At 42.1% G+C, this 144,179-nt stretch overlaps 3 protein-coding genes across 3 annotated transcripts; 1 reads left to right on the forward strand and 2 right to left on the reverse strand.

The window, feature by feature from the left end:
* Nucleotides 1-12,385: 12,385 nt before the first annotated feature.
* LOC123627969 (doublesex- and mab-3-related transcription factor C1-like) lies at nt 12,386-103,976 on the reverse strand. Its single transcript, XM_045537530.1, has 6 exons — nt 103,719-103,976; nt 15,584-15,642; nt 15,136-15,272; nt 14,247-14,307; nt 13,922-14,069; nt 12,386-12,938 (listed from the first exon to the last, which is right to left on the reverse strand). Exons 1-6 carry the CDS (start codon nt 103,777-103,779, stop codon nt 12,826-12,828), a joined length of 579 nt encoding a protein of 192 aa, XP_045393486.1. The 5' UTR covers nt 103,780-103,976; the 3' UTR covers nt 12,386-12,825.
* Nucleotides 62,990-63,829, forward strand: LOC123627970 (protein FAM236D-like). The gene is made up of 3 exons (XM_045537531.1): nt 62,990-63,177; nt 63,368-63,531; nt 63,752-63,829. The coding sequence occupies exons 1-3, from the start codon at nt 63,001-63,003 to the stop codon at nt 63,777-63,779; spliced, it is 369 nt and encodes a 122-aa protein (XP_045393487.1). The 5' UTR covers nt 62,990-63,000; the 3' UTR covers nt 63,780-63,829.
* A 32,409-nt stretch (nt 103,977-136,385) lies between the features above and the next one.
* On the reverse strand, nt 136,386-137,251 carry LOC123628319 (protein FAM236D-like). The gene is made up of 3 exons (XM_045537958.1): nt 137,086-137,251; nt 136,732-136,895; nt 136,386-136,533 (listed from the first exon to the last, which is right to left on the reverse strand). Exons 1-3 carry the CDS (start codon nt 137,119-137,121, stop codon nt 136,506-136,508), a joined length of 228 nt encoding a protein of 75 aa, XP_045393914.1. The 5' UTR covers nt 137,122-137,251; the 3' UTR covers nt 136,386-136,505.
* Nucleotides 137,252-144,179: the final 6,928 nt, after the last annotated feature.

Consider the following 144,179-nt stretch of genomic DNA (forward strand, 5'->3'; position numbering starts at 1 on the left):
ATCTTCCTTTCTAATTTGAGTGCTCCCCCCGCCCCCGCCTTTTCTTCTTTTTCTTGCCTAGTTGCTCTGGCTAGGACTCCCCATACTATGTTGAATAGAAGTAGTGAGGATGGGCAACTTGCCTTTTTCCTGATCTTATAGGAAAAGCATTCATTCTTTCACCACTGAATATAAAGTTAGCTCTGGATTTTTTCATACATCACTTTTATTATGCTGAGGTAGTTTCCTTCTATTCTTAGTTTGTTGAGTGTTTGCATCATGGAAACGTGTTGAATCTTGTCAAATGCCTTTTCTGCATCAATTGAGATGATCGTGTGGTTTTTGTCCTTCATTTGGTTAATGTGGTGTGTTCCATTGATTTTTGTTCTTTGAACCATCCTTGTATTCCAGGAATATGTCCCCCTTGGTCATGGTGTGTAATCTTTCTAAAGTGCTGTTGAATTCCATGTGCTAGTATTTTGTTGAGGATTTCTGCATCAGTATTTACCAGGAAAATGCTCTGTAGTTTTCTTTTCTTGTAGTGTCTTTGTCTAGCATTGGCATCAGGGTAATGCTGGTCTCATAGAATGAGCTAGGATGTTTTCCCTCCTCTTAAATGTTTTGGAAGAGTTTCAAATACGTGGTCTTAATTCTTCTTTAAATGTTTGCTGGAATTATCCAGTGAAGCCATCTGCTTCTGGGCTTTCCTTTGTTGGGAGGTTTTTGATTATTGACTCAATCTCCCTACTTGGTCTGTTTAGATTTTCTTCTTCTTTTTTTTCTTTTATTCTTATTTCAGCATACTGTGGGAGTACAAAAGTTTAGGTTACATATATTGCCCTTGCCCCTCTCCCCGAGTCAGAGCTTCAAACGTGTCCATCCCCTAGACAGTGCGCATCACACACATTATGTATGTATACACCCATCACCTCCCCCACCCACATCTGCCCGACACCCAATCAACGTTATTCCTAAATGTGCTCTTAGGTGATGATCAGTGAAACCAATTTGATGGTGAGTACATGTGGTGCTTATTTTTCCATTCTTGGGGTACTTCACTTAGTAGAATGGGTTCCAACTCCATCCAGGAAAATACGGCAGTTATAGATTTTCTTCTTCTTTGTGATTCAATCTCAACAGGTTCAGTGTTTCTAGGAATTTATTCATTTCCCCTAGGTTATCTAATTTGCTGGCATACAATTGTTCATAGTATTCTCTTTTAATCATTTTTATTTCTCTGGCATTGGTTGTAATGCCACACTTTTGTTTCTGATTTTAGTTATTTGGGTCCTTTGTCTATTTTTCCTGTTAACATAACCAGGGGATTGTCAATTTTTGTTCATCTTTTCCAACAAACAACTCTTATCTTCACTGATTTTTTTCCTATTGTTTTTCTATTCCACAATTCATTGTTCTTAACTGTAATCTCTGTTATTTCCTTCCTTTTGATAGCTTTCAATTTAGTTTGTCCTTCTTTATCTAGTTTCTTGAGGTGTAAAGTTAATTCATTGATTTGAAATGTTTCTTTTTTGTGTGTATGCTTTTGTAGCTATAAACTTAACCTTCATCATGGCTTTTGCTGCATTCCATACGGTTTGCTACTTATGTTTTCATTTTCATTTGTCTCAAAGTATTTTGTAAGTTCCCTTGCAACATCTTCTTTGACCCATTGGTTGTATAAGATTGTGTTGCTGAATTTTCACATTTCTGCGAATTTTCAAGTTTTTCTAGATTTATTCCACTGTGATCAGAAAAGCTACTTTATATGATTTAAAGCCTCATGAATTTGTTAAGACTTGCTTTGTGTCCCAATATGTGGTCATTCCTGGACAATGTTCCGTGTGCACTTGAGAAAAATGTGTATTCTGCTATCATTGATGAAGTGTTCTGTGTGTGTCTGTGTTGACTAAATAAACATAAAATGCTTTTGCATGGCAAAAACAATGAAGCAAAACACCATCAACAAGGTAAAAATATTCATGACAAACAGGAAAAAATATTTGCAGCTTATATCATAAGAAAAAGGTAAATGTCCTAATACATCCCTAAGATACAAAGAACTTTTTTGGGGAAAAAAGGGGCCAGAGTCCCTGTACAAAGTGGGCCAAAAATATAAACGAATAGTACAGAAGAAGATGAGAAAACAGGAAAGGCTCTTAACCATATGAAAAAGATGTGCAACCTTGCACATATCAAGGGAATTGCAAGTTAAAATATATACTAATATATAATTTATCACCTATCAGATGGGAAAATTTAAAAATCTGGTAAGAGTACTGGTGAAACTCTGTGAAAACTTCATCTCTCAGATATTGATAGGGAGAAAGGTAAATGGTACATGCGTTTTGTTTTTATTTTTTATTTTTTCATAGGGATTACATTAAATCTGTCTTTAAATATTGACATCTTAACAATATTAACTCTTCTTTTTTTTTTATTTCAGCTCATCATGGGGGTACATAAGTTTAGGTCATATACATTGTCCACGTCCCGCCCATCCCCGCGAGTCAGAGTCCCAAGCGCGTCCATTCTCATTCTCCAGACAGTGCGCCTGGCACTCATCATGTAGTCATAACTCCATCCCCTCCCCCCCCACCTCCCCGGATCTGCACCTTCAAGCATGACCATTCCCCAGAGGGTGTGCAACGCACTCGTCATGTAGGCATACACCCATCCCCTCCCCCAACCCCCCATCCCAGTCTGATATCCAATTGGTATCCTTCCCTGATGTACATTTAGGTGATGATCAGGGAAACCAGTTTTCTGGTGAGTACATGTGATGCTTGTTTTTCCATTCTTTGGATACTTCACTTAGTATAATGGGTTCCAGCTCTCTCCAGGAGAACCAAAGAGATGTCATATCATCGTTATTTCTTATAGCTGAGTAGTACTCCATGGTATACATATACCACAGTTTACTAATCCATTCATGGATTGATGGGCACTTGGGTTGTTTCCACATCTCTGTGATTGTGAATTGTGCTGCTATAAACATTCGGGTACAGGTGTCTTTGTTAAAGAATGACTTTTGTTCTTCTGGGTATATGCCCAATAATGGGATTGCTGGATCAAATGGTAGGTCTACTTGAATCTGTTTAAGGTATCTCCATATTGCTTTCCATAGGGGTTGCACTAGTTTGCATTCCCACCAGCAGTGTAGGAGTGTTCCTGTCTCTCCGCATCCACGCCAACATGTGTTGTTTTGGGATTTTTTGATAAAGGCCATTCTCACCGGAGTTAAGTGGTATCTCATTGTGGTTTTGATTTACATTTCCCTGATGATTAGGGATGTTGAGCATTTTTTCAAACGTTTTTTGGCCATTCTTATATCTTCTTTTGAAAAATTTCTATTCATGTCCTTTGCCCATTTTTTGATAGGATTGTTTGATTTTTTCTTGCTGATTTTCCTGAGTTGTAAATAGATTCTTGTTATCAGTCTTTTATCTGATGTGTAGTATGCGAAAATTTTTTCCCATTCTGTAGGCTGTCTGTTTATTTTCATGAGAGTTTCTTTGGCTGTGCAGAAGCTTTTTAATTTATTCAGGTCCCCGTCGTTTATTTTTGTTGCTGCTGTGATTGCCTTAGGGGTTTTCTTCATAAATTCTTTGCCTAGACCAATGTCTGTAAGAGTCTTTCCTACATTTTCTTCTAGAATTCTAATTGTTTCCCATTTAAGGTTTAAATCTGTTATCCACCGTGATTTGATTTTTGTGAGAGGTGAAATCTGTGAGTCCTGTTTCAGTCTTCTACATGTGGCCATCCAGTTTTCCCAGCACCATTTATTGAATAGGGACTATTGTCCCCAGAGTATGTTTTTGTCTATTTTGTCAAAGATTAGATGGTTATATGAGGATGGTTTTATATTTGGGTTTTCTGTTCTGTTCCACTGGTCTGTGTCCCTGCCCTTGTGCCAATACCAAGCAGTTTTAAGAACCACAGCTTTGTAGTATAGTTTGAAGTCTGGCAAATCAATACCTCCCATTTTGTTTTTATTGCTTAAAATTGCTTTTGCTATACGGGGTCTTCTCTGATTGCATACAAAGTGTATAATTATTTTTTCTAAATCTGTGAAAAATGATGTTGGTAATTTAATAGGAATTGCATTGAATCTGTAGATTACTTCGGGTAGTATAGACATTGTAATGATGTTAATTCTTCCAATCCATGAGCATGGTATGGATTTCCACTTATTTACGTGTTCTGCAATTTCCTTCCTTAGCGTTTCATAGTTCTCTTTATAGAGGTCCTTTACCTCTTTAGTTAAATATATTCCTAGATATTTTATTTTCTTTGTTGCTATTTTGAAAGCTATTGAGTCCTTAATTTGGTTCTCCGATTGAATGGTATTGGCATATATGAATGCCTCTGATTTGTGTGTATTGACTTTGTAACCTGAGACTTTACTGAATTTGTTAATTAATTCCAGGAGTCTCTTGGTTGAGTCCTTGGGGTTTTCCAGATACAACATCATGTCATCAGCGAAGAGTGAGAGTTTGATCTCTTCTGTCCCTATTTGGACACCTTTGTTTCTGCTCTCTTGTCTGATAGCCTTCGCAAGGACTTCCAATACTATGTTGAAAAGTAATGGGGACAGTGGGCAGCCTTGTCTGGTTCCAGTTCTGAGTGGGAATGCTTTCAATTTTTCCCCATTCTGTGTGATGTTGGCTGTGGGTTCGTCATATATGGCTTGTATTATTTTTAGGTAGGTCCCATTTATGCCTATGTTGTCAAGTGTTGTTATCATAAAAGGGTGTTGAATTTTGTCAAATGCTTTTTCTGCATCTATTGAGAGGATCATATGGTCTTTATTTTTGCTTCTATTTACGTGGTTAATTACATTTATAGATTTACATATGTTGAACCACCCCTGCATCTCTGGGATGAAGCCTACTTGGTCGTGATGAATTATTTTTTTAATCAGCACTTGGATACGATTTGCTAGGATTTTATTCAGAATTTTTGCATCTACGTTCATGAGAGTAATTGGTCTGTAGTTTTCTTTTTTTGTTGCATCCTTTCCTGGTTTTGGTATCAATGTTATATTGGCTTGGTAAAATGTGTTGGGGAGAATTCCATCCTTCTCAATATTGAAGAATAGTTTATGTAGGATGGGCACCAGTTCATATTTGTATGTATGGTAAAATTCAGGTGTGAACCCATCTGGACCAGGGCTTTTCTTTTTGGGAAGTTTTTTTATTGCTGTTTCAATTTCAGTTCTTGATATTGGTCTATTCAAGAATTCTATTTCTTCCTGATTGAGCTTGGGAAGGCTGTGTGTTTCTAAAACTTTGTCCATTTCCTCCTCATTTTCCAATTTGTGTGCATAAAGATTTTTGTAATATTCATAGATAATGTCATGTATCTCTGTGGCTTCGGTTGTGATTTCTCCTTTCATGTTCCTGATGGAAGTTATTAAAGATTTTTCTTTTCTGCTCTTGGTTAGTCTAGCCAGTGGTGTGCCTATCTTGTTTATCTTTTCAAAGAACCAACTTTTTGTTTTATTAATTTCCCTTATAGTATTTTTGTTGTCTTTTTCATTTAATTCTGATTTGATCTTAATAATTTCTCGCCTTCTGCTGGGTTTGGGGTCAGTCTGTTCTTCTTTCTCCAGCTCTTTGAGTCTATTCATTAAGTTGTCTCTTTGTAAGTTTTCTGTCTTTTTGAAATAGGCATTTATGGAAATGAATTTTCCTCTCAGGACTGCTTTAGCTGCATCCCATAGATTTTGATAAGTTGTGTCACCTTTGTCATTTAATTCAAAGAATGTTTTGGTTTCTGACTTAATTTCTTCCTTTACAAAATTGTTATTCAGGAGAAGGTTGTTTAGCTTCCCTGACTTTGAGTAGGAATGAGAGTTCCCATTAGGGTTCATTATTATTTTTATTCTATTGTGATCTGAGAAGATGCATGGTATGATTTCTATTTTTTAAATTTTTTTAAGACTTGCTTTATGACCTAGGATATGGGCAATCTTAGAGATTGTCCCGTGAGCTGATGAGAAGAATGTATATTCAGTGGATTTCGGTAGAATGTCCTGTAGATGTCAGTCAGGCCCATTTGTTCTAGCATTCTGTTTAAGTCTACTATGTCTTTGCTTATTTTCTGCTTGGAGGATCTGTCCTGTGCTGTCAGTGGGGTGTTAAAGTCTCCAACTATTAAAGTGTTGTAGTCTATAATTTGGTTTAGATCTAGTAGGATTTGCTTTATGAATCTGGGTGCACCTAGATTGGGTGCATATATATTAAGTATGGTTATGTCTTCTTGTTGAATTGTGCCTTTCACCAGTATGTAGTAACCATCTTTGTCTTTTATTACTTTTGTTGGTTTAAAGACTAAGTTATTGGAAATTAAAACTGCCACACCAGCTTTCTTTTGGGTACCATTTGCTTGAAATATCAAGTTCCATCCTTTTATTTTCAGTCTAAATGCATCTTTGCCGGTTAAGTGAGTTTCCTGAAGGCAGCAGATACTTGGTTTGTGTTTTTTTATCCATTGGCCCAGTCTATGTCTCTTGAGTGGGGAATTCAGGCCATTGACATTTAGTGAGAGAACTGATAAGTGGGATAGATTTCTGTTTCTCTTATTGGGTACAACTTCATTGCTATGTTTTCTCTCTTGAGCCATTGTGGTGGCTAGAATTTGATCTTTAGCTCTTGGGTGGTTTTACATTCGTGGGTCTTTGTTGTGATGATCCATGTGTAACTCTCTTTTGAGTACTTCTTGGAGGGGTGGTCTTGTCTTGGTGAATTCCCTCAGTCCTTGTTTATCTGAGAATGTCTTAATTTCTCCTTCATATAGAAAGCTTAGCTTAGCTGGGTACAAGATTCTAGGCTGGGCATTATTCTGTTTCAGAAGAGTGAGAATGGGGCTCCAACTTCTTCTTGCTTGTAAAGTTTCAGTTGAGAAATCTGGCGTAATTCTAATGGGTCTCCCTTGTATGTTACTTGTTTCTTTCTCCTTACAGCTCGAAGAAGGGTCTCTTTAGTGGATATTTTGGTCAGTCTGACGACTACGTGGCGTGGTGTTTTCCTATTTGCTATGAATCTACTAATGGTTCTTTGAGCTTCTTGAACCTGTATATCTAAAGTTTTAGCAAGGCCTGGGAAATTTTCTTCTATTATGTCTTCAAATAGTATATCCAGCCCTTGCTTATTATCTTCTTCACCTTCAGGGATGCCTATAACTCTCACGTTAGGTTTCTTCACATAATCCCACATTTCTTGAAGACTCTGATCTTTTTTCTTATTTCTTTGCTCTATCTCTGTGACTGTCTTATTTAATTGGAAAGAGTTATCTTCGATCTCTGAGATTCTGTCTTCTATTTGATCTACCCTATTCTTGAGACTTTCCACTGTGTTTTGTAGCTCCCTGAATAAATCCCTCATTTCTAGGAGTTCAGTTTGGTTTTTCTTCAATATGTCTATTTCTTTAGTGAATTTTTCTTTTAAATCCTGGAATTTTTTTGTGGTTTCTTTGCATTGGATGTCAATTTTTTCTTGTATATCATTCAGCTTATTTATAACCCAAGACTGAAATTCTTCTGGTAACATGTTGGTATTCTGAAACTGGCTTGTGCCAATTGGAGGAGAGTTGGTATTTCTCTTTGGGGGCGAGGTTTCGGTTTGGTTTTTTGTGCTCCCCATATTTTTCCGCTGAGCCCTTCCCATCTGGCTCTATCGTTAGATCTTTTCTCACAGGTTAAGTCTAGTTAACAGCACGTCTTGTACTCTGTTCTTAGGCTTTGAAACAGTCTAGGTATTTTGCTTTCTTTATCTAGAGGGGGAGACTGTTGTGTGTTGTTTAAAGTTTTTTTTCTATCTCAGTTGGGGGACTGCTTCTGATGGGTCCACCCCCAGAGGGTTGGCTTGACCTAAGACCAGTTTGGCAAGTTAAATCTCTGTGTTGTGGACTTTCAGATAGTAGGCAGGATTCACACTATTTGCAAGCAGAAAGCCTCTTCTCCCTCTCTTTTTCTTTTTTTTTTCCCCCCCTGGGTTTTGGTTCTTCCTCTGGATGTGTGGTTTCTGTCTCTTTCTGCAGGAAAGATACTGGCTAGGTGGAGGAGGCAGTGCCCTCACTCACTCAGTGCCCCAGCTGCTGCAGCTCCCACGGGCAATGGTCTACACTGTCCCATTGTTCCCAAGGTCCGGGCTCCACACTCTTGCATCTGGGGAAGCACTCAGTGTTCACACCTGGGAAGGGGACCTGGAGAGGGTCTATGGATCAGGGGATGGAGCCTCCTGGGGAGCCTCCTGGCACCCTATGGCTCTGTAGCAGTTAGACCTTGGCCTGCACAATTGTTCCTGCCCACCCGCAGATCACTGGCACTGGGGGGCAATTTTCAGGGTCCGATAGGAATCCGAGCTGGGGGTCTGAAGCAGTCAGGAGTATACAGTAGCTCCTGGGCTGGAGGGCCACCGGAAAGGAGAAAAGAAAAAGAAAGGAAAACATAAAAAAAAAAGAAAAGAGAGACAATATGAGTAACAAGAAGAAGAAAGAGAAAACAAGAAAGAAAAGAGAAAGAAAGGAAGAAAGAGAGAGATAAAAAAAATTAAACAAAAAAAAAATCCCGCTTTAATATTTCACGCTCAGGGCCCCTCGCCTTGGTGCATGTCCGCATCTGTCCCTTTAAGAGATAGGGCACCGGGACCGCGGAGACCCGCCAGAGTCCAAGGTCCTTGCCGCTTAGCTGTGGGAACCGAGATGGCGACCACGCGAGAACGTTCAGAGCTCGGCAGGCGCCAGGGCCCACAGCCGCTCCCCCTGGTACATGCTTTTTGAAGAGGAATTTGACAGTAATGAGCAAGATAACTTGTGTTTTTACCTTTTAAGCAGCATTAGCATGCCCTAGGAATCAATCCCAAAGATATAGTGATAAAAATTACCAAAGACTATGTTACACACCTATTCATTGCAGCCATGTTTGTAAAAACAACCAAACAACCAAAGTGTCCATTAATAGAGGAATGGTTGAGTAAAGTATGGTGGGTCCACTCCAGTACTCTCTAGCTGTGGAGAGGAATGAGGGATGTCTCTACAGGGCACTAGGGAGTGATCTCAAGGACTTTTTGTTTCATTTTTAGCAACTTATTTTATTCATGTGTTTTTAACCATTGCACTACATCGACTACATTGTGGTTACCACATCCATCCACTGAAATAACACAGTTGTCAACATGGGGAGCAAGCAGGGCTTTTGGAAACATTTTTTATACACGTGGCTTTAGGAGATGCATTATAGTGTGGTCAGTACATCCATTCCCTGAAATAGCACTGTTCTCAACTTGATGAGTAAATAGCCTCAAGGATATATTTTTAGGTTAAAAAAAGGCAACGTGGGCCAGGCGTGGTGGCTTACGCCTGTAATCCTAGCACTCTGGGAGGCCGAGGAGTGTGGATCGCTCGAGGTCAGGAGTTCAAGACCAGCCTGAGCAAGAGTGAGACCCCGTCTCTACTAAAAATAGAAATAAATTATCTGGACAACTAAAACTATATATATAGAAAAAATTAGCCGGGCATGGTGGCGCATGTCTGTAGTCCCAGCCACTCGGGAGGCTGAGGCAGTAGGATGACTTGAGCCCAGGAGTTTGAGGTTGCTGTGAGCTGGGCTGATGCCACGGCACTCTAGCCCAGGCAACAGAGCAAGACTCTGTCTCAAAGAAAAAAAAAAGACAATGTGGAGAAGTTTATGTAGATTATGCAACATTTATCTATGCAGGAGGAAAGAGTACAATGAACGTCCATCTCTCTAATGAGAGATACAGTTCCAATGGCTAAGTAACACCAGTTGCCCCCATTCCTTTAGCCTTTAAGAAATCTAATTCTGATGTCCCTACCACTCACCTTTACCCAACTTTGGCGCCCTCCAAGAATGCACGTTCCCACATAAATCATTTTGACTACTCTTTCTGCTCGATACTTGTCCCAGATCATTCCATTTTTTATTAAAAAATAACACTTTCCCACACACTTTAGGCTCTTCTTGGTCAGAAACTAGCAGTAGCGGTCCATCATGGCCCTGCAGCCTTAACAGGATCTACCTTGGAAGAGGAGTCTTTCTGGGCAAGGGTTGAAAGCAGTGAGGTGCTGGAGCTGGCCCTTACTGGAACATGAGACCTGACTGTTAGATTTTCAGGACTTTTGAGAGCCAGTTGTTAAATACAGCCATTATTGAAAACTAAATTACATAAACTAACGATCACATTCATTATATTGAAAACAGACACAACACCCACATGCTCAAAATTCATCAATCCTTAATTAATTTTCCAAATTTTGCTATTATGTATGTTCTTGTGGTTATTGACATTTATTGTACCTGCATGGTGAAAACACACCTCTTCCCAACTCTGCCTTCATTGATGTGAAGTTGGTATCTGGAAATCAGCAAATGTAACAACTTGGGGCATTTCCTCCAAACTCCCTCCCCAACCCCCACCCCAAGGTCCAGTTGTTAAACCTTTAGCTGCACACTACTGGTTGAAATTTATCCACTCTACAGATGCTCTGATGTGGTGGATATGCTCAGATCTAACCAATGTTGTTATATAACATACAAGAGTCAAGACCTAACTCACAGTACTCTGCACAGTGATGTTTTAAATCTGCGAACTGAGGTAGTACATGACAAAGGGAAGTACACAAAAAGGTTTGATATTTAACATTTACAAGGATGTCCCAATATGCCCAAAATACATCATTATGAGACTTTTGAAAAAGTTACAGAACAATGCGTTTGTGTGTGTGTGTGTGTGTGTGTGTGTGTGTGTGTGTCCGTGTGTCTGGCACCAGTATCAGGTCTGAAAAGCCCTGCATGGAAATGGCAGTGGGCATCAGAAAAATGAAAGGGCCCAGGGAAAAGGGTCTCACTCCTTCCCCCAACATCCATCATTTTATTTCTTTTTACCTCCCTCTCTCATGCTACATCCTTTAACCAAAATATATTTCCTCTTTCACCCAACTCAGCTGTGGGACTGTGGTGTGCCTAGGACACAATTGCATACCAAGGTATTAGTCCTTTTCCAGGTACCACTGCTTCCTTCCTCCAGGAATATGTGGATTTGTTCATCCGTTTCTGGGAGAAGAGGAATCATTTATTCAAGTACCAAACTAGAGAAGGAAGGAAGGCATGAGATGGACTTCAGTCTTGCTCTCTGTCATCAGATTGAGAATATAAGAATCCTGACTTCTCAAGGCCTCAAAAAAGAAATGACAATTTGTAACTGGATGTCATCACAATCAATCACCTTGGGTAGAATAGAGGGAGGGAAGGAAGGAAGGAGATGACAGCATGGATAGGAGTCCATATCCAGACATGTACAACTGAGGTCTCTCTGCCTGCTGAGGGTCTCCAGTTCTTCATTTGTCTAGAACATCATCAACAGAGGACTGAGAAACCAGTGCAGGTAAGAAAGATCTGATTGATCACTACCTTGAGTAAAAAAAACCCCTTTTGACTGCTGTCTGGTGCTTCGAGTTTTAAACCTTTTATTCAGTGTTTCATAAAAAAATTTAATTATCAGCTAATTCAGGGCCTGGTAAAGACAAGGGAATTTTCCCTGATCTTTGGCTAAAAATTTCCCCCAAAACACTTCTGCAAGTTACTTTCACTCTTTGAGTGCATTTCCTCATAGGTAAAATGGTAATGATAATGCTTAGCTTGCAGAGTTGCTGCGAGGCTGTATGTGCTTAGCACGGTGAACACAGAATGAATAAATGGTAGTGAGTCTTCCTCATATTTCATGGGTCCTTCCAAAGTAAGATCTGAATCCAATTCATTTCCCCTCTTTTTGATTCTTCTTGTCCTGACTGGCCTCAGTTTCCCCCGCTGTAAAGTTCACATTGGACTACAATAAAACTGGCATTCCATTCACCAAAATTATCCTTCATTGATGTTTGGTTTGGCCCACATATGGGGCTTCAAAACGGAACCTGAGCCCAGGTTTCTAAGTTGAGTAATTTTACACAGAGATCTGGAATCCCATATTCTCTAAAAGCCAGTTGATTTGGCAACCATGAGTCCACATTCCTGCATGGCAAATATTGAGCCAAGCACCAGCTGCCGCCTTAGGTAGAGCATGCACTGTCGCTTTGGCCAGAGCCCATCAGGCCTGCTCTACTCGTTTACATGATCTGCTTCATCCTGTAGGTGTTGCAACTTGTGGCCCTCTGGATGACTGAAAACAGTCCATGCCAGGCAGAGGATAGGTACTTAATTGCTCAATGAATAAATATCCTACTCTTTTTCCTCTACCATTTTCTTCTCTAGCCATGTTAAGAAGAAATCCCAGTTATTTTGTAGGGTGATTCTCACTTTGAGACATGAATCGAACAAGTCCGTTAGAGTCAGGATAGTCTATAGTCTTACTGTGTTATACTGTGGTAACAAACAACCCATATATCACAGTGTCTTACAACAACAAGGGTTTATTATTTGTTCACACACACAAACCTAGAGACAAAGTGAAAACATTCTTATGTTTCCACATGCATGGATACGTACATGAGTGCACAGGTATGTCTGCAATCACAAGACAAATAAAAACTCTGGCATATGAATTCCCACAGAACCCCATTTAGAGACTGATCAACTTAGATTGCACAATCCTGCTATGATAGGAGACATAAAAAGGCCCCAGCATCCAAAGGAGTAAGGGATAGAGGTACAAGAATATCCACCCTCAGCCAAGGAATTGCCCCACATAATAAAAAGGGTCTGAAAGCTTATAAAACACCTGAAGGCTTAAAAAAAGAGATGTTAAGCATTTTGGATGTTAACCATTTTGCACATTCAGAAACAGGATACCAAATAGGCAGTGCTCTATTGAGGCCTCCTCCTCTGGGCTCCTAGCTCAAGAGGGAGATGCACCCCAGATGTCCAATAGGCAGCGAGAGGGAGCTGGCTGGCCTGGGGTGGAGAGAGGGGCTGGGAGGCTGGAGTCCTTTATCTCCAGCAGGAGCTGTAGACAGAAAGGAAGGGGCCAGAGCCAGGTCACATCCATGTCCCCTCCCAGCTCTCCCCTTTTTTGTGTGTCCCACCCAACCAAAGTTTGTCACCTGGACTACTGTACAGACCCTTTCCTCTCCGATTTCCCCATCTTCAGGCTTGCCTCCCCCCCTCCCCGATCCCTCCATCACAACCACCACATCTCTTTCTGTCCAGCCCAGGGTCTCTGAAAATGCTCCTCCCTACCTCTGAAACATTCCCTGGCACCTCACCACCCACAGTTGCTGGTCTAGCCTCCTAAGCCTGGCCTGCCAGACCCCTGTGATTTGTAGCCTCTCCAGCCTTGTCCCCTTCTATCTCAGCAGTTCCTCCAGGGTTGTTTCTTCACTCACGTACCATGTGCCATCCACCATTTGGGTCCAGGAATGCCTAGCCTTCCCTCTTAGCCTCCCCAGGTGTTTATCCCTCCTCACAGCTCCTCCATCATTGAGATTTAGCCAGAAAACACAGCTTGCTTGCCAAGGCATCCAGGCTCCACATTTAGACTGGAGGCTCCCTGCAGCCAGGGACCAGACCTCCTTCCAGACCAGACCCTTACCACCTCTGTATGTCCTCCCCAGACTGCAGCAGACCGCAGGGGTCTGGGTAGAGAGCCCTGGGCTGGGAGTCAGGAGACCTGGTTCCTCCACTGCAGATGCTGCATGCTCTAAGGCAAGTCCCTGCCACTCTCGGGACTTCAGTTTCCTTGTTTCTTGACATCAGGGCACCGGACATTTGCTGTTCAGCACAAAGCTCAATAAGCTGCAGATTCACTGAACAGCCCTCAACTGCCGTTTCAAGAGTCGGACTGAGGAGCTTGGGTGCCTGGCCCCAAGGAAGTTCAACCTACCGACCCTGATTTCCCAGTTAGAACCTGCTTACCACGAGGCACCCTCCCCCCACCACCCTGTTCCCAAGTATCCCCACCCCATGTTCCCCTTCCAAGGAGCAGGCTACCTGGTGGGCCGCAGGGCTGGTGCAGGGAGATGGAGTCCGAAGGGGCCTGGGAAGAGTCTCTCAGAGTCAGCAGAGCCTCAGCGGCCTCCAGCTTCCGCTGCCACTCTAAGGAGGCAGAAACCGCAGCCTGGTCCGAGGCTTTGGGGGCCTGCAAAGGAAAGGGCGTGAGAGAATGGGCACTGGAAACCATACCTCCTGCCAATGCGACAAGTGCCCCTTCAGCCCCCAGTTCCCTCGAGCCCCCCGCCCCCCAAGGCCTTCTCCTCTTCCCATCCGCTAAGCTCCGCCCCTCCCAGGGTTCTGGACCCCGCTACTTTCCCAGGACCTGTGGCTGCAGTAGAAGAGGGTCAAGGGTGGCACAGGGCTGGAGGATCAGAGTTGAGCATCTAGAAACAAGGAGAGGAGAGGCCAGGGGATTAAAATCCTCTGACAGACACATACTACCAGTAGACAGAGAGAGGGGCAGGATTTTGCAATAGCCGGATGTGGAAATCCCAATGCCTGCTGGACCATTAGTCGTTGTAGCTGGGGCAAATCCCTTCTCCTGCTTGGCCTGTTTTCCTTTCCATACCTCTTATTTCTATATCTTTCCCGAGACACTTATTCCTGCCAGCATTTTCCTCCCAGGGCAACGATGAAGATTATGGGAAGCCACAGGTGTCTGTGTTTTAATCTGTAAAGCACCTGGAGAGATGTGACTGTTCAGGGACTGGTTCTCGCCTCCATATTGCCCAATCCCCATGAGTCTTGAAGGACAAGTCTGGCTCATCTCCAGGAAGCTTTTTCTAATGGCCTCTGGACTTTCCCCTGGGCCTCTGTGGCCTTCACCATCATGGCCTCCACTTGTCAGCAGGACCTTCTATCCTGTCCGTCTGCTTCATGTGGAGTAACAACCCTCATTTGTTGGAGGCCTACTATGTGGCAGGCCTGTGTCAGTCCTCTTTTCAGTGCTATAGGTATAGAATATTGTCCCCAGTACACCCATAAGCAAACGGAGGCTCAGACACGTAAAGTCACTTGTCTAAAGCCTCACCAATAGGAAATGGCAAAGCTGGGAGAGCCCTGTCCTTGCCCGTTAGTCTCAGATGCTGCCTTCTCCTTCCCTTTTTCCTTCTCCTTCTCCTCCCCTTTTTCCTCCTCCTATCTCCCATGGCACCAAGCACAAGGTTGGGAACACAAGACGCAGCCAGTTCCATGGTCTCCACTCCACTCACATGCTGAGCAGGGCAAGAGGCCCGTGGGGCTCCCCGGAAAGAGAAACCGTCAGTTGCTGCTCCAAGGTCGCTGGAGTGCAGGGCAGAGACAAATGTTCTGGGGGCTTGTCGAGCAGCAGAGCCCCTGGGGAGCTCTCCTGCAGAGGCAGAGAACATGGGCTGGAGTCAGGTACCAGGCCAGCCATGGAAAGAGGAGGTGTGGGCATGTTCTGGGATGAGGATAGGATCCCAGAACGTCAGAGCTCTGAAGACCTTGAAGACCAGCCAGTCTTACCTTTCATTTCACAACTGGGGAAATTGAGGCCCAGGGGGGAGTGACTTTTCCCAGGGTCACAAGGCAAGTTGGTGGTAGGGTCACAGATGGAACCCATGTCTTTGGGGCACAGTGAAAGGGGTCTGGGCAGTGGCTGGGTGGGAGCCTCCCCCGCTGGCCACGGACTCTCCTTACCTCCTCGGGGGTTGTGCGGATGTGGGCCTCAGGCTGCAGCACGTTGCTCTCCTTCCCAGCTGTGAAAGACCAGGGACAGCTTTGCTGAGCCTTTCCTTCCCCTGTCCCTCCCGCAGGCCCCACCCCACTTTACCCACCCCTAGTCTCAGTTCTCACCTCACCATGCACCTTTTCGACCCCCCAGATCTCTCCTTCTGACAAACACTTGGTAGATAACATTGGTGACGTTTCATATTTGGGCAAGGTAAGGTCCAGGGAGTAACTTGCCCCAGGCCCCACCAAACTTTGCTGACAGGACTGGTGACAGAACTACTCATGCTTCCTCCACCCAAACTCAGGCTCCCTCCCTGGCCAGAGACACTCACTGAGGACTCCTCCTTCCACGGGCAAATTCTTGGCATGGGTGTGACCTTTGGGAGGGGCAGCCATACTCCTTATCAGTCCTCGAGCCAGGTGCCTCTTTAGCCGAGCCCGCTGCCCCCTCTTCAAGGCACTCACAGCAGGCAAGATCCTGCGGTGCTCCCTAAAGTAGGGGATTGCAGGTCTAAGGTTAGTCGCATATAGAGGAGGCCTGACCCCTCCCCATCTCAGACACCATACTCACGAGAAGAGGGCACAATTGTGACACTTGCAGGCCTGGAAGAGGCAGAAATGCTTGTGGCCCTTGATTTGGGTAGTGATGCCATGGTTGTGGCAGCGGTCACAGCGACCAATAGCTCTTCTGGGGCCAAGTTCAATCCCCCACGGGGCTCCAGTCTCATGCCCTGTGGTGCATTCGGAGTCAGAGGGGCAGCAGGGCACAGCAGGTATTTCTTTGGGTTCCATGGTTCTAGGGTCAGGAGCGGAGGTCAGAATGGCCACATGATCCCCTACCCTCAACGTACTTCCTCTGCCCTTGGAAAACCCTATCTGAGGTGGCTGGATTCTTCTTCTCTATCCTGCTCACTGCTGGAATGAGATTGCCCCCTCCCTTCTTCTCCCATGGCTTTCTCCAACCTTCACCCTGACCGCCTTGCTCAAGTTGCCTCTTTCCCAGGAAGCCCCACTCATGCATAGCCTCCTCCCAAGAAACTCTCAGCATCATGGGTCCCAGACGTGTTCAATCGATTCATTATTCTCCTTGCTTACCTTCACTCCACCACAGACCCCATTTTCAGTCACACACGTGCACTCCCATGCCCCCTTCAACAATTACTACACCCCCTTCTTATGTGTCATCCTGTACTCTGCCAAACCCAACTATTATTCCTGCTATCCACTTCAACAAATCTCTTCCAAACCTCCCGCATTCATTCACTCCCCACACATGATTTTATGCCCCCTGTGCTCAATTCGATTTTTAGTCTCTTCCATGCCCTGTATTCAGTTTTCCCCTCACATTCCATTCTGATTTTTTTCTTGTGCCCCACCTTAAGTTTAATTATCCTCTTGCTCTCCCTTTAAGCTGATTTCCCTCTTGTACCCCATGAAATCATATTGTCCTCCTGGATCCCTGGCCCTCTTTCAATTATTATTTTCACTCATCCCGTCATTCATTCCCTTGATGCTTCCTTCAGCAGATAGGTATTTGTTGAGCCCCCTGTGGGGTGCCACGCTCTGACCTAGCCAATAGGCAACTCCTCAGTGCAATAATTTTTCTCCTGGACTGACGCACCCTGTCTGCTTTCACGCAAACCCAGGCATTCCCTCCACAGCCTCCCAACAATCTTCCATATTCCTCTGCACACTTCAAAAATTGTGCTTGAGCACACCCTCTCCCCTCCCGTCACCAACACACACACCCCGTCCCGCCACCTCTGAGTGCCTCACTTCCTCAGGAAGCCCAATCCTTCGCTACCTCCCCACCTCTGAATAAAAAGCAGGCGCACGAGTCCTGTCCCAGTGGCCAGAGGCAAGTTGCTCTGGGGGCTGGGGCAAGGGGTCCCTCCAAAAGGGGTTCCGAGAGGGATAGGGGTGGAATGGGACATCAGGAGCGGGTGGGGGGGCACCCTGCTGCGGTGGGGCAGAGGGGAAGGGCTTGGGGATCTGGAGCAGGAGAGTGGGAGGAAATAAGAGGCATGGAAAATGTGGATCATACTCCTGATGCCAGCCTGTGGTTATCACAGCCACCAGCAGGTTGGAATCAATCAGCTGAGACAAGAGGTCTGAGGGAAGACCCAGCTTCAGCTCCCCTTCCCGCCCTTCCAACAAAGGCCAATGAGCTGCATGCAGCACTGCCTTCCACCTCCCACTGCTGGTGCCTGGAGACCAGTGAACTTCGAGATGCCCTGCCGCTCAAGCGCTGTGGTCATGCCCCCTTTGCCTGGCTGTCGCTTCTCCTGTTCTGTCTCTTCTCCCAGGGAAGAGATTCACTGGGCCTGCCAGGAGCACCTGAAGTGAAGTTGAGCTTTAAGCTCCTCAAGGCTTGTTTCCCTGACTAGTCTCCCTTTGGGTGTGAAATATTTTGTGTGAATGCATTTTTAAGTCATGTTCTTGGTATTCTGTAATTTACCTTTTAAAAATTCAGTGTGTGCTGTTAAGATCAATCTGTATTCCTGTGCCAGGGATTCTGGGTTGGGGTGACTTTGCACCCCCAAGGAACATTTGCCAATGTCTGGAGACATTTTCGTCCATATTTGTGTGTCTCTGTTTCTGACCTCCCTGTTACGTTCCATAGATACATTTGTCTATTCCTGAGCCAGTACTACATTGTCTTAAATTTTATAACTTCATAACACATCGTGACGTCTGCTAGGGCAAGTCCTTACATCTTATTCATCATCTCCAAATATATCTTTGCTATTCTTTGCCTTTTGCGCTTCCACATACATATTAGAGCCTGCAGTGTCAAGTTTCCTGAAAACTCAGTTGTAACAGATTGGAATGCCTTTTTGCGGAATCTATGGATCAGTTAGGGGACAATTGACTATGTCCCCCTATTCAGCCTTCCTAGTCACCAACTTGGGATGTGTCCATTTATGTGGGTCTTTAACTTTTTAATCCTTCAGCTTAGTTTTTAGTTTTATCTTCTGTACATTCAGATCTTGTACATCGTTTATTGTATTTATCCCAAGATACTGTAGAGTGTTGCTGCTCTTGTATTTGATGTCTGTTTAAAATGACAATTTCTATTTGTGTCTAATTTACACAAATGCATTTGATTTTTTAAAAAGTATATTGATCTTAAAGTCCACCACCATGATAAAGTCTTCTTATATCTAAAAATTTGTCTGTAGGTGCTCTGGGGTTTTCTGTGAATCTATGAGTAGTAGAAATAGAATCAGACCTCTGGGCTTCTTATGGTGCTGGCTAGCAAAACCAGTACAAGATCTCATAGAGATGGCAAAATTGGACTTCTTTGGGTTGTTCCTGATTTTAAATAGAATGCCGCCAGCATTTTCATATTAAAACAGTCTCCCTGTGTTTTCCCTTCCCTTCCCTTCCCTTTCTTTCCCTTCCTTTTCTTCCTCCCTCCTTCCCTCCCTCCCTCTCTCCCTCCTTCCCTCCCTCCCTCCCTCCCTCCCTTCCTTCCTTCCTTCCTTCCTTCCTTCCTTCCTTCCTTCCTTCCTTCCTTCCTTCCTTCCTTCCTTCCTTCCTTCCTCTCTTTCTTTCCCTTTACCAGATTAAGGAACATATCCTTACATTCCTAATTTCAAAAGTGTGCCTTAAACATTGTGAATAGATGCTGAATTTTCCTTTTTGCCTGCAAGGAAATGATCAGGACTCTATTTTATCTGTGACTACGATGACTGTCATTTATAGGTTTTTCCAAAACCTTTATCAAAGTTTAACTTATAATCAAAAAGGTACAAAAATCATTAATGACTTTTTTAAAAAAGTTAAGCGTACACATGCAATTACTAATAGCATCTAGAGCAAGCAACAAAATATATTAGCCACACACAAACCTCTTTCATGCCTCCTTCCACCTATACTTTTTCTAATGTTAAACCAGTGTTCCTCTCCTGGGATAATGGTAACTTAGCCATGGCATATTATTCGTGTACATTAAAGTGCTGTACAAATGTACACTGGAACATTAGCTTGCATCAGAATCACCCAGAGAGCATGGTGAAACACAGATTGCTGAGCTCCCTATCTGTATTCTCACATTACAGGATTTGAAGTGGAACCCAGAGTTTGCATTTCTAACAAATTCCCTGATGATGCTGACGCTGCTGGTCAGGGGGGACCACACTTTGAGAACCACTGCACAAGAGAGGATAGCATAAGGAATCCCCAATTAGCCATCTGCAACCATTAACCACTCATGGCCGATCTCATTTCATACATATCCTCTCCCCTCCCCCCTCCTCCAGATTATTTTCAAGCAAATATCAAAAAAGTGCAAAACTTGTATATCTTAATTTATCTTATTTGATTTGTAAATATTTCAGTGTGTAGCTCTAAAATATGAGAAATCCATTTTTTTCTCAACTTTTTATTTTGAAAACACACAACGTTGAAGGGGTAATACAAATGAACAATCTTTTGCCTAGATTCACATTATCCCATTGCTTTATGTATCAATATTTTTTTCTTGCTTAACCATTCAACAACTCTTCATTTCACCCAATTACTTCAGCATGTATCTCCTAAGGACTAGGGTGTCTTCCTATGCAACCAGAGTACCATTACCACATTGAAGAAATTTAACAATGATACGGCAATATTATCTACATCCATATACAGTCCCTATTTAAATTTCCCCAATTGTCCCAATACTACACTTTTGAGAGATTTCCTGGAGCATCAACAATCCAATCAACTATCAAACGGTGCATACAGTTGTCATGAATCTTTAGTGTCCTCTAATCACGAACAGTCCCCCAAACAATTTTTTAAATCTTCCATGACAATGACATTTTTCCAGAGCCTAGGCCTGTTGTCCAGTACAGTGTCCCACAGTATGGGTTTCCCTGATCTTTGCCTCTTGTTTAGATTTATGTTTAACATTTGGGGTAAGAATATTAAGTAGGTGATGAGGAGTTCACATTATATCACATCTGGAGGCTCCTAAGGCCAGTTTGTCTAGTTATCGGTGATGCTATTGGTATTAATCAGTTTAATCACTTATTTAAGGTGTTTGTCAGACAGATTGCTCCACTGTGAAGGTATCTTTGTCCATCTGCAATTAATAAGTAGTCTGTGGCATGATATTTGGTACTCTGTTCTCCAACCAAATTTCACCTCTTGGCTTTAATATCCATTCAGGGCTTTTGCCCGATTTGATTATTACTTTGTTGCCTTAAAAATGGTGATTTTCTAATTCTATCATCCGTTTCTGCTTTTGTTGGCGGGCACTTTGCTGTAAAAAAGAGCATCTCATTCCCCTCCCTCCTCCACATCGTTGTTGTTTTTCATGTTGTATTTGCTGCAGCAGAACAGAAAAAGCTGTTTATTGTTTTTTTGAAAGAAATATAAAGAGAATAAAGTGAACAATAGTAAGCTAAATGTAAACAAAAACATGATGAGTTTGATAAGAACTTCCCCTCTAACAGTCCAAACAGATTGACAAAATCAGTTGCCTGAGATTAGAATTAACTGGCCAGCAACAACAAAGAAGTGGTTTTTGATAATTACTAAGGGGATCTGAGGTTGTTAATTTGGCCAGCTACAAAATGGCTTCGATCTTATACACACACACACACACACACACACACACACACACACACCCCACACACACACATTTTAGACGGAGACATGGCAAAAAGAAATTGTTATTTCAATTACAGAGTGTATGTTAGACAATTGTGAGGCCATATATAATATTTTACAAAAAGCAGAAGACCTTCAACTAGGTCACCAAGCAAATGCCCCTATAATACAAGACCTTCCTAACAATGTGGAAGAATAATTGATTCAAAATCTGAAAAACCTCAACTCCCTTATTTTTAGCATTACATGAGTCATGAGACATTTTGTCTCCAAGAACTTTCCAATTTGCAAAGACGTGCTTGCCTCATAAAAAATTGAACTCGTGGCACAGATATTTTGGAATTATTTCTATCTCTTAGAAAAAGAATTGAGCTAATTATGAAAGATACTACAAAAGCTAGTTCCTATGAGGAAAGACAGCGATCTGGCTGTAGGTCAAAAACTGAATTTCGTTGTCATTTTCATCTGGGGTCTGATGCTTCTCTTATTTTTTCTTTCCACTGTATGATTCCTGTTGGAAACGTAGAGGTTTAGCTTCCTAAAGTAGACTATATGGAAAGTTTCATGAATATAGTTATTAAACTCATTCAGTAAGTATGTGTAAATACAGTGAATCATCACATGTTTATTTTGTCAGTCATGGCTGAGATGTGCAAGTTTTATTGATCTTTTTTTTAAAAAAATGATTTTTGTTTCATTGATTTTCTCTATTGTTTTTCTATTTTCCATTTCATGGATTATTGTACTTATTTTTCATATTCCTTTCCTTCCCCTTGCTTAGGGTTTCTTTTGCTCTTCTTTGTTCTAGTTTATTGAGGTGACACCTTAGATTACTGCTTTGATACTTTTCCTTTTGTCTAATGCAAGTGCTTAACGGTATAAATTTTCCTTTCAACAATACTTTAGCTTTGTCCCACAAACTTTGATCTGTTTCATAACCATTTCGATTCAGTTCAATTCACTTGTCGATGTCCTGGAAGACTTTCTCTTTATTATTCTGTCTTTCTAAATTGACAAATAAAAATTATATATGTTTATGGTGTGTGATATTTCCATACAAGTATGATGATGTTTTCATGTAAGTATACATGGTGAAATGGCTAAATCAAGCTAATTAACATATGCATTACCTCACATGCTTACCTTTTTTTGTGGTGAGAAGACTTAAAATCTAGTCTCCTGGCAAATTTCAAGTACACAAAATATTGTTATCATCTATAGTCACCATGGGGTACAATAGATTTCTTGAATTTATTCCTCCTGTCTAACTGAAATTTTGACAAATTTTGACCAACAACTCTCCAATCCCCCCAACCTCCAGCCTCTAGTAGCCACCATTCTACTTTCTACTTCTATAAGATCAACACTTTTAGATCCGACAATGAGTGAGATCATGAGTATGGAAGGCTACACTCCCCACTAGACCTCTAGACCTTTGCTGGCATGAGTGGGTACTGGGCCACAAGGTTTTCTGGACTGTTTGGCTGGAGTAGAGCAGTTACTGTGAAAATGTTTCCTGTCCTACTAGGCTGCCCCTTTCTGTTCCTTAGGCTAGAGGGAAAAGGCTTTTGTCGGGAATTTTTGTTTGTTCGTTAGCTTGCTTTTTTCGTTTTGTTTTGTTTCTTTGCCTGTGCCTTTTGGCCTTTCCAGTAGCTAGTTTCTTCTGCTCCAAGTCTGGGATACGTCTGACAGAAACTTAACCACAATGCCCCTCTGAGATCCCTAGTTGATCTGCTTTCTTCTCTCCACTTTTCAGAGTCTTATGTTTGTTTTATATGTACTGTCAAGGATTTTAAGTTGTACTCAGTGCAAAGAATAGGGAAATGTATGTCTGTCTACACCATCTTCCCAGAAGCAGCAGTCTATAAATTTAATTTTTTATTAAGAAAATTTAATTGACAAACAATAATTGTATCTATTTATGGGGTGCAATGTGATGTTTTGATATATGTACACAACGTGGAATGATTACATCAAGGTAATTAACCCTTCCGTCACCTCACCTTACCTATCCTTGTGTGCGCGCGCGCGCAGCGCGCGTGTGTGTGTGTATGTGTGTGTGTGTGTGTATGTGCTGAGAACATTCAAAATCTACTCTTTTAGCAATTTCAAAACATGCTACACATTATTTTTAACTAATAAGGCTGTGGAGTAGATCAGTAAAACTTACTGCTCCCGTCTAACTGGAACTTTGTACCCTTTGACTGACATCTCCCTTTTCCCCATCCCCCCACCCTCACCCTGTAGTAAGCGCCATTCTACTTTCTACGCCTATGAGATGGACTTTTTTAGATTCCCCATATGAGAGAGAGCTTGCAGCGTGTGTTGTGTCTTCCTTTCCCTTTTATTTTTAGTTGACTGGTGGTAATTGTACATATTTATGGGGTGCAGGGTGATATTTGGATACATGTGTACCATGTGTGGTGATGAAATCAGAGTAACTAGGATATCCATCACTTCATTTATCATTTCTTTGTGTTGACAACATTCAAAATCCTCTATTCTAGCTTTTTGAATGTCTGAAATAAATTATTGTTAACCATATTCACCCTACAGTGCTATGGAACACTAGAACTTATTCCTCCTATCTAGGTGTAATTTAGTATCGGTTCGCCAAACTCTCCATTATCCTCTCCTCCCCTCTAACACTTCCCAGCCTCCCCTAACCACAATTCTACTCTCTACTTCTAGGGGCCCATCCTATTTAGCTCCCACCTATGAGTGAGAACATGTGGTGTTTATCTTTCTGTGTCTGACTTATTTCACTTAACATAACATTCTCCAGGTTCATCCATGTTGCCTCGAATGACAGGATTTCATTGTTTTTCATAGCTGAATACTATTCTACTGTGTATATATACACCACATTTTCTTTATCCAGTCATCTGTTGAGAGATACTTAGGTTGATTCCATATCTTGGCTATTGAGCATAGTGCTGCAATAAACCAGGGGGTGCAGATACCTCTCCAATATACTGATTCCCTTTCTTCTGGATGAATACCTGGCAGTGGGATTGCTAGATCATATGGTAGTTCAATTTTTAGCGTTTTGAGAAACCTCCATACTATTTCCCATGATGGCTGTACTAATTTACATTCTGACCAACAATGTACAAGAGTTCCCCTTTCTCCACATCCTTGCTGACACCTAATCTTTTTGTCTTTTTGATAATAGGCATTCTGACTGGGATGAGATGATATCTCACTGTGCTTTAGATTTGCATTTCCCTGGTGATTAGCGATGTTGAGCATTTTTTTTCTTTCACATACTTGTTGACCATTTGTATGTGTTCTTCTGAAAACTGTTCAGATCCTTTGCCCATTTTTAATTGGATTATTTGTTGTTTTGCTGGGGAGTTGAGTTCCTTTTATGCTTTGGATATTAGTCCCTTGTCAGATGAATAGTTTGTAAATATTTTCTCCCATTCTACAGGTTGTCTCTTCACTCTGTTGATTGTTTCCTTTGCTGTGCAGAAACATTTTGGTTTAATATAGTCCCATTATTCTGTTTTTGGTTCTGTTGCCTGTGCTTTTGTAGTCTTACCCATAAAATATTTACCTAGACCAATGTCTTGAAGCATTTTCCCTATGTTTTCTTCTAGAAGTTTAAGAGTTTCGGGTCCTCCATTTAAGTGTTTAATCCATTTTCACCTGATTTTTGTGTAGGGTGAGAGATAGGGGTCTATTTTCATTCTTCTGCATATGGATATCTACTTTTCTCAGCACCATTTATTGTTCCTTCTTCAGTGTATGTCCCTGGCACTTTTATTGAAAATCATTTGGCTGTAAATATGTGGATTTATTTCTGGGTTCTCTATTCTGTTCCATGGGTCTATGTGTCTCTTTGTATACCAATACCATGCTGATTTGGTTAATATCCCTTTGTGGTGTATTCTGAAGTCAGGTAGTGTGAAGCCTCCACCTTTGTTATTTTGCTCAGTATTGCTTTGCCTATTCAGGGCCTCTTGTGGTTCCATAGGAATGTTAGGATTTTTTTTTTCCATTTCTGTGAAGAATATCATTGGTGTTTTCATAGGGGTTGCACTGAACCTGTAGATTGCTTTGGGTAGTATTATCGTTTTAACTATTTTAATTCTTCCAATCCATAAGCATGGGATGTCTTTCTATTTCTGTGTGTGTGTTCAGTTTCTCTCATCTTTCTTGGTTAAATTTATTCGTAGGTAGTTTTTGCAGCTGTTATAAATGGGATTTTTTTCCTTGATTTCCTTTTAAAGCTAGTTCATAAGATGGCGGAGTGGAGGTGACCTCCTGGATTTGTGCTCCTGGAGAGGAAGGCATGGATCTTGATCTGCCACAACGCTAGAGGATTGCTCCCCTGCAGGAACGGTGGTGTGAACCCACGGAGAATCACCATGGGACACAGAGAACAAGAAAAAACAGAGGCGAGTGGGAAATCAGACCCAGATAATTTGGAGAGTGCGGGACAGAAAACAGACAGCGGAGTGCGGGACGGCTGTAGCTGCCTCACCGATGAGTGAGGTGGGTTCAGCCCCACAGCAAAGCGGCTTGATCTCCCCACTGACCTCCACACCCACTCAATCAGGGATCTGACTGAAATTGGTGCAGGATCACCGGGGGAGACGCGGAGCTCCAAGGACAGGTGACATAAGTGGGAAGGAGCTTAGACTCTGGCGGGTTTCCGCAGCGACCTAATTCTTAAAGGTACAGGCGCAGACCTGCGCAGAGGCGAGGGGCTGCGAGAGTGAAATATTAAAGCGGGATTTTTTTTTTACTTTATTTTTCCTCTTTGGCGGCTCCCCGGCTGGGGAGCTGCTGTGGGCCCTGGCGCCTGCTGAGCTCTGAAAAGTCTCCCGCCGGCGCGCGGTTGCCATCTCAGTTCCCACAGCTTAGCCACCGCGGATCCATAGGGGACCCCGCCGGTCACCGCGCAGCTCCCTTCTATAGCCTAAGACCCAACGCCGAGAGCCATGGCGCTGTGTGAACTCTGTGGACGGGAGACATCAGCGAGAAGGAGCTTAGACTCTGGCGGGTTTCCGTGGCGACCGAAATCTTAAAGGTACAGGAGAGGACCTGCGCCGAGGCGAGGGGCTGCGAACGTGAAATATTAAAGAGGGATTTTTTGCTCTATTTTTCCTTTTCGGTGGCTCCCCGGCCGGGGAGCTGCTGTGGGCTCCGTGTGAACTCTGTGGACAGAAGACATCAGCGGGAAAGAGCTAAGACTCTTGATCGCGGAATAACAGGTTTTTTTTTTTTATCTCTTTCTTTCTTTTTCTTTTTCTTTTCTTTCTTGTTTTCTCTTTTTCTTTTTCTTGTTATTCATATTGTTTTTTTAAAAATATTATTATTATTTTTTACTATTATTATAGTGGTTTTTTGTTTGCTTGTTTGTTTGTTTTGTGTTGTGTTTTTTTTTTCTCTTTCTTTCTTTTCATTCTTTTTCTTTTCTCCTTTTCAGAGGCCCTCTAGCCCAGGAGCTACTGTATACTTCTGAGGGCTCCAGACCCCCAGCTCTGATTCCTATTGGACCCTGAAAATTGCCCCCCAGTGCCAGTGATCTGTGGGTGGGCAGCAGCAATTGTGCAGTCCAAGGTCTAACTGCTACAGAGCCATAGGGTGCCAGGAGGCTCCCCAGGAGGCTCCATCCCCTGCTCCGTAGACCCTCTCCAGGTCCCCTTCCCAGGTGTGAACACTGAGTGTTTCCCCAGACGCAAGAGTGTGGAGCCTGGACCTTGGGAACATTGGGACAGGGTAGACCTTTGCCCATGGGAGCTGCAGCAGCTGGAGCACTGAATGAGCGAGGGTACCGCCTCCTCCCCCTAGCCAGTGTCTTTCCTGTGGAAAGAAACAGAAACCACACATCTAGAGGAAGAACCAAAAGACAGGGGAAAAAAGAAAATGAGAGGGAGAGGCTTTCTGCTTGCAAATAGTGTGAATCCTGCCTGCTAACTGAAAGTCCACAACACAGTGATTTAACTTGCCAAACGGGTCTTTGGTCAAGCCAACCCTCTGGGGATGGACCCATCAGAAGCAGTCCCCCAACTGAGATAGAAAAAAACTTTAAACAACACACAACAGTCTCCCCCTCTAGAGAAAGGAAGCAACATACCTAGATTGTTTCACAGCCTAAGAACAGAGTACAAGACGTGATGTTAACTAGACTAAAGGTGTGAGAAAAGATCTAACGATAGAGCCAGATGGGAAGGGCTCAGCGGAAAAATATGGGGAGCACAAAAAACCAAAAGGAAACCTCACACCCCAAAGAGAAACACCAGCTCTCCTCCAATTGGCACAAGCCATATTCAGAATACCAACATGTTACCAGAAGAATTTCAGTTTTGGGTTATAAATTAGCTGAATGATATACAAGAAAAAATAGATAACCAACACAAAGAAACCACAAAAAAAATCCAGGATTTGGAAGAAAAATTCACTAAAGAAATAGAAATATTGAAGAAAAACCAAACTGAACTCCTAGAAATGAGGGATTTATTCAGGGAGCTACAAAATACAGTGGAAAGTCTCAAGAACAGGGTAGATCAATAGAAGACAGAATCTCAGAGATCGAAGATAACTCTTTCCAATTAAGTAAGACAGTCACAGAGATAGAGCAAAGAAATAAGAAAAAAGATCAGAGTCTTCAAGAAAGGTGGGATTATGTGAAGAAGCCTAACGTGAGAGTTATAGGCATCCCTGAAGGTGAAGAAGATAATAAGCAAGGGCTGGATAAACTATTTGAAGACATAATAGAGGAAAATTTCCCAGGCCTTGCTAAAACTCTAGATATACAGGTTCAAGAAGCTCAAAGAACCCCTGGTAGATTCATAGCAAATAGGAAAACACCATGCCACGTAGTCGTCAGACTGACCAAAATATCCACTAAAGAGACCCTTCTTCGAGCTGTAAGGAGAAAGAAACAAGTAACATACAAAGGGAGGCCCATTAGAATTATGCCAGATTTCTCAACTGAAACTTTACAAGCAAGAAGAAGTTGGGGCCCCATTCTCACTCTTCTGAAACAGAATAATGCCCAGCCTAGAATCTTGTACCTAGCTAAGCTAAGCTTTCTATATGAAGGAGAAATTAAGACATTCTCAGATAAACAAGGACTGAGGGAATTCACCAAGACAAGACCACCCCTCCAAGAAGTACTCAAAAGAGAGTTACACATGGATCATCACAACAAAGACCCACAAATGTAAAACCACCCAAGAGCTAAAGATCAAATTCTAGCCACCACAATGGCTCAAGAGAGAAAACATAGCAATGAAGTTGTACCCAATAAGAGAAACAGAAATCTATCCCACTTATCAGTTCTCTCACTAAATGTCAATGGCCTGAATTCCCCACTCAAGAGACATAGACTGGGCCAATGGATAAAAAAACACAAACCAAGTATCTGCTGCCTTCAGGAAACTCACTTAACCGGCAAAGATGCATTTAGACTGAAAATAAAAGGATGGAACTTGATATTTCAAGCAAAAGGCAGCCAAAAAAAAGCTGGTGTGGCAGTTTTAATTTCCAATAACTTAGTCTTTCAACCAACAAAAGTAATAAAAGACAAAGATGGTTACTACATACTGGTGAAAGGTACAATTCAACAAGAAGACATAACCATACTTAATATATATGCACCCAACCTAGGCGCACCCAGATTCATAAAGCAAACCCTACTTGATCTAAATCAAATGATAGACAACAACACTTTAATAGTTGGAGACTTTAACACCCCACTGACAGCACAGGACAGATCCTCCAAGCAGAAAATAAGCAAAGACATAGTAGACTTAAACAGAATGCTAGAACAAATGGGCCTGACTGATATCTACAGGACATTCTACCGAAATCCACTGAATATACATTCTTGTCAACAGCTCACGGGACAATCTCTAAGATTGACCATATCCTAGGACATAAAGCATGTCTTAAAAAATTTACAAAAGTAGAAATCATACCATGCATCTTCTCAGATCACAGTGGAATAAAAGTAATAATGAACCCTAACAGGAACTCTCATTCCTACTCAAAGTCATGGAAGCTAAACAACCTTCTCCTGAATAACAATTTTGTAAAGGAAGAAATTAAGTCAGAAACCAAAACATTCTTTGAATTAAATGACAAAGGTGACACAACTTATCAAAATCTATGGGATGCAGCTAAAGCAGTCCTGAGAGGAAAATTCATTTCCATAAATGCCTATTTCAAAAAGTCAGACAGCTTACAAGTAGACAACTTAATGAATAGACTCAAAGAGCTGGAGAAAGAAGAACAGACTGACCCCAAACCCAGCAGAATGCGAGAAATTATTAAGATCAAATCAGAATTAAATGAAAAGGACAACAAAAATACTATAAGGGAAATTAATAAAACAAAAAGTTGGTTCTTTGAAAAGATAAATAAAATAGACACACCACTGGCTAGACTAACCAAGAGCAGAAAAGAAAAATCTCTAATAACTTCCATCAGGAACATGAAAGGAGAAATCAAAACTGATGCCACAGAGATACATGACATCATCTATGAATATTACAAAAATCTTTATGCACACAAATTGGAAAATGAGGAGGAAATGGACAAAGTTTTAGAAACACACAGCCTTCCCAAGCTCAATCAGGAAGAAATAGAATTCTTGAATAGACCAATATCAAGAACTGAAATTGAAACAGCAATAAAAAAACTTCCCAAAAAGAAAAGCCCTGGTCCAGATGGGTTCACACCTGAATTTTGCCACACATACAAAGATGAACTGGTGCCCATCCTACATAAACTATTCTTCAATATTGAGAAGGATGGAATTCTCCCCAACACATTTTACCAAGCCAATATAACATTGATACCAAAACCAGGAAAGGATGCAACAAAAAAAGAAAACTACAGACCAATTTCTCTCATGGACGTAGATGCAAAAATTCTCAATAAAATCCTAGCAAATCGTATCCAAGTGCTGATTAAAAAAATAATTCATCACGGTCAAGTAGGCTTTATCCCAGAGATGCAGAGGTGATTCAACATACGAAAATCTATAAATGTAATTCACCACATAAATAGAAGCAAAAATAAAGACCATAAGATCCTCTCAATAGATGCAGAAAAAGCATTTGACAAAATTCAACACCCTTTTATGATAACAACACTTAACAAAATAGGCATAAATAGGACCTACCTAAAAATGATACAAGGCATATATGACAAACCCACAGCCAACATCATACTGAATGGGGAAAAATTGAAAGCATTCCCGCTCAGAACTGGAACCAGACAAGGCTGCCCACTGTCCCCATTACTTTTCAACATAGTATTGGAAGTCCTTGTGAGAGCTATCAGACAAGAGAGCAGAATCAAGGGTGTCCAAATAGGGACAGAAGAGACCAAACTCTCACTTTTCGCTGATGACATAATGTTGTATCTGGAAAACCCCAAGGACTCAACCAAGAGACTCCTGGAATTAATTAATGAATTCAGTAAAGTCTCAGGTTACAAAATGAATACACACAAATCAGAGGCATTCATATATGCCAATAACATTTAATCGGAGAAACAAATTAAGGACTCAATACCTTTCAAAATAGGAACAAAGAAAATAAAATATCTAGGAATATATTTAACTAAAGAGTTAAAGGACCTCTATAGAGACAACAATGAAACACTAAGGAAGGAAATTGCAGAACACGTAAATAGGTGGAAATCCATACCATGCTCATGGATTGGAAGAATTAACATTCTTAAAATGTGTATACTACCCAAAGTAATCTATAAATTCAATACAATTCCTACTAAATTACCAACATCATTTTTCACAGATTTAGAAAAAATAATTATACACTTTGTATGGAATCAGAGAAGACCCCATATAGCAAAAGCAATTTTAAGCAATAAAAACAAAATGGGAGGTATTGATTTGCCAGACTTTAAACTATACTACGAAGCTGTGGTTCTTAAAACTGCCTGGTATTGGCACAAGGGCAGGGACACAGACCAGTGGAACAGAACAGAAAACCCAAATATAAAACCATCCTCATATAACCATCTAATCTTTGACAAAACAGACAAAAACATACTCTGGGGACAAGAACCCCTATTCAATAAATGGTGCTGGGAAAACTGGATAGCCAGTTGAAGAAGACTGAAACAGGACCCACAGATGTCACCTCTCACAAAAATCAAATCACGGTGGATAACAGATTTAAACCTTAAATGGGAAACGATTAGAATTCTAGAAGAAAATGTAGGAAAGACTCTTACAGACATTGGTCTAGGCAAAGAATTTATGAAGAAAACCCCTAAGGCAATCACAGCAACAACAAAAATAAATGAATGGGACCTGATTAAATTAAAAAGCTTCTGCACAGCCAAAGAAACAGTCACAAAAATAAACAGACAGCCTACAGAATGGGAAAAAATTTTCGCATACTACACATCAGATAGAAGACTGATAACAAGAATCTATTTAGAACTCAGGAAAATCAGCAAGAAAAAATCAAACAATCCTATCAAAAAATGGGCAAATGACATGAATAGAAATTTTTCAAAAGAAGATATGAGAATGGCTAAAAAAAATATGAAAAAATGCTCAACATCCCTAATCATCAGGGAGATGCAAATCAAACCCACAATGAGATACCACTTAACTCCAGTGAGAATGGCCTTTATCAAAAAATCCCCAAACAACACATGTTGGCGTGGATGTGGAGAGACAGGAACACTCCTACACTGCTGGTGGGAATGCAAACTAGTGCAACCCCTATGGAAAGTAATATGGAGATACCTTAAACAGTTTCAAGTAGACCTACCATTTGATCCAGCAATCCCATTATTGGGCATATACCCAGAAGAACAAAAGTCATTCTTTAACAAAGACACCTGTACCCGAATGTTTATGGCAGCACAACTCACAATTGCAAAGATGTGGAAACAACCCAAGTGCCCATCAATCCACGAATGGATTAGTAAACTGTGGTATATGTATACCATGGAGTACTACTCAGCTATAAGAAATAACGATGATACGACATCTCTTTGGTTCTCCTGGAGAGAGTTGGAACCCATTATATTAAGTGAAGTATCCAAAGAATGGAAGACAGGCATCACATGTACTCACCAGAAAACTGGTTTCCCTGATCATCACCTAAATGCACATCGCGGAAGGATACCAATTGGATATCAGACTGAGATGGGGGTGGGGGGAGGGGATGAGTGTATGCCTACATGATGAGTGCGTTGCACACCCTCTGGGGAATGGTCATGCTTGAATGTGCTGACTCGGGGAGGTGGGGGGGGAGTGGATGGAGGTATGACTACATGGTGAGTGCCAGGTGCACTGTCTGGAGAATGGACATGCTTTAGGCTCGGACTCAGGGGGATGGGCGGGACATGGACAAGGTATATAACCTGAACTTATGTACCCCCATGATGAGCTGAAATAAAAAAAAATAAAGCTAGTTCATTATTGGTGTACAGAAATGCTATGGATTTTCGTATGTTGATCTTGTCTCCTTTGACTTACTCAATTTGCTTATCAGTTCTCAGAGGTTTTTATTTATTTATTTATTGTACGGTGTTTAGGTTTTTCTGTCTATAAGATCATGTTATTTGTGAACAGGGACAATTTGACTTCCTCTTTTTTGATTTGGATGCCCTTGATTTCTTTCTCTTGCTTAAATGCTCTGACTAAGGTTTTCATTACTATGCTGAATAAGAGTGCTGAGAACAGGCATCCTTGTCTTTTCCCAGTTCTCAGAGAAAAGGCTTTCAGCTTGTCCCCATTCAGTATGATGTCAGCTGTGAGTTTGTCATATATGGCTTTCATTATGTAGAGATATGTTCCTTCTATACCTAATTTGTTGAGAGTTTTCATTATGAAGGGATGTTGAATTTTATCAAATGCTTTTCTTGCACTTATTGAGATGATCATATGGTTTTTGACCTTCATTCTGTTGAAGAGATGCCGTATACTGATTGATTTATATATATTGAACCATCGCTGCATCCTTGGGATAAATTCCACTTGATCGTGGTGCACTATCTTTTTCATGTGCTGTTGGATCAGTTTGCTAGTATTTTGTTGAGGATCTTTGCATCTATGTTCATCAGGGATAGTCGCCTGTAGTTTTCTCTTTTATTGTATCTTTGTCTGGTTTTGGTACCAGGGTAATGCTGGCCTCACAGAATGAGTTTGAAAATAATGGGTGTTAATCCTTCTTTAAAAGTTCGGTGGATTTCAGCAATAGAGCCATCCTGTCGGTCCTCTTCTTTTCTTTGTTGGAAGACCTTTTATTACTGATTCAATCTCATTACTTGTTACCATTCTGTTAAAGTTTTGTGTCTCTTCCTGGTTCGATCTTGGTAGGTTATATGTTTCCCGAAATTTACCTGTTGCCTCTATTTTTTCCCAATGTGTTGGCATATAGTTGTTGACAATAATCTCAAATGATCTTTTGTATTTCTGTGGTATCAGTTATAATGTCCCATTTTTCGTTTCTCATTATACTTATTAGGATCTTCTCTCTTTTATTTCTAGGGTACCTAATGGTTTGTCAATTTTGTTTGCTTTTTTCAAAAAACGAGCTTTTCATTTCTTTAATCTTTTTTGTTTTTTTTTTCTGAAAAATATAATCCATTTTGAATTACATTTGAATTTTTGAATAAATGCTATTCATTTATTTCTACACTGATTTTTAGCATTTCTTTCCTTCTAGTAATGATGGGTTTGGTTTGTTCTTGTTTTTCTAGTTCCTTGAGGTGTATGATTAACGTTGTTTATTTGGAATACTTCTGTTTTTTGATGTAGGTATTTGTTCGTATAAACTTCCCTCTTAATACTGCTTTTGCTGTATTGCACATGTTTTGGTATATTGTCTGTCTATTTTCATTTGTTTTAAGAAATTATTTGATCTCCTTCTTAATTTCTTCATTGAGCCATTGGTCATTCAGGAGTATGTTGTTTAATTTCCGTATATTTGAGCAGTTTCCAAAGTTCTGGAACCACCATTCTACTCTCTGCTTGTATGACATCAACTTTTTAAGATTCCTCATATGAGATATGTGTTATTTGTCTTTCTGCGCCTGGCTTATATCTCTTAACATAATGTCTTCCAGGTTCATCCATGTTGTTGCAAATGACAGGATTTCCTTCTTTCCCTCTTTTGATAGCACAATAGTATTCCGTTGTGTATATATCTCACATTTTCATTATTCATGCATCTGTTAATGGACACTTAGGTGGATTCTACATCTTGGCTATTGTGAATAATGTTGCAGTGAACATAGGAGTGCAGGTATATCTTCACCATAATGATTTCATATCCTTTGAATATATACCCAGAAGTGAGATTGTTGGTTTAAATGGGAATCCTATTTTTAGTTTTATAAATTTAATTTTAAGTTTTGATTTTAAAATGTGCTTAAAATAAGATAAATTCAAATTCAATTTTAATCCAAATTCAAATTATAAAGAAAAACTGAAATTTTATACAGCTTTTGAATTCAATTAATTTGCATTTGGTCACATATTATACTTGCAAAAAAAAAAAACCTCTTCTGTCTGATAAAGCCATTTGAAAAAACGTAAAGGAACACCATAAATCATGCATTTTTACAAAGAAAGAAAATGATATTCAATAGATTCTCCCATATGTCAGGAATATTTAAGACAATTCTATCATTTATAAAAAGCCATATTTTTGATCGGAATAATAATAAAAAGAATAAATGGGGAAATTCTTACATCTCTAATTTCAGATCTTTTCCCCATTTCCTAAGGCATATCCACCTCCAATGAGTTAATATTCAGAAAGGGTTATTTCATCTTTAATAACAAAAAATGAGTATTCTTGTAAACGCTATTAAAATGACAATCAGAAAATTCAGCAAATATGGCAAATTGGTCACTTGGTAAATTCATTGATTTTGGGAGAATTGATTTCTTTGTCACCCAGCATCACAAAGCATATCAGGGAGAGTCATGAACACCGGAGATCTCTCTCCCTGGCCGTTCTACATCCGTGGAAGCACAGGGAAAAAAGCAGCTCATTGCTGGCCACGTGAGGCAACTTCATTCTGAATCTCTTCATTTGGCACACTATTACAGACTGAGGTTTTATGACATTTAGAGGTCAATCGATAGTAATTAGACCTATGTGGTGAAAAAATATGAAGACCATTCTGGATAAGACAAGATCAATCAAGGAAAGTAAAATGGAAAGTTTGAGAGTAAAATTTTTAGATTAAAATGGAATGTTTGTTTTCTTCATTGACAGTCTCAAAGCTCAGAGACAAAGCTAACAAATATTTTAGTTTCTCTTAGTAAAACACTGAGGAGTTGCTGTCATTTTTAGCACTTAGGTGATTTTCCTGGTCTTTTTTGGTTTTGTTTTTTAATGGCAATTAGCCTGAGGACAGGCCCATTTTGTGCCATATTGGATGGATAAAGGCGCAATAAAAAGAATCCTTCATCTTTCTAGCTTGGAGAACCAGAAGACAGAGTTTAGGGCAACTGCAGCTGCTCTAAAGTGAGGAAGAAACTTCAGAGACAGCCCTAGAGGGAAAACTCTGAATTCTGTGGATAATTTCTGTCCAAATCTCTGGCTGCCCTCTGAACAACACATGTGTAGGACAGGCTCTAAGGAGCCCTACTAAGAGCAAATAAACTGAACTGAAATTTGAACTGCTGCCCAAGAGACAGAGTATGCAGTTTGAGTACAACCAAGTTAATTTCCTGCTAAAACAAAAACATCAGCACTGCCTAATAACATATTAGTCACCATGCTGTCATCTAAATTTACTTTATCATCTAAACAAACAATTTTACGTTACTCAATATCTGATGAAACAGAAACACGTGACCCATTTTTTGAAAGAAAAGACAATCAGCAGAGACCAGCTTGGAGGTGGATCCAGGGTTTGGAATTAGCAGGCAAGAATTTTAAAGCTGCTATTTTAACTATTCTCAAAAGTTGCATAAAGGAAAATATGTTCACAATAAATAAACAAATAGCAGACAAATAAAAGCTATAGTACACAGCCAAATGGAAATTCTAGAAGTGAAAAATTCCATGCTTAAGTGTTTACTGGAGAGAAATAAAATCATATGTCCATACAAAAACCCATACTCAGATGTTTCCAGAATCTTTATTTATAAAATTTATAAAATTAAATGTGACTGATGGATGGATGGATAGATATTTGACAAGACAAATATGGTGAAATGTTAATGGCAGAAATTAAGCGAGAGATGTACTGGCGTTCATTGTAAAACTCTTTCAAGTTATCTATGTTTGAAAACTTTTATAATAAAATGGTCAAACATTTTTTAAAAGGGTAAGTGGACCTAATATTTTTGCAGCATTAGCTATTTTCCAGATAGTGCACTTAATGCTTTACAAGCACTGTCATGTTTAATCCCTACAATCCCCTTATTGTTACCCTCAGCTTTGCAAATTAGAAACCTGAGGGTGAGGCAGGCTATGTAATTTGTCTGAGGTCACAGTTAAGAAAGTGGTAGAGCCTGGATTCAAAGTAAAATTTGTCTGACTCTTGAATATTATATTGTCATTTGAGGGCTCTTGACAACTTTATGGACATATTCATCCAAGGCCCCAGAATACCTTGAGAAGTCAAGCTCTTCTCAAACTGGCTGTGAGTAAGTTAGCAGCTACCTCCTGCAGTTGGAAGGGCTTCAGAGACATATATTACCCTATGTAAACTTTGGTTTTAGACTGCCATGGGAATCCTTGATCAATGAGCAGGTGATATGTGTTGACATGCAGAGACTGATTCAAAAAGGGAAGGATGGAGCTATATTTCCATTCTTTGGTATGAAGAGTGGTATCGTGGGTCTCTTATGCTTTTTATCCAAAAGCCTATCAATAACTGCCAGGGTGGTGGGCTGCATCAGCATAAAAACAAGCCCTTTCAGTGGAAAACCCTAGATTGGCCCTAAGGAGTTATTCAAAACCAAGACTCATTGTTCAAGTGAATCTTTGTTTCTAGCCCTTCACATGGGAGATTTCTGCAGCACTTCATTGGCACTCTCACTCACTGAGCTCTCAGCTTTCTGAAGTAGTTAGGGATGAAATCAGTAGTGACCAGCGATGTTAGCCAGGCTGCTGCCAAAAATGCAGGTGAAAACCTGATTTTATTTAAGACACTGTGGTCAAAAATAACCCACATACTTGATCCTTCACCCCTGCCCCCCCCTTACAGATGTAAGATATAATTTGGTGACCAGATGCAGGCTTGGAAGCAGTCGCTAGGCTTTAAATGTTCCAGTTAAATGGCATCTGCTCAAGAGGGACAACTTTGGAGATCAAAGGTGGCATCTTACACATCTTCACTTCCAGAGCTCCTGTTGTGGTCCCTTTCACATGCTCGCCATAGACTACCACATATCTACAAACACCCTGATAGACAGGTATGGTGAAGCGTTGTTCAGGAAGTCAGCAAAATTGGCGAAGTAAGGACCTCTGAACATCCTGTCCTCCATAAAAGCAACGAGAAAACTGGCAAAATTTGTCAGAGTGCATGTTTTCAGAAACCTAGACATTCACCTAAAGCTTGTGGTGACCTCGGGTGTGTTTATTCAAGAAAAACAGCTGAATATTGATAGGAACAGTGAGCTATGTGGCATTTCAACTAGCCCTATTCCTGTGGCCATCTATGCAACTCCGTGGCAGCCTTGAACACCAATAGCCTGCAATCACAGTGAAAAGCAGCAACCTGGTAACCACCAAAGGGAACAGAAATGGGTTGGAGCTCCTGCAAAGCTTCAGTCCCAAGAACTGTCATTGTTTGATCAGTCTTTAGTTCCCTAGAAGGCCCTACTTACGTGGCTGCCTTTATTTGGACTGACTCAGAGTTTGCCCAGTTTGAGATGCTCATTTCCTTGGGTGCATTTGTCAAAACTATTTGGAGATAATATTGCCGCTGCCTCAGGTGGTGGATAACACTTGGGGCTAGCAATAGGCTAACCAAAACCTTAAAAGGAAAAACTAGGCAATGTGTTGTATATAGGGACTTTGAAAATTTATGACATACTCCTGGGAATCTAGAAAGCCAGACACATGCCCAGGACTATGACATGGTCTGGAAAGACCCAAAAAGTGCCTTAACTCTCAAGTCTGGTTTATTTTGAGGCTCTGTGCAAGCAGAAACCGAGGCTAAGAAAGAGTTATCAATTTCCTGGCTGCATGCTGAAGGTATGCCCAACATACACACAGAGGCCCACGATGATGACTGGGAGAGTTACTAGTGCCAGGTATTTAAGGACATCTCTGTGCAATCATTAGATGACCACTAAGCTAACCAAGCAGTGAATTCTGTGGCCACACACAACAGAGGATGTAGACTTTATGGAAGTAATTCACAAACATCAACGAACAAACAACAGCAAGCTTAACAACACCAAACTACAGCAACAAAACCTTGAAGGGGTGGGGGAAGTCTGAATTATAGAGCTGTCACATTCCATTATTTAAGACATCCTGTTTTCAACAAAAACTTTTGAGACATGCAGAGAAACAGGAAAGCATGCAACATACAGAGGGAGCCCAGACACTGGACTTAGTAGACAAAGATGTTAAGTCAGCTGCTGTAAATAGGTTCAAACTAAAGGAAACCATGTCAAAAGAATTAAAGAGAAGCAGGAGAATGATGTCCCACCAAGTAGAGACTATCGTCACAGAGAAAGAAATTATTTTTTTAAAAAAAGACCCAAGTAGAAATTCTAAAGTTGAAAAGCACAAAAACTACAATTAGAAATTCACCAGAGGGGCTCAGCAGAAATTGACATCAGCAGAAGAGGGAATAACCGAAACAATTATGCCCCAAACTTCCCAAATTTGACCACAATTGATTAACCTACACAACTGAGAAACACAGAAACTCCGGAGAGGATGAACTCAAGGAGATCTTCACCTAGACACACCTTAGTCAAACAGTGGGAAATAGAAGACAATGAGAGAGTGTTGAGGGAAGCAAGAGAAAAGCAGCTCACCACATACAAAGGATTCCCCAGTGAGAATAACAGATGACTTCTCATCAGAAGCCAAGGGGATCAGAAGATAGTGGAAAGTCATATTCAAAGTGCTGAAAGAAAAAAAAATAACTGTTTACCAGGAATTCTCTATCCAGAAATACTACCCTTCAAAAATGATGGTGAAATAAAGCTATTCCCCAATAAAGAAAAACCTAGAGAATGTATTGCTAGCAGAAGTGCCCCAAGAGAAATATTAAAGGGAAATCTCAAAAAGACAGTAGACAGTAACTCAAATCCACATGAAAAAATCAGAGCACCACTAAAGGTAACTACACCAGTATTGACAAAAGACAGTATAATGTACTGTTGTTTGTAACTCTTTCTTTCTTTGTCCTGCTATAAAGGACAATTACTGCATAAAGCAATAATTATAAAATTACCTACATGGGCACTAAAGGTATAAAGAAGTAATTTTATCAAAACAATGGCACAAAGGATAAGGGAGTCTGGAGCTTAATAGGGCCAAAGTTTTTATATAATAGTGAAATTAAGTTGGTGCTAATCTGAACTAGATTCTTTTAAGTTAAAATGTTAATTGTAGCCTGTGGGGCAGCCACGAAGAAAATAACTCCAAAACATGGTAAATAAACAAAGGCATGAAAAGGGCATAGGAGAAAATTCCTGTTTAACACAAAGAATACCTCCATGGAGGGATAGAGGAGCAATCAAAACACGAGAAAGAAAACGCAAAACGACAGTCATAAATTCTACCATATTCATGATTACATTAAGTGTAAATAGACTGAACACTACAATATAAAATAGATATTGGCAGAATGTATAAAAAACATGATAGAACTATATGCTTTCTACAACAGACACACTTTAGGTTCAAAGACACAAACAGTGTGAATGTAAAAGGATGGAAAAATATGTACGCTGAAAACAGCAGCCACAAGAAAGCTGGAGTAGTTTTAGCAACATCAGACAAAATAGCGTTTAAAACACAAAATAAGACTAGACATAAAAATGTACATTCTACCATAATAAAAGCGTCAATCCATCGAGAAGATATATAAATTATAAATATATTTTCACCACACAAAAAAGCATCAAAGTACCTGAAGTAAAAACTGACAGAGAAATGAAGAGAGGAATAGAGAATTCAACCATAGCTTACGACTTTGATATCTCACCTTCAAGAATGAGTAGAAAAACTAGGCAAAATATCAACAAGTACATACTAGATGTGAAAAAGCAATAAATCAAATGGTCCTAACAGACATCTATAGAACACTGCACCCAACAACATCAGAATACATATTCCTCTCAAGTACACCTGAAACGTTCTCTAGGATAGAAGATACGCTGCGCTACAAAACATCATAATAAATTTAAAGGGGGAAGGGCCCAAAGATGGTGGAGTAGAAGCAACCTGCACTCACTGATCTCAAGGAGAGGCTCAAAGGTTGCCGATAGAGGTTGACCCGTGGATGGACCGGAGAGAGCACTGTGAATCATCAGACAAGTGACCAGAGACACCCAAAGCAGAGGAGAGAGAGGCAGAATGATCCACTTGGCAAGATCAGAAGGTACGTGGGAGAAGCGTCCACACATGGGGAAGGGTTAGGGGAGAGATCCCCAGGACTCCACACTCTCCCAGCAGACACTGAAATCTGAGCTGCGAGGGGGGCTCTCCCACCACAACAGGCCTGCAAGCTGATCAGGCAGCTGCTTGGAGACCATGCAGCAGCAAGGCACCAGAGAGCAGGCACAGTGGGGTCCTACCAACTTCTGGTCCCAGATCACTGCAACAGATGCCAATCTGTGCTCTCAGCCCCAGAGCCAGCGGTCTGCAGAGGGGTTGGCTCCCCTGCAGCTGGCTGCCTCCCCATTACCCCTTCCAGGTCAAGGAGGGAGTGGGGAGGACAGGAGCTCTCACACACTCTGTGACTGGGTGTGGTGCACTCTCCCAAAGCACCCCCCGCCACCAGCTGCCTCCCAGGCATCTGAGCAGAGCAGGCACCCACTGGCCCTCAGCATCTGCTGCCACCATCTTGCCATCTCCATAGCACCACCGCTGCCACCTGAGTAGCACGACAGCAGTTGCCACAGTTGGACCTGTGTGGAGGGAGAGCTCCAGCCACAGCAACTCTTCGGCGGGGAGCCGCATGTCTCCCCAGCCCCACCAACTGCGGGTGGTCCAGCCCTGCGGCCCTGAGGAGACACCCTGATGCTGGCTGTGGTCTTGCAACATGCCCAGGCACTGGCCAAGCCCCCCGACATGTCCAGACACCCGCCAAGTTCCTCAGACCACACCCCACTGCCAGCTGCAGTCTTGCAACGTGCCCGGGAACCCAGCCAGGTTCCAAGAAGTGCCCAGGTACCCACCATGGTCCCGCGATCTGCCCAGGTGCTGGCAAGGCTCATGCCATCTGGCTACGAGAAGAAGGACTTCCCCAGCCTCCTGCTCAAGCTTTCAATAGTGGCCTGGGGACCAAGCTGCCAATCTGAATGAATATCCCCCAGCACTAGGGTAGATTGTGACAACCACAGAGGAACAGGACCATGCAGGAGAACAACTGACCTTACAGGCTCTCCGTACATACTCCCCTCTCCTGCTGGGTCAATCTTCTGGAGTAGGACACACAAAAAGTGCTATCTAGGGATTTCCCCTCCTTCTCAATAAGTAGGAGAGTTCCCAGCAAAGGAGAATAGGTGTCCTGCAAAACTATCAGCCCTGAGCTCAGAGAAGAGGTTTCAGATAACAAGATACCAGCAAAAGAATTCTGGAAACATGAAAAAAAAAAAAAAAAGCTTGTTCCACACCCCCACAGAATCACAATAGATCCACAGCAATGGACCCCAACTAAAAGGAAATTATTGAAATGTCAGAAATGGAATTCAGAGGATGGATGGCAAACGTGATGAATGGGATTGAAGAGAAAGTTTTAAACCAAAACAAAGAAACCAAAAAAAAAAAAAAAAGTCACAACATGACTTAAAAATATGAAAAACTCACTGATGAAACAGACAACATAAGAAAGGATATAACAGAACTTAAAGAAATGAAAGAGTCATTTAGGGAATTACAAAATACAACAGAAAGCTTCAACAACAGACTAGACCCAAGCAGATGAAAGAATCTCACAACTCAGAGACAAGGCTTCCGAACTAACCCAGTCCATCAAAGACACAGGAAAAAGAATAAAGAAGAATGAACAATCACTCAGAGAAATATGGGACTATGTAAAATGAGCTGATATATAAATTATAGGTATCCCATAGGAAGAAGAAGAAAAAGCAAAAAGCATGGAAAACTTATTCTAAGGAGTTATTGAGGAAAAGTTCCCTTGTATTGCCAGAGATTCAGATATCCAGATACTTGATGGTCATCGAACTCCAGGAAGATTCATAGCAAATAGGACATCTCTAAGACAAATAATCATCAACTTGGCCAAGGTCAAAATGAAGGAGAAAATCCTGCAAGCTTTAAGATGAAAGCAACACCTAACCTACAAAGGAATAGCCCATCAAGCTAACAGCAGACTCCTCAGCAGAGACCTTACAAGACAGAAGGGACTGGGGCCCCATGGTTAGTCTTCTGAAACAGCACAAGTGCCAGCCAACAATTTTGTATCCTGTAAAACTAAGCTTCATAAATGATGGAGAAATAGAGACCTTTCCAGACAAGCGAACACTATGGGGATTTGTCACTACTGGACCTGCCCTACAGGAAATGATCAAAGGTGCATTATACATGGGACAGTGCAACAGATACCAACTGGTGTAAAAACACCCAAAAGTTAATGCTCACAGCTCTTATAAAACAATAGCCACAAGAGGGAATTCAAAATAAAAAGTTATCACCCAACAGCATGAACAGAACAGCATCTCACATATCAATACTAACACTCATCATGAACGGTCTGCATGCCCCACTTAAAAGACACAGATTGGCTGGATGGATGAAAAACCACAACCCAATTATCTGCTGTCTTCAGGGAACATATCAAACCCACAAGGACTCACACAGACTGAAGGTGAAGGGATGGGAAAAACTTTTCCATACAAACGGAAATCAAAAGAGAGCAGGTGTAGCCATTCTCACATCAGATAAAATGGACTATGAATCAACAGTGGTAACAAAAGAAAAAGATGGTCATTATACAATGGTAAAGGGAGCAATTCAATAAGAAGATCTAACCATTCTAATTATATACGCACCTAACACAGGAGCTCCCAGATTGATAAAGCAAATTCTACAAGATCTAAGCAAAGAGATAAAAGGTAGCATCTTAATTGCCAGGGACTTTGACACCCCACTGACAGAACTGAACAGACCATCAAAGCAGAAAATGAATAAGAAACACTGGACTTAAATAAGACTCTAGAACAAATGGACCTGACAGACATTTACAGAGCATTCTACCCCAAAACTACTGAATATACATTTGTCTCATCAGCACATGGGACATTTTCCAAGATTGAACATAAGTTGGGCCACAAAACGAGTTTCAGCAAATTAACAAAAAAAAAACATAGAAATCATACCATGTATCTTCTCAGACCACAGTGGAATAAAATGATTAGTCAATTCTAGGAGAAACACTCAATTCTACAGAAAGTCATGGAAATTAAACAACCTGCTGCTGAACGATCCTTGGGTCAATGATGCAATTAAGGTAGAAATCAAAACATTCCTTGAACTGAACAACAAAGGAGACACAAGCAATCAAAATCTATGGGATAGAGCAAAAGCATTGCTAGGATGAAAATTCGTAGCTTTAAATGCCTTCCTCAAAAAGACAGAAAGATCACAAATTAACAACCTAATGTCGCATCTCAAGGAAGTAAAAAAGAAGAACAAGGCAAACCCAAGGCAGCGGAAGAAATGAAATAACAAAGTTCAGACCAGAACTAAATGAAATGGAATCCAAAAAAAGATCAATGGAAGAAAAAATTGGTTCTTTGAAAAGATAACCAAAATTGATACACCACTAGGTGGATTAAACAGACATAGAAGAGAAAGGACTCAAATTAGCTCAACCAGAAATGAAAAAGGAGGCATTACAAGTGATACCATGAAAATACAAAATAGCATCTTTGGATACTACAGAAACCACTATGCGAACAAACTAGGAAACCTAGGAAATGGATCAATTCCTGGAAACACACAACCTCCCGAGCTTGAATCAAGTCAAGAAATAGAAATCCTGAACAGACCAATAATGAGCAGTGAGATTGAAGCAGTAACAAATAAAATCTCCCAACCATAAAAAGCCCCAGGCCATACGGATTCACAGCCAAATCCTACCAAATCTACAAAGAAGAACTGGTACCTCTCTTACAGAAATTATTCTATAACATTGAGAAGGAGGGTTTCATCCCTAACTCATTCCATAAAGCCTGTATCACCTTGATACGAAGGCCAGGAAAGGACACAACAAAAAAAGAAAACTGCAGACCAATATGCCTTATGAGCACAGATGCAAAGATCCTCAGCAAAATACTAGCAAACTGAATTCAACAGCACATCAAAAAGATAATTCACCATGATCAAGTGGGTTTCATCGCAGGGATGCAAGGATGGTTCAACATATGCAAATCAATAAATGTGATTCACCACATAAACAGAAGCAAAAACAAAGACCATACGGTCATCAGAACAGACGCAGAAAAAGCATTTGATAAAATCCAGCACCCTTTCATGATAGAAACCCTCAACAAACTAGGCATAGAAGGAACATACCTCAAAATTTGTAAAATCCATATATCACAAACCCACAGCTAACATCATACTGAATGGGGGAAAGTTGAAAGCATTCCCCCTAAGAACTGGAACAAGGCAAGTCACCACTTCTATTCAACATAGTGTTGGAAGTCCTAGCCAGAGCAACCAGGCGAGAGAAAGAAATAAAGAGCATCCAAATTGGGAAAGAAGAGGTCAAACTATCCCTGTTTGTTGATGATATAATCTTGTATCTAGAAAACCCTAAAGACTCCACCAAAAGACTCCTAGAATCGATAAATAAATTCAGCAAAGACTCAGGTTACAAAATCGATGTACAAAAGTCAGTAGCACTTCTATATACTAATAACAGTCAAGCTGAGAGTCAAATCAAGGACTCCATACCATTCGCAATAGCTACAAAGAAAATAAAGTACCTAGGAATGTCCTCAACCAAGGAGGTAAAAGATCTCTACAATGAGAAGTATGAAACAAACACTGATGAAGGAAATTGCAGATGACACAAACAAATGGAAAAACATCCCTTGCTCATGGATTGGCAGAATTGACACTGTTAAAATGGTCATACTGCCCAAAGTGATTTACAGTTTCAGCACAACCCCCATCAAAACGCCAATGTCTTATTTCACAGACCTAGGAAAAATTATCCTAAGCTTCATTTGGAACCAAAAATGATCCCGAATAGCCAAAGCAATCCTAAGCAGTAAAGAACAAATCTGGAGGCCTCACATAACCTGATTTCAAATTATACTACAGTGCTCTGGTAACCAAAACAGTATGGTACTGGTGTAAAAGTAGAGACACAGGCCAGTGGAACAGAGCAGAAAACCCAGAGATAAAACCATATAGCTATGACCAACAGATCTTCGACAAAGCAGACTACAGAATATACTGGGAAAAGGAAGCCCCATTCAATAAATGGTGCTGGAAAACTGCATAGCCACATGCCGAAGAATGAACTAGGACCCCTATTTCTCGCCATATACAAAAATTAATTCAAGATAGATAAAAGACTTAAACATAAGGCATGGAACCGTGAAAATTCTAGAAGAAAATGTAGGAAACACTCTTCTAGACGTTGGTCTAGGTGAAGAATTTATGACTAAGACCCCAAAGTCAAATACAGCAACAACAAAAATAAACAAATGGCAGTTAATTAAAATGAAATGTTTCTGCACAGCAAAGGAAATAATCAACAGAGCGAATAGACAACCTACAGAATGGGAGAAAATGTTCACAAACTATACATCTGATAAAGGGCTAATTTCCAGAATCTACAAAGAACTCAAACAAACCAGCAAGAGAAAACAACCAACCGCATCAAAAAGTGGGTAAAAGACATGAGGAGAAGTTTTTCAAAAGAAGAAAGAGAAATGGCCTGCACATATATGAAAAAGTGCTCAACATCACTACTCATCGGGGAAATGCAAATTAAAATGACAACGAGATACCACCTTACGCCTATCAGAATAGTCATCACTAAAAAGTCAAAACACAATAGATGCTGGCGTGGATGCAGAGAGAAAGGAATGCTTATACACCGTTGGTGGGACTGCAAATCAGTTCAGCCTCTATGGAAAACAGTATGGAGATTCCTCAAAGAAATAAGCATAGGCCTACCATTCGATCCAGAAATCCCATGCTGCATATCTACCCAAAGGATATAAAGTCATTTTATTAAAAGGACACCTGGGCCAGGCACGGTGGCTCACGCCTGTAATCCTAGCCCTCTGGGAGGCCGAGGTGGGTAGATCACTTGAGCTCAGGAGTTCGAGACCAGCCTGAGCAAGAGTGAGACCCCGTCTCTACTAAAAATAGAAAGAAGTTATATGGACATCTAAAAATATATATAGAAAAAAAAATTAGCCGGGCATGGTGGCACATGCCTGTAGTCCCAGCTACTTGGGAGGCTGAGGCAGAAGGATTGCTTGAGCCCAGGAGTTTGAGGTTGCTGTGAGCTAAGTCGATGCCACGGCACTCTGGCCAGGGTGACAGAGCGAGACTCTGTCTCAAAAAAAAAAAAAAAAGGACACCTGCACTGAAATGTTTATTCCACCAAAATTCACAATTGCAAAGATGTGGAACCAACCTAAGTGCTCATCAATTCCCGAGTGTATGAAGAAAATGTGGCATATACACATACACACACACACACACACACACACACACACACACACACACACACACTTTCCATGGAGTACTACTCAGCCATAAAAAGGAATTAAATAATGTCTTTTGCAGCAACTTGGATGGAACTGGAGACCATTATCCTAAGTGAAGTATCTCAGGAATGGAAAACCAAACACCATATGTTCTTACTAATAAGTGCGAGCTAAATCATGGGTATACACAGGCACTAAGAGATATAAAGGACACTGGAATGCAAGGAGGGGGAGGGGGGAAAGGAGGTGTGGGATAAAAACTTACCTGTGGGGTACTACAAACACTATTCTGGTGACAGACATACCAACAGCCCTGACTTAAGCGTTATACAAGGTATCCAGGTAACAAAAACATTTCTCCCCCCAAATATTTTGAAATTCAAAAAAATAATAAATAATAAATAAATAAATAAATAATTTAAAGGAATAGAAACGATATAAAGTAGATTCTCTGACCACAGTGGAATGAAGATAGAACTGGCACTGACTGATCAACACTAAGGTGCTCACACAGTAGTAATGTTCTTTGGGGGTAGGGGGGCTGGGGTGGGTAAACTCACAACTAATGGATGTGGTGAGCATTGTAGAGGGGGAGGAAGGGCATGTCTCAAATCAGGGTTGGGATGTGGCAAAGTCATAACATGTAACCAAAATGCTTGTACCCCCATAATTTCCTGAATTAGAAAAAAAAGAAATCAATAAGAGGCACATTATCAGGAAATTCATAAATATAAAGAAATTAACAAACTCCTAAATAAACAATGGGTCAAAGAAGAAATCAAAGTAGAAATTAGAGAACACTTTCACATGTATGAAAATAAAGACTCACCATAGCCAAATTTATGGGATGCAGTTAAGCAGTGCTTAGAGAAAAAAAATTACAGCTCTAAATGCCTATATTTTCAAAAGAAGAAAATAAAAAGAAAAAAGAAGATATATCTCAGGTCAATAACCTTTCCTTCCACAAGACACTGGGTAAAAGAGCAAACTAAACCTAAGCAAATGGGAGGAAAGAGTGAACAATTATTAGAAGATAAATGAATGAAATAAAGAACAGAAAAGCAACAGAGATAAACCAATGAAGCAAAAGTCTGATCCTTGAAAACGTCAACAAAATTGACAAACTGTAAGCTGGATTGACCAGAGAAAAGTGAGGAGACTCAATTTACTAAAATCAAGAAAGAAAGAGGAGACACTATTATCAACATTACAGAAATATAGAGGACTATAAGACCTAATATATGTATTCCAAGGAAGACTGCCTTAACAAAAAAAGACATAATATGAACAATTGTGTGCAAATAGATTTGATGGCTTAGACGAAATGGACGAGATCCTGGATAGACAGGAACCATACAAACTGGCTCAAGGAGAAATAGACAAAATGAATAGCATTATGAAAGTGAAACAGAATAAATTAGTAATGAAAAGAAAAACTACCCAGATATAAAAGCCCAGGCTAAGATGGCTTCACCGGCGAATTCTGCTAAATATGTAAGAAAGAATCAATAGCAATTCTTCACAAACTCTTCCAAAATAAATGGAAGAGGAGGGAAAACTTCCTAAGTCATTAGCCTGACAATAAAATCATATATAGACATCAAAAGAAAACTACGGCCAATATCTCTTATGAATATGGACAGAAAAATTCCTCAACGAAATACTAGCAAACCAAATCCAGCAAAATACGGAAAGAATTATACTCCATGACCAAGTGGGATTTATCCGAGGTACGTAAGGCTGCTTTAGCACCCACAAGTCAATTAATGGATTTTGCCACGTAAATAGAATTGTTTAAGAAACACGTGATTATCTCAACTTATGCAGACGTAGCATTTGCAAAACTTCAACAGCCCTTCATGAGAAATACACTCGGCAAACTTGGAAAAGAAGGGAACTTCCTCAAGCTGACAAAGAGTGCCTATGAAAAGCCCACAGGTATCATCATATTTAAAGGTGAAAGGCCAAATCCTCTAACCACGATGTCAGAAACAGTACAAAAGGGTGCATGCTGTTGCCACTTCTACTCAACAATGTACTGAGGGTTCTAGCCAGGGTAATTGGGCATGAAAAAGAAATAAAAAGCATTAAGATGGGAAATAAAGATGTAAAACTATCTCTATTAGCATACTGCATTGTCTTGTAATTATAGAATCCTAAGGAATCCACAAAAACACCTTAAAAATAATAATTGAATTGAGTGAGGTAGAAGGATATAATGTCAATACACAAAACTAATTTCCATTTCCATAGAGTAGCAAAAAGAACATCAAATATGAAATTAAGAAAACAATTCCAAGGCTGGGAGTGGTGGCTCACGCCTGTAATCCTAGCACTCTGGGAGGCCGAGGAGGGCAGATCGTTTGAGCTCAGGAGTTTGCGACCAGCCTGAGCAAGAGCGAGACCCGGTCTCTACTAAAAGTAGAAAGAAATTATCTGGCCAACTAAAAATATATATAGAAAAAATTAGCTGGGCATGGTGGCGCATGCCTGTAGTCCCAGCTACTCGGGAGGTGGAGGCAGTAGGATCGCTTAAGCCCAGGAGTTTGAGGTTGCTGTGAGGTAGGCTGACGCCACGGCACTGACTCTAGCCTGGGCAACAAAGCGAGACTCTGTCTCAAAAAAAAAAAAAAAAAAAAAGAGAAAACAATTCCATTTGCAGTAGCATCAAAAATAATAAAATACGTAGGAATAAATTTAACAGAAAGTGAAAAACTTAAACTCTGAAACCACAAAACATTGTGGAAAGAAATGAAAGGACATAAAAAATGCAAAAATGTTCAAATCCCTGTGCATTGCTGGTGGGAATGTGAAAAGGTGCAGCCACCTGGGAAAACAGAGCCACCTTTCCTCAAAACACTAAATACAGAATGACCATATGGTCCAGCAATTCCACCTCTGGGTACATATCCCCCCCAAAATGAATACTGGACTCAAAAAGACATTTTACATCCATGTTCACAGCAGCATTATTCACAATAGCCAAAAGGTAGATGCAACCAAAGTGCCCATTGATGAAAAGATGGATAAACAAGAGGTGGTATAACCATACAATGGAATATTATTCTGCCTTAAAAAGGAAGCAAACTCTGACACATGATGCATCATCTGGTAAACGTTAAAGACACTATGCTAAGCGAAACAAGCTGGTCACAAAAGGATAAATGTTACGTGATACCACTTACGTGAGGTATCTAGAAATAGTCAAAATCATAGAGACAGAAACTAGAATGGTAGTTGCCAGAGCCTGGCAGTCAGCGGGGAGTGCAGAGTTAATGTTTAATGGGTATAGAGTTTCATTTGGCGGAAAATGAAAAAGTTCTGGAGGCGAATGGTGGTGACAGTTGCACAACAACGTGAATTTCTTAATGCCACAGATCTGCACACTTAGAAATGGTTATAATGATAAATTTTATGTTATGTGTTGTTAACCATAATTTATAACAAGAAAAACTTGGAAAGATGTCCCCTGCTCATTGATGGGAAGACTTACTATTGTTAATATAGCAGTACTCCCCAAACTGATCTACAGATCCAATGCAATCTCCATCAAAATCCCTGCTGACTTCTTTGCAGAAATTCACAAGCTGATCCTAAAATTCACGTGCAAACTCAAGATAGGGATCCAGAATAGCCAAAGCAATCTTAGAAAAAAAGAATAAAGGTGGAGGACTCACACCTTCTCCACTTCAAGTTTTACTACAAAGCTATAGCAATCGAGACAGCGTGGGTTTGGCGTGAGGACAGTCATAAAGATTAATGGCATAGAATGCAGAGTCCATAAAGAAATCCTCACATTTACAGGAAATTGTTTTTAAAAACAGAATGGCATTATAATTCAACGGGGAAAGGATAGTGGTTTCAACAAATGGTGCTAGGGTAACTGGATATCCACATGCAAAGGAGTGAAATTGGACCGGACCCTTCTGACCCTTATCTCACTGCACATAAAAAAATTAATTCAAAATGGATCACGGGCGTAAATGTGAGAGCTAATAGTACAAAACTTTTAGGAGAAAGCATATCAGTAAATTTTCATGATGTTGGGTCAGGCTATTGTTTCTTAGATCCAACTCCAAAAGCCCAGGCAAACTGGACTTCATTAAAATTTAAAACTCTTTTGTGACAATTAACAATACCATCAAGGAAGTGAAAAGAGAAGCCACAAAAGGAGAGAAAGTATTTGCCAGTCACATAACCTATAACGGACGTGTAACCAGATGATACAAATTAGTTTTAGAAATCAATAGTAAAACACATAACCTCATTCAGAAATTGGCAAAAGATGTGAATGGCCACTTCTCCCCAAAAGACATACAGAGAGCCACTGAGCACGCAAAAAGAGGCTCAATGTCAATCCTCAGGGAAATGCAAATCAAACCACAATGGCCTAATACTTCACACCCACTAGGATAGCTAAAATCAAAAAGACAGAAAATGATGAGCATTGTTGAGGATGTGGAGAAACTTGAACCCTCATACATTGCTCATTGGAATGAAAGATGGTACAGATACTACAGAAAATAGTCTGGCATTCCCTCAAATATTAAACACAGAGTTACCATATGACCAAGAAGTTCTATTCCTTGGCATATGCCCAAGAGAAACACAAGTGTATGTCCACACAAAAGCTTGTTCACAGATATTCATGGCAGCATTGTTCACAACAGCCAAAAGGTGGAAGGAAATCAACTGTCCGTCAACTGATGACTGCTGGATAAATAAAATATCGTACATCCATACCATAAAATGTTATTTGGCTATACAAAGGAATGAAGTGCTGATACATGACATGGCATGAATAAACCTTGGAAACATAGAAAATCACAAAAGACCACACACAGTGTGATTCCATTTATATAAAATGTCCAGAATAGGCAATTTGGAGAGTAGATTACTGGTTGCTTAGGGCTCAGGTGAGGTGGCTGTGCGGGAATGGGAAGTGGCAGGCAATAGGTATAGAGTATTTTGGAGACCTGATGAAACTATTCTAAAGTTGATTGTAGTGATGGCTGCACAGCTCTTTGAATATGCTGAAATGAATTGAATTATAAAATTTTAATGGGTTAGGTGAATAGTATGTGAATTTTGCCTTGATAAACTGTTCTAAAAACAGGTGGATTGAACCCCTTTAAGACTGAAGAATATTGAGTAAATCGTCAACAGCAGACCTTTACTAAAAGAAATGTTAAATGAAATTCTGCGGGCAGAAGTAAAATGATACCACATGGAAACCTGGATTGGCCAAGAGGAATGAATGAAACCTATGGCTATATATAAAAGATAGCTTTTTCTCATTTTTAAAAATGTATAAATGACAACAGATTGCTTATAATAAATTAAGATGAAAGTGGAGTGATGTTTATAACCCATGTATGTTATAACATATGTAGAAGTAAAATGTGTAACAGCAACTCTGCAAAAATCCAGAGGAGAAAAACTAAGGTATACTCTAGTGAGGTTCATACATTATATGTGAAATGGCATAGTATTACTTGAAGATAGAGTGTGATGAGATAAGCTTGTATATTGTAAGCCCTAGAGCAATCATTTAAACAAAATGAAATGCATATAGCTAATAAGACAGTAGTGAAGATAAAATGGAATCCTAAAACACCCAACCAAATTATGAGATGAATAAAAAGATGAGAGGAACAAAGAGCAAATGGGATCAATTGAAAACAAATATCGAGTTTGTAGATTCAAACAAAATATATTGATAGACATTAAATTTATTTTTTATCTCAAGGAAATAGGAAAAGAAGAAAAACTAAGCCCCAAGCTGGCAGAAGGAAGGAAATAATTAGGAAAGATTAGAGCAGAAATAAATGAAATAGAGAGCAGAAAACCATAGGGAAAAAATCAATGAAAGGAGGAGTTGGCTTTCTGAAAAGATAAAATTAACAATCCTTTAGCTAGACTGAGAAGAAAAGAGAGAAGACTCAGAGAAATAAAATCAGGAATGAAAGAGGAGACATCAAACCTGATGCCACAAACATAAAAAGGAACATAAAAGACTGCTATGAACAGTTATGTGACAGCAAATTGGACAACCTGGAAGTGGATAAATTCATAGAAACATACAACTCACCAAGGCAGCATCATGAAGAAATAGAAAATCTGAACAGACCAATAAGGGAGTAAGGAGATTGAATCAGTAATTAAAAACCTCTCACTAAAGAAAAGCCCAGGACCAGATGGCTTCACTGGTGAATTCTAACAAACACTTTTAGAAAATTAACACCAATCTTTATCAGATTCTTCCCAAAAATTGAAGAACAGAGAATACTTCCAAGCTCATTCTATGAGGCCAACATCACCCGGATACCAAAGCCAGACAAAGACACCACAAGAAAAGAAAAGGACAGGAGAGTATCCCTGTTGAACATAGATGCAGAAATTCTCAAGAAAATACTAGCATCCCCAATTCAACAGCACAGTAAAAGGATCATATACCATGAATTAGTGGGATTTATCCCTGAGATGCAAAGATGGTTCAACATACACAAATTAATTACTGTGGTGCACCACATTGACAGGATAATTGCATTAGATTTAAAGGATCTAAACACTGTGAAGAAATGATAAAGATTGCCAGAATGGAAGAAAATGCAGACCTAACTATATGCTGTCTACATAAACTTACTTTGCATATAAAATATGAGTAGGTTAAAAATAAATACATGGAAAAACTATATACCTTACAAACACCAATTAACTGAAAGCAGAGTGGATATACGAATATCAGATACTTCTTAACAGAGAATATAACCAGACACAATTTTTGTGATTTTTGTGGCTGGTGTTAGATAAGGGTCCAATTTGATTCTTTCGCATGTAGATATTCAGTTTTCCCAGCATCATTTATTGAAGAGACTATCCTTTCCCCCATTGTGTCCTCCTGGTGCTCTTGTCCAAAATTACTTGACCATATATGATTAGCCTAATTTCTGGGATCTCTATTCTGTTACACTGGTTTGTGTGTCTGTGTTTATGCCAGTACCCATCCTGCTTTGATAACTATAGCTTTGTGACATATTCTGAAATCAGGAAGAGTGACCCCTCCACTTTTGGTCTCCCTTCTCAACATTGCTTTGGTTATTTGGGGTCGTCTGCGGTTCCATGCGAGTTTTAGAATTGTGCTTTCTATTTTGGTGAAAAATGTCATTGGAATTTTGGGAGAGATTGCCTTGAATACGTACATCACTCTGGATAGTATGGACACTTTAATTATACTAATTCTTCCAGTCCATGAACACAGGATATCTTTCCATTTATTTGTGTTTTCTTCAATTTCGTTCATCAAATGCTTATGTTTTTCAGTGCACAGACCTTTTGCCTCCTGGGTTCCATTTGTCCCTGAGTATTTTATCCTTTTTGATGCTATCGTAATTAGGATTGTTTTCTTGATTTCCTTTTTGAGAAATCATTGTCTGCATGAAGAAATGCAACTGATTTTTGTATATTGATTGCATATCCTGCAACTTTACTGAATGAGTTTATTAGTTCTAAGAGTCTTTTGTGGAGTCTTTGAGATTTTCTACACATAGGATCATGTCATCTGCAGAGATGATTGTACTTCTTTATTGCTGATTTGGATGCCTTTCATTTCTTTCTCTTGTCTGATTGCTCTTGCTAGTATTTCCAGTACTACATTGAATAGAAGTGGCATCTACAAAACCTCTGCACAGCAACGGAAACATCAACAAAATGAAAAGGCAACCTACAGAATGGGAGAAAATTTTTGCCACTCTATATCTGATAAGGGGTTAATATCCAAAATACATTAGAAACTCACACAAGTCAATAGTGAAAAAAGAAATAACCCAATTAAAAACTGAGCGAGGGACCTGAATAGACATTTTTGCAAAGAAGACATATAAATGGCCAAGGGGTATATGTGAACAAGGAATCATCAGTGAAATACAAATTAAGAAACACAATGAGACCTCACCTCACATCAGGTAGAATGGCTATTATCAAAAAGAGAAGAGATAACAAGTGTTGGCAAGAGTGTGGAGAAAAGGGAACACTTACTTGGACACTGAATGTCAATTTGTACAGCCACTATGGAAAACAATATGGAGGTTCCTTAAAAATAGAACTACCATATGACCCAGAAGTCCCACATCTGGTTATTTACTCAAAGAAAATGAAATCAGTACCTTGAGGAGATTTCTCTACCCCCATGTTCATTACAGCATTATTGACAGTAAGCAAGATTTGGAAACAACTTACGTGTCTGTCGATGGATGAATGGATAAAAAGAAGTGGTATGCATATGCAATGGAATGTTATTCAGTCATAGAAAGAGAAGGATTTCCTTCTGTGACAATATGGATGAACCTGGAGGACCTTATGCTAAGTAAAAGAAGCCAGACACAGAAAGACAAATACCGGATGATCTCACTTATATGTGGAATTAAAAAAGCTGAACTTACAGAAGCAAAGTGCACAATAGTTATTGTCTGAGTCTGCGGGGGTGGGCAGAGGGAGCAGGGGAGATAAAGAGCAGAAATAAATATAATAGAAAATGAGCAAACTATGAAGAAAACTGGTGGTGAAAGGGTACAAACTTTCCGTATAAGATGAATAAGTTCTGGGGATGTAATATACAGCATGGTGACTAGGCTGTACATTATATATACATATAGTAATATTTCACATAATATATGATGTGTGATATATTACATATAAATGGTACATGTATATATGTATGTAATATATGCGTATTTTGTATATACATTCAGTATGTAGTGTCTGTCGACAGATAATGGATGTACAAATTGTGGTATGTACAGACAACAGAGTGTTAGTCAGCCTTATAAAAGTAAAAGATTCTGCATTTGTGACAGCAAGGATGTACCTGCAAGGCATTATGCTAAGTGAAGTAAGCCAGACACAGAAAGACAAATACTGCATGATCTCACTTATATGTGGAATCTAGGAAGGTCACATACATAGAAGCAGAGAATAGAATGGTGGTCACCAGGGGTGAGGATGTGGGGTGAAACAGGAGATGTTGGTCAAAGGATACAGGGTTGCAGTCAACTAGGATAAGTAAGTCTAGAGAGCTAACGTATGGCATGATGACTACAGTTAATAATACTGTATTGTATACTGGAAACAGTGTAAGAGAGTGATTTCAGGTGCTCACACCACACAGACACACAGACACACACACACACACACACACACACACACACATACACACACACACAAAGAGATCTTGGCAACTGTTACAGCCATGTCAGTGATTTGCTGGACATTTACTCATCTCCACTGAGCGTGCATTATGTGTCAGGCACTCTTCTAAATGCCAAGGACACGTGCATTTTAAAAAAGGTAAAAAGCAGACAAGGTCCTTTCCCTTGTGCAATACAAATTCTAGTAAGGGTAGACCTAGCATTTCTCATCTAAGATAGTCATCTTCAAGGTCATGGTAACAACTGAGCTTGGATGTCTCTACTAGACACTTACCTCATTGCAAACAGAAACTGTTGTCTTCCTTCAACAAACATTTTTGAGTCCCTACTATGTGCCTGGCACAGGCCAGCACAATGGAGAAACAATAAAGAGCATGGTGTCCTCATGGAACTAACAATATAGGAAAAGGATGCTGATGAGAAGTACTAACATTATTAAGTGGTTACTCTATTCCTGGCACTCGCTCATTGCATATAACAGTTTTGAAGACCTTACACAAGCCAGACATTGTTTTAATGTTTTAATTTAATCTTAACAATGATCTACATTTAATAGAACAATAACCCTGTGAAGAAGGAACTGGCGTCACTTCCATTTTACAGATGGAAACAGGGACAGGAAGGTTAAATTGCTTGCCCAATGATCCCACGCAGGCTGACTCTGAGACCCCAAGCTAAACTGGTTACCATACTGTTTCCTCGTTGAAACTTCACAGAGTTAGCTCCAACCCCTAACACATGCCTGGAACATAACTGGTATTTAAGAATGCTGAATGAACAAAATGCTATTTACAGATAAGTAATAAAACCACAGCGACATGAGTGAACATTTAGTGTGTGGAAAAAGTTTTCACATTTTGTGTCCATTTCTCCAAGAGAAGAGCACCTTATTCTGCCAAGCCAACATGCTCTCATTTTACCTCACTGTACTTGCCGGGGATGTTCCGATACGCACATTTCTCATTGAATGTATTGCTGCACAAATGTTTAAAGCACTCCATTCTTGCCTTAGGGAGCCAATAAAGCAACAAACATGTATTTATATTGAATGCAATCCAACACAGACTTTTCATTGAACATAAAAAAAAGGCTTGAAATCATGCCTCTCTGTTCTCTGACCATGACAGATTTAAATAATAAACCAATAACTGAAACGCATCAGAAAATTGAAAAATACTTGGAAATTAAACAGAAAAATTTTCAGCATTCCATAGATCAAAGAAGAAGTCACAAAGCAAACTGGAAAATATTTTGAACTGACTGAAAATGAAAACACACATATCAAAATTTGTGAGATGCAGCTACAGCAGGGATGTAGAAATTAATTAATTTCTTTAAATGCTTACATTATAAAAGAACAAAAGCTCAAATAATTATCTAAGATTGCACTTTAAAAAAGTAGAAATAAAAAAAGAAGAAGATGAGCAGGGTAAAACCAAGGTGTGTAGAAGAAAAGAACTAAAAGGAGCAGAAATCAGTATAACAGAAAATGAACAAACTATAAAGAAAACCCTCTGGGGAATGGTCATGCTTGAAGGTGCTGACTCGGGGAGGTGGGGGGGGGGGAGGGGATGGAGGTATGACTACATGGTGAGTGCCAGGCGCACTGTCTGGAGAATGGACACGCTTGAGGCTCTGACTCAGGGGGATGGGCGGGACATGGACAATGTATATAACCTGAACTTATGTACCCCCATGATGAGCTGAAATAAAAAAAAAAAAGAAATAAAAAACTGGTTCTCTGAAATGATCAAAACAACTGATAAAGCTCCAGATAGACTGTTCAAAAATGAAGAAAGAAGACACTCATTATCAAAACTGAAAGTGTGAATAGTATAATAGATCCTATAGACACTAAAAGCATAATAACGGGATACTTTGAGTAACTTTATTCCAATAAATTCAAGAATCTTCATGAAATGGACAGACTTCTTAACAGGTATAAAAGACCAAAACTGAGTAAGGAAAAAGTAGAATATCTATATGTTCCTATATGTGTTAAAAATTGGACATGTGATTATGAGTGATGTCAGCAAAATGGCAGACTAGGAAGCCCCAGACTCTTGTTCCCCCGTGGCAACATCAAAGAGACAACCCAAGAGACTGGACAAAATAACCTTACAAAAGGTCTGAAAACTAGTCAAAGATCAACAACCAAGAGAACGGCAAATCGACAAAAAGCCACATACACAATGATAGGAAATCCATGGAATTTTTACAAACCCTTGCTCTATCCGCTCCCCTGCATGGCATGGAGCTGTTGGGAGGAAAAGGCCCAACTCTTGGTTCCTTCACTTAAGACAGAAGGGGAAAAGTGGGGTTTGTCTGCAACATTCCTGCCTGCCTGAGGGCTGCTGTAGGCAATGTTTCTCTCTTTCCAGACCCAGAGATCAGACAGGAAATGAGAGCATTGTTTGGATCTCGGGCTGGAAGCCACGGAAAGCAGTGGAGGGTGCCGAGGTGTAAGAAAACTGCAGGGTACTGCAGACCCATGGACACCTGGAGGCATGAGATTATGTGCAGAATACCTCTATGGTCCAAGAAGAAGCCTACAGGAGACATTTTAAAAGCTGGAGAACTTTTTAAAAAGCATGCTCTTCTAATAACTACACATAATTCATTGTTAATCATCTCTAAAGACCTTGTTAAATTAAAAAAGGTTATAAGAGTTTTACAATTGAATTTGTAATTCAAAATTTTCCCATAAAGAAAACTTTAGTCTTAGATAGACTTACTACTGGAGAACAGTGTCAAACATAAAAAGAAAAAAAAAAAAAAACCTACTAACAGTCCTAGAAGAACTTTTTCAGAAAATAAGGAGGGAACACTTCCCAAATCACTTTATGAAGCCACCATTACTTTTATAGACAAAAATAGAAAAAGACCCTCGAAGAAAAAAAATACTGCAAACGACTATTCCTAATGAACGTAGATGCAAAACTCCCTAATGGATTTTAGAACTTTTAATCCAACCGTATATGGAAAATATAATCCATTATCAAGCACAATTTATTTTAGGAATGCAAGGTCATTTTTCCGTTAAATATCCGTCAATGTATTTCACCATATTAATGAATTAAAAGGAAAGGACAATTATTATCAAGATGTATAACAGAAAAGTAATCTGACTCTTATAGACATTGGCCTACCCAAAGAATTTATGAAGAAGACCCCAAAGGCAATCACAGCAACAACAAAAATAAATAAATAAATGGGACCTGAGGAAATTAAAAAGCCTCTGCACAGCCAAAGAAAGAGTCGCGAGAGCAAACAGACAACCTATAGAATGGGAAAACATTTCGCATGCTACACATACGATAAAGGACTGATAACTAGAATCTATTTAGAACTCAGGAAAACCAGAAAGAAAAAATCAAACAACACTATCAAAAAGTGGGCAAAGGACATGAATAGAAATTTTTCAAAAGAAGACAGAAGAATGGCCAACAAAGGTATGAAACAATGCTCAGCATCTCTAATCATTAGGGAAATGCAAATCAAAACCACAATGAGATATCACTTAACTCCAGTGAGAATGACCTTTATCAAAAAGTCCCCAAACAATACATGTTGGCGTGGATGTAGAGAGACAGGAACACTCATACACTGCTGGTGGCACTGCAAACTACTGCAACCTCTGTGGAAAACAATATGGAGATACCTTAAACAGATTCAAGTAGACCTACCATTTGATCTAGCAATCCCATTATTGGCCATCTACCCAAAAGAACAAAAGTCATTCTATAAAAAAGACATCTGCACCCGAATGTTTATAGCAGCACAGTTCACAATCGCAAAGATGTGGAAACCACCCAAGTGCCCATTAATACATGAGTGGATGAATAAAATGTGGTATATGTATACCATGGAATATTACTCAGCTATAAGAAATAATGGGGATATAGAATCTCTTGTGTTCTCCTGGATGGAGTTGGAACCCATTCTGCTAAGTGAGGTATCCCAAGAAAGGAAAAATAAGCACCACGTGTACTCACCAGCAAATTGGTTTCCCTGATCATCACCTAAGAGCACATTTGGGAATAACACTAATCGCCTGTCAGGCAGATATGCGGGGGGAGGGGGAGAGGGAATGGGGGTATACCTACATAATGAGTGTGATGCGCACTGTCTGGGGAATGGACACGCTTGAAGCTCTGACTCAGGGGGGTTGGGGGAAAAGGGCAATATAGGTAACCTAAATTTTTGTACCCCCATAATATGCTGAAATGATAAAAAAAAGAAAAGTAATCTGATAATGTGAAACACCCATTCGTGAGCCCAAACCCCCAATACACTTGATAGGAGTGTAAAGGAATGTCCTTAACCTAATAAAGTGCTCCTACAAAAAACCTGCTGTTGGCATCATACTCAATGGTGAAATACTGAATGCTTCCCTCATAAGATTAAAAATAAAGCAGAACGTCTCCCTCCTTAGACTCTAAGCATGTGTATACCATTACACTTGAGGTCCTCGTTAGTGCAACAAGGCAAGAAAAAGAAAGAAGAGCCATACAGATTGAAAAGGAAGAAATAAAAAAATCTTCATTTACAAATGGCATGATAGTCTATGTAGAAAATACTAAGCAATTCAGAAAAAAGTATCTCCTAGTCTAATATGTGATTTAACAAGGTCACAGGATAGAAACTCAATATACAAAAATCCACTGTATTTCAATATACTAGGGGCAAATAATTGGAGATGAAAATTTTTTACAATATCATTCACAATTGCAGTAAAAGCAATGAAGCATCTATGGAGTATTTTCATGTAATATGTGAAAGACCTACATGCAGACAACTATTAAATATTGCTGAGAGAAATTAAAGACCAAAATGAATGGAGATATATTATGTTCATTGACCAGAAGACTCAGATGAAGATGTCAATTCTCTAGTAATTGGTCTAGGATTCACCATAATCATGATTAAAGTGAAAAAGTTATTTCTCCAACTTTTGGGGAACTACAAAATGACATACAACAGCCAAAGCCTGTCCTGTTCCAAAAGCAAAAGAACAGAGATGCAGTACTTACATCACCAAAGTCCCTGACTTAGTATAAGGATATGGTAATCATGACAGCATAGTCTTATCACGAGAATAGGCATATGGATCAATGGATAAAATACAAAGCCTAGAAATAGACCTACAGATATATAGTAAGGTGATTTTTAACAAAGGCTTTAAGATAATTAAATGAACTACTCTTTAATTAATGGTCCGGGAAAAAGTGGATCTCCTTATGGGAAAAAAAAACAAAACAACTTAAACCCTTCACACTGCATGAAAACATTAATTCAAAATGAATCCCAGATCTAAATGTAAATTGTAATATATTAAAACCTACCAAAACAGAAGAGAAAATCTCTGTCGTGAGGCTAGGCAACGATATCTTAGGTAGGACACAAAATGCATGAATCACAATGGAAAAATAATCAATGGACTGCTATCAGAATTTTTTAAAAAATAAAAACTCTTACTTCTCAGAAACAAGGGTTCAGTGTCTCCGTGTGGCACAGTTTTCTAATCCCGGACTGGAACCTCATCACTGACCTTGACTTCTATTAAACACCAGAACAGAAAACTGGGCCTACCTATTTTCAGTTGAAGAAACTCACGGTATTTTCTGGGGCTTCTGGTAGTGATGCTCTCCCTTTTCTCTATTTTTGGCCAATTTCTTTCTTCACTCCTTTCAGGCCATGCCTCCTCCAGGAAATCTTCACTGACTGTGTTCCAACTCCCAAGGCTGGGTGACTGCCCGTGCTCAGTCTTCCCATAGCCCCATAAACTTCCCTCCATAGCTCTCTGTTGCAATCATGCCTTTCTTGGCTTCTTCCTCACAGAATGGCTTGAATCAGCAACTGAGTCTCATTCAGGGCACGGCCCATGGTAGGCTCACAAAGATCAGCTCTGTATCCTCACGGTAATGTAAGAGATGCTTTCCTAAACAGTCCTACTATTTCAAAAACCAAATAAAAGCCTGAGGGCCACCTACTTCCACTTCCCCTTCAGAATACTGTTAGCAGGGAGTTCCCTTGAAGTCACTGGGCTGGACCTCACAGACCTGGTTGATAATAGGGGGCATAGGTTGTCAGCATTGCTTGAACCCCAGGGTCAAAGATGGATTTTGACCTAGTAGGACTAGGCAATGATGAGCTTTCACCTCTGCCATTCTGCTTTCAACTTAGCCCAGCCGATGCCCTTCCCCTCTCTCCTTGACGCTTTTCAAGCCCTCCAGGCCCCAAATCACCTGTCCAACATCCACCAGATACTGAATGCTACACAGACATGGCATTTCACATAACCCTCTCAAAGGAAAACCTCCCCTGTTGATTTGGACTGTAAATGCCGTCACCAGGCTCACCATCCTGGCTGTGACGACCCATTTGGACCCAAACACCTACCCAGGGCCTCCAGGTACAAATTCCTGTGAATGGAATGAAGGGGAGGACCCACGAGGACGCCACTGTCTGCGGTATCCCCGCCAAATGACAACTCACCGTCTCCCTGAACACCTCTACTTTCTCTGTTCAGCAAGCAGAAAGCTGGCTTGAGCCTGCTGGGAGGGCCATGGGAAAGAACAAAAGGAGAGAGAGATTGGAGGGGTGGGAGTAAGAGGCAGTGGGAACGGACGGGATGTGACATACCAGAAATGTATCCACTGCTGCTGCAACACACTGCACTGGGCCCTGGGCCGAGGGAGGGAGGAAGCATGGGTGGCGGAAGAGGGGCTGAAGGAGTGTGGAGGGGGCAGGGCTTTGGCCTCCTTGTAACCAGCAGAGAGAAGAACTTCGCTGGGCTCTTCAAGGAAGTCCTGTTGATCACTACGGGCACATCACACACTCCTGGAGCCATGATCTTCACTCCCTTCCTTCCACCTGTTGAGCTGGTGAGTCCGATGGCCCTCCATTGTCGTGAAATGTCCTCGGGGAGGTGGAGGTTGGTCTGTGCAGTCCACTGCTGCACCCCCAGCCCCTGGGACAGGGCCTGGGATGCACATTAACAGTTGCCGAATGAGCTAATGGAGGCCAGGGGTTGAGAGGGGCCATTAGGATGAGGCTATTTCCTCTACCATGCAGATTGTGAAAGGCCCGCATAAGGACCCTGCGGAATGTGTTGTTTTCTCTGACACCACGGAGAACCCATCCGGAGGCACAGGCTCGCCCAGAGAGCCTGCTCTTCTGCGAGAGTCTTGGAGGAGCCGGTTCCAGAGAGCCCTGGCATGTTTCACCAGGTCCTTCAGGTGAGAGCTCAGAGCCATCCTCTGCCTCTCTCTCTCTCTCTCTCTCTCTCTCTCTCTGTCTCTCTGTCTCTCTCTCTCTCTCTCTCTGTCTCTCTCTCTCTCTCTGCGTGCAGCCAAGCACACCTGCCGCTCCTTCCTCTTCCACCAAGGGAACGCCAGGCCAGGCCTGAATTCCCCAGGGCTCCCCAGAGTCCACTCATCACTCTGCTCTCCTCTCTAGGGGAGGATACCAGACGCTCGAAAACTGAGACCACGGAGCCGCAGACACAGAGCCATGAACGGTGATCAAGCCCTCTCTGCTGCCTCATCGCGCTGCTTTCCCCGGTGTCTCTGTTGCTGGGCCTGAAATAAATGCTGGCATGCTTGACCAGTTTTGCTTCATGGTATTTGATGTAACTCTCAACACTGACCCCAGCCTCTGGTGAATTGGGGGTGGTCGGCTTTGGCGGTGGTGGGGCTGCGGAGGGAGGCTGTGGTGGTGAGGCTGTGGAGGGAGGCTGTCCGGCCTCCTCCTTGAGGCTGTGCTGCTTGTCCCCCAGTCCTGCTTGCAATGGGCTGCGGCCAGCCATCAGTGAATTTCCCGCAGATGACAGCTCTGACCCTGATGGGGCACTCATATGCAGGAATGAGGAAGGAAGAAATAGCATCTCTCTCCCCACCCCCGCCCCAGCAATGTACACAGTTTTCATAGCTGACAAAAACTGGGCAGTGTTTACATGGGGAGGGTGACGGCCACGTGTGGGTAGAATCTGTGGGTTTTAAAGAAAGGTCTTTGACCCCTAACCTTATAGAGAGCTCCCAAGCACCCCAAACCCACCGCAAGACAGAACCCTTCCCACAGACGAGCTGGTCTCCAACTGTACATTGTTCCTTCTCATATGATAAGGGCTTTTCTTTTCTTTCTTTCTTTCCTTTTTTTTTTTTTTTTTGGAATTCCTAAAGTGACCTTTATATGCACTGCAACATAATACCTGCAGGAAAAGTCTATAGGGGTGGGGGGGTGGTGTTAGAGTATATTTGTCCCTTTAACTTAGCAATGCGGCAGAGACCCTCCCAGAAACTGCAACACCAGGATTCACCAGGACAATGGACAATGATATAGGATGTGCCTTTTATTTATTTATTTTTTATTTTTTGGCTTAAAACAATAGAAATTTATTCTCTCAGAGTTCTAGAGGCCAGAAGTTCATCATAAATTTCACTGGACCAAAATCCGAATGACACCAGGACTACACTCCCCCAAAGGTTCAATAGGAGAATTTCTTCCCTTCTTCCAGCTTCTGGTGGCTGGTGGCATTCCTTTGCTTGTGGCTGCATCAGTCCAGTGTGTGCTTCCGTTTTCACATTGTCTTGTCCTCTTCTGTCAGGGTGTGCCTTTTCATATCAAAAAACGTAACTAGGGCACAGGAACACCCAAATATTCTCTCCTTCCTCCCCCAACGTGTGTAGCCCTCTATGTAAAGCCAAGAGAGGGAGCAGCGCTCGGACATGGCCTGCTGTGTGAATTAATCACCCTTTAGTTGTTCAGAGGTCCACTCTCTTTTGAGCACAGATGAAATCCAGGTGGGGTAGGGTTCTGGTAGGCAACAGAATTTCAAAGTTCCATAGCTCTTTTCCTACATACCTGGAGAACAGGAAGGTGGGACCCACAGGCACAGAACAGATGAAGCTGTTAATCGTAGTGTGATAGAGTTCTTTAGACCGGGTGTCTCTGCAGCGTTTTTGATGGCCCGGGTACTACCTGTCTCCTCACCACACCCCTGTCCTCCCGAGCTGGGACTTAAGTCAGTAGGGAAGCTCAGCTCCGTGATGCTGCTTCTCAAAAAGGGGCTGCGACTTCACATCGTGGGGTTCAGCCATGTCCAAAAGAGAAGCAGGGTTCCAACTCCCTGGGGCTGGAGGGCCTGTTCAGTGTTGTTCCTTTGCATTTTAGCTGTTGTCACAACCACGACCTTAGCCATTGCATACATATGAGGATGTCAGAGAGAGTCAAAGCATGCATGGGCATGGGTGTGCTTGTACTTGTGTGTGTGCCCGTGCTTGTGTGTGTTTAGAAAGTGAATATATGTTGAAACATGAAATGAAGTGGAGAAACCTGGTGAATAAACACAGGGCACAAACCCAGCAGTCACACTTGCAACCCAAGCGGCAGAGATGGGATTCAATGTAGCAGGACTTGGCAGCAAGGAGCCCACGCCTCTGCTCCTCTCCCCTGGTACAACCCCACCATGTCTGGGGTTCTCCAATCTGACTGTAACACTGTCCAAGTCTTCTTTGCCCAGAACCATCTGCCCACTACCCGCCAGATGCCGACTGACACCCACACACAGCACTGTACATGGTCTCCTGAAAGGAATACCTCTGCTGCTGATTTGACCTCTCCCTGTCATCGTCCACCTCAGGCACTCTTGGCTTTGGTGGACCATGAGGACTTCCCTGCCTCCCCCTTCACACAGGCCTGTGGACTCTGCAGCCTCACAGCAGAAGATGCTTTACTCTGCCAGCCCCACACGGACAGGGGATTTGCTGTACACCTGCCACTAACATCCCTGTTCTAACCAGCCTAGGGGAACTTGAGCTCTCTGCCTGATCCAGGGAAGTCCTTCCTCCTCTTTGGACACAGCACTTGCAGACCTAGATGCCTGCGTTTTCAGGAAGTCATGTTCTTCTAGCTGTACAGGGTTCCTCGCGCCCTCCTCCCCAGCTTTCTTGAGGTGTAATTAACAAATAAAAATCATGTATATTGGAGGTTTACAATATGATGATTTGAAATAAGTGTACACTGTGAAATGACTACTACGATCAAGCTAACTAACACATCCATCACCTCACCTCACAGTCACCATTTCTGTGTGTGTGTGTGTGTGTGTGTGTGTGTGTGTGTGTGTGTGTGTGGTGAGAACACTTAAGATGTACTCCCTTGGAAAATTTCAAGTATATGGTACAGTATTATTACCTGTATATAAGTATGCATATATAATATTGTATGTCATATATACATATATTCATATATAATTTATATATCATTATACTATCTATATTATTTATCATGTAATAGATATTTAATATACATACTATAAATTATATAAAGATCTGTGAACATACGATACATTTATTGTACAGAATAGTCACTGCTTCTGTGAATTTGGCTCTTTTACATTCCACATATAAGTGAGATCATGTGGTATTTGTCTTTCTGTATCTGGCTTATTTCACTTAGCATAAAGTTCTCTAGGTTCATTCATGTTGCAAATGTCAGGATTCCTTTCTTTTTCATGGTTGGAAAATATTCCTCTGTGTGTGTGTGTGTGTGTGTGTGTGTGTGTGTGTGTACACATATATTACATTTTTTATCTTATTCAATAGTCTTTATGTTTTTATTATGTCAGCATATTATGGGGGTACAAAAGTTTAGGTTACCTATATTGCCCTTTCCCCCCACCCCCCGCCCCGAGTCAGAACTTCAAGTGTGTCCATTCCCCAGACAGTGCGCATCACACTCATTATGTAGGTATACCCCCATCCCTTCCCCCCCCAGCACATCTGCCCGACCCACGATTAGTGTTATTCCCAAATGTGCTCTTAGGTGATGATCAGGGAAACCAACTTGCTGGTGAGTACACGTGGTGCTTATTTTTCTGTTCTTGGTAGAATGGGTTCCAACTCTATCCAGGAGAACATAAGAGATTCTATATCCCCATTATTTCTTATAGCTGAGTAATACTCCATGGTATACATATACCACATTTTATTCATCCACTCATGTATTGATGGGCACTTGGGTGGTTTCCACATCTTTGCGATTGTGAACTGTGCTGCTATAAACATTCTTTATCCATTCGTGCATTGACGGGCACTTAGGTTGTTTTCCCATCTTGGCTGTTGTGAATAATGCTGCAATGAACACGGGAGTGCAGATACCTCTTCAAGGTACTGATTTCATTTCCTTTGGGTATATACCCAGAAGAGGGATTGCTGGATCATAAGGTAGTTCTATTTTCAATTTTTAAGGAACCCCTGTACTGTTTTCCATAATGGGTGTACCAATTTACCTCCCCATCAACAGTGTACAAGGGTTCCTTTTTCTACACACACTTGCCAATACTTACCTCTTATCTTTTTGTTAATAGTCACCCTCAGTGTTGTGAGGTGATATCTCATTGTGGTTTGGATTTGTGTTTCCCTGATGCTTAGTTCTTGAGCACCTTTTCATATACCTGTTGACCATCTGCATGTGTTCTTTGAAAAAAATGTCTGTTCAAGTCCTTTGCCCATTTTAAACATTGGGTTATTGGGGGTTTTGCTCTTGAGTTCCTTACATTTTTTTGGACATTAGTCCCTTATCAGATACATGGGGGGACAAATATTTTCTCCCATTCCATAGTGTGATGGTCAACTTGTCTAGATTAAGGAATACCTAGACACTTGGGAAAGCATTATTTTGGGGTGTGTCTGCAAGGTTGTTTCCAGAGGAGATTGACATTTGAGTCTGAGTGGACCTAGGTGGCAAAGATCCACCCTCAATGTGTGAGTGGGCACCATCCAATCTGCTGGGGAACTAGAGAGAACACAAACAGAGAAAAGGCAAATATTTTGGTCTATCTCCTGGACCTGGGATACTCACTTCCTCTTCTGTCCTTGGACAGCAACTCCAGACTCCCTGGCCTTTGGACTCCAGACCTTAGACCAGTGGGCCCTCAGGATCTCAGGCACTTGGTCTCAGAATGAAGTTACACCATTGGCTTCCCCGGTTCTGAGGCCTTCAGACTGGGGTTGAGCCATACTATCAGTACCCCAGGGTCTTCAGCTTGCAGACAGACGGCCTGTTGTGGGGCTTCTCAGCTTCCATAATTGTGTGAGCCAACTCCTCTAATAAATGCCCTCTCATCCATCTGTCTATCTATCCATCTATCTATATCCTACTGGTTCTGTCTGTCTGGAGAACCCTGACTACTACACATAGGCTGATTTTTCAGTTTGTTGATAGTTTCCTTCGCTGTGCAGAAGATTTTTAGTTTGATGTAGTCCCACTTGTTTGATTTTGCTTTAGTTGCCTGTGTTTTGGTGTCATATTGAAAAGCTCATTGCCAAGATCTTAAGCCTCCTGATCCTTCTCTGGCTGTAGAGGTCTCTGATTCAGCTGAAAAGTGTCCAACATGCCTCCCCTTACTGTCAGCCATGATTAGAAACAAGTGAACTTGTTGTGATAGTTTGGATATAGTTTGTCCCCACCAAAATTTATGTTCAAACTTGATCCCCGATATGGTGGTGTTGGGAGGTGAGGCCTAGTGGGAGGTTGTTTGGGTCACAAGGGCTCTGCCCTTGTGAGTGAATTGGTGCCCTTCTCAGGGTAGTGAGTGAGTTCTCACACTGGCGAGACTGGACTAGCTATCATGGGAATAAGTTAATTCGCAAGAGAGTAGGTTGTTATAAGGCCAGGATGCTCCTCGAGTTTTCTCTCTTTGCACGTGTCTGCTTCCCCTTTGACCTTCTGCACCATGTTATGACACAGCATGGAAGCCCTTGCCAGAAGCCAGGGCCAGGCCCTGGAACTTCCAAGCCTGCTGATCCATGCTCCAAATAAGTCTTTTTTTGTTTATAAATTACCCAGTCTCATGCATTCTGTTATTGCCACACAGAACAAAAGAAGACACGTGTGCATGTCAAGAGAAGCCCCGTTACTCATTGCATGATGACTGTCTGAGCAGACAGGCCAACCACGTGCAGGAAGAGGACAGACAGGTCAGCAGTAGGGAAAAGCATGGGTCATCAGTTTTCCACCTTTGTTTCTGAAACAAGACTCTGCCCAGATTCTGAGCTCTCCTCCTTTGCTTACACTTCCACCTCCACTGTCAACCACATCACCTGACAATCCCTGTGCCTGGGGGATGTCTCGGGTATGTGAGCAAAGTGGGCAGTGCCTCAGGAGAGGGTGCGGAGTCAGCAAATTCCCCACCCCTCCAGGATCACCCAGCGCTACTGGTGAATAGATCATTGGAGTTTACGAGTGAGCAAGAGATATTAAGCTAGTTTTTTCTGCTTCAGCCACCCTCTTCGTCTCTGGTGCTGTATTCCCATGAATCCCGGGCAACCTTAGGAAGGTACCAACATTTGTCCTCAGCTCTGACAAACGTTACACAGCGCACTGTGTTACAGGGGCTTCACATGTTCTTTTTTTAGTCTCCCGTCATCCAAATCAAGGTGAGTGGTGTGATCTCCCTCCTGAGGTCACACCAACAGCACAGGACAGAGCCAGCATCCAGTCCCTGGTTGATCTGAGGCAAGGTCCCTTCCATGACGTGGATGCAATCTAAGAGCCACTGCCCTGACTAGAAATCTGGGGGTTCCTGATCTACTGTGTGTCAGTCACAGCCCTTGCTCTTAGGGATGGGGGCACTGTACTTGCATTTCCACATGCTACAAAGCTAAAACATTACAGGTGTCGAGGTTCCCAGGTAACGGGACACCTGGAGACAGTTCCCACCACAAACTGTGCAATCTCCTCTCATGCTGCATCTAAGTGGAGGATTGTTTCCGCTGATAAAATGATGGTGTAACCCAATGGGGCAAAAACTGCACCTGGAGGGGTGTGGCAGAGCAAGATGAATAGAATAGAAACCTCCAGCGATTGTCCCTCTGCACAAACAAATTCAACAACTATCCATGCAAGCAAGCACCTTCAGAAGAACCAATAATCAGGTGAGCAAACATTCTACCTGGTTTTTACATTACATCAAGGAAAGAGGCACTGAAGAGGGCAGAAAAGACAATCTTGCACTGCCTATGCCACACCTTCCCCATCACCCTGGCAGTGCCATGCCAGCACGCCAAGTGGAGAATGTGTGTGCCCGGGGGAGGGAGAGTGAAGTCATCACAGGACTTTGCATCGAAACACATGGCTTCCCTGGCACAGGGAAACACAGCACAGGGCAGAACTCTGCTGGTGCACATGGAGGGAGCAATCAGACCAGCCAGACCAGAGGGAAATCCTCCACCCCTAAACCCTAGTTCTGGGTAGCCAAAAAGCAGCCTGGGAACTGGACTAAGTTCATAAGGCAGTCAGGCCACAAAGGCCGCAGTCCTTGGGCAAGGCAATTCCTGCAGCTGTGCTGGCTCAAAGCCAGTGGACTTGGGCTGCACATGACCCAGTGAGACACCAGCAGTGATGGCCAAGCCAGTGCCTATGTCACCCCTCCCCCAACTACAGGCAGTGTGGCTCAGGCACACTCTTCTTGCACTTGGGGAAAGGAAAAGGAAGGGTTCAGAGGACTTTGTTTTGGTACCAGCTCAGCCACAGTAAAAGAAGGTACCAAGCAGGCTCCTGAAGCCACTGCGTCCAGGCCTTAGTACCTAGATGGCATTTCTGGACCCACCCTGGGCCAGAAGGAAACATGCTGCCCTGAAGGGAAGAACTGAGTCCTGGCAGGATTCACCACCTGCTGACTGAAGAACCCCTGGGGTCTGAATAAACATCAGACATAGCCAGGCAACAGTCACCATGGGCTTTGGATGACACTGGGCCAGCTTCAGGTGTGACCTGGTATGAGCAGCCACCAGGGAGTGCCCATATCACTCCTTCCCCAACTCCAGCAGCCCAGCAGAGAGAGTGAGGGAAGAGAGTGAGAGATTTTGCCTGGTGATCCTGAGAATTCTCCCGTATCTTACCCAAGCCCAACAAGGCGGTACCACCAGGAGTCTGCAAGAGTCACAGCACTACTGGGCTTGGGGCACTCCCAGTGCTGATACGGCTGCAGTGACCAAAGACTTAAATCACAACTCTCAATTCCCACTGATTATCTGGAAAGCCTCAAGAAGGGTGGGTTCAAGCAAGCCCAGACCACAAAGATTAAAATAAATACCTAACTCTTCAATGTCCAGACATTGACAAACATCCGCAAGCATCAAGAGCCTCCAGGAAAACATGACCTCACCAAACAAACTAAGTAAGGAACCAGTGATCCATCCTGGAATGATGGAGATATGGAATATTTCAGATAAAGAATTCAAAATGTCTGTCCTAAAGAAGCTCAATGAACTTTAAGACAACACAGAGGAGGAATTCAGAGGCCTATCAGAGCAATTTAACAAAGATATTTTATTTAAAAAATATCAAGTAGAAATCCTGGAGCTCAAGACTTCAATTCACAAACTGAAAAATGCATCAGAGTCTCTCAGTAGCAGAATTGACCAAGCAGAAGAATGAATTAGTGAGCTTGAAGACAGGCTGTTTGAAAATACTCAGTCACAGGAGAAAAAAGAAAAAAAGAATAAAAAAGAAGGATGCATGCTTGTAAGATCTAGAAAACAGCCACAGAAGGACAAAGCTAAGAGTTATTGGTTAAGGGAGACAGAGAGAAAGGGGGAGGTGGAGAGACAGAGAGGGAGAGAGATAGACAGATAGCTATTGGGGTAGAAAGTTTATTCAAGGAAATAATAAGAGAGAACTGTCCAAACCTAGAGGAAGACATCAATACTCAGGTACAAGAAGGTCATAGAACACAAAACAGATTTAACTGAAACAAGACTACCTCCAGGCATTTGATAATGGAGTCCCGAAACTAACTGATGAGCACACATGTGCACACAGGGGAGTAAAACTCAGTGGAAATCAACCAGGGGGGAGTGGGGAGGAGGAGGAGAGGGGCAAAAATCTACCTAATGGGAGCAATGGGCATTATTTGGGTGATGGACACACTTATAATCATGACTCAGGCACTATAAAAGTGATCCATGTAACCAAAAACATTTGTATACCCTTAACATTTTGAAATTCAAAAAAATAGTAGTCAAGCTGCCAATGTCACAGATAAAGAAAAGATCCTAAGAGAAGCAAGGGAAAAAATAGCATATAATGGAGCTCTGGTACAAACAAGCACCACATGCACTCACCATCAAATTGGTATTAATTGATCAACATTTATGTGCACATACAGTAGTAATGTTCATCGGGTGTCGGGCAGGTGATGGGGGGGGTGGGGAAGAGGGGATGGGTATATTCACACCTAATGGGTGTGGTACACACCGTCTGTGGGATGGACACACTTCTAGCTCTGACTTGGGTGGAGCAAAGGCAATATATGTAACCTAAACATTTGTAACCATGTAATATTCTACAATTAAAAAAAAAAACAAAATGAAGAGACGACCCACAGAATGGGAGAAAATATTTGCAAACTACCCATCTGGCAAGAGATTAATAGCTAGAATATATAAGGAGCTCCAAGAACTCAATAGGAAAACACTCAAACATTCTGATTAAAAAATGGACAACGGATCTGAATAGACATTTCTCAAAAGAAGACATGCAAATGGCAAACAGGTATATGAAAAAATGCTCAACATCATTAGTCATCAGAGAAATGCAAGTCAAAACTACAATGAGATATCCCCTCACCCCTGTTAAAATGGCTTTTATCCAAAAGACAGGCAATAACGAATGCTGATGAGGATGTGGAGAAAGGGGAACCCTCGTGTACTATCGGTGGGACTGTAAATTAGTGCAACCACTATGGACAACAGTATGTGGGTTCCTCAAGAAATGGAAAATAGAACTCCTCGTGACCCAACAATCTCACTGCTAGGTAGATATCCAAAAGAGGGGAACTGGGTACATCAAAAGATATCTGCGCTCCCATGTTTATTGCAGTACTATTCACAATAGCCAAGTTTTGGAATCAAGGTAAGTGTCCATCAGGGGATGAATGGATAAAGAAATTGTGGTACATGGGCACAATGGAATATTATATATATACCCCATAAAAGAATGAAATCCTGCCATTTGCAACAACATGGATGGAACTGGAGAACATGATGTTAAGTGAAATAAGCCAAGCACAGAAAGACTAATCTCCCATGTTTTCACTCATATGTGGGAGCTAAAAACAGTTGATCTCCTGGGGACAGAGAGTAGAATGATGGTTACCAGAGGCTGGGAAAGGTAGGGGGGAGTTGGGGATAAAGTGAGGATGGTGAATGCCTGCGACAACGTAGTGAGAGTAAGATAGGATGAGCAATATTTGATAGTGCAACAACGTGACTGTAGTCAACAGTAAGTTAGGGTACACTTTAAAATAACTGAAAGAGTGGAATTGGGATGTTCCTAACACAAAGAAATGATAAATGCCTGAGGTGATGGATACCCCAGTTACCCTGATTTGATTAATTCACATTGAATGCCTGTATCAAAACATCACATGTACCCTATAAAGATATACAACTATTATCTATATGTTATATACCCATAATATTTAAAAATAAAAAGGTGAGATCGGGCATGTTCAGGATGGTATGGCCGTAGACATAAAAATAAAAATAAATATTAAAAATAGAAAAAAGAGGAAGGAGAAAAAAGAAGACTGCATCTTCTGTCCCCATCACCCATTGCTCCCCATGGTCGCCTGAGTAATTGCTCAGGTCTCCAGAGTACTCTTGAGAACAATCAGAATACTACGGGTCTCCTTAGGTAGAGCACACTCTCGCAAACTGCTCTCACAAAAGGTTGACCCATACTCCCTGCACTGATTCCATAAAGGGACTTGGTTTTCCTGCAACTCCAGTTTGAGAAATGTACTGAGATCACGCCAGTGAGGGCCAACATGGGCTTTCCTTCTTTCCATGACCCTGCCAGTCAGTTTTGTTCATTCTCTTGCTTGAAGATGGACACTCCTAGTCTCCATCTCAGGCAACAGACAGGCAGATGGAGAAGTTTAACCCACAGAACTACTCTCACTAGCTCACTCGTGGGGTTCTGTAATTTGTGGGAAAAAGCAGTGGAAGAGGGGCTGGAGGGTAGTGGCATGATTCCAGAGATGTTTTTCTTAGGATGGATGGGATGGTGCTGAGTGAGGCTAGAGGTAGGCCTAGGGCAAGGACCAGAGAGGGGCCAAGGGTGACCCTCAGCTTTCTGGCTGGAGTGACTTATGGCCTTCAGGTACCATCGACCAAGATAGGGATCACAGGTGGTGGGGGAGGAGAATTCAATGAAAGGCTGAAGAAGTCAGGTCTGGACTTGGACTCTGCTAAAATTCATTTAGCCGATGGGTTGGTGAGAATCTACCTTGCACGTCCTCTGCAGCTGCAAAGGAAACAAACAGAATTCTATCCCATTCAGGAGGCTGATACACATTCAGCTCTGTTTTTGTTTTTTACATACACAGTAACACATTTATGCTTTGATGTTTGGTGCGGGCTCAAAGGGTAGGGCTCAAAAATCGGTGGTTCTTAACCACGTTGGGTAATATTTGTATGAAACATCGATGTGAACGCAGGCGGGTTCCCCAGGCCCTGAATGGCCACTCAAGAACAGACAAGACCTGTATTTCAGGGACACCATAAACCACTGGTGGTACGCACCATGGAGCATGGATTGGGAAGCTTCGGCTTTGACTTACTTACTCATCAATGTCGTCTAGGGATTGTGAGGGGAATGCAAACTGTCTCCTCCCAGAGGCAGGAGCTAGACTCATATTATTTACTTGCTGTGAGGACTAAATGGCATAAAACGTGTAGGGGAGTGCCAGGCAAAACCTGGCCCCTAGTAATGGTGAATTCCCATATCTCCTGTGAGGATAAGAGCTATGATTTTTGGGGGTGGCATTTGGAACTCCACTGGGAATAGTATCACCAATCGGCATTCAGTAATTAGTAGTAATAACAGTGACCAATTGTCTCATATGGACAGCTCTGCTTCTTCTGCAATTGCCTGGCTGAGTAATTAGTTGGACATGTATCATGCCCTTCACTTTCATAGCTCCCAGGGTGGCTGTCAGGAGCTTTCTCATTACTGTTCACAGCATTCCTGAGTGGCTGAGAAGGACCGATGTTGTTACCCTTTTGGGGGAATGAGTCCAGAGACTAACAGGAATAACAGCCTCTGCATCACAGAAGGGCTGTGAGAATTACATGGGATTCCCCCTCCACAGAGCAGCTGGTGGTGTACCAGGCCCAGAACCAACACTCATCAGCTTCCTAGAGATCGGGTCCTTTGCGATATGCTTTGGATGCTATTTGCCCTCAGATGCTCTAGCAGCAGTCATTTGCATGACAATCATGATGATGCTAGCAATAGCTGCTAAGACTGAAAGCTTGCAGTGAGGAGGGTTACAGGATGCTGAAATGATTGCTTGAGGTATATCATACCCCCTTCCCTTTGATCTCAGCTGCAGTCAAAGAACCCACCTCTCCAACACTTGCAACAGAAGCTCAGAACTGTCATTTTGTTTTTAGAGAAGTGACTAGGAGAGAGTCAATTACTTAGCCAAAGTCACCGTTGGGGCGGTCTGTTCCCAGCCCCCAGATCTCCTGACCCTCACTACAGTGTTCTGTGTGGCAGGCCCATTATCATGCCTCTTCTTCTACAATACCTCGCCTTGTGGGGTTTGAAGTAGGCACTCTCCTCCAAGGACAAAAGGGGGCTAGTTTCACTACATACTTTATTCCCTGTATGCGTAGGAGGAGGCAGGTATGAAGGGGCCTTACTGTTGGCCTATAGCCTGCCATGGGTCCAAGTCATTGCACAGCTTTTGGGTCATGCACACATAGGTTAGGATCTCAGGATAGAATCTTGGGGGCAAATCCCTGCACCTTTTCTCAGTCTTGCTTTCCATATATTTAGAAACAGGGGTAAATAGGAGCAGTGATGTCAGGAAGATGGCAGAAGAGAAGAACCCACAGCATCACTCTCCCTACAAAAGGACAACCAGAAATTCACCAAAGACAAGGACACCACCCTGAATTCACCATATCTCGGGGGAGAAGCGAAGAAAATCCCTGGGCTCACAAAACTGGGAGACGCCACAACCGGTAAGAGGAACTGTCATCTTAGACTGTACCACCCCGTCACCCAAGCCGGCATAATGCCAGTCACAGAGAATTTCCCCAAACTCATAATCTCTGAGGTGGGAGGAGAGAATTGGAGGTGGATGTACAATCTGTCTACCAGTCTGGGAATCTTCAAGGGAGGTCCCCTCTGGTCCCATTCCACAGGAACCACAGGGAGTGGCAGGAGAGCTGAACAACCTGGGATGAATTGGAGACAAAATGTAGGCGCACTGATCACAGTGTCTGGCACCTGGTTGTTGGTGGCTGCTCTGTGCTGCGATCAGTGGGCATGCGAATGCCGAGGAGACTAGCTGGAGCCATAGCACTGCAGGGGGCACAATCCACAGAAAAGCCCATATCCCTGGCCAGATTCCGCACAAGACCCAGGGGATCATGTGGAGCCTTCCCCTGACCTGGAAACAACCAAATGGTTGGAGATAAAGCACTAGTGCCCACTTAAGTCTTCCCCAGACCAAGAAACAGCAGCTGGGCACCAATACAGTTCCAGTGCAGCATTTAAGTCCAGTCCTCACTATAAGTCTTTCCCAGTCTGGAAACCAGAACAGGCCAGGGATTAAGTTCCAATATTAGGTAGTAAAGGCCTAACACCACCAAAGACCAGCTGCAAAACCTGAAAGAAGTGCCCATCTCCTCAAATGCACAGGCATCAATGTAAAGACACAGGGATTGTGAAAACTCAGGGAAATATGACACCACCAAAGGAAACCAACAAAGCTCCAGTAATGGACCCTGAATAATTGAAGATCTATGGCATGTCTGACAAAGAATTCAGAATAATCCTCTTAGAGAAGTTCAGGGAATCACAAGAAAATACAGAGAGAAATCTAAATAAAATTTGGAAAACTATTCAGGAACAAAATTGAACATTGGACAAAAAAATAGAAACGATTTTTACAAAACCAAATATAAGTCCCAGAAATAAAGACTACAGTAACTGAACTGAAAAACCAATTAGAAAGCTTTAACAGCACACTTGATCACACAGAGGAAAGAATCAGTGAGCTCAAAGGCAGAACATGTAAAATTATCCAATCAGTGGAGCAAAAAGAAAAAATAATTTAAAAAGAGTGAAGAAGGCCTATGAGAATTCTGGGAAACTGTCAAGGAAACTAACCTCCACGTAATAGGAGTTCCTGAAGGAGACAAGAGAGAATAAGGCCCAGAAAGCATATGTAAGGAAATAATGGCTGAAATTTCCCCAAATATGGAGAAAAATGATATCATACAGGTGCAGGAAGCTCAGAAGTGACCAAACAAATTCAACCCAAGGACCGATTCCCCAAAGCACATCATAAATACATTATCAAAAATCATAGGCAAAGAAAAAATACTCGAAGCATCAAGAGAAGAGAAACACATCACATTCAACAGAACCCCAATACAGCTTTCAGCATATTTCTCAGCAGAAACCCCGGAGGCCAGGAAAGAGTGGGATGATATGTTCAAAAGTGCAGAAGAAAAAAACTGCCAGTCCAAAATACTATATCCAACAAAGCTATCCTTCAAACACAATGGAAAGATAAAGACTTTCCAAGAAGAAATGCCCATGGAACTTATCAACACCAAGCCTGCCTTACAAAAAATGCTAAAGGAAGTTCTTCAATCTGAAAGAAAAGCACACTAACATGTACCAAGTAAAAATCTGAAGGTATAAAACTCATCGGTAAGAGTAAGAAAACAGACAAATTCAGAACACTCTAATACTGTAATTGTGATGCGTAAAGCACGTATATCTTAAGTATGAAGTCTAAAGGACAAAATGATTAAAGACAATAATAACTACAACAATTGGTTAAGAGATGTAATGTAAAAAGACGTAAATTAAAATGGCAAAAAGTCAAAATGTCGGGGAAGTTGGATGTGTTAAAAACTTGAGTTTGCGCTACCTTTCCTTGTGAGCAAAGTTAAGTTTTCACCAGTTTAAAATAACTTGTTCATAACTCTCATACCAAAAACCAGGAAAGGACACAACAAAAATAGAAAACTACAGACCAATATCCCTTATGAACATAGATGCAAAAATTCTCAATAAAATCCTAGCAAACTGAATCCAGGTGCTTATATCAAGAAAATAATCCATCACAACCAAGTGGGCTTCATCCCAAAGATGCAGGGATGTTTCAAAATATGCAAATCTATGAATGTAATACACCACAGAAATAGAAGCAAAAAACAAGATCATATGATCCTCTCAATAGACATAGAAAAAGCATTTGACAAAATTCAAAACCCTTTTATGATAAGAACACGTAACAAAATAGGCATAGATGGGGCCTACCTAAAAATGATGCAAGCCATATATGACAAACCCACAGACAACGCCATACTGAATGGGAAAAAATTGAAAGCATTCCCACGTAGAACTGGAACCAGACAAGGTTGCCCACTGTCCCCACTGCTAGTCAACATATAGTGCCAGAAGTCCTTGCGAGAGCAATCAGGCAAGAGAGCAGAATCAAGGGTGTCCAAATGGGGAAGGGAGAGATTAAACTCTCACTCTTTGGTGCTGATATGATATTATATCTAGACAACCCCAAGGATTCAACCAAGAGAGTCCTGGAATTGGTAAATGAATTCAGTAGAGCCTCAGGATACAAAATCAATACACATAAATCAGAGGCATTCATATATACCAATAACAGTCAAACGGAGAACCGAATCAAGGACTCAATTCCCTTCACAATAGCAACAAAGAAAATAAAATATCTAGGAATATATTTAACTAAGGAGGTAAAGGACCTCTACAGGGAGAACTATGAAACACTGAGGAAGGAAATTGCAGAACATGTAAACAGGTGGAAAACCATACCATGCTCGTGGATTGGAAGAATCAACATTGTTAAAATGTCTATACTACTCAAACTGATCTACAGATTCAATGCAATCCTTATTAAATTACTAACATCAGTTTTCACAGATATAGAAAAAAATAATTTTATGCTTTGCATGGAACCAGAGAAGACCCCATATAGCAAAAGCAATTTCAAGCAATAAGAACAAAATGGGAGGTATAAATTTACAAGACTTCAAACTATACTACAAGGCTGTGGTTATTAGAAAAGCATGGTATTGGCACAAGAACAGGGACACAGACCAGTGGAACAGAACTGAGAATACAGATATAAAACCATCCTCATATAGCCATCTAATCTTTGACAAAGCAGACAAAAACATACACTGGGGAAAAGAATCCTTATTCAATAAATGGTGCTGGGAAAACTGGATAGCCACATGTAGAAGACTGAAACAGGACCCACAGATTTCACCTCTCACAAAAATCAAATCACGGTGGATAACAGACTTAAACTTTAGGTGTGAAACTATTAGAATACTACAAGAAAATGTGGGAAAGAATCTTATAGACATTGGCCTAGGCAAATAATTTATGAAGAAGACCCCTAAGGCAATCACAGCAACAACAAAAATAAATAGATGGGAACTGATTAAATTAAAAAGCTTCTGCACAGACAAAGAAACGGTCATGAGAGTAAATAGATAACCTACAGAATGGGAAAAAATTTTCGCATGCTACACATCCGATAAAGGACTGATAACTAGAAGCTATTTAGAACTCAGGAAAATCAGCAAGAAAAAATCAAACAACCCAATCAAAATGTGGGCAAAGGACATGAATAGAAATTTTTCAAAAGAAGACAGAAGAATGGCCAACAAAGGTATGAAACAATGCTCAACATCTCTAATCATCAGGGAAATGCAAATCAAAACCACAATGAGATATCACTTAAATCCAGCAAGAATGGCCTTTATCAAAAAGTCCCATAACAATAAATGTTGGATGGATGGGGAGAGACAGGAACACTCATACACTTCTGGTGGGACTGCAAACTAGTGCAACCTCTGTGGAAAGCAATATGGAGATACCTCAAACAGATACAAGTAGACCTACCATTTGATCCAGGAATCCCATTATTGGGCATCTACCCAAAAGAACAGAAGACATTCTATAAAAAAGAAACCTGCACCTGAATGTTTATAGCAGCACAATTCACGATTGCAGAGATGTGGAAACAACCCAAGTGCCCATCAATACGTGAGCGGATGAATAAAATGCGGTATATGTATACCATGGAGTATTACTCAGCTATAAGAAATAATGGGGATATAGAATCTCTTATGTTCTCCTGGATAGAGTTGGAACCCATTCTACTAAGTGAAGTATCCCAAGAATGGAAAAATAAGCACCACATGTACTCACCAGCAAATTGGTTTCCCTGATCATCACCTAAGAGCACATTCAGGAATAACATTAATCGGGTGTCGGGCAGATGTGAGGGGGGAGGGGATGGGTGTTTACATACATAATGAGTGCAATGCACCCTGTCTATGGGATGGACACATTTGAAGCTCTGACTTGGGGGGGGCGGGGGGGCAAGGGCGATATACGTAACCTAAACTTTTGTACCCCCACAATATGCTGAAATAATAATTAAAAAAATAAAAATAAATAAATAAATAAAAGTGTCAAAAAAATAGGTTGTTATAACTCAAGATGGTTTTAGTAAGTCTCATGGCAACCACCAAGCAAAAACCTATAAGAGATACACTGAAGACAGATAGCAAGGAATCAAAATGTACTACTAGAAAAAATCATTTAACAACAAAAGAGGACACTTAAGAGAGGAAAGAAAGGAAGAAAGGATCTACAAAATAACCAGAGAATAAGTACCAAAAGTGTAGTATTAAACCTTTACCTGTGAGCAATATCCTGGAATATAAATGGATGAAAATCTCTAATTAAAAGACATAGAGTGGATAAAAAGAAAGCAAGTCCCAACTGTATGCTGTCTACAAGAACCTCACTTCATCTATAAAGACCCACAGAGCCCCAAAGTGAAGAGATGGAAAAAGATATCCCATGCAAATGGAAATAAAAACACAGCAGGAATAGCTCTGCTTATGTCAGGTAAAATAGACTTTAAGTCAAGAATGGTAAAAAAAAAAAAGGATAAAGAAGGCCAGTATATAATGATAGAAGGGTCAATAAAGCAAGAGGATCTAACATTTGTAAATATATATGTACCCAGTACCAGGGCACCCAAATATATAAAGCCAATATTAATACACCTAAAGGGAGAGGTTGACTATAAAACAATAATGGTGGGGTACTTCAATACCCCACTTTCAGCAATAGACAGATCATCCAGACAGAAAATCATCAAAGAAACATTGGAGTCAAACTGCTCTTTGGACCCAATGGACCTAACAGAAGTTAACAAAACATTCCATCCACAAGCTACAGAATACACAATGTTCTGAGCAGCTCATGGAGCATTCTCCAGAACAGATCACATGTTAGGTCACAAAACAAGTCTTAAGAAATTTGAACAAAATCAAAATCATGTCAAGTATCTTTTCTGACCACAATGGATTAAAACTAGAAATCAATAAGAGAAGGAATGTTGGAAACTCTACAGATTCATGGAAACTAAAAAACATCCTCCTGAACAACAAACGGGTCAAGGAAGAAATTGAAAAGAAAAATTTTAAAATTATTTGAAACAATTGAAAATGCAAACACAACACTCTAAAACCTATGGGATACAGCAAATGCAGTCCTGAGAGGGATGCTTATAGCAATGGATGCCTACATCAGAGAAGTAGAAAAAAAATCTCAAATAAACAACCTGACGTTACGGCCCCAGGAACTAGACAAAAGAAGACCAAAAATCCTAAAGTTAGTAGAAGGAAAGAAACAACAAAGATCAGAGCAGAAATAAATAAAACAGAGGTTTAGAAAAGCAAAAACAAAAAATCAACGAAACAAAGAGTGAGCTTTCTGAAAAGATAAAGAAATTATTGGTCTAGGCAAAGAATTTATGAAGAAAACCCCTAAGGCAATCACAGCAACAACAAAAATAAACGAATGGGACCTGATTAAATTAAAAAGCTTCTGCACAGCCAAAGAAACTGTCATGAAAATAAACAGACAGCCTACAGAATGGGAAAAAATTTTCGCATACTACACATCAGATAGAAGACTGATAACAAGAATCTATTTAGAACTCAGGAAAATCAGCAAGAAAAAATCAAACAATCCTATCAAAAAATGGGCAAATGACATGAATAGAAATTTTTCAAAAGAAGACATAAGAATGGCCAAAAAACGTATGAAAAAATGCTCAACATCCCTAATCATCAGGGAAATGCAAATCAAAACCACAATGAGATACCACTTAACTCCGGTGAGAATGGCCTTTATCAAAAAATCCCCAAACAACACATGTTGGCGTGGATGCGGAGAGACAGGAACACTGGTACACTGCTGGTGGGAATGCAAACTAGTGCAACCCCTATGGAAAGTAATATGGAGATACCTTAAACAGATTCAAGTAGACCTACCATTTGATCCAGCAATCCCATTATTGGGCATATACCCAGAAGAACAAAAGTCATTCTTTAACAAAGACACCTGTACCCGAATGTTTATGGCAGCACAACTCACAATTGCAAAGATGTGGAAACAACCCAAGTGCCCATCAATCCACGAATGGATTAGTAAACTGTGGTATATGTATACCATGGAGTACTACTCAGCTATAAGAAATAACGATGATACGACATCTCTTTGGTTCTCCTGGAGAGAGCTGGAACCCATTATATTAAGTGAAGTATCCAAAGAATGGAAAAACAAGCATCACATGTACTCACCAGAAAACTGGTTTCCCTGATCATCACCTAAATGTACATCGGGGAAGGATACCAATTGGATATCAGACTGGGATGGGGGGTTGGGGGAGGGGATGGGTGTATGCCTACATGATGAGTGCCTTGCACACCCTCTGGGGAATGGTCATGCTTGAAGGTGCAGATCCGGGGAGGTGGGGGGGGGGAGGGGATGGAAGTATGACTACATGATGAGTGCCAGGCACACTGTCTGGAGAATGAGAATGGACGCGCTTGGGACTCTGACTCGGGGGGATGGGCGGGACATGGACAATGTATATGATCTGAACTTATGTGCCCCCATGATGAGCTGAAATAAAAAAAATAAAAAAATAAAAAGAAATTGACAAAGCTTCAGCCAAACTAACTATGGAAAAATGGGAGGAGATGCAAATGAAGAAAATCACAGATGTAAAAGGATTCATTACAACTGCTACAAGAAGAATACAAAGGATCGTAAGAGACTATTATGAACAGCTATAAGCCAATTTTCTATTAGTAGTCTAGATTTAGAAGAAATGGGAAAATTCCTGGGCACATACAACCTACCAAGATTGAATCAGGAAGAAATAGAAATCCTGAATAGAAACAATAGGGACTAACAAGAGTGAAGGAATCGGCAAAAAGACCAGTGACCCGATGGCTTTATTGCTGAATTCTACTAGACATTTAAAGAACGCCGAAGAGAAGGGAATGCCTCCAAATACATTCTACAAAGCCAGCATTACCCTTGTTCCACAACCTGACAAGGACACAACAAAAGGGGAAACTGCAGACCAATATGCCTAGTGCACATAGGTGCAAAAAGCCTCAACAAAACACCAGCAGCACATTGAAAACATCATTCACCGTGATCAAGAGGGATTCATCCCAGGACTGTAAGAATGTTTCAACATACACAAGTCAATAAATGAGATACATCACATTAAGAGAATCAAGGACAAAAACCATATGATCATTTTAATAGACGCTGAAAACAGTATTCAATAAAATTCAACATCCCTTCATGATAGAAACTCTCAACAAACTGAGTATAGATGGAACATACCTCAACAAAATAAAGGCCATATATGATAAACCCAAAGCTGATATACTGCACAGAAAAACATTAAAAGCTTTTTTCTCTACGGTCTGTAACAAGACAAGGATGCCCACTTTCACCACTTTTATTCAACATAGTGCTGGAAGTTCTAGCCAGAGCAATTACGCAAGAGGAAGAAATAAAGGGCATCCAAACTGGGAAGGAGGCAGTCAAACTGTCCCTGTTTGCAGATGACACGATCACATATATAGAAAACCCTAAAGACGCTACCAAAGAACTCCTAGAACTAATAAATGAATTTAATAAAGTTGCAGAATACAAAATCAACGTACACAAATCAGTAGCATTTCTACTTTCCAATAGCAAATTATCTGAAAAAGAAATCAAGAAACAACTCCATTTAAAAGAGCCACGAAAAATAAATAAAATACCCAGGAATAAATTTAGCCAAGGAAGTGAAAGACTTTCTACAGTGACATCTATAAAACACTGATGAAATAAATCAATGAAGATGCAAACAAATGAGAAAATGTCCTGTGCTAACGGATCGGAAAAGTTAATATCATTAAAACGTCCGTATTACCCAAAGTGATCTACGTGTTCAATGCAATCCCTGTTAACATACCAATGATAATCTTCACGGGAAAAGAAAAATAATCCTAAAATTTGTATGGATCCACAAAGGATTCCAGTAGCCAAAGCAATCCCGAGCAGAAATAACAAAACTGGAGACATCACATTACGTGACTTCAAAATATACTTCAAAGCTATGGTAACAAAAGCAACATGGTAGTGACATAAAACCAGAACACAGAACGATAAAACAGAGTAGAGAACCCAGATATAAATCTATGCATTAACAGCCAAGTGATTTTCAACAAGGGCTCCAAGAACATCTATTGGGGAAAGGGTAGTCTCTTTAATAAATGGCGCTAGGGAAACTGGGTATTCACACACAGTGAATACCCTCACCCTATACAAATATCAACTCAGCATGGTTTAAAGACTTGTGCCTAAGACCTGAGACTATGAAACTACTGGAATAAAACATAGAACAAATGCTTCATGGTATTGGACTGGGCAACCATTTCTTAAATAAGACCTCAAAAGCATAGACAACAAAAGCACAAATAGACAAATGGGATTACATCAAAGTACAAAGCTTCTGCACAGCAAAGAAAACAATCAATAGAGTGAAGAGAGAACACACAGAATGAGAGAAAGCATTTGCCAACTATGCATCTGACAAGGGTTTAATATCTGGAATATATAAGGAACTCAAACAACTCAGTAACAAAAGAAGGAGGAGGAGGAGGAGGAAGAGGAGAAGGGCAAGGAGAAGGAGAAGAAGGAGGGGAAGAAGAAGGGGGAGGAGGAGGAGAAGAGGAGCAGAAGGAAGATGAGGAGAAACAGGAAGACAAGAAGAGGAAGAGGAGGAGGAAGAGGAGGAGGAGGAGGAGGAGGTGGTGGTGGTGGTGGTGGTGGTGACAGAGGAGATTGATTTTAAAATGGGCAAAAGACCTGAATAGACATGTCTCAAAATGAGACACACAAATAGCCACCAGGTATATGGAAAAAAAAACTCAGTGTCACTAATCATCAGGGAAATTCAAATCAAAACCACAAGGAGACATCACTTCACCCCAGTTAGAATGGCTCTTATCAAAAAGCCAAAAAATAACAAATGCTGTAGAGGATGTAGAGAAAAGGGAACACTTATAAACTGTTGGTGGGAATGAAAGTTGGTACAATCATTACAGAAAACAAGAAAACAATGTGGAGTTTCCTCCAAAAATGAAAACTGGAACTACTATATGGTTCAGCAATCCCGTTACTGGGTATATGTCCAAAGTAAATGAAATCAGTGTATCAAAGAGATATCTGCACTCCCATGGTTATTACAACACTGTTCACAATAGCTAAGATATAGAATCAATCTAAATGCCCATCTACAGATGAATGAATAAGAAAATGTGGTATGTGTGTATGTGCGTACACACATACACACACACACATACACTGGAATACTACCCAGCCATAAGACAGAATGAAATCTTGTCATTTGAGGCAACATGGATGAACCTGGAGGACATTATGTTAAGTGAAACAAGCCAGGCACAGAAAGCAAAACACCACATGATCTCGCTCATATGCAGAATCTAAAAAATGTTGATTTCATAGAAGTAGAGAGTATAATAGAGGTTACCAGAGGCTGGGGAGGGTAGGGCGGTGGGGAAATGGGAGGGGTTGGTCAAAGGGTACAAAGTTACAGTTAGACAGGAAGAATAAGTTCTGGTGTTCCATTACAAGGTAGAGTGACCATAGCAAATAACAATGTAGTGTATATTTCAAGATAGCTAGAAGAGAAGACTTTGAATGTTACCACTACAAGGAAATGATAAATGTTTAAAGTGATGGATATGGTAATTACCCTGATTTGATCATTATGCAATGTACATGTGCATTGAAGCATCCCACTATACTGAATAAATATGTAGCATTATTACACGTAAATTATACATTAAAAATTAATGAATGAAGAAGAAAAAAATGTCAAGAGTGTGGCTGTTGGTGGGAATGAAAATTGGTACAGTCATTACAGAAAACAGATGGGAAGCTCTGTAAGGGCAGAGCTCATTATTGTGTCTCCAGCTGTCAGTGTGGTCTCCACCCATAGAACTATGGTGATTCTATCCCCAGGATGTAGAGTATCTCTGACCCGTAAATCAATAAACATTTGTTAAATGTAAAAACAACCCAAAACAAACAAAAAGAAAACTGGGCTGGGGTAAATACTACCAACCTCGCATGATTGTGGTGAAGACTGGATAAAGCAGCCAGCAAGTACACCCCAAGTAAAAAGCGTCCATACGAGAAGACACAGAAACCAAAATGCAAATAGAAGTGAGAGACTGGACGCAAACATATTCTTCAATTACAGCAGACTAAAGAATCACATTTGCAATATACGGAGAGCTCTGATGAGACAACTCAAGAAACACAAGCAAGAACAAACAACAGAAAAGCTAACCAAGAATTTGAGCAGGCCATTTATAGAAATACAAATGGCCAGTATGAAAGGAATAGGAAGCTCCACATCACAAATAGTAATGGAAATAAAATAACAGTCAGATTCCACTTTTCAAACTGCAAATTGACAAACATTTAATGATACCAAGCGGGTATCATATACTGAGGTTCTGATGTTGGTAGTGTGAATTGGTGTAGATTCTTTGGAGTGCCATCTAGCAGGGATCACTCGACTTTAATATATTTACCCTCCTGTGCATCTCCAAATTCTTTCTTCCTGCTGACACCAATCAGAATTAGAACCGGGGTGGGAAAACTGATGATTTCTAGATCAGAGCCCTGGGGGCTCAGATGTCACTGTCTCAAAGTCCATCACAGGGTCATCGAAAGCCTGTTTCAAGAACTGGGCACACCCTTGGACATCCTCAAGGTCAGGACCTCGGAGGGTTCCCCGGGGCTGATCCTGAGCCTTGGCTGAGTAGCCTGGCTCTCAGAAATTACAGCTAAAGGACTTAAGGTCTCCATGAGACACGGGTTTCTACGCCTGTGCTTCCCTCAGGTGCCCTACCTTGGCTTCCACTGCCACGTGGGAGAGAAACCTGGAGTTTGATTGTGGATTCCCAGCAAAGCTGGGGCTCCACTCATTGGGAATTTAGGGGTAGTTTGGGGGATCTGTCAGAGCCTCCCTGTCTACTCATCGAGTTTCTTGACATGAGGATGGAGCTGGTGAGGAGGAAGTTGCCACTGGCAAGTACCTGGGCTTGAATTTCAGTAAAGCTTAAAGCTAACAATGTCCAACCAGATCTCTCCTTAAGTCTTCAGGCTTACATATTCATAAATAGAGTAACTTAAAAATCAGGAGCCATCATTTTCGATTAGTCACTTAGTCCTCTCCATTGTTAGAGTGGAGGGGTGGGGCTGGAAACCTGATGAGTGAGTTCAAGGGAGAGTGGGGGAGAGGAAAGGGAAACAATGATATTAGTCAACAAGGCATCTCAGCACTCAAGGCATTTATGAGAATGTATCAACTGCTTGAACAGGGTGTACTCATCTACAGGAGGGGATGGTGGAAATCTAGGCCAGGGACGTGGGAATGGAGTTCCCTGTCCCATGGAGGGGACAGCCCCTTAGCCTCTTTACACCCAGCAGGATGAAGAGCTCTGCTGGCCTCTGACAATAAGTCCTTTCAGATACCACATGCACATCACGCTCCTCGGAAACCATGAATTTCACTGGCATTCTGCTGTGGCTGACTCCTGACCTGACTGTATGAGGAAAGCTGCATCTCCCTGGGACACCTAGAGTGGGGCCCTCAACTTTGCAGGGTGGGCAGCTCAATTTTTCAGCCTTCTCAAGGGAGAACAAACTCTGTAGGACCTCTTGAGACTGATTTCCCTCCAGTGTGACAGATTACCAGCCCCAGGAAGGCTGGGATCTAGATCTCTGGAGTTCACTGCTGACTCCCTGGTACCTAGAACTCAGCCTGGTGTGCAGACAGTAGGCCCTCAACAAACACTTGATGAATGAAGGAAGCAATGTCAGTGTTAGCAAGGATAGTTTTTCTCCATTTTCCAGAACAGGACTGGCCCGGCTGAAAATACAGTGCTCTTCATTTATTTGACAATGCCACAGAGAACCCATTCGGTGGCACAGGCCCGCCAAGAAAGCCTGCTCTTCTGTGAGGGTCTTGGAGGAGCCAGTTCCAGAGAGCCCTGGCATGTTTCCAGGTGAGAGCTTGGAGCCAGTCTCCGCTTCTCTGTCTCTTTCATATCTCTCTCTCTCTCTCTCCCTCTCTCTCTCTCTCTCTCTCTCTCTCTCTCTCTCTCTCTCTCTCTATCTATCTCTCACTCTCCCTCTCTCTCTCTGCCCAATCAACCCCACCTGCCTCCCCTTCCTGTTCCACCAAGAGAACCCCAGGCCAGGCCTGAGTTCCGCAGGGCTCCACATGGTCCATTCATCACTCTGCTAGAGGATACTGGACTCTCAAAAACTGAGACCACGGAGCTGCAGACATAGAGCCATGAACAGTGATCAAGCCCTCTCTGCTGCCCCATGCCCAGGCCTTCCCCAGTGTCTCTGCCACTGGGCCTGAAACAAATTCAGGCACGCTTGATTCTTTTGGCTTTATGACATTTGTTGTCCCTTTCCACATGAATATCCACCTCCTGTGTTTTATGGTTTGTCTCTTGTGGTGGCGGTGGCAGGGAGGAGGGCGTTGTGGAGAGAGAGTTACCACAGTACTTGGCCGTATGTGGCAATTCCCTGTGCCTTGGAGCAGTATTGTTTGTTCCTCAGTCCCTGTTGAGATAGCACTGTGGTTGATGGACAGTAAGCACGCTACTGGTTTCAAACACTTCATATAGGGTGGCTGATGGGCAGTGACTGGGTGATAGCCGTGGGGCCACTGAAGAGGCTTGTGGGTTGAGGGACAGGGAGTTGAGGTCAGAAGGAGGGAGGGTGTCGCAAAATCCACAGGAAAGGCTTTAGAGGCATTAACTTGTACTTTGACCCCTTGGAGAGAGGCCCTCCAGTACATGGCTTCATCCATCACCTCAGGTGGTTTATCTTTTATTATGATACCGTGTCTCAGTGTAAGCTGCTCTTGATATGTACTGCAAGAAAACAGCAGCGGGGGAAGAGCTGAGTCTGGTGGCTGCTTCCCGGAAATGGGAAAAGCCTGGGCTTCTCGGGGACAGGTCTGCTCCTGGCTAAGCCTCCTCCAGGGAGTCCAGTCCCCTGCAGCCCTGACCACCCCATGGTCTAATGGAACCGTTGGGCTCCTAGGAAACTCCCAATCCACCATGCCCCTCGACTTGACGCATTGGGTTCTGAGAAACACCTGGGAAATGCAGACTGCAGGAGTTCTGAGAGCCGCTCCTTCTCTTCTGTTTTCCGCTTCTAGACTATTTTTCTACCGTAATATTTCAAACCTGCCGCAAAACAGATAGAATAATACAGCAGCCACCACTACCATGTAAAAGCGTTTTGCTATATGTGCTGCAGCTCTCTATCTCCTTCTGAATTAAATTCTATGGAGACATAGAAAGCATCCCCAGTCTATACTCACTCCTCTCCTCCCTAGAGTAGTTCCTCCACCCTGGGTGTCTGAATGCTCCTGGCTCTCCATGCGATCTCAGAGCAGCTCCCTCTCTGGCGTGGGTGCTCCCACATTGCCTTACAGATATTGCCCTGATGCCTCCCGGTGAACATGGCGGGATTCTACCCAGAATCCCAACCCAGAGGGCAAAAGCAAGAACATCTCAGCAGCTTTTACAGATAACCCAGGATCTAGCCCCCTCCCACCTGTAGCCTTGTTCTCCTGAGGGGGGGCCCTGTCTCAGTGTGGCAGCTGAGCTCTTCATCTCCCTTTTTCTAGGAGAGGCCTGGAGCACCAGCCTGAGTCCCAGCCCACCCAAGCAATAAGAGCATATCACTCACAGAGGGGGCTGCTCCCTTGTCAGCTTCTGTCACATCCCATGGACTCAGTGACCAGGCACGGCTGGTGGGGAAGGGGAGGAAGACAGGGCGAGGAGACCTGAGTCCTGGGGAGAACCAAACAGTGGGCCTGCTGGAAGAGAGGTGGGATCACCAGACCACACAGCACAGTCCAAGGTGGCCCATCATCCATTTGCTCCATCAAGGTGGTTGGTACCCAGAGGGGCTCACGAGTGCAGGAGCAGGTGTGGTGGGCAGCCCTCTACGATCGCTACCAAAGATCCCCCCTCCTGGCACTCACACCCTTATGTAATTCCCTCCCCTTGAGGGTGGGCTGGACCTAGTGACTCGCTTATAACCAACAGAATTTGGCAAAGGTGATGACGTGTCATTTTCAGGCTTAGGCTGCAGCGTCTGTGACTTCCGACTTGCTGGCATTCATTCTCTCTCTTGGGCTCTTCTTGCATGTGTGCTTGCCCTGAAGGAGAAGGCCAGTTGGCAAGGAGCTGATGGACGTCTCTGGCCAACAGCCAGAAAGGCACCGAGGCCCTCAGGCCAACGACCCATGAGGAAATGGATCCTGACAGCGACCATGTGAATGAGCTTGGAAGTCGATCCTCCCCCAGTCGCGCCTACAGGTGAGACCGCTCTCCCTGGCCTGACACCTTGAACACAGCCTAGTGAGAGACTGGGAAGTAGAGGACCCATTTGAGCCATGCCCAGGTGCCTGATCCACAGAACTCTGAGAGGAGAACTGTTTACTCTTTTAAGCCTCTATGTTTTGGGGTAATTTGTTATACAGCAATCAATAATCATTAAAACAGCAGGAATATCTGGGGACTGAGGACCGAACACAAGACAAAAAAGACTTGACTAGGGCTGGAGGGCTTCTCAGGTGCCAGGGTGGAACAGGGTGTGCCCGCGTTTTAGTCAGGCCCGGGGGCAAGTCCCAGCTTTGTCACTAATCATCTGTGTGACCTTGGACAAGTTACCTGAAGGCTCTGACCTCAGTTTATCCTTCCGCAAAATTTGACTGACATTCAACTTGCAGGACTATTGGAAAGATAAGTGTCAATTTATGTAACTCACATGACAGGAGAGTCTGGTACATAGGAGGCCCTCAGTAAATGGCAGCCACGACTATTAATACAGTTCATCTGGGATCCTGCGTCCTCCTCTTGGGAGCTCCCCAGTGACTCAGGAATGTTCTGGTGTTGAAAACACCAGTGCAGGCAAAATATCTTCCTAGCTAGTAGCACAAAAGCATTTTGATCTCCAGGAACAGAGGCACACCAGAGTGGATACTTTTCTTAAAAATTCTGTTGTGTGGGAGGCAGCCCCAGCAGGAGGCAGTTCAGTGACCATATCGTTTTTTGCAAAGGACCAGATGCTCTCGGCCCTCCCTTCCTCCTCCCTCCCTCGGACACGTCTTCCCTCCCTCCTTCCTCACCCCCTCCCTGCCTTCCTCTCTCTCAGGTGCCCGATTCCAAGTTCCTACCCCCACGATTCTGCCTCTTTGCACTAATTTCAATTTCAGCCCTACTGGAAACTCAGCCCTTCTCGATGTCATCCTGGTTTTATACTAGATAAAGCCATATCAATGTCCTCATTCTGCAGTGGTCGCCAGCTCCCCCAGGCCACAGAGGATAGTATCTGGGTCACTGGCTTCTGGGGAACAGCTCAGGTGGGCATCAGTCTGACCTCTGCATTATGCCTTAGAGGTGGGCGCATTTGAAGGCCCAGTGTATGCACTGTAGAAAACTAACTGTACCGGGACAGGAGCCCAGGACACATTCCGGACCAGCAATGGAGACTTCCCTCTGCATCACCCAGATCCAAATCAGATGATTCTGAAAGGGCCCCTCCCCATCCAGGACTTTGTCTCTCATCCCTCAGACTTTGCACCTGAACATCTCAACTCTGCTCCTCTACTATAACCTCAACTTTCTCCAAAGCATGGCTAAAATAGGGCTTCAGTGCCCCCCCCCCAGATCTTTCAACTGGGCCCTGCCTCAGGGCCTTTGCACTTATGGCTCTCCTCTGGAACCACCATTTCCCTACTCAGCCTTTCACTTGTCCTTTTGGGCTCTGATGCTCCTACCCCTGTAAAGAACCCTTCCTTCTTCCAAGATCACCCCAGCCCTTGGTGACACGTTCCCCATCAGCTGTGCACACAAACATACGGTGCACTCTTCTCCATCATAGCATTTTGCACGCTGAACTGTCATCTCTGGTGGGTTAATTTGCATGACTGTCCCCACCCAGACTGTCATCTCTGGGGCAGGAGCTCTGTCTTGTTGGTCCCAGAACAGCCAGTACCTGGACACAGGCTTCACATACAGTGTGGGCCCAATAAATATTTCTTGAAAACAATGAGTCAGTGAGCATGTGTCCACTGAGGCTTTGTTGCACCTAGAATCTCTGATCTGGGGCAAGGGTGAGCAGCATCCTTTGTATTTCCCCAAGCTTGGAGCCCAGAGCCCCTCACCCAGCAGGAGCTGGGTGTTTCCAACGAGTGGGCTGAGAGCAGTCTTCTTGGAGGTACCGACGGCTTTTCTGCATTCCAGAATTGAATCTGGGCTGGCCGAAAGTAGTTAGGGCAAGGGGTATGAGACTGCATGGGACACAGAGATGGACAAAACTGCTGCCACTGCCTAAGAGGCACAGGACAAGAGTTTGAGGACACTTTGCTCCCTCCTTCCCTTCTGGACAGTGCTCAGAGAGAGGACCCCTGGGTGCCATGGTGCCACCCTCCAACCAATCTGGTGGGTGAGCAGGGGCCATAACTTGGCAAACAGCTGTAGAAACCCAAGTGGTAATGATGGGATTTAATGGAGCAGGGCTTAGTGATAAGGGGACCTCACCTGTAGACCTCACATCCACCCACAGCCCCCGCCCCCCCACACACACCTGCATGCACACAGGCCACCCCCTGAGCCCCCTGTTCACTGCCCACCAGAGGCTGATTTATACACCGACACAGTCTCTCACATTATACCCTTAGAGGCACACCACTGCTGTTGATTTGGATCCTGGCCACCATGACCCTCCTCAGGCTCTCCTTGCTGTGATGACCCACTTGCACAGGCCCTTTGGTTCCTGGGCCCTCTCAGCTCCAGGGGAACATATATTTCATCTCTCAGTCCCAGTACCAGTGTCCTCACTTGACTGTCTCACCATAGTCATACATTTTCTCTCTGTGTTACCTTGAGCAAGTTGCTCTACCTTTCTGGGCTTCCATTTCCCGATCTACATAATGAAATCTTTGACTAAGTGACCTGCAAATTCCTGTTCTTCCTGCACATTCAGTCACCCCATAGCTTAGAGGACTGCGATACTCACAGCTACCAGCTGTTCCAGCCAGTCGCCTAGTTGCAAGGCCCCTGAGAGTCCTGCTGCCCTGGGGGCAGGGCTAGGCCTCCCATGGGCCCCTGTGGCTCCATCCCCTAAGACACTGCCTGACACCACTGGCCTCTCATCCTGCCCAAAGTTGTCCCCTTTCCCAGCCCAGAGCTACAAAATGGGTAGGCTGGCTAGAGTCTCCTAGGCTAGTCCCCTTAGGGGACTGCCTTAAGTCTCATGACAGACTTCAGAATCTCTAGCCAGGGCCTGCACACAACCTGGAAGATTGTGGGAGATCGAGGGCTGGACCCTGGGACTCAGGCTAGCCCCTGACTGAGCACCCTCCCTCTGGGAACTGCAGCAGAGGAACCCAGCTCTCTGTGGGACACACCTTTGTAATCTTGTACTGCCTCCTGGTAGCCAATGTTGACTTCTACAAACGCACAGACTGGAAACCTGGATCTACTTATTTGCAGTTTCACAAAATCCCTTCAGTTGCCTGGTCTTGCACTTCAAGTGCTCTTCCTTCTCGCCCTTTCCCTGTCTAACGTCTTTCCTCACTCATTTCAGGCATCTAATCCTCTAGGAAACCTCCACGGACTCCATTACAACCCCCAGGGCTAGGTGGGCACCATGTCTGAGCCTTCTCATGGCCCCCTAAACTTCCTCCCATGGCTCTCTGTTGTACCTGCGCCTTTCCTGGCCTCTTCCCACCAGAGCCACTGGAAGTGACATCTGAGCATAGGCTTGCAGTCATGACCAGCCCTGGACCCTCACAGTTCCTGTAAGGGATGCTTTTTCTCAACACCTCTCATGTTTCAACCATCAAATTGGCAAATATTTAAAGGGGTGAATACCATCAAGAGTGATGGTGAAGGACCATGAGTACTACCCTGCACTGTTCCTGGGAGTATGAATTGGTGCCGCCTCTTTGGAGATCCATCTATCAATGGTTATTCCACATTTAAATGCATGTAGGGGTTTGCTCCAAAATTCCGTTTCTGTGTATCTTGTCTAGACAGATACATCCTCTGTGAACAGGGACATTGGAGAAATGTTTCAGGACATTGAAAGTTGGGGGGAAACCCGAAAGTCCTCGTGTGTGGAAATAGGTAAACAGTTATAGCACATCGCTTAGAACACTATGCAGAAGGTAAGAATGATGAGACAGTTCTCCATGAACTGACAGGAGAAGTTCACCAAGACTCACCGAAAAAAGCAAAAATGAAGTGCCGCAAATACATGCATCATGATCTAATATGTATTTTCTGGTCCCATCAAAGAGAAGCACGTGTTTCTATTATAGAAGGGCATGTATATGTGTGCAAATGCATTGATTGAGGAATTCTTGAGGAAACACACGAAGCTGTTGGTGAGGGGGCTGGTGATGGAGTAGGGTGGGCAAGGGAGACTATTGTTTTATCTGTGTTGTTTTAGTGCGCAGAAATGTGTGCAAGGATTATTTGTGTAAGACAACATTTTAAACAGGTAAGACACCTGTACCTACTACATGTTTAATAAAAAGGAACTGCTATTATTTGTAACCATAAGAATCACTTTCCCTCTTGCAGGAGTTTCTGAGAAACTGGTTTGCAAGGCAACAAAATTTTATTGAGATCCTCCTACGTACCAAGCACTTTCACCCGTTTACCTGTAATTCATCCAGTTCCATCTCCAGGCTGACAGAATCCAGTTGACCCTTCCTCCCTGTAACATCCAATCCAAATAAAAAATTCAGCTTCTTCCTGAATGCCTGCCCACTTGTTAATCCCAGCACCCGAGGAAGCTGGGGGCCAACATGGTAGCATTTCTCGATATGAACTCCATCCACAGTGTGCGGGGTCTTGTCAACATCACTCCCAGCTCCTCTCTGACTCTCCATAAAACTCTGGGTGCATTCAAGGCAGTTGCAGGGAGGCACCTTATTTTCTCGAAGGAGACCCAGAAAGGAAAGAAAATCCTACCAGGCTGGCCAGGATTGTCAGCCTCACCCTGCATCAGGCTCCGGGGAGTGAGCAGCCTGGCCTCCCGTACCAGCCTGGGACTCATTTCTTAGAAAAATCTCAAGGTTCGTGTATAAGTCTGCTCGGGCTGCCATAGCAGAATACCTCCGGCTGGGTGGCTTAAACAAGGCAAATTTATTTGCTCACAGTTCTGCAGGCTGGGAAGTCCAAGATCAAGTTGCTGGTCAATTTCGTTGCTGGTGAGGGCTCTCCTCACGGTTAGTCGCCTTCTTGCTAAGTCCTCACATGGCCTTTCCTGGGCGTGTGCATGGGGAGAGGAAGGGAGAGAGCCCTGTGGTGTCTTTTCTCAGAACACTAATTGTACTGGATCAGGGCTCCACCGTTACGACCTCATTTCACTTTAATTGCCTCCTAAAGCCTGTAGCTCCAAAAACAGTCACCTTGGGGGTTAGGGATTCAACATATGAATTTGTGGGAGACACACTTGAGTCCACGGCAGTTGGTAAGTTTTTCTGTTGCCGACCCTGACTTTCTGGCATTTCCCATTCCCTGCTGTCCAAATGTCCCCATGGAATCACAGATGTCACTGCCTTGAGATACTGACAGATACAACCACCCCCTCATCCTGCCTAAAGCGGCCTACTACCACATCCCAGGCTTACTAATGGGGAGGTGGATTAAGCCCCCCAACCCAGAGCACCTGCTGACACATGTCACTGCCACTGCCTTAAGCATCATCACAGACTTCAGAAGCCCTGGGCCGGGTCCTGGGCACACCCTGGCACATCTCAGAGAGAGGGCAGGACGTTGAGATGGTTCCCCAGGACTGATCCTGGCCCCCGAGAAAAACACACTAGAAAACTGCAGAGGAAGGGGCTCAGGGGGCTCGGTGGCAGACACATTTCTAGTCTTGTTCTGCCACCTGGTGGCAGGTAATGACATCTACAGGGGCACAAATAGAAACCTGGAGTTTGATTATGGATACTGGACAAATCTTGGGCCTTTCTCCCTGGAAATTTCCAGAGGCCTTCCTGGGAATTTGGAAGAACCTTCCTACCTAGGAAATGAGTTCCTTTATATGAGGATGGAAGTTGTGCAGGGAAGTGACAGTGTATTAATCGTTATTTGGGTCTTCATTTGTATTCATTCATTTAAGTCAGCAATTTAAACCCAGCTTTTATTAAGCACTTAACCACCACTTATGAGCCTGGTTATTTTATTCGTATAGCTAGTCATATACACAAATAAGAAACATTTTCACTTGTTCATCGGTTCATGGTCAGTTAACTCCTAAGTTTCAGTGGAGTGGTGTAGGAGAAAACCTAGTTGGAGTGGATTCAAGGAGAGGAAAGGGAGATAGTGAGGACAGACAATGAGACCTGTTTGCTGCTTGGAGGAGTTTCTGAGAATTTGGCATAACTTGCCTGGAAATTCACTAGATTTTGGTAAGGATTTTTGTGAAAATCAGAAGTAACTATGTGCGTGAAAGCTAAGGGCTCTTTACCTCTGATTTGCACAAGAATCCTAGGAATCTCAGAGCTGTCTGGAACCATTGGAACCCGCCTCTCTGCAGCATACCATACAAGTGACCACTCAGGCTCTGTTTCAACACCTCCAATGTTGCTAATCTCATTACCTTATAAAGCCAGTGATGACCTGACTGGTGGGGAGAGTTTCTTCATGTGAATCCCATCTGCTGTGTCTGGGGTCTTATTAAACTTGTTCCCAGCTCCTTCCCCTGACCCTGTCTCTACAATTCTGGGTCCGTTCCATCTAGAACTCTGCTGTGATACCCCACGAGCAAATGTGATGGCGGAGGTCCAATCATAATTTTTTAGTGGGTATGTACTCAGGGGTCAAACAAATAATGCTGCATTTACCTCCACACTATGAAGAAATAAAGAGGCTGCAACGTCTTACATATAAGGATCGCTCTGAGGTTTAACTGTTAAATGTGGGAAAACCAAAGAACAGTAATATGACCATAGTGTCCACATGAATGAAGGAAGGCGACCAACTGTCCCAGTTGGCTTAGGGCTGAGAGGTTTTCCAGGACATGCGACTTTCAGTTTTAAAACTGAAGTGCTCCCAGGCAAGATGGGACCGTGAGTGACCCTAACATGCAATGGATCACTCATTATCAAATAAAATGAGCCACCCCTAGAAGTCTGCTCATCATGTCATCACGAAGCGGACTCTCAGCGCTGCTCTGCTGAGCAAGCAGAAAGCTGGCTTGAGCCTGCTGGGAGGGCCATGGGAAAGAACAAAAGGAGAGAGAGATTGGAGGGGTGGGAGTAAGAGGCAGTGGGAACGGACGGGATGTGACATACCAGAAATGTATCCACTGCTGCTGGAACACACTGCACTGGGCCCTGGGCTGAGGGAGGGAGGAAAGATGGGTGGCAGAAGAGGGGCTGAAGGGGCGTGGAGGGGGCAGGGCTTTGGCCTCCTTGTAACCAGCAGAGAGAAGAACTTCGCTAGGCTCTTCAAGGAAGTCCTGTTGATCACTACGGGCACATCACACACTCCTGGAGCCATGATCTTCACCTCCCTTCCTTCCACCTGTTGAGCTGGTGAGTCCGATGGCCCTCCATTGTCGTGAAATGTCCTCGGGGAGATGGAGGTTGGTCTGTGCAGTCCACTGCTGCACCCCCAGCCCCTGGGACAGGGCCTGGGATGCACATTAACAGTTGCCGAATGAGCTAATGGAGGCCAGGGGTTGAGAGGGGCCATTAGGATGAGGGTATTTCCTCTACCATGCAGATTGTGAAAGGCCCGCATAAGGACCCTGCGGAATGTGTTGTTTTCTCTGACACCACGGAGAACCCATCCGGAGGCACAGGCTCGCCCAGAGAGCCTGCTCTTCTGCGAGAGTCTTGGAGGAGCCGGTTCCAGAGAGCCCTGGCATGTTTCACCAGGTCCTTCAGGTGAGAGCTCAGAGCCATCCTCTGCCTCTCTCTCTCTCTGTCTCTCTCTCTGTCTCTCTGTCTCTCTCTCTCTCTCTCTCTGTCTCTCTCTCTCTCTCTCTGCGCGCAGCCAAGCACACCTGCCGCTCCTTCCTCTTCCAAAAAGGGAACGCCAGGCCAGGCCTGAATTCCCCAGGGCTCCCCAGAGTCCACTCATCACTCTGCTCTCCTCTCTAGGGGAGGATACCAGACGCTCGAAAACTGAGACCACGGAGCCGCAGACACAGAGCCATGAACGGTGATCAAGCCCTCTCTGTTGCCTCATGCCGCTGCTTTCCACGGTGTCTCCGTTGCTGGGCCTGAAATAAATGCTGGCATGCTTGACCAGTTTTGCTTCATGGTATTTGATGTAACTCTCAACACTGACCCCAGCCTCTGGTGAATTGGGGGTGGTCGGCTTTGGCGGTGGTGGGGCTGCGGAGGGAGGCTGTGGTGGTGAGGCTGTGGAGGGAGGCTGTCCGGCCTCCTCCTTGAGGCTGTGCTGCTTGTCCCCCAGTCCTGCTTGCAATGGGCTGCGGCCAGCCATCAGTGAATTTCCCGCAGCTGACAGCTCTGACCCTGATGGGGCACTCATATGCAGGAATGAGGAAGGAAGAAATAGCATCTCTCTCCCCACCCCCGCCCCAGCAATGTACACAGTCTTCATAGCTGACAAAAACCGGGCAGTGTTTACATGGGGAGGGTGACGGCCACGTGTGGGTAGAATCTGTGGGTTTTAAAGAAAGGTCTTTGACCCCTAACCTTATAGAGAGCTCCCAAGCACCCCAAACCCACTGCAAGACAGAACCCTTCCCATAGACCAGCTGGTCTCCAACTGCACATTGTTCCTTCTCATATGATAAGGGACTCTTGCCCTCCTACGGTGACCTTGATATAGACTGCAGCATATTATCTGCAGAAGTCTGTTGGGAGCAGGGGTAGAGCATATTTGTCCCTTTAATCTAACCCCATGGGGGAGGCCCTGTTAGAAACTGCATCACCAGGAATCACCCAGGCCAATGTAGAAGCGGTGGGCTCTTCAGACACACAATATGGGGTGAGGGGACCTCATAGGGGCCCCCATCAAATCGCATTGATCTGCTTCTTTCCTGAATGAGGAGCCGAATCCCACTGAGACCCCTAGACTCAGGCCCTCAGCTTTGTAGAGTTGGTGGCTCCAGTGTCTCAGGCTGCTCATGGGAGAGCAACACTCTGGAGGACCCACCCCCACGGGACCCATCTTCCCCCCTGCCACCTTCTCTCTCATTAAGACTGAAATAAATCTGGAAGGCATTGGTGTTTTTATGCGTCCGTATCTTTCTTACACCTCTTCAGAAAGATATTCATTTGGTTGGGATCGGGCTGGCGGTTGAGGTGGGGAGGAGTTTAAGACATAGCCACATATTTGGGCCCACGTACTTGGTCCTAGTCATGGGACAGCATTGTTTGTTTCTAAGGACCTGGTAGGACTGTGGCCTATAGACAGTGATTTTTTTCCACAGGTATCTTGTTCTGATCTTGAGGAGGGCAATTCAATGTAACCAGGAGGAAAAACATATCCTCTCTCCCTGTCCAAACACACATACCCTTCATATCTGACAAGGGATGTGGGCTTCAAATGGGGAGTGGGTGGCTTGGGATTTTGAGGAAAGGCCTTAGATTGAGGTACACATAATCCGCCCCACCCAACCCCACCCCAAACTGAGACAGAGCCCTTCGAAAACACTTGCCCCCTTCGCCTCCCATTGCATATTCCCATATTATGATATTCCCCCACCCCACGCCCACCATGAGCCTTTCCTTCATGCCAGCAGAGGAAAGGGAGTGAGGGGTTAACAACGAAATGTTCTCTGGACCCTACATATCCTAGAGTAGGTCCTGCGGAGTTGGTGCCAGGATCCCCGGCGTATGTGTCTATAGGGGCACAAAAAGGCTTCCCGAGGCCAACAGGCAGGGCTGTAAAATGTGTGTATGAATCCCTGAGGAACAAGGATAATTTTAGGCTAATTATTATGAACATTATACCCACCAGCGCCACTCTAAGGCATGGAGAATACCGGTCCTTTAAAAACCCGCTGGTGCTGGCCGGTGTAAATTTGGTAGGGTTGTGCTTTCATCAGATCCCTCCCTGCTCAAAAGACCTCCGTAGCTTCCCAGGCCAACCAAATGAGGTCTGGGCTCCTCAGTCTGCCCATCAGGGCTCTTCTGGGCTTCACCCCAGGCTGATTTAGACTTATCTCTCTTCCCTGAGAGCAGTTTTCCCTCTGCATAAACAGGAAAACTTACACATTCGTACATCCGTGCCTTTGCTTCTGAAAAGACCTAACTGTCATCGTGCAACACACTGAGCTCCGGCTCTCCCAGGCTACAGGGGTGAGCATCTGCTCAGAGGCTTCTGGGAGTCAGCTCCGGTGAGTGCCACACTTAGCCCCTCGCCCATCACGCCTTAGAGATGATGGACGTAAAGCCCCCGGTGTGTGCACTGTAGAAACTGCACAGGGACAGGAGTCCAGGGCAGCTTCCAGACCTGCCACAGGTGGAGTCTTCTCTATGGCTCGTCCAGGACGCAAGAGCAGCTGCTTTCCAAAGAGCCATTTTCCACTGCAAGTTTTTAGCTCTCAGCCCTAAAGTCCACCAACTGAGGATCCTGGCTCCTGGACTTGTCCCCACGCCCACATCATCATTGCTGCCCAGTTTCCCCAAATTCTAACCTTCCAATTCCACTGAAGAACATGGGACTCTCCAGATGCCCACAATACCCTGCCTCAGGGCCTTTCAACTTACTGCTCCCTTAGTGCTTCATGCTCAGGCAGCATCTCAATACAAGGAAGCCCTCCTCTCTCTCGGACGCCCACCACCCAGGGTCAGGTGTCTCTCCTCTAGGCTCCCGTACCGCCTGCTTCTTATCTCCAACCCAGCAATTAATATACCCAACTGCCACATCTGGCTGATTTACTTACATGACAGCCCCATCTACACTCCCAGATATGGGGCAGAGGCTGAGTCTGGCGTATTCTTGTATCTCCAGTGCCCGGCACAGTGCCTCACATATAGTAGGTGGTCAGTAAATATATGTTGAATAAATGAGTCAATGAGCAAGGTGTCTAATTCATTAATTTTTTATTTTTCCCTACATTCTAGAGAACTAAGAAAATACAAGTAAATATCAGATGTATTTTTGTGCAACAGACACTGACCAACGTTTTATTTTATCTTTTTATATTTGGAGAGGGGGATCATTGTACCGGTAAAGTCTTTCAAGCTTTCAAAGAACAGCTTATTCCAATGCTATAATATATTCCAGACACAAAAAGATATAGTGTCCCAATTTCTTTTATGAAACAGCAAATCTCTCCTTCTAAAACTGAAACAAAGAACAATAAAACATTTGACCAATGTCATTCACAAACCCAGACGCTCAACTTAAATACTTAATCAAATGTCTACAGAACCAAGGATTTTGAAAACATGGTTAGGTATGGCTTTTGTTTCAACCTCGATATAATACTGTCATCATTTAGTTTTAGCCAGTTTATTTCCTACAAATTGTTTGTCATTAGAGAAAAGTCAATTAAAGCAAACAAAACTTTGCAATGTACAAGTTGAAAGCTAAATCACCAAGAGACACAAAGGAGAACTGGAGCACAGATACCACGGGTGGTACGTTCTCCCTAACCCCACTCTATACCCCTCGACTCTTCGAAAGTCACAGCCCCAGTGCCCACTGCTGCAGGGCCCCTTCGACTACCTGCAACAAAACAAAGTGAGGACTCAGCCTCAGCCTTCACCGGTGGCAGGAGGAGCCCCTGACCCTAGCCTGAGATTGTAACCAGCACTGGCACTGTCCCCGGTACCGGTAATTGCTCCAGCCATGGCTCTAGCCCTGGCACTGGCACTGGTACGGGTGCTGATGCTTGCTTCAGCCATGGCAGAGGCCCTGGAACTGGAACTGGCACTAACACTGGCACCTGTCACGTCACCAACAGCAGCTGCATCTCGGGCACGGGGTATTTCCTCCTCTTCTTTCAATGCCTCATTTACTGCCACGGAAAGGATCTGGGGTGAGTGTCATTCACTTTGGCCACAAACTCCGGGACTTCCATCTGTCTTGTTTCCTTTGAGAGCCCCACAAGAATACCTAGAGCAGGGGATTGCTGCTGGACGCCTACTTGTGCACCAGATACTTCTGTTGCACACAAGCTTTGGTGATGAGCTTCATGGGCTCCCTAAAGATGAAATGCTTTTTAGACGAATGTACCTCCAACAAACACCCTCAACACCTCCCAGACCACCTCCTCAGGGACACAGCTGGCCTGCATGAAGATCAAGTCCAGAGTAATCATCAGGAGCCCAGTCTTTGGTGTGCCCTGGTCGCCTGTCAGGCCCCAAACCAGGGCAGGATCGATTTTTGTGATCAGGACATAGGAGTGCTCTGTTGGATCAAGTTCCTTCACCTAGAACCCAAAGACTAACTCGGGGAGGTCAGAGGCTCTCTTGAAAATCTCGGGGAGGAAGCTTCTGTACCTTTTGATGACATACTTCAGCATGTCTGCCCTTTTGATCGGCACCGTCTTCCGGTTCTTAACCAGCAGGTACTGCACCAGCTCAGCTACTTTCTAGCTCACAGGGTCTCTGGGCATGCGCATCAGGGATGTCGGGGGCCCGTGGGGTACTTGGGGGGGGCCCCTAGGGGTTGCCGGGGTCCACAAAGGAACTTGCAGAAGCACCTGAGCAGGGGCTCCATGCCTCAGAAGAAATGCTCCCAGGGCTCCAGGGAGCACTTGGTGTCCCCGCTGTAGGCGCCCCCGTGGGGGGTTCTTGGGCAAAGGAGGAGAGAAGGAGGAGGCCACGGGGCCTCTGAGCCCCGCAGGCCCTGGGTGTCACCTCTACCGCGGACGTTCTCACCTGCGGCTTTGGCTGGCCCAGGAAGCAGGAACTCTGGGAAGAGATGCGCGTCCACGGGCATTCGGCGGCCACAGCGCTGTGTGCGAGGCCGCGAGGACGGTGACGTCGCCGCGGCTGCAGCGGCGGCTGCTGAGAAGACCCGGAGCCCCAGGGTCTTGAGTCGGAGGCCGCCGCCCTCAGACCCGGAGGAGGAGGGAGCGGGAGGGGAGGGGTCGGGGCTAAGCCGCCGCCGCCCGGGTCTTCCCCGAGCTGTGGGAACCGGCGGGTGCCGCCCCGCAGTGCCTCTTCTGGTAGGGGACAGTACAGCAGGCTGGGGCCTGAGGGATGCGGGGGCGCTGCTCCCAGAGGTGGGGCCTCTGATGTGAGGCTTGAAAGAGACCATAAGCCTCAAGGCCAGGCCCAGAGTGAACGCTTAACAACTGCTAACTGTCATTGTGAAGAATCAGATCATTCTGGATTGTCTTTGTCTCCCCTCTTTCCCTTGTGGAGAAGGCTCTCTAGCAGATGTCTCTGTTTCTGCCTGTAGGCATTTATCCAGCAGCTGCCCCTGCAGCTTCTTCTTCAAATAATCTACCCGAAGCTGCTTTGCTCAGTGCCTGACCCAGAGTAACCGCTTAGTGAATGTTCCTTTGATTATTACACGGTACCATACCTCTTATCTACATTGCTCCTACCCTGTGGTCATCCAGATGTGGAGGAAGAACCTGGGGAACAAGTGACCTCCATGCAGAACTGCAGATGTACTTCCTTTTCCTTATGATCAGCGGATCTGAGGAGCAAAACATCGATTCTCTGGTGTATCATTTCTCTACCGGACAGTCCAGAAAGTTATTGTTAACTATAATTTAACTTTCCAAATCACCATTCTTAATGACATTTTCTTGTTACTGCTCTCTCTTCCGTGTCACTGGGCCTCGTTTTTCCTCTACAAACTGCTTCCTCCCATTTCACCTCTCATCTGAGATTCCGGGACCCTCAGTAAACTCCTGCTCTGAGGTCAGTCCCCAGGAAGCCCACAGATAAATAACAAGAAGATTTCTCCACCCCAGCGAGTGCATTCTTTTACTGTATCATGTGGTACAATTTAGCACTCCTTTTCCCCCCACCTAACCTTTCCGGACAGTAACCCGTGTAGCCTTCTTATACATAGCAAAACTGTCTACGTTTCTAGAGCAATTTTTATATCTCACTACAAGATTGACTCAATTTCCATATAATTTCCACACTTCTGCTTCAGGGCTTTCGAATTTCTTCTGTTGATCTAAATTATGTTGTACTAATTCTACTATATAGATTTAGAAATTGTTTTTATTGTCTGGGTGGAACAAGTTCCCCCTCACATTTCTTCTTTTTCAAAACTTCTTCAAATATTGTGAAAAATGTTGTCCTCTATAAGAACTTCAGGATCACACTTTTCGAGTTAAAAAAAAAAAAATCCCCGGCTTCAATTTTAATTAGAATTTCTTAGGATGTATAGTTCACTGTGAGAAGAATTACAATCTTTAAAAGATGTAGGCTTCTCATTCATAAAATAGAGTACGTTCTTCCATCGATTCCAGGTTTTAATCAGAGTAGTGCAGTTACCTTTCATAGTTTACCTTGTATAGCTTTTGCATATTTCTTGTTTGTCCATGGCAGGTTTTTTCAGTTTCATCGCTGCTGCGAATTGGATATTTCCCATTATATCTTCTAATTACTTACTTCTTATATATATATATATAGGAAGCCTAGTGGTTTTGTATAGTTTATCTGGCATATGGCCACCTTCATAATGCCTCTCTTTAATTATAAGACTTTTGCAGTGGATTCTCTTGCATTTTCTAGCTAGACAATCACATTGTCTCTGTATTATAATTACAGCACTCATTTCCCTTTTTCTGATCACATTGACTAGGACCATGGTACCATGTTGGGTAGTGGTGGTGATATCAAACTTCCTTTTTTTTTGCTTTTAGTGGGAAGGACTCTACTGATTTTTGGTCAAACATATTGATTTCTAATACCGGTTGTGCCAATTATCAGCGTATTGTCTGTAGGTCCAAGTTAATCTGTCTTTGCTTTGCTTTGTGATACTAGAGCTGATCCCTATGAACCTTTCTCCTACGCCAGCTAACAGAATGTTAGGCTTTGTCAATAGAGAGCACTGGAGTGACCGTATAAGTCCCAGCAGGAAGACAGGTCCCTCCTAGCTGCAGTCTCCCATTTGATGGCATTCACTGAAGGAGGTCAGAGGCCAGCACAGACAAGGTCCAGCTGCACCCTCAGGCCATGCTCTCCCTACCATCACCACCTCCGAGAAGCACCAGCCTTCCTGTGCACCACCACCACTCGCCACCCTCCTGGGGTGGGGGTCTCTTCTACAGACCAGTGAAGGCCCACACTCTCTGGCAAGTTTCTGCACCACTGGCAGGCTCCATGTTCTTTTGACAGCCACACGCTCTTCAAAGAGGTCTGATTCTCAGCTGGGGAGGGACGGTGGTCTCTCCTACTTCTGTATTGTCTGTTTTTCCTCATTCTAGAGGTAGTAGCTGATATTTTACACCTGCTACCCTTGGACCCCTTAAAGGCCTCTTCTACTCCTTTTAGTAGTTAACCACCTTCTACTGCTTAGCCATGCTTTGTATTCAATGTTCTCTGTCCAAATAACCAGCACGGTTTCTGCCTCCTGATTGGGCCCTGACTCACATACCACTTATCAACCTACAGATGTTTCCCTCTAAAGCAAACTTCCTAGGTTTTTCTTTTTTTTCTATTCAGAAATGTATTTTAAATTTAATCAAATGGCTTTTCATCACCCATCAAATTATTAATGTTCACATGGTTTTTCTTCCATAACGGTTTCCAGTTGTAAAGAAGCCTAGAAAAGATAGAGAAAACACAAGCAAAGAGATATGCATTAGAAATCATTGCAAGTTGTGGGAACAATACAAATTTCCATAAAACTGTCTTTGATGAGTCTTTGCCTGCAGACTCTGATTGAGATACCATAGGTGCTATAGAATCCTCTCTGTGTCACTCACTAAGCCCGGTCCATTGGCCATGTGGAGGTTTTAGCCTGTGAGTTGGGGGAGAGCTCTGCTCCCTGAAACACTCCCTGGCCCCTATTGTAGAATTTGCTCACAGTTGTTCTCTCTTCTCCCCATGACGAAGTCACCCAATCTCAACAGAGAGCTATCCAACTCCCTACTCCATCCACAGCCAGACCAGAGAGGGCCCTGCAGGCCAAGGAAAGGGGAAAAGTCAAGGCTTTGGCCTGCTTTCCATTTCAAACCGGGACCACCAGACTATGACCCAAGCTGAGAGCAGTGCGCTTACTAGGCCCACTCAGTGTGAGTGGTGCAGTCAAGCTTTCATTCATGTTCTCTGCTTATCTGTGCAGCAGCGTAGGCCTATGCACTCCCTCCCTCTACCACCGCACACACTGCCCATGCTAGCCGGCTCTAAAAAAGTGAAGACAAAATAGAAAATGGGCAAAACTCATAAACCTACCCCCCAGAGTCAGAAATTCAAATGGCCAATAAACATTTCAAAAGCAATGCTCAACCCCACTAGTAATCAGGGAAATGCTCATAAAACAACAAAGAGATACGGATTTTACCCAACTATTCGGCAAAAAAAATTTTAAATAGGTTAATACCAAATATATGGTAAAATACAATAGTTAAGACTATAAATCGATACTAACATCTATTAAAAATTTAAATGTGTATGCACTTGATAACAAAAATTCACATAATGATGTTCATCCTGGGTACGGTTGCCAAACAAAATACAGGATGCCCAGTTAAACTTGAATTTCAGATCAACAGCAAATACTTTATGTGTGAGTGTGTCTTATCCAGTATTTGAGACATACCTACACTAAAATAATTATCAAGTGCTAAGCAATTGTTCATTGTTTACGTGAAATTCAAATTTAACTGGGTTTCCTGTACTCTTATTTGCTAACTCTGGCAACGCTAATCCTAGAGAACCACCCGAGCTGTGCAAAAGGAGATGTGCACAAGAATTGTCATTGCCATCTTGTTTATAATAAGAAACAAAATTGAAAAGAATAGAGATATTCACCCACAAGAGAATGGTTTAAAAACCTTCCCTGTAACTAAATACCTTGCATAAGTTAAAAGATTAAAGCTGGAAAAAAATCTACTCTTGAATTTTAAAATGTTATGGAACAATATTTAGAATTTGATGTCATTTATTAAGACAATGCAAAACTAAATTACATTTCTGTAGGTAAAAGTACATTAGTGTAAACGCATAGGACTAGATCTAAAAAGATATTCACCAACCTTTTAAGAGTGAGGCTTTTAATTCTGGAGGGTTAGACAGAGTATGTACTTTTCAAGTGTCCATCATCTCAACATAGACTTTAAGTGCCAACAAATTTTAAAAGTACTGAATTCCATATATGCACGGGTCTACCTCTGGGATTCGTGTTCTTCCCTGTTGATCTATTTATCTTGCCTCAAGCCAACTCAACTCTATTCTAATTAGTATATCTTTACCATATGCATAATATATATTATGGCAAGTTCCCCTCTGAGTTCTTATTTGTCAAAATTGCATATGAGGAGGTGTGTGTCCACTGCTCTTCCATCCATAAGAAAATTCTCGGTTGGCAAGTTCAGTTTCACCTTGGTCAGGGCATGAGGATCCCCCATATGCCTCCATCCCCAGATGTTCACACCCACCACCCTCTGTCCAGTGAAGCTTCCACATATCTAGGACCATTGAGCGATGAGTTGTCCACAGATGATGAAATAATATGGCATGAATAAGTCCTAATGTGAAATAATTGTAGCAAATGTAATGTAAACCTGCTAAAATCACCAATTAAAAGGGACTCTCAAGTTAGATTTGAAAAATATAGATGCAAAAATTCTTAGTAAAATCCTAGCAAATCGTATCCAAGTGCTTATCAAAAAACTAATCCATCACGACCAAGTGGGCTTCATCCCAGAGATGCAGGGGTGGTTCAACATACGTAAATCTATAAATGTAATTCACCACTTAAATAGAAGCAAAAATAAAGACCATATGATCCTCTCAATAGATGCAGAAAAAGCATTTGACAAAATTCAACACCCTTTTATGATAAGAAAGCTTAACAAAATAGGCATAGACGGGACCTACCTAAAAACGATACAAGATATATAAGACAAACCCACAGCCAACATCATACTAAATGGGGAAAAATTGAAAGCACTCCCACTTAGAACTGGAACCAGACAAGGCTGCCCACTGTCCCCATTACTTTTCAACATAGTATTGGAAGTCCTTGTGAGAGCTATCAGGCAAGAGCAGAATCAAGGGAGTCCAAATAGGGAAAGAAGAGATCAAACTCTCACTCTTTGCTGATGATATGATGTTATGCCTGGAAAACCCCAAGGATTCAACCAAGAGACTCCTGGAATTCATTAATGAATTCAGCAAAGTCTCAGGTTACAAAATCAATACACACAAATCAGAGGCATTCATATATGTCAAGGACAGTCAGTCGGAGAAGCAAATTAAAGACTCAATACCCTTCAAAATAGCAACAAAGAAAATAAAATATCTAGGAATATATTTAACTGAAGAGGCAAAGGACCTCTATAGGGAGAACTATGAAACACTGAGGAAGGAAATGGCAGAACATGTAAATAGGTGGAAAACCATACCATGCTCACGGATTGGAAGAATCAACATTGTTAAAATGTCTATACTACCCAAAGTAATCTACAGATTCAATGCGATCACTATTAAAATACCAACATCATTTTTCACAGATTTAGAAAAAATAATTATACACTTTGTATGGAATCAGACAAGACCCTGTATAGCAAAAGCAATTTTAAGCAATAAAAACAAAATGGGAGGTATTAATTTGCCAGACTTCAAACTATAGTGCAAGGCTGTGGTTCTTAAAACTGTCTGGTATTGGCACAAGGGCAGGGACACAGACCAGTGGAACAGAACAGAAAATCCAAATATAAAACCCATCCTCATATAGCCATCTAATCTTTGACAAAGCAGACAAAAACATACTCTGGGGACAAGAATCCCTATGCAATAAATGGTGCTGGGAAAATTGGATAGCCACTTGTAGAAGACTGAAACAGGACCCAAAGATTTCACCTCTCACAAAAATCAAATCACGGTGGATAACAGACTTAAACCTTAGGTGGGAAACGATTAGAATTCTAGAAGAAAATGTAGGAAAGACTCTTACAGACATTGGCCTAGGCAAAGAATTTATGAAGAAGACCCCTAAGGCAATCACAGCAACAACAAAAATAAATGAATGAATGGGACCTGAGTAAATTAAAAAGCTTCTGCACAGCCAAAGACACAGTCACGAGAATAAACAGACAACCTACAGAATGGGAAAAAATTTTCGCAAACTACACATCAGATAAAGGACTGATAAGAATCTATTTAGAACTCAGGAAAATCAATAAGAGAAAATCAAACAACCCTATCAAAAAGTGGGCAAAGAACATGAATAGAAATTTTTCAAAAGAAGATATAAGAATGGCTAACAAACATATGAAAAAATGCTCAACATCTCTAATCATCAGGGAAATGCAAATCAAAACCACGATGAGATATCACTTAACTCCAGTGAGAATGGCCTTTTTTAAAAAGTCCCAAAACAACACATGTTGCCATGGATGCAGAGAGACAGGAACACTCATACACTGCTGGTGGGACTGCAAACTAGTGCAACCCCTGTGGAAAGCATTATGGAGATACCTTAAACAGATTCAAGTAGACCTACCATTCGATTCAGCAATCCCATTATTGGGCATCTACCCAGAAGAACAAAAGTCATTTTATGACAAAGACACCTGTACCCAAATGTTTATAGCAGCACAATTCACAATTGCCAAGATGTGGAACCAACCCAAATGCCCATCAATTCACGAATGGATTAGTAAATTGTGGTATATGCATACCATGGGGTATTACTTAGCTCTAAGAAATAACGGTGATATGACATCTGTTTGGTTCTCCTGGAGAGAGTTGGAACCCATTATATTAAGTGAAGTATCCCAAGAATGGAAAAACATGCATCACATGTACTCACCAGAATATTGGTTTCCCTGATCATCACCTAAATGCACATTTGGGAATGATACCAATCGGATATCAGACTGAGGCGTGGGCTGGGGGTGGGGGGAGGGGATGGGTGTGTGCCTACATGATGAGTGTGTTGCGCACCGTCTGGGAAATGGTCATGCTTGAAGGTGCTGACTCGAGGAGATGGGGGATGGGTGGAGGGGATGGAGGTATAACTACATGGTGAGTGCCAGGCGCACTGTCTGGGGAATGGACAGGCTTGAAACTCTGACTCGGGGGCATGGGCGGGACATGGTCAATATATATAACCTGAACTTTTGTACCCCCATAATAAGCTGAAATAAAAAAAAAGAAAAAAAAAGAAAGGGAAATGATTGATACTTAGTAATGGCGCTAGGACATTTGGTTTTCCATGTAAAATATATTTATAGAAATAAAAATATATATACCATCTAGGTTTGTGCAAGTACTGTACCTGCTATAATATTTGCACAATGAAATTATCAAAGGATTTATCTGTCAGAACATATTCCCAGTGTTAAGGGACACATGGTTGTACATATACTTAATGTATATTTTAGTTGTTGTGCCTGCATATTTTTATACATATGTAATGTTTTTAATATCTAACAACTGCAAGAATAGCTAAATAATTTGTCTTTTCCATGAGTTTTTTTTTTGTTTTTGTTCATATGCATTTTTGAAAACATCAACAATGTACTTTAACATTATTAACAATAATAAATTTTAAGAGGAAAAAATAAGAACCAAGAGACACATTTACATCAAACGGACACAGAAAGATTGAGAATGAAAGGGTGGAAAAAATATAAACACAAAAAGAAAGCTGGGGTAGCAATTTTTCTGGGAGGGGTTGTTTCTTTGCTTATACTGGTAGCACTTTAAATTGAGGTATAAATTACATGCACGAAAATGCACAAATCAAATTAAGTATAGAAATTGCTGACGCTTGTCTAATGCACTCACCTCTGTAAACCATCAGACAGATCACAATAGAAATGACGAGAATAAACAGACAACCTACAGAATGGGAAAACATTTTTGCATACTACACATCAGATAAAGGACTGATAACAAGAATCTATTTAGAACTCAGCAAAATCAGTAAGAAAAAAATCAAACAACCCTATCAAAAAGTGGGCAAAGGACATGAATAGAAATTTTTCAAAAGAAGATATAAGAATGGCTAACAAACATATGAAAAAATGCTCAACATCTGTAATCATCAGGGAAATGCAAATCAAAACCACGATGAGATATCACTTAACTCCAGTGAGAATGGCCTTTTTTAAGAAGTCCCAAAACAATACATGTTGGTGTGGATGCAGAGAGACAGGAACACTCATACACTGCTGGTGGGACTGCAAACTAGTGCAACCCCTGTGGAAAGCATTATGGAGATACCTTAAACAGATTCAAGTAGACCTACCATTCGATTCAGCAATCCCATTATTGGACATCTACCCAAAAGAACAAAAGTCATTTTATGAAAAAGACACCTGTAACGGAGTGTTTATAGCATCACAATTCACAATTACAAAGATGTGGAAACAACCCCAATGCCCATCAATTCATGAGTGGATTAGTAAATTGTGGTATATGTATACCACGGAGTATTAGTCAGCTATAAGAAATAACGGTGATATAGAATCCCTTTTGTTCTCCTGGAGAGAGTTGGAACCCATTTTATTAAGTGAAGTATCTCAAGAATGGAAAAATAAGTACCACATGTACTCATCAGCAAATTGGTTTCCCTGATCATCACCTAAGTGCACATTTGGGAATAATACCAATAGGGTTTTGGACAGAGGTGGGGAGTGGGTGGAGAGGATGTGTGTATACCTACGTGATGAGTGCGTTGCGCACTGTCTGGGGAATGGACACGCTTGAAGCTCTGACTCGGGCGGATGGGCGGGACATGGGCAATATATGTAACCTGAACTTTTGTACCCCCATAATAAGCTGAAATAAAAAAAAGAAATGACTCCAATCACCCCAAACAATTCCTTTGTGTTCCTTTCCAGTCAATATCTACCTCCCCCACCCCTCCCATTTTCCCTCCCTGCCACAACTACTTTTCTGATCCTCTATCATTGTAGATTAGCTTTGCCTATTCTGGAACTTTATATAAGTTGAATCACATAGGTGCTCATTCTTTCTGGCTTCTTTTGCTCAACATAATGTTTTTGAGATTCATCCATGTTGCTGTGTGTATCAATAGTTGGTTCTTTTTATTGCTGAGTGGTATTCCATGGTAAGAACACGCCACAGTTAGTGTGTTCTTTTTCATGGCTGAATGATATTCCATTGTATGAACACATTACACTTCACCTAGTGTCCTATTTGTGGTGTTATAGTCGGCCTAGCCAGCTGTCTGGTCTGCCTCTTCCTTTCCTTTAAAGTGATCAATGTCAAAACCCTCCACACCAGAGCAAGCAATTGATCTCAGGTAACTCGAAATTTTATCACTCACTCAGGCACACTTAAGTTTAAGGGAGTCCTGAGGGAGGGAGAGAGAGAGACGGTGGGGGGAAGGAAACACCTGGAAATGTATACAGGAAATATATAGAGGACAGGAGCCCCTTGTGGGATTTTTGAATAGTGCCCGGGGTGGGGGGGGCTAATTTCTTGCATCCCACACAGGAAATGTAGGGGCGGCAGGGGGGTGGAGTGAGGAAGAGCAGCCTTAGCAGTGTGCAGGTGACATTGCTAAGAGTGAGTTTAGGGAGGTGGCACATCAGGGGGGAGTTATCTAGGAGAGTGGCACATGTGAACCACTTTACCTCTGGGGCTCAAGTTCCTTTAGGATCTAGGAGAAGGTGGTGGGGGGAGAGTGGTATCCAGTTATGTTATGTGGGCAGAGGAAAACAAATACATTTGGATAGGTGCCTGGCCTGGACTCATGGGCCTGGGACCAGACCTGATAACATCGGTGTCCCATTGATCTGGCCCTGGAGAGCATAGAGGAAAACCTAAGGGCTTAACGCACTAGTATTTGGTATGGATGGTTTTACGGATTTGTTTCATGAACTTAGGGTCAGCTGGCATGTGGCAAATAAGAGGGTGTCCTGCCTGTGGGGGAAGATAGCACGCAGGTCTGACACTGTGTGGCATGCAGCCATTGGGATGTAACTTCAGCCACGTGTGGACACACATTAGCACAGTGGGTAGCCTTAAGCAGTAGCCTTGTCTCAGGGGACACAAGAGGGCAAAGTTTTAGCCCCACTGGGATGGTGTTTGTTCTCCTAGGGTGGGTGTAGGGACTATAAGTGAGGGTGGTCGTGAAAGTGGGTTGTATTGCACACAATGTGGAGGATGGGGGAGGGGAAGGTTATGATCCAGGAGTCTAGCATGTGGTTATTGTCAGGGTTGTGGTCATCCTTTGTGATGCTGTGGTCGGCTGGGCTGTAGTCACTGTCCGGGATGTAGCAAAGGGCTCTCAAGGCCAGTATGACTCTTGAGCCAAATCTAGGGCATGGAGGCACAGGTTAAGGTCAGATAGTCTATCATCATAACTATGCTAAAGGCAGCTCAGGGGATCACTACAAATGTAGGACCACATTATTTTTTGTTCATCCTAAAGGCTGTGCAGGATAATATAGCATGCCTAGTCTATAGTTTTGTAGAGGGAGAGTTGTACACTACAGACAGGGATGACATCGTGGGTGCAACATTGCCCAGGTGGCCTGGCAATTGAGTAGGGGAAACTGTGTCCAGATCCAAGCCATCAGCCGTATCAGGCATAGCCAGGCCAGTGATAACTGAAAAACTCCACAGTAACATTTTCAAGTTTTTAGGGGTGTGCTGTGGACATCGGAGGCTGTCTATTTATAGCAACAGGGGCCACCTGTGTCCCAGGGCTGTGAGAGACTCCCCAGAGGTCAGCATCCTGTGATGGGAAATAGATAGCCTCAGGCATACTATTGTAGGATATTGGCATCAGGGGCCAGCTTGGGATCTTTTTTTGCCTTTCTGCAAGATCTACATGGTGGTAGGCATCGGTCCATGTGCCAATACTTTTATTTCCTGTCAGGAAGGGCCTGAAATTAGCTAACCTTTAAATCCATCACAGTTGGGGAAAGCTTTAGGGAGTGGTAATGCATGCTTTCCAAAAAAGTAGAAAAGTGATGTTGGATATTTCACTGTTCCGTCTATAGCCAGTGGGTCCCAGAGTATTATTAGCCACACTTGGTCCAGGTGGTGTCAATCCTTTGTGAATTGTGCTTGGGTCAAAAAAGGGCAGAGAAACGGATTATGGGGGGAGCTCAGGAGTGGGGACTCAGAGTAGGGAATCCACAACTTGGAGTCCAAATGTATCCATACTGGGGGGATTGACAAATTTCACCTATGTCAGAAATTTTACTAGGGTCCATCTGGCTTGCCCAATAATTAACACAACCATTTTTCGTCTGAGCCAGATTGCTGTCCTTTGAGTCAGGGCATCAATGCCAATTATCAGCGTGGCCAATTTAATGGGGGCTATGACCATAGAGAAATCACACACAGTAATGATATTGGAATCATTCAATTCCTGGGTGTCTTTCCAATATCACACCTGCTTGATATTGGAAAGACCCCCAGGAATTCAAGTGACTGGAGAATCCACGTGGATTAAGGCCAGAAAGTGTTGAGTACTGTCAAGGTAACAATGGACCACCAGGGTTGTATATGGCCAAGTGACCCCGGATGGTGCCTGGGGCACCAAAGTACTGCCAAGTGTATGTTATATGAAGCCAGAGATTACCACTGAGAAAGGTTGGGGAAGCTAGAGAGGCTATTTAGTGAGAGAGCCACTGGGAATTAATGGCCCAATGTTTGCCCCAGAAAAGGGTACTCGTGGACCATTTGAATGGCCCATTATTAGATGTCCTATAGTTCTGAGACAGTGTTCCCTGATCTTAAGTGGTTGCAGAAACCTAAATCTCAGTTTCTAGTACCAGACAGTCTGCTCGGGTTCTTGAAAATTTGGATTTCAGGGACACTTATCGTCACCCTTTTGGGCCCCCCTTTGTTTAAAGTATCTACTTTGTGTTTGAATTTGGTAGACAATGGCATTCGGGACAGCCGCATGGTTGCCTGGTAATTATAATCCATCCAAGTCCTTTTCTACAGTGGCCATTAATCCAAACAGGGACAATATGAATGCCCTGCAGTGGAAGCGATGGCTCTAAGAAGTAGCTGCTGAGTAACTGCATCTAAGGGGGCATTCCTGGGGCTAGGGAGGGTGTTCTTGCCTTGCAGATGTTCACTGAAGAGTAGACCCAGTGGACTATTAAATTTTGCACCACAGCTATCTGTCTTCTTCTAATGAGGCCCAGCTGCTAAGGGCTCTAACACTAAGTATGGCAGTGATGGAGTGGGCTATCCTCTAGGCCATCAAAATGCAATGTAGGAGGGAAAAATATAGGATCCTTCTTCAGGGAATACTGTACACTAGGAGGGCCCATTCAAGAGTTCAGTTGGGACCCTCAATAGATTGTTCACTAAGAGGTCGCATGCATTGGAAACTAAGAAGGGGGAATGTGGGAGGGAGGTGAGGGATAAAAACTTACCTATCAGATACAACATACACTATTCTGGTGATGAGCACACTGAAAGTTCTGACTTCAGCATTATACAATTCATCCATGTAACAAGGGCACTTGTACCCCCTAATATTTGAAATAAAAATTCAAAATAATCAAAAAATTCAAAAAGTGCATCAAATACAGTTTGGTGGGTATCAGGACGGCACCAGTCTAACTCAGAGTTAGTGTTGAGAGGCGTAATAGCCAAAACGGCCCCCTTTTCATCCTCTGACAGCGTGCAATCCTTAGTTAAGATTTGAATTTCCAATTGGGTAAGATACTGGGGTTCATTTAGAATTTTCCTTTCTTGCCCCTGAGTAATGGTTTTGTGGGTGATTATGGTGTAAATCAGTGTACTATATTAAACTGACAAACTAAAGAAATTAAATCTAGTAATCCTATCAACGGATGCAGTGAAAGCATTGGACAAAATTCAAAATCCATATATGAATAAAAAGTCTCAGCAACCTATAGACAATAAATGTCATCTATAAAATAAACCAACAGTGATCACATTTGATGAAACACTGAGTGCTTTCCCCCCCAAAATTGGGAACAAGGCAGAGATGCCCACTCTCACCACTCTTATTCAATGTTGTACTGGATATCTGAGACAGTGGAATAAGTCAAGGAAAAAAAATAAAAGGCTTACAGACTGGAAAGCAAGGAAGAAAACTGTTGCTATTTATAGATGGCATGATTATCTACATAGAGAATCCCATGAAACCCATCAAAAATCTTTACAATTAATAAATGAACAAGACCACAGGGTATGAGGTCAACACCCAAAAATCAATTGTATATCTATATGCTAGCAAAGAATAATTGGAAACAGAAGGATCAAAACCAATAACAGTCCCTAACTCATTCTATGAAGCCAGTGTCAACCTGACAGATACCAAAATCAGGAAAGGACACAACAGAAAAAGTAAACTACAGACTAATATCCCTCAAGAACTTAGATGCAAAAATCCTCAACAAAATACTAGCAAACCAAATTCAAAAGCACATCAAAAAGAGAATTCACCATGATCAAGTGAGCTTCACCCCAGGCATGCAAGGATGATTCAATATATGCAAACCAATAAATGTGATTCACCACATAAGCAGAATTGAAAACAAAAACCATATGATCATCTCAATAGATGCAGAAAAAACGTTTGATAAAATCTAGCCCTGCTTTATGATAAAAACCCTCAACAAACCAGGCACAGAAGGAACATACCTCACAATAATAAAATCCATCTATGACAAACCCACAGCCAACACAACATCATACTGAATGAGGAAAATTTGAAAGCATTCCCCATAAGAGCCGGAACACGACAAGGATGCCCACTGTTACCAATTCTAGTCAACATAGTACTGGAAGTCCTAGCCAGAGCAATCAGGCAAGAGAAAGAAATAAAGGACATCAAAATTGCAAAAGAGGAGATCAAACTATCCCTGGTTGCCAATGATATGATCTTATATCTAGAAAACCCTAAAGACTCCTCCAAAAGTCTCCTAGAATTGACAAATAAATTAGGCAAAGTCTCAGTTTGCAAAATTAATGTACACAAATAAGTAGCATTTCTATACACTGATAACAATCAAGCTTAGAGTCAAATCAAGAACTGAATACCATTTACAATAGCTGCAATGAAAATAAAATACCTAAGAATATACTTATCCATGGAAGTGAAAGATCTCTGCAAGGAGAACTACAAAGCACTGATGAAAGAAATCATACGTGACACAAACAAATGGAAAAATGTCCCATGCTCATGGATTGAAAGAATCAATATTGTTAAAATGTCCATACTGCCCAAAGTGATTTACAGATTCAATGCAATCCCATCAAAATACCAACATCATTTTTCACAGAACTAGAAACAACAATCCTAAATTTCATATAGGATCAAAAAAGAGCCCAAATTGCCAGGGCAATCTGAAGCAAAAAGAACAAATCTGGAGATATCACGTTACCAGACTTCAAATTATACTACAAGGCTATATTAACTGAAACAGCATGGTGTTGGTATAAATGTAGACACATAGACCAATGGGACAGAATAGAGAACCCAGAAATAAAACGATAAAGCTACAAACAACTGACTTTCGACAAAGCAGACAAAAACATACCCTGGGGAAAGGATGCCCTGGTCAATAAATGGTGCTGGGAAAACTGGATAGCCACATGCAGAAGAATGAAAGTGGATTCCTATCTCTTACCATGTACAAAAATTAACTCGAGATGGATTAAAGACTTAAATGTAAGATCTGAAACCATAAAAATTCTAGAACAAAACATAAGAAAAATTCTTCCAGACATTAGCCTAGGCACAGGATTTATGACTAAGACCCCAAAGGTAAATACAGCAAAAACAAAAATAAATGTCACTTAATTAAACTAAAACGTTTCTGCGCAGCAAAGGAATAATCAATAGAGTAAACAGACAACCTACATAATGGCAGGAAATAGTCTCAAACTATGCATCTGACAAAGGACTAACGTTCAGAATCTATAAAGAATTGAAAGAAATCCGCAAGAAAAAAACAAATAACCCCCTTAAAAAGTGGGTAAGAGACATGAACAGATTTTTTTTCAGATAAGGTGTACAAATGACCAAAAAACTTATGAAAAAATGCTCAACATCATTAATCACGTGGGAAATGCAAATTAAAACCACAAGGAGATGCCACCTAACCCCTGTCAGAATGGCCACTACTAATAAGTTGAAAAGAATAGATGTCAGCGCTGATGTGGCATAAAGGGAACACTTATAGACTCTTGGTGGTAATGTAAATTAGTACAACCTCTACAGAAAATAGTATGGAGAGTCCTCAAAGAACTAAAAGTAGACCTACCATTCAATCCAGCAATCCCACTACTGGGTAACAACCCAAAGGAAAAGAAATCATTACGTCAAAAAGATACCTGCACCTGAATGTTTATCACAGCACAATTCACAATTTCAAAGAAATGGAATTAAACCAAGTGTCCATCACCTAATGACTGGATAAAGAAATTGTGGTATGTGTTTATATAACACATACACACACACTTATGCTGTGGCATACTACTCAGCCATAAAAAGGAATGATATAATGCTTTTTGCAGCAACTTGGATGGGACTGGAGACCGTTATCCTAAGTGAAGTATCTCTGGAACTGAAATACAAATGCCACATGTTCTCACTTATAAGTGGGACTCTGAACAATGGGTGTATATGGTCATAAAGCATTGTAATGGACAGTGGAAACTAAGAAAGGGGAACAGTGGGTGGAAGATGAGGTATAAAAAATTACCTGTCGGGTACAATGTACACTATTCTGGTGATGGGTTCACTGAAAGCCCTGATTCAGCATTATACAATTTGTCTGTGTAACAAAAAACACTTGTACCCTCTAAATCTATTGAAATAAAAAACAATAACATTTATAATAGCTCCAAAAAAAGAAATACTTAGGTACACATCTAGCAAAATATGTACATGATTTGTATGCTGGAAGACTTAAATAAATAGAGACACATACTGTGTTCGTGTATTGGAAGATACAATATAATTATGAAGTCAATTTTCCCTAAATTTACCTGCAGATGTAATGACGGGGTTTTTGTAGATATTGACAAGCTGATTTTAAATGTATACCCACATGCAAGGGAAACAAAAGAGCAAAACACTTTTGTAAAGGAATAGCTAACAGAGGAATCACACTACCTGATTTTAAGAGTTAGTATAAAGCTACGCTAAGCAGAAAAATGTGGTATTAGCGAAAGGATAGACACATAGATCAATGGAAAAGAGTGAAGAGTCCAGAAATCGATCCACAAAAATATGGTCAATCAATTTTTTTACAAAGATCCTAGAGAAATTTAATAAAGAAAAATAGTTCATTCAACAATAGTGTTGAAACAATTGGATAGACGTGCATATGCAAAATTGAACCTCACATGTTATATAAAAATTAATCAGAGGGTCATAGAACTAAATGTAAAATCAAAAACTATAAAACTCATAGAAGAAAATATCAGAGACAATCTTTGTAACAATGGGTTAGGCAAAAAATTCTTATATCTGATACCAAAAGCATAAAGAAAGGAAAACACCATTTTAAAAACTAGTAAATTGGATTTTGTCAAAATTAAAAACTTGCTCTTGAAAGACCCTGTTAAGGGAATGAAAAAACAAGCCACACACTGGGAAAACATATTTTCAAGGCATATATTTGATAAGGGATTTGTGCCTGAAATATATAAAGAACTCTCAAAACTCAGTAATAAGTAAACAAACAACCCAATTAAAAATGAGCAAATTATTTAAATGCATAATTCACTAAAGAAAATATATGGATGTCAGGTAAGCACACAGATAGCCACTCATTAAGTAAATGCTAATTAAAACAATGAATTCTAGGAGGAGGAGGAGCTGGAACTCTCATATGCTGCTGGTGGGCATGTAAAATGGTACAACCACGTTAGACAACAGCTTGGCTGTTTTGTAAACTGTTAGGCATAAACCTACCCAGATGCATGATCCAGTCATTCTACTCCTAGATATTTACCCAAGAGAACTGAAAGCTGTATCCATACAATGATTTATACATGAATATACACAAGTGCTGTATTTGTAATAGCCAAAAAGTGGAAACAACCTCTTGCTGAGATGCCCCACAGTTTTCCATGGTGGATAGTCTCCTTTTTGCAACCCGCAATAAACCAACTTTGTTCAAAACTATGGGTGTCTTCCCGCTTATTTTTGTCTGGAACGTATTTACATACATGGAGCTTCCACCACGATTCAGCTGAAGTCGTCACTGTGTTAGACCTGAATCCTCAGTTCAGTAATAGTGTGCACATCTGAGATCCCTTGTGTCACCACCCGTTCAGGGCATCATCTTACTATGGCTGGCAGAAATTCAGGCTGAATTAAGCTTTGATGTTTTGTTGAATCCCTTCATCACTGGGTTTATCTTATTTTCCTAGGAATAAGGCCTCTCAGGATTTGTTCAATTATCTGATCAGATTTGTGTTGTTCTCTGGCACAATTCTTTCCTGGCCTAACAGCTGCTCTTATGGTCTGTCTGCTAGTCTAGCATCTTAAGTGCCATGGTCTATAAGACGATTAGTCAATGGGGGAAGATAGCCATAAACTCAGTAAGTCTGTCCTCCGGCCAGTCCCTGGGATTGAGGAGCTCAGACGGACTCCTGAGACATGTGTTCTTTAGACACGTGTTGCCTCAAGTCACCATACCAAAACACTATGAGGACTTCTTCCTCAATCTTGTCTTTGAGTCCCTAAAAATTGCCTTGTTTACTTTCACTTGCCCAGAATCAGTTGGTATTGTCTGGCCCCCAGATGGGTGACAACTGACCTTTCACCAAATGCTATGGACACCAAGTTCCATAAACACCATCCTTGCAAGGCTGTTGCTCTCATGGTGTCATTCTACCTAAAACTGCATTTCTTCCAGGCCAAATACCTGTTTCCTTCATGTTTTCTCATTATAATGCTAGCATGTGTACTTGTCCCTACCTGGCACAACTTTACCAGGGCCAGTTTTAAATTGCGGTGGCCTTTTGTGGGACATTTTTACATGAAACTGATTTTTCATTTGAGAGGTACCTTAAAACAAGAAGTGAATAAATCCTCATGAGGAGGTCATTTTTCCTGAGAGATATAAATGAGAAATCATTTTGTTTATTATAGGAGGCAGTCCCGACTTCATTTCCATCACTTGGGGGATTAATAAATCCTGGCTTTTATTCATGTGGCTTGATAATATTGTCAAGGGCTTGAGTCTTATAAACCAGCCATACTGTCATTCTCTTTAGTGTGTATGTTTATCAGAATGTTTCCCTACATCTAAATAAACATTTTTTCCTCTCTTTACAGGAACTCCAGTGAAATGAATGTAAAATTTTGTAACCTTAAGACGCTTTGCATGCACCTTAAGGGCATGGCCACAATAAAAGTGGAGTTTAACAAAAAAAAAATGTTTCATGATATTTCTTACAGTAGCAGAGATAGATTGCTCATGATATTAAACCAACATTGGTTGGGTAATTTTAAGGGTATTGCCAAGAATGTTTCCAGTGCATGTCCTACCTGCCAATGACAGTATCCTGGCAAGACTATAAAAGCCAGACATGGATGGGAACCAAAGCCTCAGTGTCTCTCTGAACACCTTCAGATGGATTTTATACAAGTGCCTCTAGCAACTACCCATAAATATGTTCTGGTTATTATTTTTCTTTCTTAGGGTGGGACCACTCTCTTAGTTGGAGAGTTATGGTTGATTTTAAAAATTACTATTTATTCCAGATTAGAGAATATCAACTTATCTCTTCAGTAACATGGACACGTATTTTACTAGAACTATTTTAAAAGAATAATTTAACACCATTTACTCAGAAGACCACTGTCTTTATCATAGACAGACTTTACCAAAAGTAATGAGAGCTAGTTGGGTTCTCAAACTATAATTATCAAAGCTCTCAGATATCCTCAAACTTCCAAGCACCAAACTATTGCAATTGGCCTTGATGACAATAAGAACAACTGTCATCAATTGAGAACTTGTGGGGGATCCCTTAGAACCCACTAGTTCTCTCCTCCTGAGTTAGAAACAGACTGCCCCACACACTTGGAGATTATTTTCAATCCTACTTTCTGACATACTACAGGCTAATGTGTCCAAGTATGAGATCATCTGATGCTTTCAGATGTATCATCAACAAATATAAGCTTCATTTCCAAAATCCCACTTAAGCAATTTATGCATCATCTGCATGCAGCCTGGAGATTTAGTCTTCTGGAAATGACATAAAAGAAAAACTGCTCTTGAACATCAATGAATAAGACCCTATCAGATACTGCTAATGCCTAGCACAAGAATAAAACATGATGTTGATTTGGGGAATCCTACTTTCCAATTAGAAAACCATACATCATTTGTTCCTGGCTACTAGATATTCGTTTCATTGGGCCACCTCCAACTGAGGCTTCTTGGGAACTCTTCAGAAGCAGATGAGTTCAGAAATGGACAGATTTTGCCCAAGACTACAAAACACGTCACCTACTTCAGAAGTGGACAACTACTGCCCACATCTACAAAATGAGATTAACTTTTTGCTTTTGCAGTACATTTTTCTGTCCTTCTGTACTACCCAGTCTTGTCTATTAGGTATTGTCACCCTATGGAACACAAATATGATCTTTTTACCTTTCTTTTTTGGATCCCTATGTTTTTTTTCTGGCACTTAATAAAAAGACAAAATTCTTCTGTATCTTTTTCTCAGATGATAGATATTGCTCTGAAGTTTACAGATTGCTCGATTTTTACATTATTTTTTATTTGTTTATTTTTATTTCAGGATATTATGGGGATACAAATATTTTGATTACATGTAATGCCTTTGTCTCACCCAAGCCAGAGCTATAAGTGTGCCCTTCCCCCATACAGTGCGCTCCACATCCATTAGTTTTGAGTTTCTCCCCTCCACCCCACCACCCCACCTGGCCAGCACCCGATGGATATTACTACCATGTGAGCACCTTACTGTTGATCAGTTAGTAACAATTTGATGGAGAGTATACGTGGTGCTTGTTTTTCCATTCTTGTGATACCTCACTTTTAAGGATGTGCTCAAGCTCTATCCAGGAAAATATAAGAGGTGCTAGTTCACCATTGCTTTTTGTAGTTGAATATCATTCCATGGCATACATATACCACATTTTATTAATCCACTCATGTATTGATGAGCACTTGCGTTGTTTCCACATCTTTACAATTGTGAATTGTGCTGCCAGAAACATTTGAGTGCAGATGTCTTCATTGTAGAATGTCTTTTTTTCCTTTGGGTAAATGCCTGGTAGTGGGATTGCTGGATGAAATAGTATTTCTATTTTTAGCTCTTTGAGGTATCTCCAAATTAATTTCCACAGGGGTTGTTTGTACTCATTTGCAGTCCCACCAGCAGTGTAAGAGTATTCCAATCTCTCCACCTTCAAGCCACCATTTGTTATTTTAGGACGTTTTGAAGGCCATTCCCACTGGAGTTAGTTAGGTGATATCTCATTGTGGTTTTGATTTGAATTTCCCTAATGATAAGACATGTTGAACACTTTTTTATATGTTTGCTGGCCATTATCCTGTCTTCTTTTGAAAAATTTCTGTTCATTTCGTTTGCCCATTTATTGATGTTTTTTTTTGTTTTTTCTTGATTTTCTTAAATTCTGTATAGATTCCTGCTATCAACGCTTTATTGGATGTGTAGAATGCAAAAATTTTCTCCTGTTATGTAGTTTGTCTATTTGCTCTAGTGATAGTTTTCTTGGCTGTGCAGAAGCTTTCTAATTTGGTCAGGTCCCATTTATTTATTTTGCTGCTGCTGTGATTGCTTTGGGGGGTCTTCTGCATAAATTCTTTGACTTGGCCAATGTCTATAAGGGTTGTCCCAACATTTTCTTCTAGAATTCTTAACGTTTCACGACTTAGGTTTAAGTCTGTTTTCCATCGTGAGTTGATTTTTTTTTTCTTGAGATAGAGTCTCACTCTGCTGGCCGGGCTAGAGTGCTTTGGCATCAGCCTAGCTCAAAGCAACCTCAAACTCCAGGGCTCAAGCAATCCTACTGCCTCAGCCTCCCGAGTAGCTGGAACTACAGGTGTGTGCCACCATGCCCCACTAATTTTTTCTATACATTTTTAGTTGTCCAGCTAATTTCTTTCTATTTTTTAGTAGAGATGGGGTCTCACTCTTGCTCAGGCTTGTCTTGAACTCCTAAGCTCAAATGATACTCCTGCCTCAGCCTCCCAGAGTGCTAGGCTTACAGGTGTGAGCCACCACACCCGGACTGTTAGTTGATTTTTGTGATTTGAGAGGTGGATATCCAGTTTCTATCTTCTGCATGTAGCTATCCAGTTTTTCCAGCACCATTTATTGAAAAGAGATTCTTTTTCCCAATGTATATTTTTGTCTGCTTTGTCAAAGATTAGATGATAATATGTGGATAGTTTCATTGCTGAGTTCTCGGTTCTGTTCCAAAGGTTTGTATCTTTGTTCTTGTGCCAGTACCATGCTGTTTGGTTACTATAGCCTTATAGCAAAGATTGAAGTCTGGCAGACTGATGCATCCCAAATTGTTCTTTTTGCTTAAGATTGCTTTGGCAATACGAGGTCTTGTCTGGTTCCAGATGAAGTGTACAATTATTTTTTCTGAGTCTGTAAAGAATGATAGTGGTATTTTGATAGGGATTGAATTAATTCTGTATATCACTTTAGGTAGTATGAACATTTTTGGTTATGTTGATTCTACCAATCCATGAGCAAGGTAGATTTTTCCATCCGTTTATATCTTCTACAATTTCTTTTCTTGGTGTCTCATAGTTCTCCATATATATGTTTCTCACATCTTTCATTAAGTATATTCCTAGATATTTAATTCTCTTTGAGGCTATTGTAAAAGGTACTGTGGTTTTTATTTGAATTTTGGCTTGACTGTTATTGGTGTATATGAGTGCCTCTGATTTGTGTGTATTGATTTTGTATCCTGAGACTTTCCTAAATTCATTTATCAATTCTAGGAGTCTCTTCTTTGAATCCTTTGGGGTTTCTAGGTATGATATCATATCATCAGCAAAGAGCAAGAGTTTGATCTCATCTACCCCCGTTTGGATGCCCTTAATTCCCCTCTCTTGTGTGATTACTCTGGCAAGTTCTTCCACCACTATGCTGAATAGAAGTGGATATAGAGGACAACCTTGTCTGGTTCCAGTTCTAAGTGAGAATGCTTTCAATTTTTCCCCATTCAATATGATATTGCCTGTGCATTTATCATGTACAGCCTTAATAATTTTAAGAATTTTAATCTTCTAGAGAAAAAATAGTTCTGTGCTTTGTATGGAACCAGAGAAGACCTCGTATAGCCAAAGCAATCTTAAGTAAAAAGAACAAACTAAGAGGTATTAGTCTAACATACTTCAAGCTGTACTACAAGGCTATAGTAATTAAAACAATATGGTACTGGCACAAGAACAGAGACATAGACCTTTGGAACAGGACTGAGAATCCACAGATGAAACCATCTGCATATGGTCATCTAATCTTTGACAAAGCAGACAAAAATCATACACTGGGGAAAAGAATCCTTATTCAATAAATGGTGCTGGGAAAACTGGATAGCCACATGTAGAAGATCGAAACTGGATCCCCACCTCTCAACTCTTACAAAAATCAATTCAAGATGGATAAAAGACTTAAATTAAGGCATGAAACCTTAAGAATTCTAGAAGATGTTGGGAGAAACCTTTTAGACATCAGCCTAGGGAAAGAATTTTTGAAGAAGACCCCCAAAGCAATCACAGCAGCAACAAAACTCAATAAATGGGATGTGATCAAATTAAAAAGGTTTTGCACAGCCAAGGAAACTATCATTAGAGTGAATAGACAGCCTATAGAATGGGAGAAAATATTTACTCTCTATACATCCGATGAAGGGCTGATAACAAGAATCCAGCTAGAACTTAAAAATTCAACAAGAAAAAATCAAACAACCCCATCAACAAATGGGCAAAGGAAATGAACAGAAACTTTTCAAAAGAAGACAGAATAATGACCAGCAAACATATAAAAAAATGCTCAACATCTCTAATCATTAGGGAAATGCAAATCAAAACCACAATGAGGGCAAGTCAGGAAGATGGCAGACGAGAAAATCCACCAACCAGGGTGTCTGTGCAAGGAAGACAGATTTTAGAAGAAAGTGAAAAAAAAAAAAATCGGGCAGATGAACATAGATCAGAGGAGGGCCGTAAGGAAGAGTGCCTGAAATTACAGGAGACTCCACATGAACAAGTTGCAGAGGAGAACTGGAAGGAGAAAGGGCCCAAAGAGGCTTAGAGAGCAGCAACAAGGGTAGGTGGAGCAGCTACATTTCCCCTCCCTTCCGTTTTGGACTGCGGGTGGGCTCCTGAGCAGAGAGACCTGCCCACACCAGCCTAGGGACAGCCACCGCCAGTGAGCCGTGAGTTTCTTGTGGACAGGGCACCAGGCTCCCATCTCCCTCGGGGCACCTCCCAGTCCACAGACCTGAGCCAAACAGCAGGTGCCATATTGCTTCATTCTCCCCTCCCCCTTTCTCTACTGGCCACTGCCAAGAGACACAATTTAGCCACCACCCAGAGGCATCTGCAGGGAACGGGACCTCTCCTTTTAGAAACCTACAGCAGACTGAGAGGTACTCAGATTGTGCGCCCCCTACCCACCAGCCCTCCCAGGTGCTTCTTGTCTGATGACTCCAGGAGAGCAGGGTAAATCCCAAGGCAGAGAGACACCGATCCAGCCTGGGCACCCCATGGGTGACTTGAGACCAGCACTCGTCTCCCTGGAAGGGCCAAGGATTGATCTCCAGGGCCCAGGGGACAGGCCTGCAGACCAGATCCCATACACCCAAGCCTCAGTCGCATTGCCCTGGAAGACAGAAAGGTTAATTGTGAATGACACTACTGAGTGTGTGTGCCTTCAGGGGCAGATCAGCATACCTGAGGGGCAACCCTCCTCTCACAGGAAGGCTGTGCACCCAGCCCAGGCTGCGATCCTGAGCAAGGAACCTCCTGGCCTGCATGACAGCCAGGGTAGATCCACTGGCTTGAGGTCTTGCCTGCTGGCAGAGGCCCCAGAGAAACTGCAGAATAGGGGGAGGGTGGAAAGGAGCAAGGCCTGCTCTAGACTGTAGGACTCAGACAGTCCACCCCCACACAAAGACTTTTCTGCTGAGAGGGGCCATTCCAGCCCCTCCCTCGCAGCTTCGCCCAGAGGCAAAGCTTTGACCTCTGCTACAGCATTTGTGGAGCTTGAGAGAAGGCCTTTGACCCCTGCTACAGCGTTTGTGGAGCTTGAGAGAAGGCTCACCCAACCCAGCTCTGCCCAGACTCACTCCCTGACCTGCCCCCACTGAGGTGCAGAATAAGGACACACCTGGAAGTCCCAGGGCCCCACCCACCACGTGAAGCAATAGAGTTCCCCCATAGAGGAAGGAGAGCTGGTTACTGGACCCTAAAACAACACTGGAGCCTCCCCCTCCCAGCAAGCACCACCTACTGACAGGGAGGTCATTCTGCACACCTTTTTACTGCATCTACTGACTCATCACATATGGTGTGGTCAAATATCACCCACAAACACCACCTAGTGGTTCAGAGACTAAAAAGGGTATGTCATCATCCAAACGCAAATCTAAAGGCAAGAAGAAGCAGCTGATCTAGATGGGAAGGAATCAGCGAAAGAACTCTGGAAGTATGAAGAATCAAAGGGAAAGCGCACCCCCAAAGAGAAACACCAGCTCTCTAGCAATGGACATTAACCAAACTCAGAACACCAAAATGACAGAAGAAGAATTTCAAACATGGATCATCAGAAAACTCAATGTTATGCAAGAAAAAATGGATAACCAACACAAAGAAACCACACACAAAAATCCAGGACTTGGAAGAAAAATTCACTAAAGAAATCAAAATATTAAAGAAAAATCAAACCCAACTCCTGGAAATGAAGAATTTATTCACAGAACTACAAAATACAGTAAAAAGTCTCCAGAGAAGGGTAGGTCAAACAGAAGAAAGAACCTCAAAGATTGAAGATAACACCCTCCAATTAAATAAGTCAGTCATGGAGATAGAGCAAAGAAATAAGAGAAAAGACCAAAGCCTGCAAGAAATGTGGGATTATGTAAAGAAGCCTAACTTGAAAGTTATGGCCATTCCTGAGGGTGAAGAAGATAATACATAAGGATTAGATAAGCTATTTGAAGATATAATTGAGGAAAATTTCCCAGGCCTTGCTAAAAATCTAGACAGGTACAAGAAGCCCAAAGGACCCCTGGGAGATTCATTGCAAATAGAAAGACACCACATCAGGCAGTCATCAGACTGACCAAAATAAACACTAAAGAGGCCCTTCTTCGACCTGTAAGGAGAAAGAAACAAGTAACATACAAAGGAAAGCCCATCTGAATAATGCCAGATTTCTCAACTGAAACCTTACAAGCAGGAAGAGACTCCAGGCCCATTCTCACTTTTCTGAAACAGAATAATTTCCAGCCTAGAATCTTGTACCCAGCAAAGCTAAGTTTTCTATACGAAGGAGAAATTAAGACATTCTCAGATAATCAAAGACTGAGGGAATTCACCAAGACAAAACCAGTCCTCCAAGAAGTCCTCAAAACAGAGTTGCACATGGACCAGCACAAGAAACACTAACGAATGTAAAACTACTCAAAAGCTAAAGATCAAAGGCCAGATACCACAATGGCTCAAGAGAGAACACATAGCAATGAAGTTCTACCCAACAGGATGAACAGAAAGCTGCCCCACCTATCAGTTCTCTCAATAAATGTGAATGGCTTGAACTCCCCACTCAAGAGACATAGGCTGGCCCAATGGATAAAAAATACAAGCCAGGTATAGGCTGTCTCCAGGAAACTCATCTAACCTGCAAAGATGCATTTAGACTGAAAATAAAGGGATGGAAATCGATATTTCAAGCAAACGGAAGCCAAAAGAAGGCTGGCATGGTGGTTTTAATTTCAGATAACTTAGTTTTTAAATCAACAAAAGTAGTGAAAGACAAAGATGGTCACTATACACTGGTGAAGGGTATAGTTCAACAAGAAGACATAACTATATTTAATATGTATGGACCCAACTTAGGTGCACCCAGATTCATAAAGCAAACTCTACTTGATCTAAACCAAATGATACATAGCAACACCATAATAGCCAGAGACTTCAACACCATGCTGACAGCACAGGACAGATCTTCCAAACAGAAAATAAACAAGGAAATAATGGACTTAAACAGAACTCTAGAATAAATGGGCCTGACTGACATTTACAGGACATACTATCCAAACCCCACTGAATATATGTTCATCTCATCAGCTCATGGGACATTCTCTAAGATTGACCATACCCTAAGACACAAAGCATGTCTTTAAAAAGTTAAAAAATAGAAATTATACCATACATCTTCTCAGATCACAGTGGAATAAAAATAGAAATCAACCCTAAAAGAAATTCTCAGTTCTACTCAATGTTGTGGAAGCTAAACAAACTTCTCCTGAACGATCATTTCGTAAATGTGGAAATCAGAAGATTATTTGAACTAAATGACAAAGGAGACACAAGTTATCAAAACCCGTGGGACACAGCGAAAGCAGCCCTGAGAGGAAAATTTATTTCCATAAATGTCTATATCAAAAAGACAGAAAACTTACAAATGGACAACCTAATGAATAGACTCAAGGAGCTGGAGAAGGAAGAACAGACCGACCCCAAACCCAGAAGAAGAAGTGCAATTTATAAGATCAAATCAGAACTAAATGAAATGGACAACAGGAAAACTATACGAGAGATTAATAGAACAAAAACTTGGTTTTTTGAAAAGATAAACAAAATTGACATGCCGTTGGCTAGACTAACTAAGACAAGAAAAGAAAAATCTCTAATAACCTCCATCAGGAACATGAAAGGAGAAATTACAACTGATGCCACAGAAATACAAGATATCATCTATGAATTCTACCCCTTATGGACACAAACTGGAAAATGTGGAGGAAATGGACAAAGTTTTAGAAACATACAACCTCCTTAGGCTCAACCAGGAAGAAATAGAATTCCTGAACAGACCAATATCAAGAACTGAAATCAAAACAGCAATAAAAAGCCTCCCCCAAAACAAAGCCCAGGACCAGATGGTTTCAGACCCGAATTTTACCACACCTACAAAGAACTGGTGCCTATCTTGCAAAAGTTATTCCACAACATCGAGAAATACAGAATCCTCCACAACACATTTTATGAAGCCAACATAACTCTGATACCCAAACCAGGAAAGGACACAATAAAAATAGAAAACTACAGGCTAATATCCCTTATGAATATAGATGCAAAATTCTCAATAAAATCCTAGCAAACCGAATCCAGGTGCTTATATCAAGAAAATAATCCATCACGACCAAGTGGGCTTCATCCCAGAGATTCAGGGATGGTTCAACATATGCAAATCTGTAAATGTAATACACCACAGAAATAGAAGCAAAAACAAAGACCATATGATCCTCTCAATAGATGCAGAAAAAGCATTTGACAAAATTTCAACACCCTTTTATGATAAGAACGCTTAACAAAATAGGCATAGATGGGGCCTACCTAAAAAAGATACAAGCCATATATGACAAACCCACAGCCAACATCATACTGAATGGGGAAAAATTGAAAGCATTCCCACTTAGAACTGGAACCAGACAAGGTTGCCCACTGTCCCCACTGCTATTCAACATAGTGCCGGAAGTCCTTGCCAGAGTAATCAGGCAAGAGAGCAGAATCAAGGGTGTCCAAATGGGGACAGAAGAGATCAAACTCTCACTCTTTGCTGATGATATGATATATCTAGGCAACCCCAGGGATTCAACCAAGAGAGTCCTGGAATTGATAAATGAATTCAGTAGAGTCTCAGGATACAAAATCAATACACACAAATCAGAGGAATTCACATACACCAATAACAGTCACGTCGAAAATCAAATAAAAAACACAGCACCTTTTACAATAGCCTCGAAGAAAATTAAATATCTAGGGATATATTTAACAAAAGAGGTGAGAGACATATACAGGGAGAACTATGAAACACTAAGAAAAGAAATTGTAGAAGATGTGAACAGATGGAAAACTCTATCATGCTCATGGATTGGCAGAATCAATATTGTTAAAATGTCCATACTATCCAAAGTGATCTGCAAAATTAATGCAATCCCCATCAAAGTACCACCATCATTCCTTAGAGATCTAGAAAAAATAGTTCTGTGCTTTGTATGGAACCAGAGAAGACCTCATATATCCGAAGCAATCTTAAGTAAAAAGAACAAACTGAGAGGTATCAGTCTACCAGACTTCAAGCTTTACCACAAGGCTACAGTAACTAACACAGCATGGTACTGGCACAAGAACTGAGACATAGACCTTTGGAACAGGACTGAGAACCCAGAGATGAAACCATCCACATATTGTCATCTAATCTTTGACAAAGCAGACAAAAATATACACTGGGGAAAAGAATCTCTTTTAGTGCTGAGAAAACTGGATAGCTACATGCAGAAGACTGAAACTGGATCCCCACCTCTCACCTCTTACAAAAATCAATTCACGATCGATAATATACTTAAACCTAAGGCATGAAACCTTAAGAATCCTAGAAGAAAATGTAGCAAAGACTCTTTCATACATCGGCCTAGGCAAAGAATTTATAAAGAAGACACCTAAAGTAATCACTGCAGCAACAAAAATAAATAAATGGAATCTGATCATATTAAAAAGCTTTTGCACAGCCAAGGAAACTATCATTAGAGCAAATAGACTACAGAATGGGAGAAAATATTTGCTTTCTACACATCCGATAAAGGGCTGATAACAAGAATCTATGTAGAACTCAAAAAAATCAACAAGAAAAAAATCAAACAACCCCATCAATAAATGGGCAAAGGACATGAACAGAAACTATTCGAAAGAAGACAGAATAATGGTCAGGAAACATATAAAAAACGCTCAACATCTCTAATCACTAGGAAAATGCAAATCAAAACCACAGTCAGATATAACCTAACCCCAGTGAGTATGGCCTTTATCAAAAAATCCCAAAACAACAAATGCTGGCAAGGGTGTGGAGAGATAGGAACCCTCCTACACTGCTGGTGGGACTGCAAATTAGGTCAACCTCTTTGGAAAAGAATTTGGAGATATCTCAAAGACCTAAAAATAGAAATACCATTTGATCCAGCAGTGGCACTATTAGTCATCTACTCAAAGGAATAAAAGACATTCTATAATAAAGACATCTGCACTTGAATGTTAATGGCAGCACAATTCACTATTGCAATGATGTGGAAACAACCCAAGTGCCCATCAATCCATGAGTGGATTTATAAAATATGGTATATGTATACAATGGAATATTACTCAATTACAGAAAAATGATGGTGATCTAGCACCTCTTATATTTTCCAGGATAGAGCTTGAGCCAATCCTCTGAAGCGACGTATCACAAGAATGGAAGAATAAGCACCACATGTACTCACTGTAAAATTGGCACTGACTGATCAACACTATTCATTGGGGGTTGGGGGATTGGAGGTGGGTAAACTCACAACTAATGGGTGCAGTGAGTATTGTAGGGGGGAAAGTGCATGCCTCAAATCCTGGCTTGGGTGAGGCAAAGGCATAACATATAACCAAAATGTTCATACCTCCATAATATCCTGAAATTAAAAACAGAAATGAAAAGTTGGTTTTTCGAAAAGATAAAAAAACTCAACAAACTTTTTATCTAGACTAAGAACAAAAGAAAGAAGGCCCAAATAAAACCAGAAAGGATAAGACAACAGAGAAATACAAAGGATCATGTGAAACATCACATCAACATAATTAATGATAAAACCATACCATCATGTCAATAAACACAGAAAAAGCATTAAATAAAATGCAACAACTTCAACATAATATAGACCATATATTAACACACAGTTAACATCATATTGAATGGGGAAAAGCTGAAGACCTCTCCTCTAAGAACTACAGCAAAGGAAGAACACTTACCACTTTTATTCAACACAGTACTGTAAGCCCTAGCGAGAGCATTTAAGCAATGATGTGTGGGTGGGGACAAGTCCAGGAGCCAGGATCCTCAGTTGGTGGACTTTAGGGCTGAGAGCTAAAAACTTGCAGTGGAAAATGGCTCTTTGGAAAGCAGCTGCTCTTGCGTCCTGGATGAGCCATAGAGAAGACTCCACCTGTGGCAGGTCTGGAAGCTGCCCTGGACTCCTGTCCCTGTGCAGTTTCTACAGTGCACACACCGGGGGCTTTACGTCCATCATCTCTAAGGCGTGATGGGCGAGGGGCTAAGTGTGGCACTCACCGGAGCTGACTCCCAGAAGCCTCTGAGCAGATGCTCACCCCTGTAGCCTGGGAGAGCCGGAGCTCAGTGTGTTGCACGATGACAGTTAGGTCTTTTCAGAAGCAAAGGCACGGATGTACGAATGTGTAAGTTTTCCTGTTTATGCAGAGGGAAAACTGCTCTCAGGGAAGAGAGATAAGTCTAAATCAGCCTGGGGTGAAGCCCAGAAGAGCCCTGATGGGCAGACTGAGGAGCCCAGACCTCATTTGGTTGGCCTGGGAAGCTACGGAGGTCTTTTGAGCAGGGAGGGATCTGATGAAAGCACAACCCTACCAAATTTACACCGGCCAGCACCAGCGGGTTTTTAAAGGACCGGTATTCTCCATGCCTTAGAGTGGCGCTGGTGGGTATAATGTTCATAATAATTAGCCTAAAATTATCCTTGTTCCTCAGGGATTCATACACACATTTTACAGCCCTGCCTGTTGGCCTCGGGAAGCCTTTTTGTGCCCCTATAGACACATACGCCAGGGATCCTGGCACCAACTCTGCAGGACCTACTTTAGGATATGTAGGGTCCAGAGAACATTTCGTTGTTAACCCCTCACTCCCTTTCCTCTGCTGGCATGAAGGAAAGGCTCATGGTGGGCGTGGGGTGGGGGAATATCATAATATGGGAATATGCAATGGGAGGCGAAGGGGGCAAGTGTTTTCGAAGGGCTCTGTCTCAGTTTGGGGTGGGGTTGGGTGGGGCGGATTATGTGTACCTCAATCTAAGGCCTTTCCTCAAAATCCCAAGCCACCCACTCCCCATTTGAAGCCCACATCCCTTGTCAGATATGAAGGGTATGTGTGTTTGGACAGGGAGAGAGGATATGTTTTTCCTCCTGGTTACATTGAATTGCCCTCCTCAAGATCAGAACAAGACACCTGTGGAAAAAAATCACTGTCTATAGGCCACAGTCCTACCAGGTCCTTAGGAACAAACAATGCTGTCCCATGACTAGGACCAAGTACGTGGGCCCAAATATGTGGCTATGTCTTAAACTCCTCCCCACCTCAACCGCCAGCCCGATCCCAACCAAATGAATATCTTTCTGAAGAGGTGTAAGAAAGATACGGACGCATAAAACCACCAATGCCTTCCAGATTTATTTCAGTCTTAATGAGAGAGAAGGTGGCAGGGGGGAAGATGGGTCCCGTGGGGGTGGGTCCTCCAGAGTGTTGCTCTCCCATGAGCAGGCTGAGACACTAGAGCCACCAACTCTACAAAGCTGAGGGCCTGAGTCTAGGGGCCTCAGTGGGATTCGGCTCCTCATTCAGAAAAGAAGCAGATCAATGCGATTTGATGGCGGCCCCTATGATGTCCCCTCACCCCATATTGTGTGTCTGAAGAGCCCACCGCTTCTGCATTGGCCTGGGTGATTTCTGGTGATGCAGTTTCTAACAGGGCCTCCCCCATGGGGTAAGATTAAAGGGACAAATATGCTCTACCCCTGCTCCCAACAGACTTCTGCAGATAATATGCTGCAGTCTATATCAAGGTCACCGTAGGAGGGCAAGAGTCCCTTATCATATGAGAAGGAACAATGTGCAGTTGGAGACCAGCTGGTCTGTGGGAAGGGTTCTGTATTGCGGTGGGTTTGGGGTGCTTGGGAGCTCTTTATAAGGTTAGGGGTCAAAGAACTTTCTTTAAAACCTACAGATTCTACCCGCACGTGGCCGTCACTTCCCCTTGTAAACACTGCCCGGTTTTTGTCAGCTATGAAGACTGTGTACATTGCTGGGGCGGGGGTGGGGAGAGAGATGCTATTTCTTCCTTCCTCATTTCTGCATATGAGTGCCCCATCAGGGTAAGAGCTGTCAGCTGCGGGAAATTCACTGATGGCTGGCCACAGCCCATTGCAAGCAGGACTGGGGGACAAGCAGCACAGCCTCAAGGAGGAGGCCGGACAGCCTCCCTCCACAGTCTCACCACCACAGCCTCCCTCCGCAGCCCCACCACCGCCAAAGCCGACCACCCCCAATTGACCGGAGGCTGGGGTCAGTGTTGAGAGTTACATCAAATACCATGAAGCAAAACTGGTCAAGCATGCCAGCATTTATTTCAGGCCCAGCAACAGAGACACCGGGGAAAGCAGCGGCATGAGGCAGCAGAGAGGGCTTGATCACCGTTCATGGCTCTGTGTCTGCGGCTCCGTGGTCTCAGTTTTCGAGCGTCTGGTATCCTCCCCTAGGGAGGAGGGCAGAGTGATGAGTGGAGTCTGGGGAGACCTGGTGAATTCAGGCCTGGCCTGGCGTTCCCTTTTTGGAAGAGGAAGGAGCGGCAGGTGTGCTTGTCTGCACGCAGAGAGAGAGAGAGAGAGAGAGAGAGAGAGAGAGAGAGAGAGACAGAAAGAGAGAGAGGCAGAGGATGGCTCTGAGCTCTCACCTGAAGGACCTGGTGAAACATGCCAGGGCTCTCTGGAACCGGCTCCTCCAAGACTCTCGCAGAAGAGCAGGCTCTCTGGGCGAGCCTGTGCCTCCGGATGGGTTCTCCGTGGTGTCAGAGAAAACAACACATTCCGCAGGGTCCTTATGCGGGCCTTTCACAATCTGCATGGTAGAGTAAATACCCTCATCCTATCGGTCCCTCTCAACCGCTGGCCCCCATTAGCTCATTCGGCAACTGTTAATGTGCCTCCCAGACCCTGTCCCAGAGGCTGGGGGTGCAGCAGTGGACTGCACAGACCAACCTCCATCTCCCCGAGGACATTTCACGACAGTGGAGGGCCATCAGACTCACCAGCTCAACAGGTGGAAGGAAGGGAGTGAAGATCATGGCTCCAGGAGTGTGTGATGTGCCCGTAGTGATCAACAGGACTTCCTTGAAGAGCCCAGCGAAGTTCTTCTCTCTGCTGGTTACAAGGAGGCCAAAGCCCTGCCCCCTCCACGCCCCTTCAGCCCCTCTTCCGCCACCCATGCTTCCTCCCTCCCTCGGCCCAGGGCCCAGTGCAGTGTGTTCCAGCAGCAGTGGATACATTTCTGGTATGTCACATCCCGTCCGTTCCCACTGCCTCTTACTCCCACCCCTCCAATCTCTCTCTCCTTTTGTTCTTTCCCATGGCCCTCCCAGCAGGCTCAAGCCAGCTTTCTGCTTGCTGAACAGAGAAAGTAGAGGTGTTCAGGGAGACGGTGAGTTGCCATTTGGCGGGGATACCGCAGACAGTGGCATCCTCGTGGGTCCTCCCCTTCATTCCATTCACAGGAATTTGTACCTGGAAGCTCTGGGCAGGTGGGTCCAAATGGGTCGTCACAGCCAGGATGGTGAGCCTGGTGACGGCATTTACAGTCCAAATCAACAGGGAGGTTTTCCTTTGAGAGGGTTGTGTGAAATGCCATGTCTGTGTAGCATTCAGTGTCTGGTGGATGTTGGACAGGTGATTTGGGGCCTGGAGGGCTTGAAAAGCGTCAAGGAGAGATGGGAAGGGCCTCGACTGGGCTAAGTTGAAAGCAGAATGGCAGAGGTGAAAGCTCATCATTGCCTAGTCCTACTAGGTCAAAATCCATCTTTGACCCTGGGGTTCAAGCAATGCTGACAACTTATGCCCCCTATTATCAACCAGGTCTGTGAGGTCCAGCCCAGTGACTTCAAGGGAACTCCCTGCTAACAGTATTCTGAAGGGGAAGTGGAAGTAGGTGGCCCTCAGGCTTTTATTTGGTTTTTGAAATAGTAGGACTGTTTAGGAAAGCATCTCTTACATTACTGTGAGGATACAGAGCTGATCTTTGTGAGCCTACCATGGGCCGTGCCCTGAATGAGACTCAGTTGCTGATTCAAGCCATTCTGTGAGGGAGAAGCCAAGAAAGGCATGATTGCAACAGAGAGCTATGGAGGGAAGTTTATGGGGCTATGGGAGGACTGAGCACGGGCAGTCACCCAGCCTTGGGAGTTGGAATACAGTCGGTGAAGATTTCCTGGAGGGGGCATGGCCTGAAAGGAGTGAAGAAAGAAATTGGCCAAAAATAGAGAAAAGGGAGAGCGTCACTACCAGAAGCCCCAGAAAATACCGTGAGTTTCTGCAACTGGAAATAGGTAGGCCCAGTTTTCTGTTCTGGTGTTTAATAGAAGTCAAGGTCAGTGACGAGGTTCCAGTCCAGGATTGGAAAATTGTGCCTCATGGAGACACTGAACCCTTGTTTCTGAGAAGTAAGAGTTTTTGTTTTTTAAAGAATTCTGATAGCAGTCCACTGATTATTTTTCCATTGTGATTCACACATTTTGTGTCCTATCTAAGATATCGTTGCCTAGCCTCATGACAGAGATTTTCTCTTCTGTTTTTGCAGGTTTTAATATATTACAATTTACATTTAGATCTAGGATTCATTTTGACTTAATGTTTTCATGCAGTGTGAAGGGTTTAAGTTGTTTTTTTTTTTTTTCACCATAAGGAGATCCACTTTTTCCAGGACCATTAATTAAAGAGTAGTTCGTTTAATTATGTTAAAGCCTTTGTTAAAAATCACCTTACTATATATCTGTAGGTCTATTTCTAGGCTTTCTATTTTATCCATTGATCCATATGCCTATTCTCGTGTTAAGACTATGCTGTCATGATTACCATATCCTTATACTAAGTCAGGGACTTTGGTGATGTAAGTACTGCATCTCTGTTCTTTTGCTTTTGGAACAAGACAGGCTTTGGCTGTTATATGTCGTTTTGTAGTTCCCCACTATTTGGAGATATAGCTTTTTCACTTTAATCATGATTATGGTGAATCCTAGACCAATTACTAGAGAATCGACATCTTCATCTGAGTCTTCTGATCAATGAACATAATATATCACCATTCATTTTGGTCTCTAATTTCTCTCAGCAATATTTAATAGTTGTCTGCATGTAGGTCTTTCACATATTACATGAAAATACTCCATAGATGCTGCATTGCTTTTACTGAAATTGTGAATGATATTGTAAAAAATTTTCACCTCCAGTTATTTGCCCCTAGTATATTGAAATGCAGTGGATTTTTGTATATTGAGTTTCTATCCTGTGACCTTGTTAAATCACATATTAGACTAGGAGCTACTTTTTTTCTTAATTGCTTAGTATTTTCTACATAGACTATCATGTCATTTGTAAATGAAGTTTTTTAATTTCTTCCTTTTCAATCTGTATCCTCTTCTTTCTTTCTCTTGCCTTGTTGCACTAACAAGGACCTCAAGTGTAATGGCATACACATGCTTAGAGTCTAAGGAGGGAGACGTTCTGCTTTATTTTTAATCTTATGAGGGAAGCATTCAGTATTTCACCATTGAGTATGATGCCAGCAGCAGGTTTTTTGTAGCAGCACTTTATTAGGTTAAGGACTTTCCTTTACACTCCTATCAAGTGTATTGGGTGTTTGGGGACTCACGAATGGGTGTCTCACATTATCAGATTACTTTTCTTTTCTTTATCATTTCAGCATATTATGGGAGTACAAAAGTTTAGGTTACAAAAATTGCCCTTTCCCCCTCCATGCCCCTGAATCAGAGCTTCAAGCATGTCCATTCCCCAGACAGTGCGCATGACACTCATTATGTAGGTATACCCCTGTCCCTTCCCCCCCACCCCGCATAACTGCCCAACACCTGATTAGTGTTATTCAAAAATGTGCTCTTAGGTGATGGTCAGGGAAACCAATTTGATGGTGAATACATGTGGTGCTTATTTTTCCATTCTTGGTTGAATGGGTTCCAACTCTATCCAGGAGAACATAAGAGATTCTATATCCCCATTATTTCTTATAGCTGAGTAATACTCCATGGTATACATATACCACATTTTATTCAACCACTCATGTATTGATGGGCACTTGGGTTGTTTCCACATCTTTGTGATTGTGAACTGTTCTGCTATAAATATTCGGGTGCAGATGTCTTTTTTATAGTATGTATGACTTTTGTTCTTTTGGGTAGATGCCCAATAATGGGATTGCTAGATCGAATGGTAGGTCTACTTGAATCTGTTTGAGGTATCTCCATATTGCTTTCCACAGAGGCTGCAGTCCCACCAGCAGTGTATGAGTATTCCTGTCTCTCTGCATCCACGCCAACATGTATTGCTTTGGGACTTTTTGATAAAGGCCATTCTCGCTGGAGTTAAGTGACATCTCATTGGGGGTTTTATTTGCATTTCCCTGATGATTACAGATGTTGAGCATTTTTTCATATGTTTGTTGACCATTCTTCTGTCTTCTTTTGAAAAATATCTCTTCATGTCCTTTGCCCACTTTTTGTTAGGGTTGTTTGATTTTTTCTGGATGAGTTTCCTGAGTTTTAAAGAGATTCTAGTTAACGATGTGTAGCATGCAAAAAATTTCTCCCGTTCTGTAGGTTGTCTGTTTGCTCTCGTGACTCTTTCTTTGGCTGTGCAGAAGCTTTTTAATTTAATCAGGTCCCATTTATTTATTTTTGTTGTTGCTGTGATTGCCTTTAGGGTCTTCTTCATAAATTCTTTGCCTAGGCCAATGTCTATAATAGTCAGATTACTTTTCTGTTATACATCTTGATAATAAGTGTCCTTTCCTTTTATTCCATTAATATGGTGAAATGCATTGATGGATATTTAATGGAAAAATGACCTTGCATTCCTAAAATAAATATTGCTTGGTAATGGATTATATTTTCCATATATGGTTGGATTAAAAGTTCTAAAAGTCCATTAGGGAGCTTTGCATCTATGTTCATTAGTAATAGTGGTTTGCAGTATATTTTTTCTTCTAGGGTCTTTTTCTATTTTTGTCTATAAAAGTAATGGTGGCTTCATAAAGTGATTGGGAAGTGTTCCCTCCTTATTTTCTGAAAAAGTCCTTCTAGGACTGTTAGTAGTATTTTTTTTTTGTTTTGTTTTTTTATGTTTGACACTGTTCACCAGTAAGTCTATCTAAGACTAAAGTTTTCTTTATGGGAAAATTATGAATTACAAATTCAATTGTAAAACTCTTATAACCTTTTTAAATTTAACAAGGTCTTTAGAGAAGATTAACAATGAATTATGTGCATTTATTAGAAGAGCATGATTTTTGAAAAGTTCCCCAGCTTTTAAATGTCTTATTTTCCCAAAAAGTCTCCTGTAGGCTTCTTCTTGGACCATAGAGATATTCTGCTCATAATCTCATGCCTTCAGGTGTCCATGGGCCTGCAGTACCCTGCAGTTTTCTTACACCTGGGCACCCTCCACTGCTTTCCGTGGCTTCCAGCCCAAGATCCAAACAATGCTCTCATTTCCTGTCTGATCTCTGGGTCTAGAAAGAGAGAAACATTGCCTACAGCAGCCCTCAGACAGGCAGGAATGTTGCAAACAAACCCCACTTTTCCCTTTCTGTCTTAAGTGAAGGAACCAAGAGTTCAGCCTTTTCCTCCCAACAGCTCCATGCCATGCAGGGGAGCGGATAGAGCAAGGGTTTGTAAAAATTCCATGGATTTCCTATCATTGTGTATGTGGCTTTTTGTCGATTTGGCGTTCTCTTGGTTGTTGTAGATCTTTGACTGGTTTTCAGACCTTTTATAAGGTTATTTTGTCCAGTCTCTTGGGTTGTCTCCCTGATGTTCCCATGGGGGAACAAGAGTCTGGGGCTTCCTAGTCTGCCATTTTGCTGACATCACTCATAATCACATGTCCAGCTTTTAACACATATTGGAACATATAGATATTCTACTTTTTCCTTACTCAGTTTTGGTCTTTTATACCTGTTAAGAAGTCTGTCCATTTCACCAAGATTCTTGAATTTATTGGAATAAGTTACTCAAAGTATCCCGTTATTATGCTTTTAGTGTCTATAGGATCTATTATACTATTCACACTTTCAGTTCTGATAATGACTGTCTTCTTTCTTCATTTTTGGACATTCTATCTGGAGTTTTATCAGTTGTTTTGATCATTTCAGAGAACCATTTTTTTATTTCAACAGTTTTCTTTATAATTTGTTCATTTTCTTTCTTCCTTTTTTTTTTTTTAAAAAAAATACTGATACTTTATTGGCTGTAGCAAGACATGTGGCCTGGCCAGCCTTCAGGGGGATTGGTCATGATTCCTACGATGCTTGGAAGTGGAGGTCGAAGCACACGTCAGTGAATGGCAGTATGTTTCCTACACTTGGGTCTTCCTCTGTCTTTGTAGACTGTTATATTGATTTCTGCTCCTTTTAGTTCTTTTCTTCTATACACGTTGGTTTTACCCTGCTCATCTTCTTCTTTTTATATTTTTACCTTTTTAAAGTGCAATCTTAGATAATTATTTGAGCTTTTGTTCTTTTATAATATAAGCATTTAAAGAAATTAATTAATTTCTACATCCCTGTTGTAGCTGCATCTCACAAATTTTGATATGTGTGTTTTCATTTTCAGTCAGTTCAAAATATTTTCTAGTTTGCTTTGTGACTTCTTCTTTGATCTATGGAATGCTGAAAATTATTCTGTTAAATTTAAGAGATACACGATATCATCTATGAATTCTACAAAAATCTTTATGCACACAAACTGGAAAATGTGGAGGAAATGGACAAATTTTTAGAAACACATACCCTTCCCTGGCTCAACCAGGAAGAAATAGAATTCCTGAACAGACCAATATCAAGAACTGAAATCAAAACAGCAATAAAAATCCTTCCCAAAAAGAAAAGCCCTGGGCCAGATGGGTTCACAACCGAGTTTTACCACACCTACAAAGAAGAACTGGTGTCCATCCTACATAAACTATTCTCCAATATTGAGAAGGATGAAATTCTCCCCAACACGTTTTACCAAGCCAACATAACATTGATACCAAAACCAGGAAAGGATACAACAAAAAAAGAAAACTATAGGCCAATATGTCTTATGAATATAGATGCAAAAATTCTCAATAAAATCCTAGCAAATCGTATCCAGGTGCTTATCAAAAAAATAATCCATCACGACCAATTGGGCTTCATCCCAGAGATGCAGGGATGGTTCAACATACGCAAATCTATAAATGTAATTTATCACATAAATGGAAGCAAAAATAAAGACCATATGATCCTCTCAATAGATGCAGAAACAGCATTTGACAAAATTCAACACCCTTTTATGGTAAGAACGCTTAACAAAATGGGCATAGACAGGACCTACCTAAAAGTAATGCAAGCCATATATGACAAACCCACAGCCAACATCATACTGAAGGGAGAAAAATTGAAAGCATTCCCGCTTCGAACTGGAACCAGACAAAGCTGCTCACTGTCGTCATTACTTTTCAACACAGTGTTGGAAGTCCTTGCAAGAGCTATCAGGCAAGAGAGCAGAATCAAGGGAGTCCAAATAGGGAAAGAAGAGATCAAGCTCTCACTCTTTGCTGATGATATGATGTTATATCTGGAAAACCCCAAGTATTCAACCAAGAGACTCCTGGAATTGATCAATGTATTCTTCAGTCTTAAAGGGGTTCAATCCACCTGTTTTTAAAACAGTTTATCAAGGCAAAATTCACATACTATTCACCTAACCCATTAAAATTTTATAATTCAATTCATTTCAGCATATTCAAAGAGTTGTGCAGCCATCACGACAATCAACTTTAGAATAATTTCATCAGGTCTCCAAAATACTCTATACTTATTGCCTGCCACTTCCCATTCCCGCACAGCCACCTCACCTGAGCCCTAAGCAACCAGTAATCTACTTTCCGAATTGCCTGTTCTGGACATTTTATATAAATGGAATCACACTGTGTGTGGTCTTTTGTGATTTTCTATGTTTCCAAGGTTTATTCATGCCATGTCATGTATCAGCACTTCATTCCTTTGTATAGCCGAATAACATTTTATGGTATGGATGTACGATATTTTATTTATCCAGCAGTCATCAGTTGACGGACGGTTGATTTCCTTCCACCT

Source organism: Lemur catta, chromosome X (genome assembly GCF_020740605.2).
Source record: "Lemur catta isolate mLemCat1 chromosome X, mLemCat1.pri, whole genome shotgun sequence".
Lineage (NCBI taxonomy): Eukaryota > Metazoa > Chordata > Mammalia > Primates > Lemuridae > Lemur > Lemur catta.

What these genes read in the sequence shown, in the direction of transcription:
- LOC123627970 (XM_045537531.1), top strand. Translation starts at nt 63,001, where the DNA reads ATGGGTGGCGGAAGAGGGGCTGAAGGAGTGTGGAGGGGGCAGGGCTTT. An exon ending in TCCTTCCACCTGTTGAGCTG is followed by an intron (nt 63,178 to 63,367) that starts GTGAGTCCGATG and finishes TCTACCATGCAG; the next exon opens with ATTGTGAAAGGCCCGCATAA. An exon ending in TGTTTCACCAGGTCCTTCAG is followed by an intron (nt 63,532 to 63,751) that starts GTGAGAGCTCAG and finishes TCTCCTCTCTAG; the next exon opens with GGGAGGATACCAGACGCTCG.
- LOC123627969 (XM_045537530.1), bottom strand. Translation starts at nt 103,779, where the DNA reads ATGCCCGTGGACGCGCATCTCTTCCCAGAGTTCCTGCTTCCTGGGCCA. An exon ending in TGGGCCAGCCAAAGCCGCAG is followed by an intron (nt 15,643 to 103,718) that starts GTGAGAACGTCC and finishes GGTCTTTCACAG; the next exon opens with CTGGGAAGGAGAGCAACGTG. An exon ending in TCCGCACAACCCCCGAGGAG is followed by an intron (nt 15,273 to 15,583) that starts GTAAGGAGAGTC and finishes CTGCCTCTGCAG; the next exon opens with GAGAGCTCCCCAGGGGCTCT.
- LOC123628319 (XM_045537958.1), bottom strand. Translation starts at nt 137,121, where the DNA reads ATGATCTTCACTCCCTTCCTTCCACCTGTTGAGCTG. An exon ending in TCCTTCCACCTGTTGAGCTG is followed by an intron (nt 136,896 to 137,085) that starts GTGAGTCTGATG and finishes TCTACCATGCAG; the next exon opens with ATTGTGAAAGGCCCGCATAA. An exon ending in TGTTTCACCAGGTCCTTCAG is followed by an intron (nt 136,534 to 136,731) that starts GTGAGAGCTCAG and finishes CCTCCTCCCTAG; the next exon opens with GGGAGGATACCAGACGCTCG.